Here is a 102,331-nt window from a genome sequence, read left to right as displayed (position 1 = left end):
CCCCCCCCGAAGGCAGAGTTCGGGAGAAGCGCCCCCAGCTCTCTGCGCCCGCGGATCGGCCCCGCGCAGAGCTGGCGCTGGCTTGGCCATGGAGGCAGGAGCGCCGAGAAACACCGTTTCCCAGAAACGGGGGGAGAATGTTGTTAAAAACCCAGCCCCCAAAGGCCTGGCGGGGGGGGGGGGGGTTGTCTCTCCCTCGCAGATGCAATTCACGTTTTGGATGAAATGTAGCTCTGCCTTGCGGGGTGGGGGGAGAGGCTGCGCGGAGGGGGCCTGCGCGGGTTCTGTATTTTTAAACCCCCCCCCGTGCCCCCATCAGCGCAGCGGCTCGGTGACCAGCCCGGAGCAGGGCCGCGGATTTCTCCCGGCCCCCAGGTGGGCTGCAGCCGGTTTCACCCGCTCTCTCTCCCCTCTGCAGAGGATGAGCCGGGACGCCAGGAGCAGACGCGGGGCCCGAGCCCGCCGGAGCCCTGAAGGAGGAGCGCTGCCCCGCTGAGGAGCCGCCGCCCGCCCGCCGGGCTGCGTGCCGTGGGCCCCGGCATGGACGGCCGCGAGTTCGCGCCCCCGCCTCACCTCCTCGCCGAGCGCGGCAGCGTGGGTCACCGCAGCAGCGCCGGCCGCCTGGCCGCGTCCGGCCACAGCCCCGTGCAGCACCCGGGCCACTTCCAGCCGGGCAAGTTCTACCCCGCGCCCATCTCCATGGCGGCGCACACAGGTCAGTGGCGTCCCCCGCAGCCAGGCTCGGGTCCCCGGGCCGCTGGAGGGAGAGCGCATCTCCGCGCGGGGCTGCCCCGGTTCCACGGGGGGCTTTAGCTGGCCGTGTTTCCCGAGCGGGAGCTGATCTTCGCAGCCGCTGGTGGAGGCGAGAGGCGGTTCGTCCCCTTCTTACCGCAGCCCAAGGAGAATAACCCCCAGCGAAAAGCCTTCGCTGCCCGAACCGCCCGGAGAAAGTCGGGGAGGGGAACCAGGCGGCATTTGGAGGGGCTGAACAAAAACACTGCTCGGTGGAAGGGAGCGGGGCCTGGCTGGGGCCTGGCAGATTAGGGGCAGTGGTGTGTTAATAGGGCGGGTGGTGTAGGGCTAGAAAATCCTGTTTCTATATAAAGCCCCGAAGTGTCAGGGTGCGAATGGGTTTGCAGGGCATGCAATAGCTTTAACAAGTGCCTCCGGTATCCTGCTAAAGGCATACAAAGTGTGGCAAGAAAAATAGACCCAGTTCGATGCAATAGGGTCTTGGGAGATCATCTGCAGTGCCCTTTTAATCAACTAATGCTTCAGAGCCGCCTGCAGCCAGAGAGGGGTGAGGGGGAATCTACCAGGTACCAACTAGCTACAGGCTTAATATTAAACAAAACACAATAAAAACTATCAACCGGTCAATTATATGCATGAGCAGCTCAGGGTTTCTGTGGAGGTAAGGTGTATATTCATTGTCTTCAGTACTGGTGTATAGCGAAAGGGCGCGGGTCAATCCCCACTGTAGTGCTGTTCTCAGGCCTCACTCAGTGGGAAAGTTGCCTGAGAAAGGAGGAAGGGAAAATGGAAGGGAGGCTTCAGGATTTGGCCCTCACATTTTGCCTTTGCTTCTGAGTACTGTGGGCTCCTCGGATTTCCAAAGGGTTGATCCACTGTGGGACTGGATTTTAAAGTGAGCTTCTGCTGTGTGTGAAATGAAAGATTGGAGTTAGAAATCTTATTTCCTCCGTATTTACTCTGCAAATGTATTTGCAAGTGGGAATGGTGGAATTCTGATGTGCTACCCTCAGCTGCCTCCGTATTAACCCACAAGTGAATATATTTTTGTCCTCAAAGTTTTTGTGCACAGACTGCTGGATTTGAAATCTGTTAGCTGTTTTTTAATGTCAAGAAAGAACGTCTGTGGGAAGCTGTGTGTGCATTGTGTATATGTATGAGATATATTTATGGATGTATGGATGTAATGCTAGTCTTGCACAAGCACATAGCTGGCTCGGTTTGTTTACAGTTTGCTTTAAACATCAGAGTAAATGTTTTGCAGTTTTTTTTAAACTCAGCAGTAAGAGTTATTATTGCTAGCTTGATGAACTGTGAATACTAATAAAATTATATCTGCTTTAATGGGATTACAATTAGTGTGTGGATTAAAAAGGACGGCATGAGATGGACTAGAATGGAGAATTGTCATCTGGGAGTGCAGTCAAAAGACGACTGTAAATTTCCTAAAAAGAAAAAAATGACACACAAAAATTGCATAATTACTAATGGGCCTTTATCATGATGAGATGAAAAAAAGTGCTACTAACAAACGCAATGATCTAGACATACTTATTCTTAAATGTGCTGTATTTTAAATAATTACATCATATAGTTGCAGAATTTTCCCTGGATGAAATGTGTATTTCCTCTGACTATTTCTTCCCTTCTCCTTCCTTTTTTTTTGTAAATTGCAATGTGCTAATTGCAGCTCAGAAACGGTTGCTCCTAAACGACACCAAGGTCTATTTTAAAATATAAAACTGGACAAACAGGGCAAATAGTCAGATTTGTGTTTAAATCTTATTTCTTCGGTACTCCTTGGTTAGTGCCCCTAATTCAGACAGTGCCCCATCCCGCTTCAGAGAAGGTTTGATCCAAAGCCCCATGTAGTCTTCCCTGGATCAAGCACATAGTCACTCATGTAGCTCAGAGAAACCCCCTTTCTAAAGTCCTCAGCGTTGTGTTTAAGTCTCATTGGGGAATTCGGGGGAGATGAGAAAATTTGCAGGTAAGCAAATTGGTGATTCCTGTAGAATAAATTATTGATGGTATCTTGACACTGAGTATTTAATTATAATACAGGGAACGACCTTACAAGGACCAGAGGCCATTGAGTAGGAATATACCGACTAGACTGGATGGAGCTTTGCCAATTTTTTTTTTAATCTGAAAAAGGTTATTAATGTCTCTTAACCCCCTGCTCTCAGCTTTTAAACACACACACACACACACACACACACACACACACACACACACACACACACACACACACACACACACACACACACACACACATTGTCTCAGGAAACAAGACGAGCAAAACTGTCCTGACGGAATTGTTTTGACTCCTTCAATTTTCAGGTTGAGATTTGGATAAAAATTGAAATGTACGGCTCGGAAGGCCCCCGAATGAGACAGATCCATTGGGGGTATATTGGTTCTAATAAGAAAAGCACTGCTCAGAATGAGCTTTGTTTTTATGTCCAGTCATTCTTCTAGTCAGGCAAAATTCCAGAAGGCATACATAGTTGATCGAGCATTTATTGTAACTCTCCCGTTGCTGTGGAATTCTCTCCCCACAGAAAGCTTCCCTCTCCCCCCTCAAACTGTACTTTTTTTTTTTTTTAGTCAGCTGCAAAGACCTTGATTTTGAAGTTAGCTTTTAATGTTTCACAAATTGTTTTTCTTAAAACAGAGTGCTGATAGTTTTATAATCCTGCTGTAGAAATTTTATGGTAAAGTGCTGTTATAGTAACCTTGTCACAAAAGGTGCAATTAAAATGTTTTGTAGCGTTATTTTTAGTGCAGTGGTAGATTTTTTTGTCTCTAATGCAGATGGTCCAAAGTCAAAGCTGTGAAAGTTGAGAGAGAGAGAGAGAGAGAGAGAGAGAGAGAGAGGAGCAGGGTTATTTAGCAGTCCTGCTGCCTCAAGCTGCTGAAATTTCAACATTGCTGTAGACTCTTATTTAGTAAGAGAGACATTTTTATCTTTTAGGGAAACCTCCAAATATAAACATTGTCTCTCTCTCCCCTGCCGCCCCTCCAAGGTAGCTGCATGCTTCAACGTTTTAGCTTGAATGGAAATGACAATAAGAAATAATCTGTGAACTGCTGCAGCTAGAAACACAAATATAATCATCATACTAATTAATAAAGATTAATAGTAATCAGGAACGGCAGCCGTCTCTAGCAGGGACCATAAAGGACTGCAAGCCGAGAATTTCTGGTGGAGTACTTCCGTCTTTTACTCCACAACCGTCCAAGCCCTGAAATTTGCAAGGAAGAATAGATCGTCATATAGATTTAGTTATCATTAAATCCGGTAATTTCCTGGTGAGACAAACCCCGTAAAGGGGTTTCCCCCCACTGCCTTTAGTGTTCTTCTTTTTTTAAAAGAAAATACATTTTAGTAAATACCTCATTAACTGCATGACACCAGTGAGTGTTTTTGCAACACAGTTACCAGCATTAAATAGGTGCTAAAAGAGTTACTGTTCAAAGACATGTTCTAAAGACTCTAACCATCTTTACTTATAAATGACAAGTAGCATGAGACATCAAAGGCAATGCACAGCTAACAGCTAGGAACTGCCAGGGCTGATCTTTTGCACAAGAACTGTAAGATATACATTGTTATGCAAGGCAGCTGCGGTTAACACACGCACTGGGAAATTAAAGCTCAGTTTTGGAATGTGCATTTTTCCACTGGGAATTGCTACACCATCATGTCTAATTATTCCTATAAGAAGTGGAATTTTTCTATAGGACTATCCACGCTGGGTGATGCTAATTTAGTGGCAGGCAGAGCCTTGGTGCAAATAGCGCATCCTAAGAAATTGACTCCAGCAATTCTTAGAAACCTGCCCAGCCTGGTAGGAGAGGCTGTGCGACATATGGAAGTCCAAATGCAAAGAAGTCTGTTAAAATAACATGTATGAGTCTAAAAATACCCCTCCAGAAACTCACTTAAAAAAAAAAAAAAAAAAGCCAAACCCAACAACAGAAAGATCTAAAAATATTCCGGGCTTTGGCAAGGCCCATGAAGTTAAATAAATTATACAAGAGCCATTCATGGGAGAGTCTCCACTTTCTCTTACGGGAACATTGTTCAAGCTAATAAAAATTATAATTTACTAGCCACCGAGCTTTTCATGAGTCTAAATTTAATTGGTTGGGCTTCTGGAGTCCATCATTTCCTGCTGGATTAGTAGATTTGTATTGGAGTTTGTGACACGGCAGAGAATGAAAAAAGGCAGAATCATGAAATGCCATATTTCTGGGCATAGGCAGGACAAGGAGACTTTGCCCTGCAAACTGTTCCTGCTCGCTGGCCCGTGCAGTGGTGGGGTTTTGGGAAGGGGCTGCTAGGAAGTGAGGATGCAATTTGGATGCTCCGGGCCTTTGGAACGCAACACGGTCATTTAAATTTGATAAATGATTGGACACCTTTAAGAGTATGTTTGAACAATCAAGATGCACTCCAGCAGGCGGATAGGATGTATGCTGTCAAGTTACCTATGTCATTAGTGCAGGCTGTGAGCATAAATAATGGGAAGACAGAGCTCCTCTGAATACCCTCCACTCCTCTGCTTGATACCCACAAAAGAGCCCTCTCACCTCCTTTCAAATTGGGGACATCTGAGAGCAACCTCCCCCCCCCCCTCCTGCTTCAGGACACACTCCTCTTGTAGCTGTTGCCAGCAGAGAGCCTTCAAAATAGAAACATATTAAGGATAATGGAGCCACCAAATGTGATCTCGGGAAAGCTGGGTGTAACCGCTCCAGCTAGTTGTGGCCTATAATTTGGGGGGGAGAGAGTTGGTTGCAGGAAAGAGACATCGCAGCTCTTTTAGAATACCGTACGTTTACTTATTTAGCTGTTAACCTAATTTCATTCTTTTCTCGCTGCTGTTCCATGGCCTGGCGCTGAGTGCTTTGGAAACGTGGCTAACGGTAATGAGCGATGATTAATAATTACGCTTCCCGATAAATAACCAAACAATATAGTGGGTTGGCTGCAGTAAACCGAAAAGGTGGAAAGACAAGCGCAGAACGGTAATTACAAGATTGGGCCGGATCCCCAACTGGTGCCAATCAGCGAACTCCCCTGAAGTCAGGGAAGCTGCCCGGACTTACCCACATTGAGGAGAGGACCCAGTGTCTTGCCCACATCTGTTTTTTTCCTTTGCTTTGGTACCGGCTGCCTCTCGGTCAGGGTTATCCAAAGTGCAATTCACAGGGTTGTCTGTCTGTAACATGGCTCCCTCCCCTGCTGCCCCTTCAAGCGTGGGACTACACATCCCAGAATACCTTGCAGAGGGCTGGCTCCAAGGTTGTGGGTCACTTGGAGGATGCGCAGGATATAAGATACAAAGGTTTGGTTTTATTTTATTAAACCCATCATTCAAAGCTGGGCAGTTAGAACAGCCAAACGCTTCGCTTTGCATCTGGTTTTGGCGCAAAGATCATGCAAATGAATATGTCAGAGAATGTTCTCCAGCGCTGGCGCACAGAACTGGGAATCGTGACCCCCTGGCTCCATTGCCAGCTTTCTCACTTCCTTGCTCTCTGAGTCTTTTTCTGGCCGCCGTTTCTTCATCTGTACAATATGGAGACCACTTACCCAGCTTTGTAAAGGGCGCAGAAATTCTCCAGTGCAAGTTACTAAACAAGAGCAAAGTAGTATTTATGCGTTATAAGCGCAGCATTGTGTTCTGGGAAGTTGCCTGGGTGACTTCTGATACGTCAGAGTTTGGATGCTTGACATTTCTTATTTCTGATGCAATTATAGAGAGAAGCAAACAGAACAGAATAGATTTTGTCCTTTGGAACCTATAGGGGCATATTTTAATTTTTCTGCCTAACTCCTATTAAAGTCACTGAAAATCCCTCATGGAACATACCCTGTAATATAGAACAGATTTTCTATAAAAGTCACTTTGTTCCACAATTAAAATTCTACGAAGGAACTGAAAGATTATCGCTGAATCAATATGAAAAGCCTGCCAGACCCCATCATGATCCGGGAAAGAGACAGGAAAGACTCCTGCCTTAGTAGCAAACTAGGCTCATCAAAGTTATCCTGGTGTAAATCTGCAGACTTACTGCAACTTCACACTGGTCTAGCGGAGGGTGGATGTTGGCCTGGGACCTTGAATCTCACGTGGTGCTCAGACACCACGGTGGAAATGCCCATAAATAAATGAAATCAGGGAAAGAAGAAGTGGAAAACTTCAACAAAGAGGTTCTGTGAACTCGATACTTTACACGGAGTCTAAATTTTTGCCCTTGTGACATTTTTATAGGCTAATATATAGGTTAGCTCATGTAGTGCTATTTGTCACTGCAGCAAAGCTCTCTATTTGCTGTAATATATAATAATACTGTACCCTGCGAGCAGCAGCCTGGAAGGGATTTTACATAAGGCAGAAGCAGGGGTTTTGCCGAGGCCAAACATTGCTGGGAGCTGAGGGAGCCCCGGAGCACCGCTGTGACGTGATCCTGGTGATTTCTGGTTTTCAATCAGGCCCCATCGTGTGTCAGATACGAGCCCTCAGGGCCCAAGTTACCAGCATCTCCTGCTCCAGTTTGTTCTCACTGCAGCTGTCTCGGTGGATTAAATTCCAGGCTGGGATCGGTCCGAACACTTAATTTTTTTATTCCGGCGTTCCCGAGAAAGGGATGGGTCAGAAACAGGTGGGGCTGTGTTTTCTTTTTTAAATGGACTGGAGATTGTTTCTCTAATTTCCTAAGACCTTGAAAGCAGCCGAATCCACGTCACCGGAGGCTGGTGAATTGGGATCCAGGAGCCCTTGGTCGCACGCACACATACATGTGCAGCTGTGTGTGTCTTCAGCAGCAATCCACCGAGCGTGAGAGAAGCAACAAAAACAATGCTGGGTGGGAGCACGAATGAAGAATGGCTCTTGAGGCAAACCACCTCGCAACTGTCTTTTAATTACTTTAAGATTAAATCTGACTCATTTAAAGTGTGTGTGTGGATGGGGGGGGGGGGGGGGCGTGTATACATCCAGCCCCAGTCACACCGGTTGGGCGCGGTGGAAGACGATAGCCTTCCATCTTTTCCAGGCATAGCCTGAGCAAGCGTGAGGATGTGGAGCTGCAGGGATCAGTTAGCTATCCATCATCCTAAAAGGAGCTTTTTCTTCCTCCCCTCCGTATCGCCTGTGTTTTACTGTGGCTTGCCAGCCCAGCCTCTCTGGAACATGCATTGCATTTTAAAAAGTAGGTGTCAAAGTTAAAACAGATTTTGAGATTAACTTGTCTACTCCTTATTAGTGACACTCCTGCTGAAGATTACTGAGGAGGGGAGGCGGGAGGTAAATGCACATGTGTCAGGAAGAAAAAAAGCAGAATACTAAGAAACCAAAATCTTGTGGAATTACACTTGAGTGGTTTCATCTGTTCATTAGTTATTATTTGGAGCTGGGCAGAGACACTCGTGTGTGCATGTCTGTGGAGAGACAGATAGGCCGGGGCTAGACCAGCTGTATGGCACATTTTATGATCTCACCTGTGGACACTAAGTGTCTCTAATAAATACTGTTATGATTGCCCCAAAATATGGAAATGAATGCTTGACACCGGGGTGCCAGAGCGGCCACGCTGTAACATGGAATTGGATTCCGGTTTCAGGGACGTGAATCTCTTTGATGTACTGAGGGATTTTTTTGGGGGGGTATAAATTTGTTATTCATCATGGTGAAAGAGACATAAATATTCCAGCTGCCGGTGATGTCAGAGGGAGATCCTGTGAGTGATTGTGTGTGACTGGGCATGAGAGAGAGAGAGATTCTGGGGGGAAGTGTATATTAGGGGAAGAAAAATGTACCGTGCAAATCACTGATCTCTGTTCCCAGGGACCCCATGGTGCTGAGCCCCCAAGAGCTGAACAAATGTCCCCTTCACCTGACCAACCCGGTGTCCCAGGGGTGCATGTAGGGGAAGGGGAATCTGTAGCTGTGAGCACCGGAGTTTAAACAGGCAGCTTCAGAATGGAGCCAGGGCCGGGCTGGGCAAACGAACTTGTGTTAAATGCACTTTCTGTAAATGCTGATAGATCGTTTTGGAAAGCCCCGTGGAGCGCACTGCACGGACAGAACGTGCGAGCGAGAGCAGCGCGCGGAATCCCGGGAAACCTCGTTACAAACCTTGGGATTAGAAAGCGTTTTTAAAACCGGGCTCTTCCAAGGCGGGTTTGCGAGCCCTGGTCCAACTCCTCCCTAGTCAGATATGGAGGGAGGCGTTGGCTCCATCACTGGCAGGGGAATCGCCCCAAGCCCCCTCCCCGAAGCAGCCCTGCCAGGATCTTGTGAGGTCTCTGGGCAGGCAGGTGGCCTGCCTCAGACAGAGCTCCGCATGCAGAGCCGATGTGTAGGGCACAGGAATGCCGAGACTGCGGCGTCCAGACCCGTTTGGGAACGCGTTACCCAGGTGCTGCTGGGAGCTGAGCAAGGTACCTCCAGCCAGCAGCAAGGCCAGTAATACCAGGGTTATGAATGTGGGGCTCTCTGCCCCCCAGTGCATCATCTCATGTTCTCCTCGGGGTACTGTTGCCCTTACGGAGGCTCGGGGAGTCAACAGAGACAAGTCAGCAAGCTGCATCCAGCCTAAACCGAGCGCGAAACGCACAGGGCGTCTGACAGCAAACCTGCCTGCGAGCTCTGCGCTGGCCTCATCTCCCCATCCAGCAGAAGGGAGGGTGGCACCAGTGGTAGCGTCTCCGAAGGCCGGGGCCGTGCGCTGATGGCTACGGAAAGGGACAGCAAGTCTGGTAATTACAGCAAAGCATTCAAATAGCAGGATTTGGCTACTAGGTGACTCTGCAAAGATTCACATGGGCTTCGAAGGGAGAGCTCCACTCCCGCGTTCAGTGCGTGAGTGCGAATACACCATCCTCCACGCATGGGACTGTTGGGCTGGTTCCTTTTTCATCCACTCTGTAAAATACAACAAAACAGGTGGGCCCAGAGTTGCAAACTCAGCTCCCCTCTGCCCTGCCTGCCCTGTACTCCCAGGTCGGGACGTGGGAATCCCTCTGGACTGGAGAAGAGCCGATCCCAGGAGCTCAAACCCCGATTTCCCCTTCCCTTCTGGGGCCTCAGACCGATTCTCCCCGTCACAGCTCATCAAACCAAGGGTGGGAACCTCCCGTCTCTCCCCACCCCCGCTCTCCCCTGCCTGGGGGCTTAACCCACCTCTTGTCCTCCCAGGCCCTTTTGGTCCCTCAGGCTGGGACTGGAGGCAGGGGGGTCCCACAAACGGACCTGGGGAGACATCCGGCCCATGGGTCGGACCAAAGCAGCTTGGCCCAAGTTTTGGGGATGCATCTGAGCTCCTGGCTGGTCTCTCCTTGCGCCCAGATTTCTTAACCTGCCTCAGTGCCCGGAGGTGGGGGCTGGGCCTTGTGTTAATTCGGCTGCTGGCTGTGGGACGCGCGTGTTGAACCGTCTCTCCCAGGCCAGGGGGCATGGGGACGACACTGGGGGAGGCCGGGGAGCCCATCTGAGGTGCAGCCCCCCCATACGAGCTAGCAGGAGTTCCAAGGGAGAAGCAGCTGTTGGGGCCCAGGGAGGGCCCGTTGCTCACGGGCCTGAAGGGAAATGCACTGAACCCAGGTGCAGCTTGGCGGTGTTACTGCTTCGAGGCCAGTGGGCCATTGACTTCACTGGGATCAGGTGTTCCCCCTTAAGGCCTCCTCCTCCACGCCTGGGAAGGTGGGTGCAGGGGGCTGGCAGGGGACAGACCCCTCCCTCCCTCCATGCAGCTGAGATGCCCAGAGCCTGTGGCCCCTTTCCCGGCTAGCTCCCCAATCCCTTCCCTGGGCAGAGCGATTTGGGGTCCCTCTGACCTGCAGGGACCCTGCCTGTCCCCATGCTGCGGTGTGGCAGGCCTGCTGCATGCTCTCTGCAGGCTGGGCTGGGCAGCCCGTACCCCTGCTGGTGACTTCGCCCCCGCTGGCAGGGAGTTGGGGCTCAGCACTCTGGCTGAGGCAGGACCACAGCTGTGTAAAAGAACAAATCTCCGGGGGCAGCCGGGAGGGAAACACCACGGGGAGCTGGCTCGATAAACAAAGACTCTTTCCACAGACCAGGCCAACGCCCCTCCCGCAAAGAGCTGAGGCCTCTGCAGTGCAGAGCCGGCAGCTCCAGGGACAGGCCCAGCTAGTGGGAGGTGCAGTGCAGCCAGGAGACCTGTGTTCTTATTCGCAGCTCTGCCAATGCCCTGCTGTGTGACCATGGTCAAGTCACTTCCTCTCTCAGTCGCCGTTTCCCCATCTCTAAAGTGAGGATGAGGAAACTCAGCTTCCTTTGAGACTACAGATAAAAAGTACCACGCGCACCTCTTCCAGCGTCCTCTGAGATGGACAGCCGGACGTCAGCGGGCATCAGACCGCGGCCCATGCGAGCTGAGCCGCACCGTTATCAGAGCCCCCTTTTGGAAGCAACCAGCCTTAGCCAAATCCCAGCACGTGTGTATGGCCTGGATCGAAACCCAGCTGTTTTATTTATTTCTAGGATAACTCAGAAATTCAGGAATACGTCATCAACTAGCAGGGTGAAGAAGCTCTCCTCTTGAAGCTGGAGTGGGATTCACCGAGTAAAACCAATATTTATGTTAGCGGGGCTTAGAGCTGGCCTGCCGATAAATTGTGCTTTATTGCTTACGCTCTGTTTTGGTAATTTTTTTGTTGTTGCTTTGCTCTCGGCCCGCTCTGCCTTCTCGCCCTTGGGGGGGATTTTATGTATTTGAAACACTTTCTGAGAACTGAATGGAGCAATTCCAGGGGCTGGTTCTCAGTCCTACAGACAGCAGCTTGTCGGCAGAGGCCCTTTGGATTTACCCCGGGTGGCAGCACGCAGCCTCGGTCAGAGCCTCCTGCTTGTGTTCCAGAAACGCAGGGAGCAAAGCAGGCTGTCAGGAGCGATTTCCTGGCCCCGGTTTGGATGCCAGACGCTCCAGTGTGATTCTCCCCACCCGGCCCCTCTGCCCCCACTCTCCTTCGCACCTGGCCAAAGTGGGTGTGAAACCGCTCAGCTCAGAACCGCAGTGTTTGCCCCCCCCCCCATGTGCGGGGCGAATGGTGACACAAGGGGTCAGGCAGGAGAAGCGGGGCCTGGAGCCAAAGCAGCAATGGAAGATTCGCATATGGGGCCAGGTGCCCAAGAAGCTCAGGTGGGCTGGGATCGGACTCAGTTCCCAGGGTTTATTGGCTGCGATGACTGTATTCAAGTAGCACCTGGCGTTGTGAGTAGCCCGGGGGCTAGTAGAGGCAGCACCCAAGAGATCCCTTAGCTGCCCTGATTGCAGCCGGCCAGGGGTGCTGTCTGTCCCAGCAGGGACACCCTGCACTCCCTTGCAGCCAGGGAAGAGCTGTGCATCTCCCCCACTCCCTGGGTGCACCTACCCCTGGGGGGCAGCCACTGTCCGTCCAGCACAGCTGCTTCCTGACCCCAGTATGGAGATAGCTGAGCACGCTCCTCCCCATGCAGCAAGGCCGGAGAATGTAGAGATTACGGTCCCATTGGCACTCTGGCAGAGCAGGGATCTGAACCAGAGTCTGCCAAGTCCCAGGCTGACGGGATCACTGGTGCTGTGATTGCGGCCACAGGAGGGGAGAGGGGTGGGACCAGTCTAGACCCACATCCCCAGCAGCTTGTATCTTGTTGCTTCCCACGGGCACCTTTGTGCTGGCGCTGGAGTGCGGTCAGAGTGGTACCAGCGTGATGGTGGGGGAGCTGAACTTGGCAGGGGGAGTTTGCTCTGGTGTTGTGTTTGTCTGGCTTTTTAAGCATTGGGACGTGAAGTGGCGCTGATCAGAACCGCTCCTCCGTTCTCTCTCTCTCAGTCAAAAGGCGACAGATTGCAAGTGGCACTTACAACGTAGAAACTAGCTTGTGATTACCCATTGGATAACATTTTAATTGTACGTCTGGCACTCTGTCAAGCTAATTTGAACTGCATTTCAATATTACAGCATTTATTTAGTGCCATAACAATATGGATTAATCTTAAATTATAACACTGAGGAAATTATATTACACTTATTTCCTATTTGCCAAATATTTAAAGGGGCAGCATCAGGTTAAAAATCTCATTATCTGAAGGGAAAAACAAAGGAAATTCATGTGCTGGCTCTGGGATCACGCTTTAGATTGGTACAAGGGAAGGACTTGAAAAGACTGTCATTATTTACGCTGTTTGTTGGTTCTCTTTGCATTTCCAGCCTTTGAGGCAGAGTTATCCAGCTCTTACTTCCTAACTAGGGTGGGTTTTAGGTCTTGTGCCTGGACGCTGCTGAATGGGGCAGGTAGCAGTTACTGCAAAAGGGTTGGGGTTTAACTTGAGAGGCAAACTGGGTTTCATTGTTATTAAAAAAAAAAAAATCAGGTGATGGTTGATTTCTCTTGATGCCAGTTATTATTATTTTGGGGGGGGCTGAATCTTTCCAAATAAACCCTCGGTGTCTGGTGTAAATGGCTGGGGCTGAGGCCGAGTGGAGCTTGAGCTGTCCTGGGAGCAGCTTTGAGTGACAAATCTGGTATTTCTCAGTCCAAAGGTTTGGTTCTAAGAGCGGGCAGGGGATGGAGGGAGTCCTCTTCCCCCTCCTCGGTGTTCGTGGATCTGTCTCACATCAGTGTGAACATGGCTACAGCTGAGGGGCAAGTGACCAAGTAGAAATATGCCCGGAGGGGGGCCCGCAAGAACAGCCTCTCTTTATTTCTCTCCTGTCTTTCATGGAGCAATGGACACATGAACAGCAGTGAGGAGAGAAGGGTGTGTGTGTGTGTGTGCGTGTGCGTGCTTGCATTCCTTATTCCTTTTCTATGTATGTTTCCTTTCCTGGAGTTTCTTTTAGGAAGCCAGGTTTAGCATTTGTGGAGACACGCACCCTGTCCCACGTGAACAAACCTCCCATGAGCTGACCCCACGGAACAGGACTGAAAATCCGTCCAGTCCTCTGCAAAACTCCGAGGGGCGAGCCGGGCACAGATGTTGCAGCCTGTAAAGTAGGGAGAATGCTGCATTTCCAGGTACCAGGGTCTTGGGCTTTGAGAGGAGCAGAGCGTTGTCCACCCTCCGTGTTTTACCAAGACCCAGCGCTCTGAGTGGAAGGCACAGGGGAGCCGGGGGAGCGCGCTCAGGCCCCCTAGCATGGATGTGTTCCTGGTCCCCACCCCACAGCTGTTTGATGGCCCCTGTGTGAAATGAGCTGCCGGCTTCAGCCCTGTCCCCAGGGGGCAGGTGCCCAGATCACAGAAACACCAGGAGCAGAGGTGCTAATTGGTCCCTGTGCTGCCGAGGGAGGAGGGGTGTCTGCCGGTCAGGGGCTGTGCTGCACAGGTGGTGGTGGTGGCGCCGTGCATGGGGGGGAGCCGAGACTTGCTTTGCCTCTGCCTGTGGATAAATAAAGCACCGGATTCCCCAGGGCTGCCCCCCTGGAATCTCTCCAGTGGGGAAGGGACCAGGGGAGCAGTAGCCAGGATGCTAGTGCCTGGATGGCTCCGATGGGCAGGGAAGGTGGGCGCCGTTCCCGAGTTCCCCCTCTTGGTGCCACGTGTATCGCTGGAACCAGTGGTGAGGTGCTCCTGGCCCCGGCGCTGGGGCGTCCTGCGGGCAGAGCACTGGCCGTGGCTTTCCCAGAGCCACAGAGGATTCTGCAGGCAGCGGCGGCTCCAATTGGCTGTGCCAGGCCCCCTGCCCCACGACGGGGACTGAGCGGGTGGCTCGCTCTGGCCCGGCCACACGGGGTCACTGGAGAGCACCCGCCGGCACCCTGTGCCGTGGCTGACGGGTGGCATGTTCTGGCTGAGGAGCAGCACCCAACGCTCTGTGCTGGGGCCGGACAAGCTTTCCCTGGTATTGTTTACACAAGGCTTTGTTTCTATAGGGCTTTGGGCTGTGGCTCTCAAAGCACTTTATGGATCTGGGGGGGACACGGGCGGAGTTTTTGCCATTAGCCTCCTCTTTGGGTGGGGAAACTGAGGCACAGAGTGGGGACGTGACTGCCCGAGGCCACACAAGAGCCGGGAGTAGAACCCACAAGTCCTGATGCCAAGCCTGCTCTGGGCTGGAGGTTTGGAGAGATCCAGGGTCTGGAAGGCAGTTCCCACTGAATGCTCAGAGCTAGGCCAAGCCTCAGTCGTCCCTCGCACCATTGCCCCAGTGAAAATACTGGGGCGCCTGCCCCATGCTGGGGACAAAAATGAAGAGCATTGTCTCCTCCCCCCCGTCCCTGCCACACAGCCAGCTCCACCTTTTCCATGTTAGCTGCCATTTATTTTCCAGTCACAAACTGCCCCCGTCTCCCCCCGGTACCGCTCCCAACTTTTCATTTTATTATTATTATTATTTTGCTATAAATTAAGAAGCATAATCAATATTTAGAGAAGCCGGGATGGATTTATTCGATTTGCATAAATGGATGGAGTGGATGTTTAGCCGATATTTCAGCATGTCAGGGAGCTTTATGGGACAAATTGATTGATGAGGAAGATGGGGAAAGATTAGATTGGAAGGGGCAGGTTGCTGAAACTTGTGAGGACCAGCCAGGGAAGGAGGGGGGCTGCACATCGGTGGTGGGGGTTGCAGTGCTACTTGGGTGCTAATTTGAATCCCTCGGCTTTCCGTTCTGGTTAGGGAACCTGCTAAACGGCTTGCAAATGAACAGACAGATTGCTGGGTTTGCCGGAGCAATTTTCACACGTTTTCAGGGCCAAAACTTTAATAAAACGGTCTCCATAAAATGTAATGTCGTCGACTCGGAACACCAGCTCATGCCTTCGGTGACAGGCGTCTCCCCCAGCTCTGCCTTTCTCGGGGGGTTTCTTTTGCAGTGGAAAGGGGAATTAATTGTGTTTTCTTTGTTTGTTTTTCCCTATTTCCAGTGTAATCTACCAGTGTTTTATTGGTAACAATATATCTCTAGATTATAGCATTTTAACAGCAAACTGAACCTCAAATATTTTTTCTGTTCGCTGCACAGCCTGTGAGAGCGTCTTCTCTTTAGCGTATCACCGGGTGTGCCAGCTGCTTGTGTGGGAAATGAGCTGTATTAGCCCCGAAAGACGGGGAAACTGAGGCACAGAGCAGGGAAGTGACTCACCGAGGCCCCCTGCGGGAGTTAGTGTTAGAGCCGAGATTAGAACTCAGTGACTGGATATCCGGCAGTGGAAGAATGAAATAAACGAGTATCCGACCAGGGGAGAGGTGGCTCGCAGCTAGCCCGCAAGTCTCCCTCTGTCTCCTGCCTCGGGGACGTCAGGATCAGTAGCCTGCGTGTGAGGGTGGCACTGTGAAGACTCTGGTGATTGGCACTCTAGGAATAACGTAGATCAGATTGCAGAGGCAGGTGAGGGGTCGCACTGGCAGGTTTAAAGAAAATAGTGGGAGTCGGATGGAAAAGTCCCGTTTCATCCTCCCCCTTCCCTCCACTGTCTCCAGATTTCCTGTGCTCCTTACACGTGGGGCAGCCCCTTGCTTGCATTAGTGCGAACTCCTGCGTGGGAGCAACGTGGAGTGGCTGCCCTGGGGCTGCAGGGAAGGACCCCGCCGCAGCTGGAGTCTCTTGCAGGAATAGTGTCTGTGCGCCCCTCGTCTTGTCCCCTGCTTTGAGCCTGGGCAGGGAGAGAGCGGGGACCGGCCCACCCATCATCCTGGGCAGGGCAGCACGGTTCCCTGCAGGGCCTTGACCTGGTCCTAAAGGGCCCCCTCCATGCAAGTCCTGTGCAGAGCCCAGCCAGCACAGGCCCTGTCAGTTATTTCCCCTTTAAAAGCCTGAGGAAGTGTGTAAAGCCGGGACCCCCCGGGCCAGGTGTCTCTGACACAGTGCTTCTCGGCACGGAGCCAGGAGCGCGGGGGCCCTGGGAGCTTCCAGATGCTGCCGAATTTCAGTCTGAAAAATATTTCCAGCCCTCGCCATGGCGAAGAGAGCCCTGAAAAGCCACAAAGTGAATGCAAGCAACACAGCCATCGATGGCTGCCTGAGTCTGCCGAGAGCCTGACACCAGGGCTCGAGGAGGTGTGAACGGCCCCAGGCACTGATTGGCTGGAACCGGAGCGTGAGCATTTAACTCTCTGGTGCTGTATGCAGCGTTGGTGCAGCTGGGCTGGTCCCAGGGTAGGAGAGAGACGAAGTGGGGGGAGGTAATAGTGTTTGTTGGACCCACTGCTGTTGGTGAGAGAGAGACTCGCTTGCTTCGCCAGGGCCTGGAGAGCTTGTCTCTCTGACCAGCAGAAATTGGCCCAATGAGAGAGATTCCTTGTCTCTCATTTAACTCTGGCATTGTTAACGACTTCCTTGTGTCCTGACCTGCCTGCCCAGCTGTCCCGCTTTGCTCAGTCCAGTTGTGTGGTATGAAAACCAGGGGCGCGTTGGGGAGCAGGAGATGGTGCACACCAACTGGACTCCATCTCTGCCCCATAGCCGGGCCCCACCGCGGCGGAGCCGAGGGCGCTGAGCACGGGGACAACTGTGAAGAGGACAGTGGGGTTCTGTAGGTCCCTTCTTCACCCCCCAGAGCTAGCATCTGTATTAGCATGGGAGCCCCAGGCACAGAGCAGGACCCCGCTGTGCAAGGTGCTGGACAAACCCAGAGCGGAGTCAGTCCCTGCCCCAGCGAGCTGATGCGCTACATATAGGACAGGAGACAAGCTGGGGGCAGACGAGGGAGCCCAAGGAGACAGTAGGACAGAGATGGCAGTGTCACGGGCAGTGCCAGCAACCACCCTGTGGCCGTGGGTTCTGTGGGTAGGTGGCACACGGGAGTTCTACGGGGGGACCTGAAGACTAGGGGGAGCACCTGGGGGCTGCCTGCCCTGGCCCGCCCGGCCAAGAGGAGTCAGCCCCCTCCGCCTATGGAACCTTTCTCCAGCCGGCCAATGCTTCAGCTCCGAGCTGGCGCCGGCCCTGCTCCTGCAGCAGGGAGCTGAGGCGATCTGGGAAGAACCAGGCGAGACCCCGGCCAGCAGCCTGCCCCAACGTTCCCTCCCCATCCTCCTGGAGCGGGTTACGGCTTCGCCCCCACCTGCCTCCCCTGTGGTGCTGGGGAGCTGCTCCGGCTGGGGGCAGACAGGGCGCTAGCGTCAGGTGGGGGACCGCTGGGCACCAGGGGATTGTGCCTGTGCTGGGGGCAGAAGGTGGGAGGTGTTGCTGGGGCAGGGGGTGGGCGGCGAGGAGGGTCGAGGCGCAGGGCCTACGCCATGGCTGGTGCTGGGGAGGGGATGGTATCAAGGCCAGGCTCACCCCCGCCCCTGCGGTGAAGGGGCAGGATGGAAGGGTCGTGGGGCGGATGCTCTCCAGGAGGACAGGGGCTGGTAGGGGCCAGCCCAGCTCCCCAGGGTGAGTGGCTTTGGGGGCGAACAGGAGTGTGTTCTCCGGGGGTGGGATTTATTACGGTAGGAGGGGAAACGGCCAGGCCGCACGCTGGGCCTTGTCTTCAAGACTCTCGATGTGGCTGGGAGGAATTCTGCAATGTACCCGGCGAAATCTAACGCAGGCATTTGGCCAGCGTACACGGATCCAAGGAGTGTTTCTAGCCCATTACAGATAATTACCTGGCATTCAGGCCCGTTTAAGGCTCTTTTCTTTTGTGTTTGCGCCTTGCTCTCTCCTCCCGCTGCCTTCTGGCTGGGGCTGTGGGTCAGCTGTGGGTTTTAGTGAGGAAACGCCTCCTACCGGGGAATCCAGAGCCTGGGGCATCAGCAAAGGAGACAGGGCCTGGTGGGGAGAAGTAATGCGGGAACAATCAGTGTTGTGTCAACATGTGTTCATATGCACATGCCTGTTGGTCTGAGGTTAGCACGTGTTCACACGTGCATAGACCCACACGTTAGCAGCAGGAATGCACCGTTCACACACATCAGTGATATGCCAGTGCATGTTCGTATGTTCTCACACACATCACTATCTCGTTCGTATCCGTGCGTGTGCGTGCACACAGGCACATCAGTATGTTTGTATCTACGCGTGTGTGCCCAGATGCGTCAGTATCACACCCAAGCATGGGATCCCAGTGGGTGCACGCAGCACCGAAGGGCAGGATTGGGGCCGTAGACTATTTGGGGGGTTTATTGGGGTGGGGCAGAGCGCGAGGGGCTGAGAGCACTGGCTAGCATAGGACAGGTTGGCGTTACCCAAAGCCTTCCGGCAGGCGGCACAGGAGAGAACACGGGCTGCTCCCTGTCGGCTCCGGGGACCCTGTCCCTGCTCAGAATGTTCTAAACCTGAAATAGACAAATGAGTAACTCACCCCCAGCCTGGCTGCTCCTCCGGCTTCTCTGCTGGGGTTTGAGTCACGCTCTGGCATTTCTCTAGGGCAGCGACCCAGCCAGATAGTCCCCGGCAGGGAGGTGTCAGCCAGCAGGCCGCGCATAGGACTGGGAGCCAGACATTCCCGAGGCCTAATCCTGGCTCTGCCACTGGCTGGTGGGGCCTCCTTGGGCAAGTCCCTTCCCTGCCTTTTGCCTCGGTTTCCCTTTCCTGTTGCAGGGAGTTAGGGATGCCAGCTCCTCTCAGGAGCTGTTTGCGAAAGGCTGTGCTAAGCAGTATCAATAAGAAACTAATCAACTCTTCCACCCCGATGCATGACGAGGGGACGGCCTCCCAAACGCCTGCGTTTCTCATGGGCACCGGCTGGTGTGACAGCCTCTGCCCTGGTGCGAGCTGAGACCCCGGGGCAGCGAAGGAGCTGGTGTGGAGGAGGGGCTGTGGCCTTGCCAGCTGGCCAGGAGGCTAGTGAGGCCTGTGGGTCTGGGCACCCGGCGCCCAGCCAGCTCCCAGCTTGCCCTGCCTGTAGAAGGGAGTGAAACACTGGGGAGAGCCTGGCGCTGCTCGTCTCCCACCTGGGGGGCTGGCCCGCTCTTGTGCTCTGCTGCCGTGACCCTTTCCCCATCAGACACCCGAGCAAGGGGGCAGGGGGCTGCTCCCTGGCCGCCCGCCTCCCCACAGGGTCGCTGGCCTCATGCGGGGTCTGCTTCCCGGGGGGTCCGTTCAGGACGCTGCTCTCTGGGAGGGAGGGGCAAAAGCTGCCGAGGGGGGGGGGGTCAGCGAGGCTGGAGCTGCCCCGCGTCTGACCTGCACGGGGGGGCGGGAGGGGGGGGCGTATGGGACGAAGTGGGGACCCGGGGTGGTTAGTTACGAGTGCAGGGGCGGGCTCTGCCCGGAGAGGAAGGTTATTTCGGAGCTGGGCTCCGTGCCCCCGTCCTTTCCTGGCAGCGCTGGTTTGGCTCCGATCGCGCCACTGGAACTTGGAGGCTCTCAGCCACTGGCCAGAAACCTGCTTAGTCGCAAAACAGATGTTGCCTCCATATTTCCCGTGTGGCCCCCGGGGTCTGCGGCCAGGGCGAGGCCTCCCCAGCCAGGGGGTTTGGAGGAGATGCCGAGCCCTGACCCGCAGCCCCAGCCCAGCTGAATGGACGAGCGAAACTTTCCATCCGCCCAGCGCATTTGTGTGAGTGTGAGAATTCGGTGCTCTCAAAAGGGAGGAGATAACCCTACGGAGGATGCAGGAAGGCATGGTACAAACTTCCCCAGGCCACAGCCCTGCCGGTGCCCCTCACTCCCGACCCGTAGCCCCCCGCTTTGCCAGCCCTGGGCTCCCCAGCCCTGCCGGTGCCCCTCACTCCTGACCCGTAGCCCCCCCGCTTTGCCAGCCCTGGGCTCCCCAGCCCTGCCGGTGCCCCTCACTCCCGACCCGTAGCCCCCCGCTTTGCCAGCCCTGGGCTCCCCAGCCCTGCCGGTGCCCCTCACTCCCGACCCGTAGCCCCCCGCTTTGCCAGCCCTGGGCTCCCCAGCCCTGCCGGTGCCCCTCACTCCCGACCCGTAGCCCCCCGCTTTGCCAGCCCTGGGCTCCCCAGCCCTGCCGGTGCCCCTCACTCCCGACCCGTAGCCCCCCGCTTTGCCAGCCCTGGGCTCCCCAGCCCTGCCGGTGCCCCTCACTCCCGACCCGTAGCCCCCCGCTTTGCCAGCCCTGCCGGTGCCCCTCACTCCCGACCCGTAGCCCCCCGCTTTGCCAGCCCTGGGCTCCCCAGCCCTGCCGGTGCCCCTCACTCCCGACCCGTAGCCCCCCGCTTTGCCAGCCCTGGGCTCCCCAGCCCTGCCGGTGCCCCTCACTCCTGACCCGTAGCCCCCCCGCTTTGCCAGCCCTGGGCTCCCCAGCCCTGCCGGTGCCCCTCACTCCCGACCCGTAGCCCCCTGCTAGCCCAGCCCTGGGCTCCCCAGCCCAGCCGGTGCCCCTCACTCCTGACCCGTAGCCCCCCACTTTGCCAGCCCTGGGCTCCCCAGCCCTGCCGGTGCCCCTCACTCCCGACCCGTAGCCCCCTGCTAGCCCAGCCCTGGGCTCCCCAGCCCTGCCGGTGCCCCTCACTCCCGACCCGTAGCCCCCCGCTTTGCCAGCCCTGGGCTCCCCAGCCCTGCCGGTGCCCCTCACTCCTGACCCGTAGCCCCCTGCTAGCCCAGCCCTGGGCTCCCCAGCCCTGCCGGTGCCCCTCACTCCCGACCCGTAGCCCCCTGCTAGCCCAGCCCTGGGCTCCCCAGCCCAGCCGGTGCCCCTCACTCCTGACCCGTAGCCCCCCACTTTGCCAGCCCTGGGCTCCCCAGCCCTGCCGGTGCCCCTCACTCCCGACCCGTAGCCCCCTGCTAGCCCAGCCCTGGGCTCCCCAGCCCTGCCGGTGCCCCTCACTCCCGACCCGTAGCCCCCCGCTTTGCCAGCCCTGGGCTCCCCAGCCCTGCCGGTGCCCCTCACTCCTGACCCGTAGCCCCCTGCTAGCCCAGCCCTGGGCTCCCCAGCCCTGCCGGTGCCCCTCACTCCCGACCCGTAGCCCCCCGCTTTGCCAGCCCTGGGCTCCCCAGCCCTGCCGGTGCCCCTCACTCCTGACCCGTAGCCCCCTGCTAGCCCAGCCCTGGGCTCCCCAGCCCTGCCGGTGCCCCTCACTCCTGACCCGTAGCCCCCTGCTAGCCCAGCCCTGGGCTCCCCAGCCCTGCCGGTGCCCCTCACTCCCGACCCGTAGCCCCCTGCTAGCCCAGCCCTGGGCTCCCCAGCCCTGCCGGTGCCCCTCACTCCTGACCCGTAGCCCCCCGCTTTGCCAGCCCTGGGCTCCCCAGCCCTGCCGGTGCCCCTCACTCCTGACCCGTAGCCCCCTGCTAGCCCAGCCCTGGGCTCCCCAGCCCTGCCGGTGCCCCTTTAGTGCTGTTCCATTTCTCAGGGCCAGGCTCAGCTGCGCTGGTCAGTCGTGTTTACGGTGTTGACCGATGCCCCCTCCCCTCCCCATGGGATTGTGCTGAGATCTGCCGGGCTCGCTTCACAAGGGTCTGCCAAGCGAAAAGCCCCCAAGCCTCCCCAGCCCCCCTGCCCCTCCCCCACATTCTTGGCAGGTGAGAAGAATGAGTCTAAACTTGGTTCCCAAGGTTTTGTTTTAACCCTTTCCTGCACCCAGAGTTTCATGTGTTTCCTCTAAAAAGTTCTGAAGTCAATTTGTGTGCGTGTGCATGTACACGTATGCGTGTGAGAACGTGTGTGTGTGAACGTGTGCGTGTGTATGTGTGTGTGAGAACGGGTGCGTATGTGATATGTACACGTGTGCGTGAGAATGTGTGCATGTGTGTGTACACGTGTGCGTGTGAGAACGTGTGTGTGTATGTGCGTGTGTACACATGCGTGAGAGAACGTGTGTGTGTGTGAGAACATGTGCGTGTGAGAACATGTGCGTGTTTACACATGCGTGTGAGAATGTGTGCGTGTGAGAATGTGTGCACAGCCAGCCCAGGACAAGTGCAAACTTAGCCGAATGCCCCCGTTGCAGCCCAGTCCCCTGAATCGAGCTGCGTGGAGGTTTCCGCTGCTGGCGTGAGGCCGCCATAGAGGAGCAGCTCCTGGGTCCATTCCCAGCCCTGCCACTGAGCTGCTGGGTGACCATGGACAAGTCACTCCCCCGCTCGGTGCCTCAGTTTCCCCTCCCAGCCTTTGTCTGCCTGGTTCAATTGTGAACTCACTGGGGAAGGGGCTCTCTGTGCTTCTGCACTGGGGGGCTGGAGATGGCACTGCAGTAAATCATTATAATGCATCTCTGCATGTGAGTGTCTTGGATCTGGGGCTAGTTCTGGCAGGGGAGGGGGTGGGACCCTGGTCGGTGACTTGTGGATAAATTAATCGAGATCAGAGCCCCCCATGCATGTGAGTCAGAAATGCCCCCGATCTCAGTCCCAGTGCCCCAGCGTCCTGGGGGGAGTCTCACGGGGAGGACTCAGGGAGGTTTGTGGCCTTGGGCATGAATCTCCGGAGACGCAGGAGGCCGTCGGTGCTGCCTCGTACCCCAGGAACGGCCCTGCCCAAGTCAGGGCCCGCGAGCAGGAGGCGTGGCTGTGGCCCACTCTGCTTGTGCTGTGTGTGGGGCCGGGGGGGCGCTCGGTCAGTCCCAAGGGATTTGGGTTTGGCTCTGGCTCCAGATGGTTCTGCTCCAGTTCTGCTGTGGCTCCGGCGTGGCTCGTGCCCAAGCCAAGTGGCCCAGAGCGGCTGGCCAGGCTCGGGCCTGCGTAGCCAGGACCCTAGCAGGCCTTGGGGGAGGCTGGGCAGTGTAAGCCGTGCGTGGGGGTGGAGTGGAGAGGGCCCCCCATGAGCTGCAGCCTGGGCTGGGATAAAGGGAACATCCTGCGCAGACAGGAGCCCAGGGAGCTGTACGGGGGAGCTCCCAGCTTGGCTGCAGCCTGGGGACCCTGATGTGACTCACCCAGCGACCCCGAGCCTGGGTGGGGTCCCTGCTGCCCCTCCCGCCCCCCGGCGTCCTGCGCTGCCCGGCTCCCCGCTGCGCTGGGCCGTTCCCAGGCTGGGCGCAGGGTCAGGCACGGCTTAGCTTCTGAGGTTCATGGTGACTGACATCTTAAGGAGATTAGCTAGCGCGAGCAGGGACGCCAGCTCGTGTTAACGAAACCGAGCGTCACCGCCACTCAACGTGTGCCACTCAAATGTGGCCGGGCCCCTGAACAAGGGGGGATTGCTTGGGGCTGCCTTGTCCTTGCGGCTCTTGTCCCTCAGCTCAGCGAGATGTGCGGTGCCGGGATGGGGAAGGGGTTCGCTCCGGGCCCCTGAAGCTGGTGGGGCCAACCCTGGCCCCCATCCTGGAAGGGGGCTGCCCCATGGCACAGAGGCCCGGTTCTCCCAGGAGGAGAGCACTTGGGGCTGGCTGTCCTGTTTTACACAGCCTCAGGCGTCCGCTCAGGGAGCCGTTCCAGGGACCTCGGCGGCCAGGCCGCGGTCGGGGAGGAGCCCCGAGCCGGGCGAGCCATGGGGGGGCCTGCGTGTGTGTGGGGGGTGCGATGGACAGCACAGAGAGTGGAGGCTGTGACTGAGATGGGGGGGTGGGACGCGCAGCCCCAGCCCCAAGGCCAGCCCAGCCCTGCGTGAGGAGAGGGGCCTGGGAGGGGGACTGGTGGCAGCCGGAACAGAGGCCGAGGGCTGCACGGGCCAAGGACCGAGCTCCTCTCTCGAGCCAGCGTTGCCCGTCCGCCAAGGGGCCAGCCCGACCCAATGGGGTGGTTGGTTACTGCCCGTCGGGGGGTGGTTGGGGTCTGGCCGGGGCCCCCAGCCTCCTGTAAGATCTCATAGGGTTTGCCAGTGTCCAGGGTGCTGCAGGATGCTCTAGGCCAGGGGGTCTCAAACCGGGGGTCGGGACCCTCAGGGGGTCGCGAGGTTATTACATGGGGGGTCGCGACCTTTCAACCTCCACCCCAAACCCCACTTTGCCCTGAGACCATCAGCCCCTCTGGGCACTGCTCCCCATGCCACACCCCTGTCCCTGGCACCCAACCCTGGTGGGTCCCATCCTCCCGGGTCTCTCCTCTGGGTTGCTGGTGGTTCCCGCCTGCTCTCTGCCCCTCTGAGCGCCCGACCCACCTTCTGCGGCACGGTGGGTTTGGGGTGGGTGACACGGGCGAGGGGCTGGGCTGCTTCGGCTGGTGGCACCTGCCAGTTTGGGGGCAAGGCCGAGTGCTTCTTGTGGCTCTCAGGTGGGGAAGGACTGGCAGGCGAGGGGCCGGGGCAGCCTGGCCCTCCCCCAATGCTTTGGGAGCCCCCCAGAGCAAGCCCTGCTCTCGGAGGCAGGAGGAGAGAGCCCCGCCCGGCTGGCCCCGTCGGACGCTAATGGGAAGCACATGGGGCTGCAGGGCTCTCCGCCGGCCGCCTCGTTCCCAAGCACTTTCCCTGCTGGGGAGAGGAGCCCCGGGTGGGCTGGGCTCGCTGGCTGGTTTGTGGGAAGGGAGGGTCAGGGCCCATGGGGGGTGCCCTGCACTATCTGGCTCCCTGCTTCCAGCTGAGATGGGCTGGGACAGTCACGCGGCAGACAGGGGAACAGCTCGCTCCCTGCAGCCATCACCAGCCCATGCCCCTCTGCACGGGGCCGCTTCCCCATCCATCCGCACAGCCTTCCCGCTACTCACCCTCGCTGCCGGGAGCCGGGGGGCCGGGCCCAGCCATGGGGGGGCCGGCTGTGGCTGGGTATGGGACGGCAGAGATGTGGGAGGAGAGGGCTGCTGGTGGGTCTCACCCAGGGTCAGAGCATGCAGGCAGCAGCTCCCGGGGGGTACGGAGTGACCCCCAGACTGTGGGGCACTGCCCTGCAGCCAGGCCGGGGCCAGGCACTCTCCAAGGGGAGGACAAACCTGGCAGGTTGCTGCTGAGACCAGGCAGCGGGTCCCCCACCCCGCCCAGCGCTGGGAGCAGCCGGCCTCGAGCGGCTCCTGGATAACGCACTTGCAAATGGCCCGGCTCTGCCAGGCTCTGGCCACTCACCCGCGTGGCCCTGGCTCGCCCTCGTCTGGCCACGTCGGCCGGCTAAGGACCTGATGGGGTGGGAATGGCGCCATCAGGGCCTGACGGGGGAGCCTGAGGCCCATCTGCGGAGACATCCAAGCCTGTGTCCCAACCACTATGCTCCTCAGTCACCGCACTGCCTAGGGTGAGGCTGCCGGGCGGATGGGGCCGAACTTCGTGTGATCCGGCCCTGGGTAGGGGCTTCCATCTGCTGGGCTCCCTCGGCCCGTCTGGGCGGCCTACAGGCCTAGCATGGAGAAGGGCCCGAGCTGGGCAGAGCGGGCGCCCCTCACTCGGGTCTCTCTCGCTCTCTGGGCCATGCTCTGGCTGCTCTCAGCCCCCCTCGCATGTACCGGGACCCCCCAGTGCAACAGCCTGGGAGGGGGGGAACGGGGCTTGGGGAGCAGCCCCTCCCCTGTGGCTCTGCATCTCTGTCCGTGCGTCTCCGCAGCAGGCAGGCTTGGGACACACGGACGAGGGCAGAGCAGCCGGGCTGGAGATCAGCTGACTGGGGTGGGGGCTGCTCGATATCGCTGGTGTCACAGGGGTGGATAAAAGGGGCTGTTTCGTGGGGGGGGGGACGGGGCACTGGGTGCTGCTCAGTCCGACTTGTGGACTCTCTCCAGCCCCTGGGGGAGACTTTCTCCATTGCAGGGGCAGGGAGTGTGTTCGGATCTCTGCTTTGGGGGCAGGCGGGGAGCTGGGGGATCTCGTCACGGGGGGAGGCTCCGGGGAAGCCTCTCTTGAGTTGTGCTGGATCAAGGCCAACTCCTGGGAGCCGATGGCTTGTGACCGTGTGTGCAGGGTTGGGAGCTGCTCCATCAGCCGCCCCGAATTCAAAGCCAGCCTCTTCTCTCAAGGGAAAGTGACTCGGTCTAGCCCCCGTTCTCCACCTCAAAAAACCAACTCATTCCTGGTGACTTTGGTGCAACAGAGAATCAGGGGGCTGCGGGTTGGGATTGAGGGGCACTGGCAGAGCTGGGGGGAGGGGGGAGCCCGGGGCTGGGCTAGCAGGGGGCTGCGGGACGGGATTGAGGGGCACTGGCAGAGCTGTGGGGAGGGGGGAGCCCGGGGCTGGGCTGGCAGGGGGCTGCGGGTCGGGATTGAGGGGCACCGGCAGAGCTGTGGGGAGGGGGTGCCCGGGGCTGGGCTGGCAGGGGGCTGCGGGTCGGGATTGAGGGGCACCGGCAGAGCTGTGGGGAGGGGGGAGCCCGGGGCTGGGCTGGCAGGGGGCTGCGGGTTGGGATTGAGGGGCACCGGCAGAGCTGTGGGGAGGGCGGAGCCCGGGGCTGGGCTAGCAGGGGGCTGCGGGTCGGGATTGAGGGGCACCGGCAGAGCTGTGGGGAGGGGGGAGCCCAGCGCTGGGCTGGCAGGGGGCTGCGGGTCGGGATTGACGGGCACCGGCAGAGCTGTGGGGAGGGGGGAGCCCAGCGCCGGGCTGGCAGGGGGCTGCGGGTCAGGATTGAGGGGCACTGGCAGAGCTGTGGGGAGGGGGGAGCCCAGCGCCGGGCTGGCAGGGGGCTGCCGGTCGGGATTGAGGGGCACCGGCAGAGCTGTGGAGGTCGCAGGGGAGATGCTTTGGCTCTGGCGAGAGCTCTTTCCATGAGTGCACGGGTCCCCCAGCCTGTCAGCCCCTTGCTCCCCCCGGGGCAGGGCCGGCGCTTGCGGGCGGCCCCTAGACATGCTGGTGGTGGGAGGACTCAGTGGCCAGCCCTTTGCAGTCAGTAGCCACGCGGGGGTGTGGCCCCGGAGGGCCAGCATAGCTGCGCTGTGGATCCAGCAGCCAGTGAGAACCAGCTGCAGACTCGGTGGGAGAGCTGGAGCCAGGCCCCGGGGGCCGTGGGAAGGACACACCCTCCCCGCTGTTCTGGGGCTTTCCTCTAAGGATCCAGGAGTCCTGGGGAGGATACCCCAGCCAGTTGCAATCTGGTGCTGGGATGGGAACTCATCAGCCAGCAACGTACGGGGGGCAGGGGGCTGTGACAGCCCCACGCCAGCCCCTGCCCGGCTGATGCGCTGTGCCCGGCTGGCGAGATGGGAGCAGCACCTCCCCCCCCCAGCCCTGCTCCGTTCTCCTGGGGCTCTGAGTGTGGACAGGAGATTTAAGGTGGATTTTTTTACCATCACCTTTGAACTGGGGAAAGGGAAACGTGTTTAAGGTGGAAATGTTTGTTTCCTGCTGCTCTGTAGGGTTTGACCTTCCCAGGGTTGGATTGTACATTGATGTCGGTCGTCCATTACCACACTCTGTCTGTCCTGAGCTCTCACTGCACAGGGCTCTCCGCGCCCGGGGCCGTGCGTTGGGCTCTCTCTCCCCGCCCGGGGCCGCGCCTGGGGCCCTCTCCCCCGGCCCGGGGCCGCGCCTGGGGCTCTCTCTCCCCACCTGGGGCCGCGCCTGGGGCTCTCTCTCCCCGCCCGGGGCCGTGCGTTGGGCTCTCTCCCCGCCCGGGGCCGCGCCTGGGGCTCTCTCTCCCCGCCCGGGGCCGCGCCTGGGGCTCTCTCTCCCCGCCCGGGGCCGTGCGTTGGGCTCTCTCTCCCCGCCCGGGGCCGCGCCTGGGGCTCTCTCTCCCCGCCCGGGGCCGCGCCTGGGGCTCTCTCTCCCCGCCCGGGGCCGCGCCTGGGGCTCTCTCTCCCCGCCCGGGGCCGTGCGTTGGGCTCTCTCTCCCCGCCCGGGGCCGCGCCTGGGGCTCTCTCTCCCCGCCCGGGGCCGCGCCTGGGGCTCTCTCTCCCCGCCCGGGGCCGCGCCTGGGGCTCTCTCTCCCCGCCCGGGGCCGTGCGTTGGGCTCTCTCCCCGCCCGGGGCCGCGCCTGGGGCTCTCTCTGACGGTTCCGGTTTCTTTGATGGGTTGATATTTTTGCTCTGCAGAGCGGGGCCGGGGACTGGGAATGAGGGAAACGTGCGTCTCCTCAGCACTTGGCAGGGCTGTGGGAGCAGAGAGCTCTGGCGGGGAGGGCGGGAGCGGGGGGATTGCTTGGGAGTGTGTGAAAGGAGGGGGGTGGGAACCTGGCGCAGGCCTGGCCGCAGGGCTCGGCAGCCAGACCCGGAGCCTGGGGAGCAGAGCTGGTGCCAGCGGCCTGTGAGTCAGCTGGTCGGAAATGTGGGGGGGAGTGTGAGAGCGGCCGGGGGGGCCCTGTTCTCAGGGAGCCCCGAGCCAGCCAGCGCAGAGCCTGGGTTGCTTTGCCGCCTGCTTCCCAGCCTCCAGAACAGGCTGGGCCTGGAATCTCGCCCTGCCGTGCCGAGCACATGGCAGCTCTGGCCCCGCTGCCCGGCCCCGCTGCTCCCTGGGGGGAGGTGGGTAAATGCCCCCCCCCCCCACTGTGGAGCTAGACTGGGGGGAAAGTTAGACTCTGAACCTGGCTCAGCCAGGCAGATTGCTCTGTTAGAGAACCCTTGTTCGCCCCGAGGGCGCGGCTCAGGGCATGGAGCGTCCCGGGGCGCTGGGATGGGGCCGTTTGGCCATGAGCCTTGGCCAGAGCTTGATGCGTTGGCCCCTGTCCTGGAGTCCCCGGGCGATGCTCTGGAACTGCTCCCCACGAAGCCAGGCAGGACTCTGGGGAGCCTCCTCTCTCAGAGCAGACTGTCTCCAGGGCAAGAAGCTTCACACGGCTTCACCTTCCTGGGTCTGGCCTCGGAGCATTCAGCATATGCCCCTCCGTGCGCTTCCCACAGCGAGTCCGCCCAGGCGGGGTCCTGGGGAAGCCAGAGGGTCCTGCACCCCCACTTCGCAGTCAGACGTGACTCTCAGCCAGCCAGTAAAACAGAGGTTTATTAGACGACAGGAGCATGGTCTAACACAGAGCTTGTAGGTACAGGAAACAGGACCCCTAAGTCAGGCCCATCTTGGGGAGGCAGGAAGACCAGAGCCACGTCTGGGCCCTCCCTCCATTTTCCCAGCCAGCTCCAAACTGAAACTCCCTCCAGTCTCACTCAGCCTCCCTCCGGCTCCTCCTCCAGCCTTTGTCCAGTTTCCAGGGCAGAGGTGTCACCTGGCCCCACCCCCCTCCTGGTTTTCATGTTACCTGCTCAGGTATCCTCCCTCAAGGAAAGTTTCCCATCCCCAATGCAGACAGTCCCAGCCAACCTCCCCTGCAACCTTCCCAGGTCAACACTCCCCACTCCCTGCTGTGTCACAGGCCCCCACCCAGGAGTCAAAGAAAACATTAAGAACATTCCCACTTTGTCACAACCCCTCTCTGCTCCTGCCCTGGAACGCACACGCCCCTGGGACGCCACACCCCCCTGTCACCTTTCACCCCCCTCTCACCCCGTCCCCGGGGCGCCACACCTCCCCTCACCCCGCCTGGGATGCCACTCCCCATCTCATTCCCCCCCTGGGATGCCACACACCCCTCTCACCCCCCCAGGATGCCACACCCACCTCTCCTCCCGCCCCCCGCTCTGCTCCCGCCCCAGGACACCCACATCCCTCCTCTCCTCCTGCCTGGGACATCATACCCCCTTCATCCCCCTCTCTGGGACACCGCACCCCCACTCTGCCCACCCCAAGATGCTGCACCACTCTCTCATCCCCCCTGAGATGCTGCTCTCCCACCCCAGGACACCGCGGCCCCCCCTGGTGTGAGCTTCGTGGGGGGCACGGTGAATGGGGTACATGGCAGGGTGGGGTGGCAGTGCCCGCCTGGCACCTGCTCTGGAGAGGGGGCACATCTGACTCGGGGGGGCCCGGCTGGCACCTCTCCCCTGAGCGCAGAGCACTCCCCCTCCCCCTCCCCTCTCGGTGACTCAGTGATTCCTGGGTTTGGAATCCAGCCCCTTGCTGCCTCTCCCGAGCTGTCTGCTTGCCCGGGCCCTATCATGCGGCCTGGCTCCTGGCTGGAGCCGCGTTTGCATGGAAACACTTTGCCTCATCGCATCTGATTTAAATCAAGCTGAGAGTGCGTCTAACCAGGCTGGGCTTTCCCGGGCATGGGGGCTCACGGGGGCTGGCCTAGCACTCGGGGAGGGATGGGGCAGACATTGGGGGTGAGCGCCGGCGGGCAGCGTGTGTTCGGGGGCGGTTTGCCAGGGCTCAGTGAGTGCTGGGGGGGCGGCTGTTTGGGGGGAGGGCTGGTGGGCCAAGGATGGGAGACTGGCCATTAGAACCTCCGTCTTGAACCATGAAGAGCCGGGGGGGCTTTGCTGGGGCTAGGCCGGGGGGCTGGAGAGATGTTTGCAGAACAAGAGCATGTTGGAACTGGGGAGAGGTGGGGAGTGAAAGGGAGGGTGAGGCAGAGACCCAGGGCTGGGAGCATCAGCCGAGCTCCATCGCTTCATTAGCTGAGATCTCCTCTCCCATGGTCTGTCTCCCCCACTTCCACTTCCCGGCTTCTAGCCCGCCCAGCCTAGCCCCTTGGCCTCCCCCTCCCACGGTGAGCTGGCATGGGGTGCCCTTGGCCCGCGACGCTCCTCTCCCTTCGCTGGCACTGAGCGTGGGGCTGGGCCGGGGAACGGGGGAGCGAATGCCAGAGTCTCAGGCCCCAAATGGAGCAGGAAAAGTCATTGTCTGGCTCTGTGACGGCCGGGGGATGGGAAATGGTTTGGCGGGCGCAGTGGGGTCCCAGCCGGAGCCAGGGGGCCGCCTGCCACTCTGGGGCGGTTCGAGTGAAAATCAGGAGCCAGTGACACTTAATTCTAAAAGGCCGAGAGTTTGGAAACACCCCACCCCTGCTGGCTGCTTCCCCGGCCCAGCCAACCCCTGTGTGAACCCACAGCCTCTGGGCAGGAGCCCTGGCTAACAGAGAGGCGAGCGGGCCCAGCACTGGGGTCTGTGGGTCGGGACTGCGGGGTATTGGTGTAGCTGGATGTGGGGAAGGGGAGGAGGGAGATTCCGGGGGGGGGGGTGAATCCCGAGGGGAGTAGCGGGAGGGAGGGAGGGAGGATCCCAGGAGGTTATTTCCCGCTGGTTTTGCTCTGTTCTAGGCCTAGCTGCGGGTGCCCCAAGAGATGCCCAAATGCTCCAAGCTGGTGCGTGGGCTGGGGGGGATGGAGAGCAGGGAGCTGAGCCTGGCCCTGCCAGCTGGGGACAGAGGGTTGAGCTGGGGGCGGCCATAGGGGGCAGCTGCCTGGTGAGGTCCCCGGGGCTGGTGAGTGCCAAGGGCTCGGGGGCGCCAGCCCCTTCTGCGCTCACATGGATGGCTCCTGCCAGGCAGGGGGGGCGGCTCCCAGGGTTCGCGGCAGGTTTGGCCCCCAGAGCTGGGCTGGCTGCAGGCACAGGGGAGCCTGTCTTTGCCATCCCATCCCTGCCTCATTGCAGCTGTGGGCGGGCGCTCCTTGGCAACGCGGGTCGAGCCCCCCATCGTCCATGGGGGCCGAACACTGCTCTGGGGGGGCCAGGGGCTGTGAGGTGGGGGGGGTGGGCCCTGCCTTGAGGCCATCGCCTGCCCCACGGTTGCCACCGCAGGCTCTGGGGTCCTGGGCTCCCAGCTCCTTAGCTTGGGGTCTGGCCTCCCCTCGTTCCCAGGCCCCCCTGCTCCGCTGGGAATCCCCCATCGCTGCGTGTGGGAGGGCCCAGGCTCCCTGTTCTCAGAACCGCAGCCTGGAAAATCCTTCTCCTCCTTGGCGCCGGGCCCTGGCGTCCCGGCCCCGCTGGCTGCTGGGCTCCCCCGGAGATACGCAATGAGCAGCGGTCCGGGCGCCCGCCCCCGGCCCAGCTGCTGGGCGCGGCCTCGGCCCGTCTGCTCTGCGGTGCCCAGCCCCAGTCCCTGGCTCTGCGAGCAGGAAGGCCGGGGCGAGTGTAACCACATCCCGACACTCATCCCCGAGGCATCCTGGGGATTAGCTCGGGAGCGTGGGCCGGCTTAGAGAGCAGAGCTCACTTCCTCCCCGTGTGGGCGTCCGGCCAGGCTCCGCCGGCCCCGCTCAGCTTCCCATCAGGGAATGACCCGCTCCTCGGCCGCGCCCCCGGCTGCGAACACATGTGCTGGGGCGGGGAGAGGACCCGGGCCAGCCCGCCCGGCCCTTGGCTACCGGCTGCGATGTTTCCAACATGATCTCACAGGCCGGTCTTCCACGCTCGCCTCCTCCCCCCAGCCCGCACCTCCCCAGCCCCAGCCGCTCCCCAGCACAGCCGCTCTCCTGCCCAGCCGGGTGCCTGCAGGCCGGTCGGGGTGAGCACCTGGCATGGGGCGAGTGGTCTCTGCTGAGGCGTTGGGGCTGCCAGCCCCCGGCCAGACCCTGAGGCGTGGGGGCTGTGTTTGCTACAGGAGACAACTGCCTGCTGTAGGGTGGGTGCGGCTGGGCTTGGAGGGGCGCTGCGCCTGCTCCCTGCCCCACCCCAACGGCACCTGGTGTCTCATGGGCTGGGGGCCAGTGGGGCTGGACACCTGCTCTGCCCTGGGGCGCTGCCCGCTCCTAATCCAGAGCCGGATGCAGGAGGTTCTGAGCGGCCTGGACGGGGCTGCGCTCGTGTGCACGGGCTGCCCCGTGGCCCACGCATGCTCGCGCCCCGGCTGACGCGCACGCTAGCATGCACCTACGCAGCCTCTCTGCCTTCGGTGCTGGGCCCAGCCCATGGAGGTGCCGGCGCTGGGCTGCTCCCTGTGGGCACTCATTTCGTGTGGGAGCGTGAACAGGGCTCAGAGCACGTGGGTGCCCGGGTGCTGCTGTGTGGGTGCCCATGCGGGTGGCTCTGGCTCCGGTGGAACTGATGGTCCTTTGTTGTGTTCACAGCAGGGAGTGGATTGATGGGGAACACGCCCGCCTCATCCTTCATGGGCAGCTTCCTCACCAGCAGCCTGGGCTCGGCCGCCCCCACGCACCCCACGGGCCCCGCCTCGTCCCCCTCGGAGCCGGCCTACCGGGGCCCGCACTCCGGCACCTCCCAGATCTGGTTCTCGCACTCCCACGAAGGTAAGGGCTCGGGGCCTGGAGCGCCGCGGGGGAACTGGGGAGGGAGCGGGGCAGGGGAGACAGTGGGGACGCAAGGAGCCCCATAGCTGCCCAGCCTCAGCTCATTGCTCCTCCTGGCAGTGAACCAATGGCAGCGAGCTGTCTGCCTGCCCCCGGGCCACGTGTCCCCGGATGCGCCGGGTGCGTCCCGCTGCCCTGGGCCACGTGTCCCCGGATGCGCCGGGCGCGTCCCGCTGCCCTGGGCCACGTGTCCCCGGATGCGCCGGGCGCGTCCCGCTGCCCCGGGCCACGTGTCCCCGGATGCGCCGGGCGCGTCCCGCTGCCCCGGGCCACGTGTCACCGGATGCGCCGGGCGTGTCCCGTTGCCCAGGGCCACGTGTCCCCGGATGCGCTGGGCGTGTCCTGCTACCCAGGGCCACGTGTCCCCACATGTACACACTCAGACGTCTCTAAGGCCTTTGATTTGGTACCACACGACATTTTGATTAAAACACTAGAACGAGATAAAATTACCCTGACGCACATGAAATGGATTAAAAACTGGCTAACTGGTCGCGGGGAATCGCCATGGAGTGGGCGTGTTACTAGTGGGTCCCACAGGGATTGGTTCTTGGCCCTTCACTAGTTAACATCTTTATCAATGACCTGGAAGAAAACATAAACTCATCCCTGATGAATTTACTGATGACACAAACATGGGGGAGTGGGAAATAATGCAGAGGCCAGGTCACTGAGACAGTAACCTGGGCGCAAGCAAACAATGGGTGTTGTAATACAGCTACCTGTAACTGTACACATCCGGGAACAGAGCGCTGGCCATGCTGCCAGGCTGGGGGGCTCTGCCCGGGGGTGGGGGGTGGGGGAATCAGCCAGACGTGAGCTCCCGGTGCGACACTGGCCAAAAGCGCCGATGGGCTCGTGGGATGCACAAAGCGGGAATCTGGAGGCGGCGCAGAGAGGTTATGTCACCGCTGTACTGGGCACTGGTCCGACCCCTGCTGGGATCCTGTGTCCAGTTCTGGTGCCACAATTCAAGAGGGATGCGGATAAATCGGAGACGGGGCAGAGAAGAGCCACAAGAATGATCAGAGGGTTAGAAAATCTGCCTTGTAGTGACGGACTCAAGGAGCTCGGTCGATTTAGCGTAACAAAGAGACGGTTCGGGGGGGACTGGATCCCAGTCTGGAAGTACCGACCTGGGGAACTTGGATAACGGGCTCTTCAGTCTAGCAGGGGAAGGTCTCACACCGTCCAGCGGCTGGATGCTGAAGCTAGACCCAGTCAGCCTGGGAATAAGGTGGACGTTTTTAATGCTGAGAGTAACTAAGCACAGGAACAGTTCCCCAAGGGGCCTGGTGGATTCGCCCTCATGGGCAATGTTGCAATGAAGGCTGGATGTTTGCTGAAAGCTCTGCCCTAAGGATTGTGTGGGGCCGGTCTCTGAGTCTGGCCTGCGTTATCCAGGAAGTCAGACGAGATGATCACATCGGTCCCGTCTGGCCTTGGAATCTATAAATCTGTGTGCCGGCTGCTTCCCCGGCTGCGGGTCCCCAGATGTGCCGGCTGCTCCCCCGGCTGTGGGTCCCCAGATGTGCCGGCTGCCCCCTACGGCTGCGTGTCCCCAGATGTGCCGGCTGCCCCCCCCGGCTGCGTGTCCCCAGATGTGCCGGCTGCCCCCCCCGGCTGCGTGGCCCCAGATGTGCCGGCTGCCCCCCTGGCTGTGCGTCCCCAGATGTGCCAGGTATGTGTCTCTGCCCGGCTGGCTGTTTGGCCCCGCCCCTCGGTTGGGTTAGCTGTGCCTTAGGAGAAGGGCGAGGATGACTTTACTGGCCCCAGCCGGGTGCTTTCGGTAACCCCACCTCTGGTTCTCATCCCAGGGGATGAGCGCGTCTGGAGGGTGGGGTGGCGCCGAAGGAGTTAAGGCTTTGCAGGCCTGGCTCTCGGCACGGCTGGCATGCGGAGAGGTAATTGCAGTTGGCAGCGTGAGTGAGCGGCGGGCTCTGTGCCGCTGGCACCTGGCTGCTCTGTAACGCGACGGTTCCTGCAAATCAAGTGTTTGGAGAGGCAATGAGGCAGGCGGGGCGGGGCTGGGGGGGGGGGTGTTCCCTGCAGCCCTCTCGCCCTCCCGGGGCCTGTGTGTCTCTGGCTGGGGGGTTGGCGTGACGGGGCTTGGAGGGGCACGACACTCAGGGACCTGACTTGCTCAGGACTGAAAAGAGAGAGCTAGGCCGGCGTGGGCAGGGGAGTCCAGTACAGCTGTGCCAGGCCACGCCTTGCCCCCCCGCCCCCCACGACAGTGCCTGGCAGTGCCAGCTCTCACCATGGCTTGTGTGATGTGCACAAACAGGGACTGGGCTGAGGCCAGTCAGACTCATGCCACTTGTGACCATTGGGATGTGGAACCTGCTTTGCCAGCTCGCTGTGCCGGGCACCCTCCGGGCAGCCCCCCCGGGGCCGTCCCTCTCTGTGCTGCGCAGGGCCTGGCGCTTCCCAGGCAGCGTGAGCTGGGCCTGGGCAAACGGGAGCTTTGGCCAGCAGCTCACTAGGTTGCAGACCAGCTCGGGGGGGGGGGGGGTCTGTAGCAGGCTGGGGTGGGGGGCCAGGTGCCAGGAAGCAGCGCTGGGAGCAGCCGGCATAACCGACGCCAGGCCCTGAGCTGCAGGTGCCTGCGGCGCTGGCTGCCACGGGGCCCGATCTCCGCGATAAGCAGCAGGGGCTCCAGGGGAAGGGAGAGGGGCCTTTGGGTGGGTGGAGGAGTGAATGGCCCCTCCCCCCTTCCAGAAGCAGCCTGGGGTGCAGGGGTGACCCCAGCCTTTCGCCCCTCACCTAGCCCAGCCGGAGTCACTGCCCCAGGCTCCCGGAGTGGGGCTGGGGTGCGATCGCCCACTCGGGGGCTGGCGCCTGTCCCTGCCCCCCATCGCCTGCTCATCAGCACAGAGCCTCTGTGGTTAAACCGGCGACACCCCGGCTTCCTGTGCCACTAACGGCCGGGGGGAGGGGGATCCTGCTACCGCAGACTGGGGGGGGGGGGCTCCTGGCTCAGCCCCCCAGCCACGCTGCTCTGCGTCATGGGGGTTGTGCTGGTGAGATGCAGCCTGCCTGCCCCCCACACTGGCCCCAGGGAACTGGTTCACTCACTGGTGGGGAGCAGCACCCCCAGTGCCCACTCTGGGCTGGACCAACCCCCAGAATTCACGTCCCATCCCGGCTCACTCCCTAACCGCAGCCTGCCACCCCCTCCCCCGAAGAACCACTCCTCTCAGCCCCCTGTTGTACCCCACTGGACAGCTGGCTCCTTTCTCCAGCCTCTCCCCCTGCCCCGCCAGCTCTGATGGTGCCCCTCAATCCCGACCCGCAGCCCCCTGCTAGCCCAGCCCTGCCCCCTAAACTCTGCTGGTGCCCCCCACTCCTGACGTGCAGCCCCCTGCTATCCCAGCCCTGCCCCCTAAACTCTGCTGGTGCCCCCCACTCCTGACCTGCAGCCCCCTGCTATCCCAGCCCTGCCCCCTAAACTCTGCTGGTGCCCCCCACTCCTGACGTGCAGCCCCCTGCTATCCCAGCCCTGCCCCCTAAACTCTGCTGGTGCCCCCCACTCCCGACCTGCAGCCCCCTGCTAGCCCAGCCCTGCCCCCTAAACTCTGCTGGTGCCCCCCACTCCCGACGTGCAGCCCCCTGCTAGCCCAGCCCTGCCCCCTAAACTCTGCTGGTGCCCCCCACTCCTGACCTGCAGCCCCCTGCTATCCCAGCCCTGCCCCCTAAACTCTGCTGGTGCCCCCCACTCCCGACGTGCAGCCCCCTGCTAGCCCAGCCCTGCCCCCTAAACTCTGCTGGTGCCCCCCACTCCCGACCTGCAGCCCCCTGCTAGCCCAGCCCTGCCCCCTAAACTCTGCTGGTGCCCCCCACTCCTGACCTGCAGCCCCCGTGCTAGCCCAGCCATGCCCCCTAAACTCTGCTGGTGCCCCCCACTCCTGACGTGCAGCCCCCTGCTATCCCAGCCCTGCCCCCTAAACTCTGCTGGTGCCCCCCACTCCTGACCTGCAGCCCCCTGCTATCCCAGCCCTGCCCCCTAAACTCTGCTGGTGCCCCCCACTCCCGACGTGCAGCCCCCTGCTATCCCAGCCCTGCCCCCTAAACTCTGCTGGTGCCCCCCACTCCTGACCTGCAGCCCCCTGCTATCCCAGCCCTGCCCCCTAAACTCTGCTGGTGCCCCCCACTCCTGACCCGCAGCCCCCTGCTATCCCAGCCCTGCCCCCTAAACTCTGCTGGTGCCCCCCACTCCTGACGTGCAGCCCCCTGCTATCCCAGCCCTGCCCCCTAAACTCTGCTGGTGCCCCCCACTCCCGACCTGCAGCCCCCTGCTAGCCCAGCCCTGCCCCCTAAACTCTGCTGGTGCCCCCCACTCCCGACGTGCAGCCCCCTGCTAGCCCAGCCCTGCCCCCGCCCCAGTGCTGACGGTGCCCCTCACTCCCAACCCGCTGCCCTTTCTCCCCCCCTCCCCCCCGCCTGGGTTTGGTGCTGAGTCTGTGGTGTCCCCACCTGATCCCTGTCCAATGAGCTGGGTCAGCGCCGGGAAGCGAGGGAGATGCAGAGTTAAGGAGCGAGGAGCGAGGTGGTATTGGCAGGGTGCCCTGGCACTGAGCCCGGCTGCTAGTTTGAACTAGTGCCAGCTGGCTTCCGGCATGCCGGGGCTTGCTCAGCGCGTCGGCGGGGGGGGGGCGGGGGGGAGCGCACGGCTGCCTGAGCAGGATCACGAGAGGGGCAGCCTGGCCGAGCACCGGCGGCTAATGAAGCTGAAAGGGGCCGGGCGCGGCGTGGGGCTCAGAACTCAGCCTTCCGGGAGGGCGCCTGCGCCAGGCTCGCTGGGCACCCGGCTGCCGTCCGCCCTGTTGCGCTAGAGGGAAGCAGAGAGGGGGGCTCACAGTGGAGGCTGGGTGGAAAGGGGGCAGCAGGGTGGGAAGGGGCATGGGTCTGCGGGAAGGGGGGCGGGAGAAGATGGGGCTGCAGGCACCGGGGGTAAAGCCTTGGCATCTCGGCTTTGTTCACCAAGTCTGGCGGGTCTCCGTGTGGGGCCCATTGGGGTGGGGCAGGGTAGAGGGGCGTCGGCGGAGGTGTGCGATGGGGCTGGCATTGGTCGGTCTCTCTCTGCAGCCCCAGGTTCGACCTCGCTGCGCGGAGGGGCAGGATGGGGCCTCTGGATCTCGGCAGGGCGCAGCATCCCAGCCCCTGCTTGTGGGAATTTCCAGCTCCGCACAGACCTGCTGGGCCCCACTGCGCCGGCTTCCCTGGGAGGCCCTGAGCCCTGGACCAGAGGGGTGGGGTGTGGATGTGTCCCATGGCTGGGAGCCGGGGGAGCAGGGGAGCCACCAGCAGCAGTAATGGGGAGAGGATGGGCTGGCCGGGGGCGGGGGCCATGGGGCTGGCCGGGGTGTGTGCCGGATGCCCGCCCCTGGCGGAGGCAGGTGGGGCTGGTGACCCCAAGGGTAAGAGTGAGTCCCATAGGAAACATCTAAAAAGGTGAGGGGAGGGGTCCAGGCCAGGGCCGGACAGACACAGGTGGGGTCCGGGTCAGAGTCTGGGGTGAAGGGTGGGCCTTGTTCCCCCTGCAGGGAGATGTGCTGGGGGTGAGCAGAAGGCTCCATCCTAGAGCTCCTGCTCCATGCCGGGGGCCTGGGGTGGGGACACTGAATTGCCCTTGGGGTTCCCTGCTCCCACGAATTCGGGCTCAGGACGCCTTGCCCCGGGCGCACAGTCCCCGTGAGGCTGCAGGCTGCATTCCCGCGGGCAGTGCCCGTTGAGCAGCCTGGGCACATTCTGGCAGTGCCCTGTCCCGCTCAGACCCCTGGGTGCCGAGCGCGGTTGTTACCAAGAGCCAGAAGCTGAGACCGCAGCAATTCATGTCACTTTTTGGCTGGTTGGCCGGTGCCCCATTCGGACCGGAGGGGTCAGCCGCACCGGGAGGGAGTGCAGCAAATTCACTGGGCCCAGCCCCAGGCCCATCAGCAGCTCTGGGTCCCTGGAGGGCTGGAAGGGGGTGGGGGGGCCACCTGAGTTGCAGCAGCTGCCCTGCCCCACAGCAGGCTGTGTGTGGGGCTGTCTGCATTGCCCCCAACCCCAGCGTGCTCGGGGGACGGGGCGGGGGGCCTGGGAAACTCTGTCAAGCATGTGTCATGTGTGATGTAGACGGTGTGTGGGGGGGTCAGTTCTTAAAGGGAAAACAGCCTGGTCTCTGGCTCAGAGTTCAGAGCCGGGGGGGGGCCCATTCTAGGGTGTTGCCCCAGTGGGGCGCCCTCTGCACAGAGAACCCTGGGGGTCTAGTCCTGGCATCATCTGCCCCCCACTCCCATTGCAACTGCCTGTCAGGAGCCATCTATAACCTGGCGGCCCCTGCACCAGCCCCCCATCCCACTGGGGGGAGGGGAATCACCCAGGACCTTCTGCCACTGTCGGACATTTGCTGAAGCGCTTTACGACTGGACAGGGAAATTGCCTCACCTGCCACTGAAATGCAGCCACCTCTGGGCTGCCACGCAGCAGCTGTTTAACTGCTCACAGCAATGCAGCTAGGACAAGGAGTGAGGGAGCAAACGTACCCCACTGAAGCTGCGGGTGAGCTTGGGGCAGCAGGATGGAATTGCCCCATTGGGATCTGGCCAGGGTGCAGACACTGACGCCCTGGCTCAGGTGGAGGTTGAATGACCGCAGGCTTCCTGGGTTTGCTGCCCCTGGGAGGGACGACCCTGCACAGCTCAGTGTCCCAGCCGAGGGCTTGGGGCCAGTGTGCATTGTGCCTCCCAGCCCCCTCTGTGCCCAGGGCTTGGGTCTATGTCTCTGGGCCCTTTTCCAGGCACTGGCTCTGCTCAGCCCCACTCGCCTGGTGACCAAGGCTCCCAGCAGGGACAGGTTGGGCCCCCCCAGGCCTGCAGCAGCGTCTCACCAGCAGCCCGGTGTGAGCAATGCCCCAGGGGTGTCCAGGCTATGAGTGTGCACACGGAAGTGGCTCTGGGCTGGTGTACGCCTGCCCCCCAGTCTGGGCTCTAGGCTCCCCTCGCACGCCAGGAGCGGGTATGTTCCCGTGCCCAGGCTGATGTGTGTGGATTATGGCTGTGCTCACGTCACTGTGTGTCTGTACACATGTCCATGTGTGTCTGTGTCCATCCTCGTGTGCATGGCCATGGTTGGGTGTGCGCTGCACGACTGTGCATATGCCTATGTGCTTGTGCGTGTATATATCTGTGGGTGTGCTCACGCATGTGCATTTGGGCATGTTGTATCCACACTTGCTGCGTTCCCCCATCCCCCCCGCCCCGGTCCCACGTGCCTGCTGTGCACACACAGCTCTGGGTGAGCTCCCTGGCAGGGCTGTGCGCTCAGGTTTCGGTGCATAACCTCGTTCATCTTTGAAGCCTGTGCCAGAGATGAGGTCGGGAGTTCTGAGCCGCATGCTGCAGGGAAACCCCTCCCCTCCCCCGCAGTTGTGTGTGTGCTCCCCCCTCCCCCCCCAGCCTGAGCCAAGACCTCTGAGGCTGGGCAGGTGCCACTCACTCCCACTGCCCCTCTCTGAGCCACAGCCCAGCCTGGGGGGCTGCCCTGGGCCACTCGCTGGGGCTGGAAAGTGTGACTGGGGCGGCCCTGCCGTGGGGGAGGGCTGGATTTGACCCCTCAGTGCCCAGTGCAGGAGTCAACTGGTTGAGGCTGGGCTGGGCCAAGCTGGATCTCCTGGGTCCTCGACTGCCCCAGTGCCCCCTTCACCTGTGGGCAGAGATGGGCGCACAGGTGTCCCGAGACAGGCACTGCTGCCAGCGGCAAAGGATTCTGGGTAACCGGAGAGCGCCTGGCTGAGGCCGCTCTGCTCTGCCCCATAGAGCTGGGTGAGCCGGAGCTCAGACCCCTGGAGACCCCCCTCCAGGCCCCCTCCCCCACGACTGCACCTGCAGAGGGCGACAGTGGCCCGGCGCCTTGCAGACGAGGCATGTGGCTGGGAGTCGGCTCCTGGGTTCTAGTCCCAGCTCTGTTGCAGACACTGCATGACCTCGGGCAGGTCACATCATCTCCCTATGCCTTGGTGTCCCCACGGCGGGGCGGGGGCAGCGACCCTGAGCACGCAGAGAGGCGAGGAGCTGGGTGAGTCCCCAGCACTACAGAGAGGTGCCAGGGAAAGACACCTGGGGCCATGGAGGCTGCATCCCCCTCCTGGGAGAGCGTGATGGCAGACCTGGCCAGCGTGGGGGGGCAGACCTGGCCAGCATCTCTGCAGGGCAGCATCATTGGCAACCAGAGCTGGTGCCCCCTCCCCCATTGCACCAGGGCATCCCTGGGGGATGCAGTGATTCGGGGCCTGCACTGGCCCCCATGTGAGGACACAGCACAGAAGCCTGGTGGGACTGGGGGTGGGGTGGGGAGAGACGTGGGGTGACGGCAGGAGGTCAGGCATCTGGGCCTGTGGAATTTACAGACTTCTGTTGACTGAAATGAGGGCCAGTAAAACTTTTAACAGCAGCTGCCCCGCCCCATGGCACAGCCCCAGGGGACCGCGGGTGCAGCGCGGGATGAAGGTGGCACTGGAGCGGGCAGAAGAGTGCCGCTGACCACGCAGTACTGGATGTTATCGAGGGTCGTTCTGGTCTGACTGGGGCCAAAGGGAAGAGCTGCCGGGGTTCAGACGGGGGCTAACAGGCCTCAGGCTGGAGCAGCGCCGGCAGAAAAGCAGTGTCCTCGTTAGCTCCATGTGGAGGCTGGGCAACCCTTCCTTTGCTGTTTCCCGACTTCGCTGCTTTCTGGGCGTTGCGCTGCCCAGGTTTGGGTGCGGGCCGGGCTAGCCAGCCGCTGCTCTCGGGGGTGTAACGGGCGAGATCCCCCGTTCCTCCCTGGGCAATGGGGCTGTCACCACGCGGGGGAGAGGGGGTGCTCTTGGCCTAGCGGTGAGCACTGCTGTGTGCCCAGAGACGAGCGAGAACTGCCCAGCTGCTTTGGCGGATCAGACAGCGCTCGTGCCAGGGCCAGCCACAGGGCTGGGTGGTGCTGAGGGCTACGGCAGGGCTTGAGTGGTGCCAGGGGTTTGTGTGGGAGAAATACCAGGTGCCCCGGCCTGGGAGAGCACGGGGGAGGCGCAGCGCAATCCCCGTCCAGCTTGCAGGGGCAAGCGCACAGAAGCCGGCGAGCTGAGCACTCACGCGCCTGGCCGGCTCGCTCCCCCTCTGGTGAGGGCTGCCGGGGGCGCTGGGCAGACGCGCCGAGAGGGGATCAGATGGGGGGGGGGCGACATTGTGCGATTGCAGGTGCGCTGACCAGATCTGCCCCCACCGCAAGACTGGCCTCCGGGGGATTGATTGAAACACAACGGGGCCGTGTGCTCTCCGCTGGTCCTGCCTTGCCCCCATGTCACCCCAGCGCCTGCGCACAGTGGGGTGAACCCCAACATGGGGACGGGCCCAGGTGCGAATGGCGGGGAAGGCGTCATGTCACCGGAGCGCGAAGGCCCCAGGGCGATCTCCCACCGGCCGTAGCTGGGTGGGGAGGGGCTGTCTGACTGCTGGCTCTGGGACCCCCGTTCAGAGCCCCGACAGCAGCAGCCCGCCAAAGGGGAAGGGCCAGGAGCCTGGCTTGCCCATGCAGGCTTTGGTGTTCCTGTGGCCTGTCTGGGGAGGTGCCCAGAGGCTATGGGGATGGGCAGCCGGGCGAAGCCTTACGACAGAAGAATGCACCGGTGTGTGTGTGGGGGGTACCATTTACCGAGGGCTTCCCGTGATCTGCTTGCGCGTCTCTGCACACTCGCTCCCTCTCTCTCTCCAGCTCCGGGGTACCCCAGGTTCTCGGGGAGTCTGGCCTCCACCTTCCTGCCCATGAGCCATTTGGATCACCATGGAAACAGCAACGTCCTCTACGGCCAGCATCGGTTCTACGAAAGCCAGAAAGCAGGTACCAGGAGGGGCTGGGGCAGGGCCTGGAGTCTGCACCCCAGTGGCCGGGCTCCTGGGCCCCAAGGCAATGGGCGGGGCGGGGCTGCCGGGGCGCCCTGGGAGGGGACCAGCCAAGCCCAGGAGGGAAGAGGCAGGAAGCCACCTGGACTTCTTGGCACAAGCCTGTGCCCCGCGAGAGCTTCTTGCTGGGGATTTGGCGCCAGTGGAGTGGGGCTGGTTACCCCAGCTGATGGGGAGACGCCCCCGGTCCCTGTCTGGAGAGTCCTTACAGCCACTTGGACCAAAAAGTGGGGAACTTCTGGCGGGGGGTGGGGAGGGTCTGGGGGGGGACATGATTTGTGGAGTTGCTGGGGGGGGAGGATTAATGGAAGTGGCGGTTCTGGGTTGGGAAGGTTGGGGGTGTTGGGGCAGGGAGGACTGAGGGACGGGGGCTGGGATGAAGGGAGCTGGGATGAGGAGTGGATTGTGGGGCTGGGAAGAAGGGGGTTGGGGTGGGGACGATTGGGGGTTGGGAAGAAGGGTGCTGGGGCAGGGAGGATTGGGGGCTGGGGGGCTGGGGTGAGGGGAGGATTGTGGGGCTGTGAGGGGCTGGGATGAAGGGTGCTGGGGCAGGGAGGATTGTGGGGCTGGGATGAGGGGAGGATTGGGGGGCTGGAGGGCTGGGATGAGGGGGACTGGGGCGGGGAGGATGGGGCGGCTGGGATGAGGGGGAGGATTGGGGGGCTGGGATGAGGGGTGCTGCCGGGGTGGGCTCTAGTGTTGCTGAGGTGACCGTTATGGCGCTGAGACATCGGGTGCCTCCTGTGGGCAACGCCGGGGGCTGCTGCGCAGAGCAGGGTCAGCAGGGCCTGGTGGTGGGCGAGCTCTGGGGAGGGAGCCAGCGTCCAGCCAAGCCGGGGCCGTGTCCCAGGCCCCGCGGGGAGGCGGGCGCCCATCGCTGCAGAAGGCCCCGCGTTCACCGGCTGCGTTTGCCCCCCAGATAACTTCTACCTGCGGAACCTGCCGGCCCAGCCCACCCTGCTGTCAGCCAACCACAACTTCCCCACCATTGCCCGAGCAGCCCCCGGCCACCCCATCGGGTCCTGCAGCCGTGACCGCGAGGCCAGCCACGGGCAGAAGAGCCACAAGGAATACGACCGCTACCTCCTGGCCAAGGAGAAGGCGGGCAAGGGGGAGGCCAAGGAGAGGCTGGGGGAGGAGGACGTGAAGGAGCGGCACAAGCTGGTGCTGCCCATGATGCCCGAGGGGCACTGTAAGGAGGGGGTCCACCAGAGGAGCTCGTGCGAGAACCGGGCCAAGCACCTCAACTCCTGCCTGCTGAACTCCAAAATGCTCAATGGCGACGCCCACAAGGCCGTGCTGCCCAGCTGCACGGGCGGCGCCCTGCCCCGCCACGCCGGCATGGCCCAGAGCCGCTGCCCCAAGGACATGCTGAGGTCGGAGCGGGAGCTGGCTCCCCACGAGTCACCCCAGCCCTACAGCGAGTGCCTGGAGCGGCGCCAGATGCTGCACCACTCGGTCTCCTACACCGTCCCGTCCAGCCTGCCCGCCATCCCGCCCCCGCTCAGCACCTCGGCCGCCACCTTCCCCTGCCTGCAGCTCCACTCCAGCCCCGACGGGCTGTGCCCCTTGCAGGACAAAGCCGGGCGGGAGCTGAAGCTCAGCGGGGCCACGTTCGTGCCGTCGGTGGGACACTTGACCGACAAGAGCAGGTCTTTCCAGGTGGCGGCCGAGGCCTGCAGCCTGGAGCGCGGCGAGGCCAAGGAAAGGCACGAGATGGGCTCGGAGCACACGGGCGCCTACGGGAACTCCTTCCACCATCTCAAGGCGGAGGGCAAGGCGGAGCGGAGGCTGGAGTGGGCGCAGAGCTCCAACGCCCGGCTGAAAGGCCTGGAGTACCTGAACAGCGCCGGCTCCGAGGCCCCCTTCCCCAGCCTGCCCCAGGCGCCCAAGGGTGGCCTGGAGAAAGGCAGCTACTTCGAGATGGCGCCGTCTCAGGACTGCTCCCGCGCCAGCCACCAGGACGCCCTGTGCGTCAAACTCAGCCAGTCCTGCTGCACTTTAGACAAGAGCTCCAAGGAGTGCCAGGGCCAGAGCGCGCAGAAGGTGGCGCGGATACGGCACCAGCAGCACGTCCCCCCGGAGCTGGAGCTGGCGGGGAGCGGCTCCGAGGCCAGGAGGAAGGCGATGGGCTACAATGGAGCCCCTCTGCCCCCCTGGGGCGTGCAGGGGCAAGGCGCGCCCATGTCCATGGGCGAGGAGAGGAAGAGCTCCTATCTCGACCCCTTCAGCACCAGTTTGCAGCAGGCTGCGCTGATGACTCAGGGCTCGGTGCTGAGCCAGGACATGCAGAACCCCCCCGACGAGGTGTCGGCCATGAAGAACCTGCTGAAATACAGCAACCAAGCACTTACCGTGGGCCAGAAGGCCCCCTTCGTGGGGCTGGGCACCGTCAAGGGCAGCTGCGCTCAGCAGGACGGGAAATTCCAGGCAGGGAAAGGGCAGCAGGAGCTGGAGCGGCCGGACTGCGCCCGCAGCAGAGACCATGAGCTGGCCCACGGGGAGGGCGAGGTGCGGCAGCCACCCGTGGGCATCGCTGTGGCGGTGGCGCGACAGAAGGACACACTGAGCCGGCCGGAGCCCTCGTACGGCACCAACTCCAGCCGGCAGAACAGGGTGACCATGGGCCTGAAAGGTAACGGGGCCAGGCCGGCCACGCGCCGCCCTGGGCGGGAGGCTGTCTCTGGGGTGGGCAGCCCCAGGCCCGGGAGAAGCAGCAACGGGGGTGGTGTCCGCAGGGCTGGTTGGGGGAGGGCGCTTCCCAGAAACCGCAAGCGTCCGGTTCTTATGGACAGCCGGCATTGCCCAGAGTTCACGGCCCCAGTGCCTCTGCCCGGAGCCCCGCTGGAGAGGGGCACGGCCGGCCCCAGGGAACCCCACACTCACGCCTGCTGCCCCCCGCGTGCTGTACCGTCCCCTGGGCCCCACCCATCAGCCCCTCTTTGTATGCTTCCCTCCCCTGAAGCCCAGTGTGACCCTCAGCTGAAATGACCCCTCTCCCTGCTATTCCATCCTGAGCCCTCCCCATCACAGCTCTGCCAGTCAGTGCCCCTGCTAGCCCAACCCTGCCCCCCACAGCCCTCCCGGTGCCCCTCGGTCCCGACCCATAGCCCCTGCTAGCCCAGCCCTGCCCCCCACAGCCCTGCCGGTGCCCCTCGGTCCCGACCCATAGCCCCTGCTAGCCCAGCCCTGCCCCCCACAGCCCTCCCGGTGCCCCTCGGTCCCGACCCATAGCCCCTGCTAGCCCAGCCCTGCCCCCCACAGCCCTCCCGGTGCCCCTCGGTCCCGACCCATAGCCCCTGCTAGCCCAGTCCTGCCCCCCCACAGCCCTCCCGGTGCCCTTTGGTCCCATCCTTCGGCCCCACTCAGTTTCCCAGCCCTGTGGAGAGCACACGTCAGCCCCAGCTGGGGGGTGAGATGGGCACAGGCAGGGGCAGGCTGAGACCCACGGGATGAACGTGGGAGCCCAGGGTGAGAGGTGGATGCCCGGCCTGCACCCCTGAGTGGGGGGTGCGGGATCCTGTCCCTCACATCTCTCTCTCTCTCTCTCATCTCCCTCCCGCGGGGCGTCCTGTAGCCGGCTCAGCACGACCCATGCACGTCATCGACCTGGAGGCGGAGGAGGAGCGGAGCCGCCTGTGCGAGGAGCGGCTGGGGATCACGGGCCGAGAGCTTCTTCTCCAGTAAGGAGCCAGCGCACCCTGGCACACGCCGGCAGGAGAGTCAGGCTGGCTGGCCTCCCCCACCCCCTCCGGGGCTGCCCGGATCCCACGTCCCCGGTATTTCTCTGCCCTGGGTCTTAAACGGGCCGTGGGTGGCCCCCAAGGCCTCGGGTCCTGGCTGGAGCGGGGCCAGTAATGGGCTGGGTGGGTGCCGGAGGTGGGCCAGGCTGCACCAAAGTCTCTAGCGTCATTCTACAAACCTTGGGCCCAATTCTGAATGGTGCAGAGCGCTGGCAGCTCTTGCTGGGGCCCCCAGGATTGGGCCCGGTCGCAGCTGCGAGGAACAAGAGGAGGAGGCAGCAATCTCGGAGCTGGACGCAAACCCTGTCACTCCCAGATCCTGCAGCTCTAGGGCCGGGCAGCGCATGCCAGGGGTGCAGGGCACCAGGACACCTGGGTTCTGCTCCCAGCTCTGCCATGGTGTGGCCTTGGGTGGGCGTCTGTTGGCCCCCCCATTTCCCACCTGTAGAGGGGGGGGGCGGATGCTCCCTGGGAAGCACTTTGCCCCTGGGATGTGCATGGAGCCCAGCGCGTGCCCCTGGCTCAGGGCCCAGCGTGGGACTCACCTGGCAGCTGGCCCTGGGCAGGTGCCTCGGGCTGGCTGGACGAGGCAGAGGGAGCCCAGAGCCGGCTGGACAAGTGACTGCCGCGGTGTATGCCTGGAACCATGCCTGGGGGCAGCCAGGTGCCCGCATTGTCACCAGGCACCTTGTCTCTGTTTCCAGCGATGGGGGCAGCTGTGGGGAGCAATGGGCACGGTCTCACCCTGTTCTGCGTCTCCCCTTCACTTTGCAGGGAGAACAAGGACCTTGTGGACTTTGCCAGGATCCACCCATCCAGCGGCTGCCCGGGCGACCTCACCCCCCACCTCATGATCGCAGGCGGCTCCTCCCTCCAGGCCGGCCAGTTGGGAGGGGACCCCGCAGCCCACGCGCACCCGGCCCACACGCACTGGCTGCCCCGGACGCGCAGCCCCTCCATCTGGATGGGGGGGCACTCGTACGGTCAGTGCAGGGCGTGTCCGGCTGGCCGCTGCTGGGGAGACGGGGCTGCTGGGCTTCGCTCCAGGTCTTTGGGTGAATCGATGAACAGGATTGGGCCTGGGCATCACGGGCTGGGCATGCTGCCAGCCACGCACCTCTGGTGGTGCCCCTCCATCCCCGACTGCACCCACCCTGGCCTCCCGTACGCAGGCACTGTGGATCAGCGCCAGGGCTCGCTGGGGTTACAGACTCCTCCGGCTCCTGCTCTGACTCCGCTCCCAGCAGCCGTGGTCTGGGCGTCCCAGCTGCCGCACGGAGCCTGGCGTGTGGCCCGTGGGCTCGCTGCCCAGCCCGGCTCTGTCACTGACAAGTCCCTGGGTCTGGCCACGGTGCCAGCCTGCTAGAGCGGGGCACTGGGAAGGTGCCTCTGGCTACGCCAGCCCCCGTGACCCTTCTGTGTTTGTTCCCTCCACAGGCATCAGCCACCCGGCCTTGCATCAGAACCTGCCGCCCGGCTTCCCAGCCTCCATGCCCAGCACCATGCAGTCCGTGTTCCCCCTTCCCCAGGATCCCCCAGCGCAGCTCGTCATCCTGCCCACGGAGCCGTCAGCCCACGGCGCCCCGCACACGCTGGGTAAGGGCAGCTGCCAAGGGAGACGCTGCCCCCTGCGGAGGGTGGGCCCAGCGCCTGGCTCCCAGGCTGGGTTTGACCCTCTCGCCCGGATTCCCTCGGCAAAGGGCTTGTCAGGGAGGGGGGCATGGCAGGGCTGCGCCGGGTGGCCCCTTCCCCACGGGCTCTGGCTGGCCCAGGGCGAGGGGCTGCGGCTGCTGAGCTGACCCCCTGCTCTCTCTCGGCAGCTGATGTTATGGACCAGGCCTCGCTGTGGCCGCCCATGTACCCGGGCCGGGGCCCCAGCTCCCACCTGCAGCACGCGGGCCAGCTCCCCGTCTACTCGCGCTCGCAATTCCTCCGGCAGCAGGAGCTCTACGCCCTGCAGCAGCAGCAGCGGGCGGCCCAGGCGCTGGAGCTGCAGAGGCAGTCGCAGATCCAGGTCGGGGGCAGGGAGCCGGGGGGAAGGGTGAGGGGGGTTCAGAGGAGGGTGGGGCAGGTACACTGCCCCTCCTAGCCCCTGGCAGCCTCATGCCTGGGGAGCCGGCACTGGGCAAACTGGGCTGGGGCCATCTGGTCTCTCCGGGGTGGGTGTCAGGCTAGGGCGTGAGGCCAGTTTGTCTGGGGCATAGGGCTGGGCCCTGGGGCTGACCTGTCTGGGGCGTGGGGCTGGGCCCTGGGGCTGACCTGTCTGGGGCGTGGGGCTGGGCCCTGGGGCTGACCTGTCTGGGGCGTGGGGCTGGGCCATGGGGCTGACCTGTCTGGGGCGTGGGGCTGAGCGGTGGGGTGACCTGTCCAGGGCTGGGCCGTGGGGCTGACCTGTCTGGGGCGTGGGGCTGAGCGGTGGGGTGACCTGTCCAGGGCTGGGCCGTGGGGCTGACCTGTCTGGGGCGTGGGGCTGAGCGGTGGGGTGACCTGTCCAGGGCTGGGCCGTGGGGCTGACCTGTCTATGTCCTGGCCCCACAGCGGAAGGTGGAGGAGCAGCCTGCTGAGCTGGAGGAACCAGGCCCCGAGAAGCCCCTCAAGCCGTCCCATAAACCAGTTGCCTTAACGCCCCCCACCAAGGGCCTCTCCTCGCCGGCCCCCTGCCCTGCCAAGCTCTCACCCTGCTGCCACTCGCCCGCCCTGCGGCACCCATCGAAATGCCCCTCGGCGCATCCTGCCGCCCCCTGCACTTTACCCGTCTGCCCGGCGCCCAGCTCGGCCGTTGCCCCGCGCTCCCCGCCCGCCAGCCCCAGCCCCTCGCCCAGCTCCAAGAGCAACGAAGCGGAAGACAAGCGGGTGGAGGGGCAGCCGCCCCGGGGCTACCCCAAGTCGCTGGAGCCAGGTGGGGTTCGCGCCGGGCCTGGGCTAGATGGGAGTCATAGGAGTGCCGGGGCCTGAACCCTGAGACAGACAGTGGGGCCAGCACCCCATTCGTGTGTCTCAGGGCAGTCCTGTGGGGTGGGGAGCTGGGCTCTCTGGCTGTGGGGCGGGGGGAGGCCATGCTGAGGGCCTGCCCCAGCCCTGGGCAGAAGGATCCAGCTTTCTCAGGACAGCGGCTCGGCACCATGATGATGAGGCCAGTGGGGTGGGGGGAGCTCAGGGCCACCGGGGGCAGGATGAGGTGCCCGGGTGGCCCTGGTTCTCCATGCTGGGATTGGGGGGGAGGGGTTGGTAGTCAGCCCTGTTTGTGAGAGAGAAGCCGAAGGGGGCATGTGGGGCGTCAGTGAGGCCAGAGCCTCCCCGTCCCGTGCGGCCCGCCATGGGGTGACCCAGTGCCAGGGCAGGCAGAGGGGCTGGAGCCGATTGGCACCCGCTGCGGAACCGGCCCCAGGAATCCACCAGGCGCTTGTGGGGCCGTATGTGCGTCCCGCTGCCCGAGCTCCCTCCCTGTGCCAGCCAACCTGCCCGCTGGCCCTGCCAGCCCTCAGACAAGGGCATTTAACTCCGCTGGCATCGCCGCCAGCGTTTACATTGGAACCGTGTTGGACGTAGCATCTGGTCCCAGGGCTGCCACGGGGATGCCTGCCAGCAGGGTTAATGGGGCACGGTGCCTGTGCTGAGCCAGCTCCCCTTCCCCAGCACCGGCTAAGGCCTGCCTGCCGAACCGGAGCATTGGTGGGGGGGCCTGGGAGCTCCGGTGGGGAGTGGGCTGGGCGCGGGGGGCCTGGCCCGCCTGGGGGGCTACCTGGGATCAGAGGGGCCTATCGAGTCATCCAACGCACCCCCCTTGTCCCAGCTGGGGAGGCACAGACCTGGCAAATGCGTGGGCCAGTTAGACACGTCCCCTGGGCCCCTGCCGGCTCGGGGCTGGGATCCCCAGGCGGGCAGACCCCAGGCGCCTCTGACCAGCTGGCAGGCCCACGAGGCTCATGGGAGAGGGCGGGGGGAACATCTAAGCGAGGGCCTCAAGGGAGGGAGACCCCCAGACGCTGAGTAGGGTAGCGGGGGTCAGAGCCCCCTCCTGGAGAGCGTCAGGGGTTGGGGTTGGGGCTGGCCCCTGGCGCTGTGGGGCACGTGGTCCCCTCCCCTGCCCTCCCTGACTGCGCTGCCTTGCTCCACAGACCTGCCGCCTGGATACAGCTACCCCGCCGTCAGCATGGGCTACTCCTCGCCGCTGGCCGTGCACGCCGCCGAGCCGGCTGACCCCGACACTATGCAAAGCGTCTCCCCGGCGGCCGAGCCCGAGCAGTCCCGGACGTTCCCTCCCACGGAGGAGCCGTGCCGGGCCAGCGCCGCAGCCGTGCTGGAGGAGGCCGGGCGGGCGGTGCCGGGTGCCACGGCCGAGCCCAAGGCCCAGGCTGCCATGGGCCAGCATCTCCACCACCTCCTCCTCCCCCCGGGGCAGGCCTCCGGGGAGCTGGTGGGGGCAGCGACGGGGCGGGGCCCGGCGGAGGAGCTGGGAGAGACGCCCTACAGCCCAATGCTGGGGGGGCCCGGCTTGGCCTCGGCTCAGGGAGCTCCGGAGGAGAGCGGGGGCCTGGAGGAGCAGCCGGGGGCAGCGCAGCTCACAGGGGCACCGGCAGGCTCCCCCCCGAAGGCCTCGGAGGGCGTAGCCGGGGAGGAGCAGGCGGCAGGGCGGGAGGCCGGCTGCGAAGAGGAGCAGGAAGGCGACTCCCTGAGCCTCCTGCGGGCGGGCAGCGGCCTCCAGGGCCCCCTGAGCGGGCTGGACGCACTGATCATCGCGGGCATCGACCTGGGAGACCTCCCTGCCCTGAGCCCGCCCAGCGCGGCCCCCCCAGCGGCTCCCCCCTTGCCCTGCCCGTGCAGCTCAGGGATCACCCTGCTCAGCGAACTGGCCGACCTGGAGCTCCAGCGGCAGAGGTGCGACGCGGCGGTGGGAGGTAAGAAGCTGCCACCCTCCCCCCGGGCCTCACACCGGACCCCTCCCTGGGCTGGGAGCCCCCCCATTGCAGCCCCTCTGCTCTCTGACCCCCCCCCCCCCGCAGTGTGGGGTTGGCATCGGGCTGGGTGCAGTGTGGGGTTGGCATCGGGTGGGGCAGGTGCAGTGTGGGGTTGGCATTGGGCGCGGCGGCTGCATGGGGTGTCAGGGTGGCCACCAGGGTGCAGTGGCCCAGTGCAGACAGGCTGAGCGGCTCCATGTCCCACACAGGCAGGACGCGGCGGGGTCCCAGGCATGCCCCTCGGGGCGCGCAGCGGAGCGGGCGGGTGGCTGCCCAGCCAGATGCCAGGGCGCTCTGCAGAGAGGGGCCTGCCTGGCCCGGGTGAGCTGCAGGCTGTGTTTGGAGAGCGACAAACGCGCAGGTCGCTCGCCAGTCACCCAAGAAGGAGAGTTCACCACGGCCAGGCACCCTCTACCCGCTCGCAGTGGGCGCAGGCCCCCGGGGACGTCTCCTGGGAGCAGGCATTGGGAAGGTGGTGGGGTGCCAGTCTTCGGGCCCAGCGTCCCTCCTCCCTCGACACCTGGGATTCCTGCTCAGCCTGGCCCCGCGCTGCCAGGCCGGGGGGTTCCTGAGCCAGGGCTCTGGGAGGTGGAGGAGCCGAGAAGGGGCACCAGGCTCTGAGCAGAGGGAGAAACCCCCCGGGCACGGCCCCAGTTACACAACAAAAAGCCCCTGGGAAGGGAGCAAATGGCCCCCCAAAGCCCTTCCCATCTCCAAGCCCCAGGGAGCAGACTGGGGGGAGCATCCTGTCCTGGGGATGGGACTTTCCCCACTCTAAGGCTGGGGGTCATTTGGGGACCTGGGTGTCCTGGCAGGAACAAGGAAACCCCAAACCCCACTGCAGCAAGAGCGGGTCAGGGTATGGGCACTGGAGTGGGAATGGGACGTCGGAGGGCAGGGAATGGGTGTCGGAGGGCAGGGAATGGGGCGTCGGAGGGCAGGGAATGGGCGTCGGAGGGCAGGGAATGGGGCACCGGAGGGCAGGGAATGGGCGTCGGAGGGCAGGGAATGGGCACTGGAGTGGGAATGGGGCGTCGGAGGGCAGGAAATGGGGCGTCGGAGGGCAGGGAATGCGCACTGGAGTGGGAATGGGGCGTCGGAGGGCAGGGTATGGGCGTCGGAGGGCAGGGAATGGGGCGTCGGAGGGCAAGGAATGGGCACTGGAGTGGGAATGGGGCGTCGGAGGGCAGGGAATGGGCGTCGGAGGGCAGGGAATGGGGCGTCGGAGGGCAGGGAATGGGCACTGGAGTGGGAATGGGGCGTCGGAGGGCAGGGAATGGGCACCGGAGGGCAGGGAATGGGCACTGGAGTGGGAATGGGGTGTCGGAGGGCAGGGAATGGGCACTGGAGTGGGAATGGGGCGTCGGAGGGCAGGGAATGGGCACTGGAGTGGGAATGGGGCGTCGGAGGGCAGGGAATGGGGCGCCGGAGGGCAGGGAATGGGCACTGGAGTGGGAATGGGGCGTCGGAGGACAGGGAATGGGGCGCCGGAGGGCAGGGAATGGGCACTGGAGTGGGAATGGGGCGTCGGAGGACAGGGAATGGGGCGCCGGAGGGCAGGGAATGGGCACTGGAGTGGGAATGGGGTGTCGGAGGGCAGGGAATGGGCACCGGAGGGCAGGGAATGGGCACTGGAGTGGGAATGGGGCGTCGGAGGGCAGGGAATGGGGCGCCGGAGGGCAGGGAATGGGGCGTCGGAGGGAAGGGACGTCGGAGGGCAGGGAATGGGCGTCGGAGGGCAGGCAAGGGACGTTGGAGGGCAGGGAATGGGCACTGGAGTGGGAATGGGGCGTCGGAGGGCAGGGAATGGGCGTCGGAGGGCAGGGAATGGGGCATCGGAGGGCAGGGAATGGGCACTGGAGTGGGAATGGGGCGTCGGAGGGCAGGGAATGGGCACTGGAGTGGGAATGGGGCGCCGGAGGGCAGGGAATGGGGCGCCGGAGGGCAGGGAATGGGCACTGGAGTGGGAATGGGGCGTCGGAGGGCAGGGAATGGGGCGCCGGAGGGCAGGGAATGGGCACTGGAGTGGGAATGGGGCGTCGGAGGGCAGGGAATGGGGCGCCGGAGGGCAGGGAATGGGGCGTCGGAGGGAAGGGACGTCGGAGGGCAGGGAATGGGCGTCGGAGGGCAGGGAATGGGGCGTCGGAGGGCAGAGAATGGGCACCGGAGGGCAGGGAATGGGCACTGGAGTGGGAATGGGGCGTCGGAGGGCAGGGAATGGGGCGCCGGAGGGCAGGGAATGGGGCGTCGGAGGGAAGGGACGTCGGAGGGCAGGGAATGGGCGTCGGAGGGCAGGCAAGGGACGTTGGAGGGCAGGGAATGGGGCGCTGGAGGGCAGGGAATGGGCACTGGAGTGGGAATGGGGCGTCGGAGGGCAGGGAATGGGGCGTCGGAGGGAAGGGGCGTCGGAGGGCAGGGAATGGGCGTCGGAGGGCAGGGAATGGGGCGTCGGAGGGAAGGGACGTCGGAGGGCAGGGAATGGGGCGTTGGAGGGCAGGGAATGGGGCGTTGGAGGTCAGGGAATGGGGCGCTGGAGGGCAGAGAATGGGCACTGGAGTGGGAATGGGGCGTCGGAGGGCAGGGAATGGGGCGTCGGAGGGCAGGGAATGGGGCGTCGGAGGGCAGGGAATGGGGCGTTGGAGGGAAGGGACGTTGGAGGGCAGGGAATGGGCACCGGAGGGCAGGGAATGGGCACCGGAGGGCAGGGAATGGGCACTGGAGTGGGAATGGGGCGTCGGAGGGAAGGGACGTCGGAGGGCAGGGAATGGGCACCGGAGGGCAGGGAATGGGCACCGGAGGGCAGGGAATGGGCACTGGAGTGGGAATGGGGCGTCGGAGGGAAGGGACGTCGGAGGGCAGGAAATGGGGCGTCGGAGGGCAGGGAATGGGCACTGGAGTGGGAATGGGTCGTCGGAGGGAATGGGGCGTCGGAGGGCAGGGAATGGGGCGTCGGAGGGCAGGGAATGGGGCGTCGGAGGGCAGAGAATGGGCACCGGAGGGCAGGGAATGGGCACTGGAGTGGGAATGGGGCGTCGGAGGGAAGGGACGTCGGAGGGCAGGAAATGGGGCGTCGGACGGCAGGGAATGGGCACTGGAGTGGGAATGGGGCGTCGGAGGGAATGGGGCGTCGGAGGGCAGGGAATGGGGCGTCGGAGGGCAGGGAATGGGCACTGGAGTGGGAATGGGGCGTCGGAGGGCAGGGACATCGGAGGGCAGGGAATGGGGCGTCGGAGGGCAGGGAATGGGGCGTCGGAGGGCAGGGAATGGGCGTCGGAGGGAATGGGGCGTTGGAGGGCAGGGAATGGGGCGTTGGAGGGCAGGGAATGGGGTGTTGGAGGGCAGGGAATGGGGCGCTGGAGGGCAGAGAATGGGCACTGGAGTGGGAATGGGGCGTCGGAGGGCAGGGAATGGGGCGTCGGAGGGAAGGGACGTCGGAGGGCCGGGAATGGGCGTCGGAGGGCCGGGAATGGGGCGTCGGAGGGAAGGGAATGGGGCGTCGGAGGGCAGGGAATGGGCACCGGAGGGCAGGGAATGGGCACTGGAGTGGGAATGGGGCGTCGGAGGGCAGGGAATGGGGCGTCGGAGGGCAGGGAATGGGGCGTTGGAGGGAAGGGACGTTGGAGGGCAGGGAATGGGCACCGGAGGGCAGGGAATGGGCACTGGAGTGGGAATGGGGCGTCGGAGGGAAGGGACGTCGGAGGGCAGGGAATGGGCACCGGAGGGCAGGGAATGGGCACCGGAGGGCAGGGAATGGGCACTGGAGTGGGAATGGGGCGTCGGAGGGAAGGGACGTCGGAGGGCAGGAAATGGGGCGTCGGAGGGCAGGGAATGGGCACTGGAGTGGGAATGGGTCGTCGGAGGGAATGGGGCGTCGGAGGGCAGGGAATGGGGCGTCGGAGGGCAGGGAATGGGGCGTCGGAGGGCAGAGAATGGGCACCGGAGGGCAGGGAATGGGCACTGGAGTGGGAATGGGGCGTCGGAGGGAAGGGACGTCGGAGGGCAGGAAATGGGGCGTCGGACGGCAGGGAATGGGCACTGGAGTGGGAATGGGGCGTCGGAGGGAATGGGGCGTCGGAGGGCAGGGAATGGGGCGTCGGAGGGCAGGGAATGGGCACTGGAGTGGGAATGGGGCGTCGGAGGGCAGGGACATCGGAGGGCAGGGAATGGGGCGTCGGAGGGCAGGGAATGGGGCGTCGGAGGGCAGGGAATGGGCGTCGGAGGGAATGGGGCGTTGGAGGGCAGGGAATGGGGCGTTGGAGGGCAGGGAATGGGGTGTTGGAGGGCAGGGAATGGGGCGCTGGAGGGCAGAGAATGGGCACTGGAGTGGGAATGGGGCGTCGGAGGGCAGGGAATGGGGCGTCGGAGGGAAGGGACGTCGGAGGGCCGGGAATGGGCGTCGGAGGGCCGGGAATGGGGCGTCGGAGGGAAGGGAATGGGGCGTCGGAGGGCAGGGAATGGGCACCGGAGGGCAGGGAATGGGCACTGGAGTGGGAATGGGGCGTCGGAGGGCAGGGAATGGGGCGTCGGAGGGCAGGGAATGGGCACTGGAGTGGGAATGGGGCGTCGGAGGGCAGGGAATGGGGCGTCGGAGGGCAGGGAATGGGCGTCGGAGGGCAGGGACGTCGGAGGGCAGGGAATGGGGCGTTGGAGGGCAGGGAATGGGGCGTTGGAGGTCAGGGAATGGGGCGCTGGAGGGCAGAGAATGGGCACTGGAGTGGGAATGGGGCGTCGGAGGGCAGGGAATGGGGCGTCGGAGGGCAGGGAATGGGGCGTCGGAGGGAAGGGACGTTGGAGGGCAGGGAATGGGCGTCGGAGGGCAGGGAACGGGCACACTCTTGCCCTGGAGCCTGGCCAAGCGCACGGGGGCTTGGCCGCAGGGCGCAGCGCTCAGGGTGCGGGGAGCTTGCCGGGACTTTGTCTCTGGGATCGAGTTGTTTATTTCCTTAAATTCTAGAGGCAGAAAATCCCCCAACTCATTTATTCCTGCACCAAGCGGAGCCAAACCATCCGGCATCGCCCCCACTTCCCCTGCCCCCCCCCCCCCCCAGCTGTGCCTGGCCCAGCCCGGCCCTGGTCCATACAGGATTCCTGGAGAGCACAGGTGGGCCGGGCCTGGGTCACCAGATCCCCACCCCAGGGCTTTGGCCGCTACTAGCGGCTGAGGTCACTGGGGGCTCCACACCTTGACATGGCCCCCAGCCAGCCTGGCCCCGTCGTCCCGTTCACACGCCACGGGCCCTCCTCACCCGCCCTCACTGCAGGGCTATAAACAACCCCCTGCTGCGCCCTGACGGTTCTCCTGCCCCCGCAGTCCTTCGCCCAAGCAAAGTCTGTTCCTTCCATCTCTGCTCAGACGGTTACTGTTCCCAGAACCCGCAACGAAACGGAAACCACACGCAGGCATTCCTGCCCGCCGCCACTGCCACGCCATGCACACGCGCCCTCCCCCGACAAGTCAACGCCATCGCACGCCCAGCGTGCCAGGCCAGCAAACGCCTGCACACGTGTGCACGGGCCCTCTGCCACACCCACGGGCCCCTGAGCCCCCCCCAGCCACACCCATGGGATCCTGCCCCCTCCCCACCCTGCTATACCCATGGGATCCTGCCCCCTCCCCACCCAGTTGCACCCACAGGACCCTGCCCCCTCCCTACCCAGCCACACCCGCAGGACCCTGCCACCCTCCCCACCTGGTCACACCCACGGGCCCCTGAGCCCCCCCAGCCACACCCATGGGATCCTGCCCCCTCCCCACCCTGCTACACCCATGGGACCATGCCCCCTCCCCACCCGGTCATACCCACGGGCCCCTGAGCCCCCCCAGCCACACCCATGGGATCCTGCCCCCTGGAGCCTGTCCTGGATGAGGCCTGGGCTGGCTGCCCCCCACGTCCAAGCTCTCCCCCCATTCTGCCTCTCCCTCTCCCTGCCCTCTCCCTCCCATAGCCAGCCCTGACCCCTGCCTGCCATCACAAGACCTTTGGCCTGGGAAAGCTCCCCCCCCCCACCCCCCCAGTTTGCTGCCAGGACCCTCAGGCCAAGGTATTTGGTGTCCCTGTAAGTTCCCCTCCGGCTGGGTTGCTGCTCGGTATGCCAGAAATAAACAGGCGCAGAGTGCCGGGCCTGGCCTGGGGCAGGGAACTAGGCAGGGGGCAGCTGTGGGCGGGGAGGAAGGAGGAAGCTGATGCCCACGGCAGAGGTTCTGGTGCCTGGGCCCAGGGCCCATCTATACCAACTGGCTGGGCCTGCCAGGGGGTGCTGGCATTCGGGGCTGCAAAAGGCCCTCGGGGGCTGGCCCCCCCGTCTGTGCTCCTTCCCCGCTCGGTGCCGTGAGACAGGGCTGGGGGGTCGTTAGCTAATGAGCTGAGTGCCTCTGAGATGGGGGGGGCTGACCCCGCTGTGGGGCTGGGGGCAGCTCTGCCTCCCCTGACCTCTCTGCTCCCCACAGCGGAGGATGAAGACTTGGTGGCTGTTAACCTTCGGAGCCTGGCGACCATCGCTGCCCTGGTGGAGGCGGCCGGCGAGGAGAGCAGCCCACCCTGCCTCAGCCCCCTGGCGGCCCCCCTGGCCCCCCGCGCACGGGGCCTGCGACGGAAATACACCTGGACCCCCAAAACCAAACCCGTGAGTGCCAGCCTCGCCGCCCTGCCTGCGCGGTCCCCCAGCCTCCGCAGCACATGCCAGGGCCCACCCGAGCCACCCACCGGCCTGGATTCCAACCGGCAACCCCCAGGGAAAGGCCCCCGAGCCCTTCCCTGAGCCCCAGGGCCCCATGGCGGCATCTCTCGCCACTTCTGGGAGCCCCGTGCTCTCCCCCGCAGCCTCCCTTTGTCCTTGGAGCCCTGGGCCCACCAACAGTCGAAGGGCCCACCCCATGTTTAGTCTGTGGGTTGTCCAGGGCCCTGCCTGGCTCCTGCCACACCCCAGAGCTAAGCGCGTTCCCTGGCACATGGGGACTCCAGGCCGCTCCTGTCTCGCCAGGGTCACCCATCGGGCAGCTCCCCGAGGGGCCCGGATGCCTCGCCCTGTTGGGACGATGGGAACTGGAGCCGTGGGAACCTGGTGGCTGGGTGGGGTGGCCCGTTCCCGACAGATGGATCCCCCATTGCACCTGGGATCCTGGAGACAGGGGCATGCGCCCGGGCTCCTCTCCCCAGGCAGTCGAAACTGCCGCTGGCCTTGGCCCTTTGCTGGGCTCCAAAGGCCGGTTCAGACAGAGATGGGGGGCCAGGCTGGTGATGCCAACGAAGGGAGCAGCTGAGTACACGGTGCTCGGCCGCCCAGCCTGCAGGCCCTTGGCTCTCCTCCCTCACGCTGCCCCTGGGCCTGCCCCCCCAGGTCTGCCCCCTGAAGGCCGCCATTGAGCAGCTGGACACGCAGGAGGTGGAGATGCGGCTGCGGCTGGCGGAGCTGCAGCGCCGCTACAAGGAGAAGCAGCGGGAGCTGGTGAAACTGCAGCGACGGCATGACCATGAGTACGTCCCCCTCGACGCACCCCTGCCCACTGGCCTTTCGGAGCCCCCCCCACACACAGGGCATGGGGCAGGTGGCCAGTCTGTGAAAGGGGCAGGGGAGGGAGGGATGGAGTGGGGGGTAGGTGGGGGGGAACTGCCACAAAGGAAAGAGGAGGGAGCCCCCCGAGGTCTCTGCCCAGTGTCCCAGGAGGTGTCAGAGCCCCAGGGAGAACCTGTAATAGCAGCAGAAAAACAAGGCAGGTGAAAAGTCACTGGTGTGATGAGTCTGAGGCCGTTCTCAGCCTAGTTCACGCAATGAGCCAGTCAGCGGAGAAGACGCAGGAGCCCAGAGCAGAGGGCAGGTGGGGGGCGAGTTCCTGGCGTCACTCTGGTTTTGTTGTGGCTGGTGCCCGCAGGCACGACGAGAGCTCGCGGAGTCCGGCGCGGCGCGGCCCGGGGCGGCCGAGGAAACGGAAGCACTCCAGCATGCTCGGCACCCTGCGGCAGAACAACGCGCTCAGCAGGGCTGACGGCAGGAAAGTCAAGTGAGTGACGCTGCGTGTGGTGCATTGTGGGGATATGCCAGCAGCTGGGGCCCCGTCTCTGGGGGTCGCTTGGCCCCAGGAAGCCCCGTGCTCTGGCTCCAGGGGGTGTGCTGCATGCATTTGCCTTGTGGCATGGGAGGGTGGGGGCTCATTCCCCATCCCCGGTGTGGTAGCTGTGACTCAGGCTCAAGCCCACAGGGCAGAGTGGCACGCCGAGCGCTGGGACTGTAAACCTGCAGCCCCCTGCACTTGGCAGGCCGATTACAGGAGCGTGTCCTGGTGTCCTTCCTCTCCTTCCTGCTTCTGCGTGGCACTGCCCGCCTCACGGCTCCTCTGCCCCAGAACCGGCAGCATTTCGGGGGCAGGAGACGCAGTCCCCGTGTGTGCAATCGGATGGAAATGGGGCTGGAGAAAGGACTGGCTGGCTGCGCTCCCTCCCCAGCCCATCGCCGAGCGGAGCGGTTCCGACGTGCCTGCACTGTTCCGGGGAGCCCCCCCCCAAAGGGGAAGGCAGCATTGCATAAAAGCCTCTTTATCTGTGCTGTATAAAGTCATTGGTCACGCTGCAGTGCTGTTCATTGCTGCTGGCGCTTTATTATTATCCATTAGCCGCCCGGCGCAGTCATTCTCGCACTCACGGGCCCTGTATAATTGTCCTTCTCTGCTACAAATTGCCTCTCCCGGCAGGCCCATTTGCATAAATCCTCCGAGCTAGTCCAAACATGATTGGAGTGTGTGTGCGCAGTGCATCAATCCTGATGATTTGGTAATAATAGTTAAATCTGTACTAAATGGTTCCTTCAATTAAGACAGAGGGAAAAAATTAATCTCGAGGTTTTATGTCACAAAACATTAGCAAATGGAGTGAAGGTTAGAGTTAAAAAAAAAAAAAAAAAAGCAGTTAGTGTTGGCTTAGGGTTGCAACGTGGCTCGACCATATGGCTGGTGGGAATTCTCCTGGGCTATTGGGACAACTGGTTTTGCTCCCTCCCCCCAGTCCAGGGGAAAGAGGAGAAACCTCCCCCACCCCCATCCGCAAAGCTCTGCAGCTCTCAGCAAAGCAGCCCGCTGAATACAGGGCCGGCTCCCTGGGACGAGACACCCCGCACTGCCCTCCACTGCCCGTAGCAGGTCTGTCTCCTCTAGTGACTGGAGAAAAGGGCTTCCGGGCTCCTCCACAGACGCCTGGGCTGAGCACGACCGCCCTCCTGCCAGGGCTGCCCGAGCTGCCAGCTCTCTGGTGGGGAAGGAGGGGCAGAAAATGCCCTGGTGGGGCCCAGGCCAGGGGACTGGCATACCTGGAAATCCCTTCCCCACTCCAGATCTGGCCACTTCCCTCCCCTGGTGCATGGGCCAGAGTCACTGGAGCTTCTGCGTCCCTGGTGTTGCTGATAAAGGACCCAACAAGAACCTCAGGTGGATCCATGCCATTTACCCGGGCAGTGGCCAGACTAAGGCGTGTTCCTGCTGTTCGTGTGCACGTGCAATCATGCAGCCACACTCGTGCACGCGTGTGCTCATGCACATACTTTCCTCCACAGATGCAGCCACACAGACCGGCACACTCACGTACGTGTGCGCCAATGCATACCCATGCACACGCTCATCCTCGCACGGACACGTCTGTGCTCCAGTACACACACAAATGCACAATCACACAGCCCTCCACTTGGCCTGACCCGCCCACTGCACACAGCCTCGCCCCACGTTCATGCACCCACACACGGCCTTGCGGCGAGCTCCCTGTGCTCACACCCCTGCACCCATCATGCTGACACACACGCTGCTTGTGACCCTGTGTGCACGCACATCTTTGCACATGCCCTGGCCCCGCACCCCAGGAAATCTGCCTCTGCAGGCTGTGAGCCCACAGCCCCACACGCAGGCCCTGCCCCTCCCCGTGCGCCACATGCGGCATCTTGGCCACAGCCATGCGGCAAAGGCTCCTCCAGCAGCTGCAGCTCTGGCCCTTTGGCCGCCATCCTATCACTAACATTCCTGCCTCCTCAAGCTCCCCAAGGGCGCGGAGCTGGCTGAGCGGAGACGCCTCCCAAAGCCGGACACTCCCCTGGAGCAAAGCTGTGGCCTTGGGGCGTGGAATCTCCTTGCAGGGCCCCGTTCCTCCCTGGCTGGCCCAAGGGCCCCGGCCAGTGACTTGGGGAGCTGGGAACCTCCCTGCCTCCCCTCCTGGCTCTCTGGTTAGCCGGAGATTCCCTCCCTGCCGCCCGGAGCTGACGCTGGGTGCCAGGGTCGCCCAAGGGCACCGGGTCGAAAGGTCGAGTGAAAGCGTCAGGCCCCGCCAGAGGGGTGTGAACAGGAGCTGCCTTGCAGGTGCAGGGCCGGGGGACAGCCTCGGACCCCAGCCTGGAGCGCCAGGGCAGGGGAGCAAAGTCAGCTTCCCTGGACCTTGGGCACGGAGGGGCTCCGGGCGCCAGGCCTTGGGGCAGCGAGATGCCCTGGTTCGGGGTGGGCAGCAGCGCTGGGAAGGAATGAACAGGGAGGGTAAATGAGCCCCCTTCAGGGAGCCCGGGGTGGGGGGGGCATTCTCCCTGTGGGGTGGCTGCTCCAGCGAGCGCCCAGATGCACGGGCAGTGCCCGCAGAGCCGCAGGCAGGGCTGTGGAACTGGCAGGGCGGGCGCTGGTGTTGTGTCCCGCTGATTGCACAGTGGGGATGGGGGCCGTGGCTGGTTCTGGCACTCTGACCCACAGCGTCTCTGTGCGCCGCTCCCCGAGGTGCTGTGATCGGAGTGCTGGGGTGGGGACCCCCCTCTCCCATCCCCCACCCCCTTGGGCCCAGCTGCCGCTCCCAGGCCCTGCCTGGTTTTTTCTGCACTCTAATGACTAAAGCAATTAGTCAGTAATAAATGCCCCCAGCCCCAGGAGGGCAGCACCTGTGCATCTCCCACAGTCTGGGGGGGGGGGGTGTCTCCCCATCTCCCCCACTCACCAGTGGCAGCACTGACATCCTCTCGGACGGGACAGGCCAGCCCCATGTGGGAGCTGCCTTTCCCCTGCCAGCCCCGTGCCCATAAAGCGCCCTGACAGCTGGGGATGGCGATTCATTTTTGGTGAAAGAGGCGATTGTCCGTGGAGCGGGTCCGTTCCCCCCCCGTATTAATTAGCTCCAGCAGCAGCCGCCTCGCGGGCTCTCTGGAGGAATGTGGCAGGAAGGCACGGAAAGCCCAGGAATGTCCCAGGGAGAGGACACCCCCCCCCCCGCCCCCACAAGGGAGCAGATGCGGGGTGGGTGGGGGGGTGGATCTGGCCTGCCCCAGCTGTGGCCTCATTGTGTTCATTGTTGGGTGGGGAGATCCCAACGCAGCCCATCCCCCCCATAATACACCTGCCAGGGAAGGAAGGGGGCGCAGGGCCGGTGTCAGGGAGGCATTGTCTGTGCAGCCTCTACCCCCAAGGATCTCAAAGCACCACAATGGATTTTGCCTCCTAGTTCCCCTCTAGGGGTGCAGAGAAGTCTCAATGCCCCCATTTTATACAGTGGGAAACTGAGGCACAGGGCGATCTGGCGACTTGCCCCCAGTCACATCGCTGGGACAAGAACCCAGCCCCAGGCTGGGGTGGGAGTTCGGAGCTGCTCTGGTTCTCTGCTCCAGCATGGACCTGGCTCATGCCCACCTGTTTGTCACGAGCCTTGGCTCCATAGAACATGGCTCTGGGCAAAGGGGCCGGGTGGGGGCAAGATCCCTTCCCAGCCCCCCTAGACTGCCCGGTGCCAGGTGCAGTTCACAGGGCCCCGGGCTCAGTGGCTATGGGGGAGTGCTTGGGAGAGTGCTTGGCTGGGGGGGGGTCAGGCTCTGGCAGTGGGGCTGACATCAGGGTGGAGGCTGGCAGCAGGCTGGGATTCCTGGGGCAGCTGGGTGGGCGGCAGGACAGGGTTCCTGGGGTGGGGCTGGTGGCGGGGCGGGGCTGACGGCGGGGCGGGGTTCCTGGGGTGGGGCTGACGGCGGGGCGGGGCTGACGGCGGGGCGGGGTTCCTGGGGTGGGGCTGGTGGCGGGGTGGGGCTGACGGCGGGGCGGGGTTCCTGGGGTGGGGCTGGTGGCGGGGTGGGGCTGACGGCGGGGCAGGGTTCCTGGGGTGGGGCTGGTGGCGGGGTGGGGCTGACGGCGGGGCGGGGTTCCTGGCAGGCTGGGGCTGATGGCGGGGCGGGCAGGCTGGTGGCAGGACTGGATTCCCGGCACCCCGGGACAAGGCCCGCGTCTCCGCGGCTCTGCATGCCCGGTGCACTGAAGGCCGCTCTCCCCCGCTCATAGGGCCGTGAAGACCAGCCTGTCCCTCCTGTGCGCGGAGCTGCGGAGCGACGGCGAGCCCAAGAAGAAGCGGAGCAGGATTGCCGAGGCGGCCTACAGCAGCCTCAAGGGCGCCCAGGTGAGTGCCTGTGCCGGGAATGGCCCCGCCGGGTTGGCTGGGGGAGGCTGGACACTGGGTGAGGGCGCTGGGCACGGTGCCCAGGGGTCTCTGGGGGGTCTTGGCTGTTCCACACATGGGGCCCTGCCTGGGCGGCCCCATTCCCCGACAGCCCCAGCCGGGAGGAGCGAGGATGCGGGTCGTAATGAACTCAGCAGCACGGCTGGGAATCCCAGCTCCTCTTCTGGCAATGGGGGACGGGCGAAGCCATTGCTGTGGGGCCGGGCGGCAGGGCAGAGTGCGCTGGGTGGCTGCTCAGGGCTGTGCTGTCTCCGGCCCACGCAGGACAAGGTGCGGTGCAAGAAAAGCGCTGCCAAGGCAGCTCACAAGGTCTCCCAGCTGAAGCAGAAAGTGAAGAGCAAAGGGCTCCCAGCCGGCATCAGCCCCTTCCGCAGGAAAGAACCCAGCCCCGGCAGCCGGATCCAGAAGAAACTCTCCAGGGCCAAGAGCACCAAAGCCGCGGCCTCCACCAAGTACCCGCAGCCGGACCCGGCCAGCCGGGAGACTTCTCACTTCAAAGCCACGCCCAGCCCGGGGGCAGCCGGTGCAGGTACGGGAGTGGGAGAGGGCACGGGCCAAGGGTTCGGGGCCACTGCACGGTCAGGTCCCACTGGCACCCGGCCCTAGGGCTGCCCCCCCTTCATACTGCTGCAGGGAGGCCCTGGGCACGACTCTCCGCTCCACGGGGGAGGGAAGGGGCATCTGTCCCTGGGCACAGGGCAGCTGGCAGGGCAGGGCTGCCTTGGCAGCGAGAGGTTCCTGGCTGCTGCTGCTCTGCCGGGCTCCCTGGGGTGCCGGCTCTGATTGAGGGGCAGGGGGCTCCCTGGGGCTGGGGGCCGTGCACAGGGATGAGCGCTATCTGCAGCTACTGGGGGAGAGGAAGGGAGGCCGACAGATGGAGAAAGCTCTGTGGGACGAGGAATTTAAAAATAGCTCTGTCTGCCTGGCCCAGGGCTGGTTCCCGAAGCCCCGGGGGCGACCCCGCAGCTGCCGGGCAGGGTTATTGGGCAGCCAGGCCCTGACACAAGACTGGGAAAAAGCCTCAGCTTCCTCTCCCCAAAAGCCCTTTGGTCCGGCAGAACAAAGAGAGGGGCCCGCCTGGGCAGGATGCAGGAAGGAGGAAGCCGGAGCAGGAAGCGCTTGCTGCGAAGGAGCAGGAGGTGCCATCCCCAGGGAGCGCCCTCCCCGTGCCCCGGGTGAAGGGCAGAGAAGTGGGAAGGGCAGATAAGACGAGGAAATCCAAGGCTCTTTGTGCCGGCCCTGGTGGTGTCTGGCTGCAGCAAACCTCTCCCGGGTGCCCAGCCCTGCCCAGCATGGCTCTGCTCCTGGCGGGAGGGGTCCTGCCTGCCGACTGGCCACCGGGCTGGGGCCAGAGAAAGGGGATCCCAGCCCTGCACCCTACCCTTCTGGGGGTATCCCCAGGCGAGCCCCAGGATGGCATCCAGAGACCCCCCCCAGCCACTCTCAGGCTATGACATGGGGACATGCTAAGTCCCCTGCGGCTGCCCAGCGGGTCCCTCCCTGATCCCAGGGCCGGGCAGGGCAGTGTGGGGAGAGGGGGCTGGGTAAGTACAGGCCCCCCTGCACCCATGTGCTCTCCGGCCGGCGCTGAGCCTCACACCCGCCATTGCAGCCCCACCTCCCCCGTCTCTTCCTCACCCCTCCCGGCCTGGCCTCCCCCTGCAGATGCAGACTACGAGAGCGAGGACGGTGCCGCCCTGTCGCCTGACGAGACCCTGCCCCCCGCCGTGGTCGGGCCCTCCCCATCCTCGGTGGTGAAGATGGAGGCCAATCAGAAGGCGAAGAAGAAAAAGGAAAGGCAGGGGTTGCTAGGTAACGGGAAAGGCAGGCCGGGGGTACCAGGGATTGGCAGGTGCCAGGCGCAGGGAGCACAGGGCAGGGGGCCCCTGGCACAGACCCCCCTGAGCAGGGGGCAGGCCATGGAGGCAGAGCTGCCTTTGCTCGGAGCTGGGGCAGCACGCTGGAGGGGCTCACGCTGGCACAGTCCAGCTCTACCCAGCGCCGGCCCCGTCGGCCCACCTCGAGAGGCAGCGAGCGAAGCCAGATGCTTTGCTCAGCGGGTGCCCTGATGGAAACTTGTGGCCAGCTGGCCATGGTTCAGAGTCAGTGCAGGGAGAGCACCCCCTGCCGGTGCCCCAGGACGCTGGCCCACATGCCAGCACGGGGCCCCTGCTCCTTGGCGGGCTCAGGACGGGCACAGGCTGGCAGTCGCCAGGACCCCTGGCCTAAGCAGCCCGTCCCTCCCCTCTCTCCCTGCAGGGCCTTGTCGAATCTCCAGCCCAGAGGGCGAAGTCAAGATCAAGCGGCGCCCAGGGAAGCCTGGCGCAGGGAAGCTGGAGAAAGTGCCCGCCAAGAGGAAGACGGGGGCCTGCGAGGGGACCGCCAAGAAGAAGCTGAAGGGGAATCCCAAGGAGAGCCTGCGGCAGCTGGTGCAATCCGGCGCGGGCAGCCTGGCAGCCAGCAACAGCCCCTTCCCCGGCACCGACGCCAGACAGTTCACACCCAGGGAGGATGGGGCCAAGATTTCCAGCGAGCGCCTGAAGAAAGCCACGCGCAAGAGCAAGGTGCTGCAGTCGGCCCTGCGGGTGAGTGCTGGGGGGCAGGGGCTCCCGTAGGTGGGGGGGCCGGGGGTGCTGAGTGTGGAGAGGCTGGGGGCGCACAGGTGGGGGGCGTGTTGCATGGTGCAGGGCAGAGGGCTGTGGGTGTGCTTGGGGGTGTCTGGGCCACAGCCATGCACTGTCAGTGTGCTAACCCCTGTTGTCTCCTCCCCCCCCCCCCCCCCCCCCCGACAGCGGAAGAACGGGGCGCTGGCCCTGGCCCTCTCGCCCAGGAATGCTAAAACCATCCTCAGCAAAGGCAAGAAGCTGGGCAAGGTGAAGAGCAAGGTGGCCACCAAACAGGTAAGGTAGCCTCGCAGCCCTGCCCCCGCCCCTGCTGCAGCAACCCCTCCCCCACCTCCGCCAGCCCTGCCCCCGCCCCCTGCAACCCCTCCCCCACCTCCGCCAGCCCTGCCCCCACCTCTGCCAGCCCTGCCCCTGCCCCCACCCCCACTTCAGCAACCCCTCCCCCACCTCCGCCAGCCCTGCCCCCACCTCTGCCAGCCCTGCCCCCACCCCCACTTCGGCAACCCCTCCCCCAACTCTGCCATCTATCCCCCCTCCACGCATGGCCCCTAGTCTGTGGCATAGGAGCCCAGCCCTGAACCACATCCTGCCCAACCTGTCACGGTTGGGAAGAGACGCTGAGGCCAGCTGCTAGCTCCGGAGCACATCGGCCTGCGGCCCCCTGACTAATCACCAGCCACCCGTCCAGGGATAAGGGGCTGCTCAGAGACCTGTGGGCGGAGAGCCATCTGGAGAGACCAAGGCCGCGCACGGGGGGGCTGGAATCCTGGCCAGGGCTGTCTGTGGCCCTTCGGGGGGACTGGTGGTTGGGAGGAGTAGCAGGAATCTGTCCGTGGCGGGGCAGGGGGAAGCCCCTTGGGGCCATTCCTCCCTCCAGATGCTCCCAGGCTTCCCCCGGGCCCCCAAGAGGTTCGCTCCCCCAGGCTGGCCGGGCTGCAGGCAGAGCCGACCTCCCCGCTGGTGCTGTGGGGAGAGACCCAGGTTCAAGGCCTGGCCAGCGGCTGGGGGCTGGGTGAGGGGCTCCCTGGCGGCCCCCGGACCACAAGGGGGTGGCTGCTCACTGCCTCCCGCACTCTGTCCCCACAGTGCAAGGGGCGGGCGGTCAGTAAGCTGCTGGAGAGCTTCACCGTGGAGGACGACTTCGAGTTTGATGACAACAGCAGCTTCTCAGAAGAGGAGGAGAGCCCTCGGCTGGGGGCTGAGCAGGGCGCAGCCCACGGTGAGCTCTGCTCCCCGGGCAGAACCCAGGGCTGCCAGGCCGCTGGGGGATGGGACGAATGGACACAGCTCAGGAGGGTCTAGGGCAGAGGAGTTGGTGCTAAGGCACCCGAGTCAGGACTCCTGGGTCCACGCCTGGCTTTGTGTGTGACTGCCCCGTTCTGTGCCTCAGCTTCCCCAGGGGGCTCTCCAGAGTGGGGCTGTGGGGCTCAATCCAGTCACGTCTTGCAGCGCTCTGGGATCCCTGGAGCGAGGTGGGGCCACAGAGTGGCGGGGCGGGATCCCGGGGGGCACAGCGCACCCCATGGCTCGTTTCAGCGCTCTGTAACGAGAGCCAGCATCCTGTATGCAGCCCCCAGAAGCCAGTGAGCAGGCTCCGGATCCCGAAGCCACGGGAGGGGCTATGAAGCATGTGAGTGCCCCATGGTGCGGCTTGCCTTGCAGGCACGGTGTGGGCAGGGGGGCAGGCGCTGGCCCCTGGGGGACTCATGCCCCGTCTTCTCCCCCAGCGCACTCCTGTACTATCCGCAAGGAGGACCTGCGGGACGGCCTGCGCGTGCTCATCCCCAAGGAGGACAGTCTGCTGTACGCCGGCAGCGTCAAGACCCTGCAGCCTCCGGACATGTAAGGGCCACTCTGGTGTGGGGGAGAGACGGGGGGGGCGGGGGGACCCACAAGGAAGGAGACGGACAGATGGACAGACAACCCCTGCACGGGAGGGGCTACCGTGATGCCTCTCGCCCGCCAGGGTGGGTCGCCCTCTAGGCCCCTTTGGATTTTCCCAGCCGTTCTCCCCCGGAGAGGCCAGTGAAAGCGATGGTTCTCTGGGAACGCTCTTGGGATGCGAAATGGGTCCTGTCTCTGCCCATCCCCCTGCACCCTTGCCCTTCCCCCTCATGGCAGCGCTGGGCTGCAGGCCCTGGGGTTACCAGGCCTGGCCCTGCAGAGCCACGCACTGGGCTCTGGGCCTCTCGGGCCGGACGTCCCACCTTCCCCCTTCTGGGCGAGCTCCGAAAGCAGAGGCGAGCCTCTTCCTCCTGCCGCGCTGGCCTGACCCCTTTGTTCGCTGACTCCCCCCTGCAGCTACAGCGTTGTGATCGAGGGGGAGAGAGGGAACCGCCAGCGGATCTACTCCCTGGAGCAGCTCCTGCAGGAAGCCGTGAGTGCTCTGCTCACCCTGGGTAAACACAGAGCTTGGCCCGGAGCCCCGGGGAGGGAAACAACCTGCCTCAGACAATCGGAAGGTCCCGGCCATCTGTGCAGGGCGGGCAGGGCAGCCTTCAAAGCGCGGGCAGGAAGGGAGGGGTTGGCAAGCGCCCGACCAAGGCAAACAAGGGCAAGCGCGCACAATGTTCTGGGGCCAGCGTGGGGACGGGAGCCAGGCCAGGCCAGCTTCACAGCACCCCGGGCAGCGGCTGGAGCACACCAGAACCCCACTGGTTCCCCGCCCTGTGTGCACTTCCCAGGCAGAGCTCCCCCCACGTGGGTGCGACAGACACCCCCCATCCTTTGGCGGGGGGGGGGGCGGGGGAGGTTGTCCCCAAGCAGAGGCCCCAGCCCTGCCGAGGAGCCTCTGGTGATCCATGCTCTTGTCTCCTTCCAGGTGCTGGACATCAGACCCCAGTCCAGCCACCACCTCCCGCCAGGCGCCAGGGTGTGCGCGTACTGGAGCCAGAAATCCCGCTGCCTCTACCCGGGCAACGTGGTGCGAGGTGAGGAGCCTGCAGGGTGCAGGCCGGGGTAGGAGCCGTTCGGGTGATTCGGGCCCCGGGGCAGCGCGAGCACCCTTGGGCTGCAGAACTGAGGCTGGTGCTCAGGTACCAGGCAGGGGTCCCCAGGCAGGGGCAGCGAGAGGAGAGGGTAGCAGGGCTGGCACCTCCCTGGCACACAGCTGGGAGCTCAGCTCTGCCCGGGACACGGCCCTGCTGAGAGGCCTGGGCAGACTGGGGCTGTACGGAGGGGCGCGCAGAGTGAGTGCAGGGCGGGGGGAGCTGGGGATGGGCCTGGCTGGAGGAGGACTCTCATTCTGCCGCATGCGCATGTGACTGTGGCCCAGAGATGCCCCTGCCATCAGCGCGTCCCTGCCCCGGCGTGCTGGCTCTGGCGCAGCCTCACCTGCTCAGGGCCTTGTCCTCAGGGACGCACTGTGCTGGCAGTGGGGTGGCCCCCTCACTCGCCCAGCGCTGGGGCTCCCCCTCCCCTCTGCGCGCACTGACAGCACGTCCCCCCAGGGCCCTCCAGCGACGAGGAGGAGGAGGAGGAGGACCTGGACTCGGTGGTGGTGGAGTTTGACGACGGGGACACAGGCCACATCTCGGTATCCAACATCCGCCTGCTGCCCCCGGACTACCAGATCCAGTGTGAGCCGCCCGGCTGGGCCCCGGGAGGGGCGGGGGGCTGTGGGGAGCCCTGCAGAGAGGCACAGGTTGTGTGTGCAGGGCCAGGGGCCAGAGTACTGGCCTCGCACTGCCGGGGGGCCGGGCAGGGACTCAGCCAGGTCTCCCTGCCCCTGGGGCCTGGGCCGGCCCATCTGGCTACGGGCACGAGTCTCCTCCCCAGCCCTGACGCTTGCTGTGGTTACAGGCACGGAGCCCTCCCCTGCCCTGCTGGTATCCAGCACATGCCGACGGACGAAGCGGTCCTCCAGCGACGCCCCCCCGCCCAGCGAGGCGGTCCCCAGCCTGTGTGTGGATGGGCGTGACAGCGCCGAGCCAGCCAAGAACGCCAGCAAGAAGGCCACTAGCAAAGAGAAAGCCGGTAGGTAGAGCCAGGGGCTGGGAATGAGCCTCCCAATAGGCAAGGGCCCCTCACCTGCTCCGCTACAGCCAACCAGCAGAGCTAGGCCCTTCCCTGGAGGGAAAACTCCATAGGGGGCTGGGACTGGCCTAGCAGGGAGCTGCGGGTCGGGAGGGAGGGGCACCAGCAGAGCTGGGGTGGTGGAGCCCAGGGCTGGCCTCATGCTCCTCTCCAGCCAGCGCATTTGTCCCCGACTTGAGAGCTGAATTGGCACAGCCAGGCCTGGGGACCCGTGTGTGCGGGGCTCGGTGCTGGGGGGGCACGGTTGGGACGCTCTGGCTGTGGATCGGGAGCCTGGCAGAGCCCGGAGCTGTTCTCACCCACAGCCATTGGCCTGACCCGGCTGTTTCCCTCCCCGACAGGTAAAGCCGATGTGCTGGCCCTGGGTGCCAAGGCGCTGCCGCCGGCTGATCACTTCCTGGGCCGGCGTGGCAGCCCCCTGCTGAGCTGGTCGGCGGTGGCCCAGGCCAAGCGGAAGGCGGCCAGCAAGAACCCAGCCGTGCTGCAGAACCTCTTCCAGTTCAACGGCAGCAGCAAGAAACTGCGGGCCAAAGAGGCCCTCTTCCCCATGCACAGCGTGGCCGCCCCCGTCTTCGGCAACGGCTTCGGTTCTGACTCCTTCAGCAGGATCGCCAGCTCCTACGCCTCCTTCGGCGCCGGCGCTGGCCTGGTGCTGCCCAGCCCCCAGAAGCTCCTGCGGGCCAAGAAGGTGGAGAGGCTGGAGGCGGAGGTGGGCAAGGGGGGCAGGAGGAAGTCGGGCAGCGAGTACCTGGTCAAGCTGGACCACGAGGGCGTGACGTCCCCCAAGAACAAGAACTGCAAGGCCCTGTTGATGAGCGACAAGGGCTTTGGGCCCAAGCTGGAGAGGCCCCTGCCCAGCCATGGCTACGCCCACCCAGCTCTGGTGGGCAAGGACAAAAAGGGGCGGGCCCCCATACACCAGCTGCCCATGGGGCTGGCGCTGCGCAAGTACTCGGGCCAGGCCGACTACGCCTTGAACTGTGACAGCGACTGCCACAGCTCCTACTCCGACGAGGACGAGGAGACTGGTGGGCTAGGCGCCAACGTGCCCTCGCGCTTCATGACGCGCCTCTCGGTCTCCTCCTCCTCCTCCGGCTCCTCCACCTCCTCCTCCTCCGGCTCCATCTCCACCTCCAGCCTGTGCTCCTCGGACAACGAGGACTCCTCCTACAGCTCCGACGACGAGGACTCCACCCTGCTGCTGCAGACCTGCCTCACCCACCCCGTGCCCACCCTGCTGGCACAGTCCCAGGCCCTGCGTTCCAAGAGCAGCGCCCCGCAGAGGTGCTACATCGCCAAGGCCGCCGCCGCCAGCGCCAAGGCCAAGCTGAAGCGCAAGGAGGCCCTGAGCTTCTCCAAAGCCAAAGAGTTCTCCCGGAGGCAGCGGCTGCCGTCGGTGGAAAATCGGCCAAAGATCTCCGCTTTCCTGCCAGCGCGGCAGCTCTGGAAGTGGTCGGGGAACCCCACACAGGTACGTCCAGCCCCGCCTCCGGGTACATCTGGCCACGCCCCCGGGTACATGTGGCCCTGCCCCCGGGTACATCTGGCCATGCCCCTGGCTATATCTGCCTCCCCCTCCCAGTACATCTGGCCCCACCCCTGGAAGCATCTGGCTCCGCCCCCGGGGGAGTCTCAAGGGCAGGGCCGGTAGAGGCCTCCCATGTGATTGTCCCTGGCTTGTTAGCTTGGTGCGGAGGGGAGGCTGTTGGGCACTGCCAGCAGATGGGATGAGGGGCAGGGCGCGCCCCTAACAGGGATGTCTTGGGTCAGGGAGCTGCTGGAACAGGCCGGCACCTCCACAAGCAGACCCCTGCCATGGAGGCGCAGTCACTGCCCGAGGGGGCACCGGCTTGGCACACCGAGGCGTCTCCCCCAGCCCATTCCCTCCATGGTTTGCAGTTCTTGGTCCCCCCATTAGCTCCTCCCCACCCCCTGTCCTTCTGGGAGCCCATGGACTCACTGAGGGGGCCTGGAGCCGCTGCATCGCTACCAGCCCCCCAATCCCACCAGGGCAGCCGTGCTGCTGTTATTGGCACCTCATCCCAGTGCCCGGGATGCCCGTGTGGGGCGGGAGGGTCGCGAGCTGGGGCCTGACTGCGTCTCCACCCCCCACAGAGAAGGGGCATGAAGGGCAAGGCCCGGAAGCTGTTCTACAAAGCCATCGTGCGGGGCAAGGAGACGCTGCGCATTGGCGACTGCGCCGTGTTCCTCTCGGCCGGCCGGCCCAACCTGCCCTACATCGGGCGCATCGAGAGCATGTGGGAGTCGTGGGGCAGCAACATGGTGGTGAAGGTGAAGTGGTTCTACCACCCCGAGGAGACCAAGCTGGGCAAGCGGCAGAGTGACGGCAAGGTGAGGGGGTGGGCGGCTGGGCACGGACCGTGGATGGGAGCAGACGGGTGCGGGACAGGGGTGGCTGGGCGGATGAGCATGGGATGGGGCGCTGAGTGGACAGACCTGGGATGGGGGTGACAGGCGTGAGATGGGGGTTGCTAGGCAGATGGGCACAGGATGGGGGCACTGGGTGGAGGGGCACAAGATGGGGGTACTGGGCAGCTGGGCACGGGACGGTGCATTGGGCTGCCGGGCGTGGGATGGGGCACTGGGCAGACGGACACAAAATGGGGGTTGCTGGGCGGACGGGCACAGGACGGGGCACTGGGCAGCCAGGCACGAGATGGCCCCTCCCAAGCCCCCCGGGAGAACCCAAGGGCTGCGCTCAGAACAGGATGGCCACGGAGCTCCCAGCATGCCGGGCAGGGTCCAGTGGCTGAAGCCCCTGGGGCCTGCAGGGGACCCTCACCTTGCCCTCTGCCCACAGAACGCGCTGTACCAGTCGTGCCACGAGGACGAGAACGACGTGCAGACCATCTCGCACAAGTGCCAGGTGGTGGGGCGGGAGCACTACGAGCAACTGACCAGGAGCAAGAAGTACCAGGACCGCCAGGACCTCTATTACCTAGCGGGGACCTACGACCCCACGACGGGCCGGCTGGTGACTGCCGACGGCGTCCCCATCCTGTGCTGACCCCGCCAGGGGCGAGCCAACCACCCCCCGGCCACCCACCGGCAAACACGCAGGGGAAAGGAGCCGGGAACCGGGGCCAGGAATGGCCGAGCACCCTGGGGCCTTTTGCCCCCCTTTCTGGGTGGGCTGGCCGACGAAGGGCTGCGCTGACATCGGGGGAGCTCCCCCAGCAGCACCACCTCTGCCCGTTGGAGCCAGGCCCGGTAATTATGCAAACCCCGCCCAGCCGCACAATCCCGGCGGCTCCCGTGGAGCAGCGGCCCGGATCCCGGCCGCGGGGCAGAGCCAGCCTGGCTTGCCGGAGACCCGCACACAGAGCTCTCCTTCCCGTTGGCAGGCGCGGAGAGATTTGAATTCAAGCCATACTGTCCCTAGTACCTCGGACTGTTTGCCAGCAGGTAAAGCAGAAATCAGGTGTATTATTCTATTTATTTCTCATGTAAATATTGTATTTCTTCCGGGAAGTTTTATGGAAACAGAGAAACCGACAGACAAACGGGGGGGGGAAGGGGGGGGGTTTGCAATGCACTGTTTGCCCTCAGCCTGGCTGAGGCTGAGGACAGCTGGGGTTTTCTGTACATAGGGAGGGAGCAGGGAGGGCCCCTGGCGTGCTCACCCCGCTGACGGGACCGCACCCGCCTGGCCGGCTGTGTAATATAGACCCCCCGGGGCGCGCTCCCTCAGTCCTTCGGTGTATTATTATTATTATTATTCTGATGCTAGTGACCCCGGCTTTCTGTCGGGGGGCACGTGCCCTGGGGCGGGAACAGAGAGAGAGTATATATATTATTATAAACTAGGGCAGGGAGCACACAGCCAGAGCCAGCTTCCCTCGGGAACCAAACACGCCCGCCACGCACAGACCTGCCGCTCCTGCATGCACCCACGCCCCACACAAGCAGGAGACAGGGCCGGGCTGGCGTCTCCCTGTGGCTCCCAGCCGTGCCAGGACCCCGGGTAAAGGACATGGGTGGATGTGTGCAGATGGGGGAAGAGGGGGGGCATTCGCATGTGGACGTGGACACGTGGAGAAGTGGGCACGCAGGGGGTGGGTACGCGGAGGGGTGCACAGGCGCTGAAAGGACAAAGTGCAGGGGTGCCCGACAGCACCGCACCCCCTCCCAGCTGGGGCCGGGCAGCCCCAACCCTCTTTTCTGAATCCCATTAATCCATTAAACCAAACTAACCCAGACCCTCTCAGGAGAGGACGCAGGGGCCCGGCTGGAGCCAGCGCTGCCCATGGGACGTGGCTGCCCCGATGCCCTGGGCTGGGGCCCAGCTGGAGCCAAGATGTCTCTGCGCTTTGAGTGCCCTCAGGCCTGCAGCTCTGGCAGTGGGGCTCACGGCCGGGCTGCCCCCCCGGGGGAATTGGGGCTTTTCTGAAAGCAGAAGAACCCAGTGAGAAGGTGCCCGGGGAGGTGGGGCTGAGCCAGCCGGGAACGGATATCGCGCCCTGCTTAGAGCCCATTGCCCTGGCATGCCGAGTGATCCAGAGGGGCAGTGGGTGGCTTCCTGCAGACAAACCAAAGCACCCCCCCCCCGCTTACCCCCCCCCCCCCAGGGGCTGCGCTGGGAGCCCGGCAGGGACATGCGGGAGCAGGCCCCTGCCTTTGCCGGCCCATGTGCAGACACCCCAGCTCTCCCACCCAGCGGCTGCCAGCATGTCTGCCACAGCTTCCCACTCCCCCCATGGCAGCCCTGCCCTACAGGGAGGTGGCACCCGCTGGACACAATGCTGGGCTCTGTGTGGCCCATGCCAGCTCGGGGTAGCATGGCCCCACTGAGCGGGCACCCCCAACCAAGGACCAGACGTCCCCAAGCCCCCATGCGGCCCCAGGGCCACAGCGGGGGCTGATGTAATGTGTTCGGAGGTGCCCCCGCAGCCCCCACACTCCCAATACTTTGCTGTCTGTGGTTTCTGCCCACTCCAGTCAGGACCCACGCTCTCAATGGGGCAGGGGGACGCTGGCCCGTCCCAGCCCCCCCTTAAGCTCCAGATAGAAGAGAAAGGAGCCTCCCCTCCCCCCGGTGGTCTCAGAGTAACCCAGATTCCTGATGAGTGCGTGAGATGCCCCCCCGGATCCCCCCCAGCGGCCGTGCCCCCCTCCCCGTGGCTATGCTGTAAATGTGTAAAGGGCCGTTCTGCGCCGAGGGGAGGGGTTTTTTTCAATGTAAACACTAAAAAAACTACAACAAAAAAAGGGGGCAAAGACCCCGGTTTTCTGAACAGCAGACGATGTAAAGGCCTTTTAGTATGGAACTTTTCTATCGATAACTTGGCTTATGAATAAATATATGAAACCTTGCTGGGCAGCGGGTGTTCAATCCCTTGTGGAACCAGCCCCACGGGCAGACAGGCACTGGGCACCGGGGCAGGGCTCTAACCTATGTACTGGGGGTGCCAGGGGAACGGATCAGGAGTGCCCTGCACGGGGGGGCATCACAGGGAGGATTGGGGGTGCCCTGCCTTTGAGGGGTGTTGGGATGAGGCTCGGGGAGGATTGGGGGGGCCGTGCACTGGGTGGGCCATGCCAAGGGGCATCAGTAACATGGGCCAGGCTACACATCAGTTACAATGACACCCAAGGGCCAAGTGTGGCACTGGGGAAAGCTGGGTGCCAGGCCATGCGACCCGCTTTGCCTTAGCACTACTCAGAACAGGCCGACAGAACACAGGTTTTAGTCCCCAGTTCTGCCACTGACGCCCTCTGCGGCTACAGACAAGTCCCTTGTGGAGGGGTGGGTGGCTCTGTGCCTCAGTTTCCCCTTCTGCCTGAGGGGTCTCAGTGGCCTCCCCAGGGGAGAGTCTGGGACTCACGCTGGGACGTGCTTTGAGATCCTTGGCAGAGCCAGGAAGGCTGAGCGCTCACCCTGGCTGGCCTGGTGCAGCCCACCCCCTTCTCCAGCAGTGTGGGGTCAGGGTCACCCCATGGCCTGACTGCGGGCCAGGCCCCCTCCCAGCCGAGCCACTCGCAGCACGGGGGCTGTAAATCCCACCGCGGCCCCCCGCAGCTGCTGGCTAATGACTTCGTTTTATATCTTAATTCACAATTTTATTGCCCTCCTCCCAAGCGCAGAGACAGAGAGGTGTAATTAGCAGCCAATGCAATTACCGCCCGCCCCGGGCCCGGCTCCAGCGCCACGCTCAGGAAGGGAGCTGGAGCGGCTGCTGGCACAGGGTAGTCCGGAGGCCCAGGGCGAGCAGGGTCTTGCTGGCCCTAGTCCTCCTGCAGCAGCCATGGCAAACACATCTGCTCCCCCCGGCTCGATAAACAGACACGGGGGTGGGATAAATGGAGACGCTGGCTGGCGCAGTGAGATTAATGGGTGCACTGATGACAGGCAAAGGGGGGCACTGGTGAAATGGGGTGCTCTCAGTTCCAACCCCCATTCTCCAGACAGGGAAACTGAGGCATCTAGCTGGGACCTGACTTCCCATGGTCGCACTTCAGTGGCAGATGAGTTACAGCCCCAGGAGCCCTATCTGCCAGCCCCACACTCAACCCCACAGCCAGCCCTGGCTGTCCCCCAGGCCCCAGCACGACCATTCCCCAGGGCAGCAAGCGCCACCCAGCTCCTCTCTGGCCTGTCCTCACCCAGCCCCCTCCCATGCCAGGGATGCTGCCCGGCTGCTTCCCCATGCAAGCCCTTTGCCAGGCCTCTGCAGGGACCGTGCCTATGGAGAGCCAGCCCCACTGCATGGGGCTTTGGGGCTGCTGTGGCCGGAGCACAGCACTGGGACCCAGGCAGGGCAGAGCTAACCCCAGTAGCGAGACACCAGGATGGGGGCAACTGCGGCTCCCCACAAGCATCGACGGGCAGGGGCGTGAAAGCCCCCGTCTGGGAGCTGGGCAGATTCCAGCCAAAAAGGGGAGGGCAGAGACAGCACCAGGAGCTAGGCATCCCATGGGGCCAGAGGCCCCAGGCTGGGGGGCTGAGGCCAGCAGCCCTGCGGTGACTGGCTTGGGGGCTCTTAGCCATGGGAACGCTGGCCTTTCAGCGCCAGTTGGATCCCGCGGCTGTCACAGGCCCCCCCGCGGTGTTCTCAGCACTGGCCGCGGGCGCTGCCCGGCTCAGCAGAGAGGTACCGGAGACCAGGCTCCCCCCCAGAAGTGGGGGCATGTTGCTGGGGTCCAATGTTCTGTCTCCTCTCGCAGGCAGCCAGAGCGCCCCAAATGCCTTCCCCCTCCCCTTCCCCCACACCCACCGGCCCAGCTGCTGCACGTTGGTGCTTCGTGTCTCTCCGCGCTGTGCGGAAAGTGATCCTGCCCAAGGGGAGGTCGGCGTGCAGGCCGGGGAGTCGGCTTTCAGCCCAGCACTGCTGCCCAGGCCACGCCAGCCCCTTCACCCTGACAGCGGGCTCGGCTTAATTCTGCCCAGCCGAAGAGAGACGAAATTAAACAGGAGCTGGCCCGGACCCCAGCAAGCCTGGCGCGGAGCAGGCAGCCGCACACCCGGCTCTACCCCATCCCAGGCTGGGGGTGGGCGCCAGGGAGCGCTGACTGTTGGGTTGTTACAATGGGACAGGCCCCATGGGGCCAGCCGCTCCCATCACAGGCGGGCACCCCCCTGACTCACCAGCCTGGAGCATGCACAGGGGCCGGCAAGCTCCAGGGACCGCGTCCCCTCTCCCATGCACCCCCATCCCAGCCGGGGCCCACAGACCCCTGGGGGCAGGGCTTGAGGTCTCCAGCCCTACTTCCCCGTCCCAGGTACCACAGGAGCAAATTCCTTTCCCCACCCGCCGAAGCCATGGCCAGGTGAAAACCCCCACCTTTCTGCCCCACTCCTGTCTCCACTGTGCCCACCCCACTGGAAGGCCCCCGGAGCAGGGCCCGTGCTGTGTCGGGGGGCAGCGCCCAGAACACACAGGGTTAAAACCGGCACGCCTGGCTTGTGACCAAGACAAATGAGGCGCTATGGGACCCGCCACAGCAAGATAAATGGTGGCACCGGGTGACTTTGATCAATACACGTGACGCTGGCGCAGGTAGAGATGACAAGCAGGGCCGATCGCAATTAGTTTTTAATACCACAAACCAATTGGGGACGAGGGCACGTTAATTATTCATCCACCAAGCACCAGCCTCGCCTCCTACGGAGCTGCATGGGTGGGGGCCGGGCCAGAGAGCAGCAGGCACCCCTGGCTGGTGCCCCACAGTCACGGGAGGGGGGCACACAGGGATGCCAGGGCTGGTGGTCTGAGGATCCCCTGGGAGGCATGTTGGCTGATGGACAGATTCTCCCAGGGGAGCTAATGGGCACCGCAGGGCACAGCATCGCCAGGCTGGGTGCCCGCCCAGCCTTGCCAGCATAAATGGGCACTTTGCCCGGTCGAGGGTGAAGCAGAGACGGGTGAGTAGGGAGGGGAGAGACGCTGCAGGAGGAGCTTTCCCAGACTCCTCCCCCTCCCAAGCGCCACACGGGCAGCCTCCTGCCCCCATGCAGCTGGCACCTCTCCCCCGCCGGGCATGAGCCGACCCACCAGCCCATGACGAGCTGTCACGGAGTGTGGGGGGACACAAGACCCTGCACCCCCGGCCTCCTGCGATTCACCAGGACTCTCAGCCAGCCAGTAAAGCAGAAGGTTTATTAGATGATAGGAACACAGTCCAAGACCGGTCTTGCAGGTGCAGACAACAGGACCCCCTCAGTTAGGTCCATCTTGGGGTCCCAGGGGCCCCACAGCCCCGTTGGGGGGGTCAGAGCCCCATCTGGGCTCTCCTCCATTACCAGCCAGCTCCTGACCAACCTCAACTCCCTCCAGACTCTCTCACCCCTCCTCCCCCGGCTCCTCCCCCAGCCTTTGTCCAGTTTCCAGGGCAGAGGTGTCACCTGGCTCCAACCCCCTTCCTGGGTTCTCACCTTACATGCTCAGGTATCTTCCCTCAAGGCCAGTCTCCCATCCCCCAATGCAGACAGTCCCAGCCAAACTCCCCACTCAGCATTCAAAGACCACATTAAGAACAGTCCCAGTTCATCAGACGCACACAGGCTGGTCAAGCCGCTCACATCTCTCTGCCCCCAGTCCCCTCGGGATGGCAGGGCCGGAGTTAATCCTGTTCTGGGGCCAGCAGACCCAGGCACCCAGACCCTCTTGTCACGCGCCAGCTGCCGGCCCAGCTCCCCACAACCTCCATCGGAGCTCCTGCAACCCCAGGGCAAGAGGCCCCTTCCCGGGCCGATCCCACAGGGGCAAAGGCGATGGGCCCAACCCCCTGCCCCGCCCCAGGCTGGCCCTGCCCAGACTAGCCCTTCCTCCTGGTCAGGTGGGGATTGTGGGGAGATGCAAAGCCTAGCCATGGGGGGGGGGGAGAAGCACACAGAGGGTGGGATGGAGAGAGCAGAGTGCTGTTTTATTCTGGAGACAGAAAGAGCCTGAAAGTCCCCGCGCAGCCCGGGGCTGGATTGTCCAAGGGAATTAGGCCCCCAAGATACAGAGAATGCCAGGCACATTTGAAAATCACCCTTGCTGCCTGTCTGTGCCTTTAGGCCCCTAACTCCCTTGGGCAGCCTGGCCCCCAGAGGGCATCTTGTTCCACCTGTGCAGTGAGCCAGTGCAGGGTGCTGCCAGGCAGAGGGGAGGGTCCCTGCCCAAAGGAGCTCTGAGGCCAGAGTGGGGGGCAGCCCTGTCACTCCAGGAAAGGCCCTGCTGCAGCCACGGGGCTTGGGGCAGGGAGCCGGGATTCCTGGCTTCCACCCTTGGCTGCCCCCAGCGCACCGGGTGCCCCACGAGAGGTGATGCCCCCTCTAGAACCAAGGTGAGCAATGCCCTGCAGAGCCCAGCACACCCATGGGGCCGCTCCTGGCCTGGGGACTGCCGCCATATTCCCCACCCATTTCTCTAGGCCAGGCTGGGGAAGCTCCCGGAAAGGGGGCACGATGCACTCAGACCCATGGATAGCCCCAGGCTCCCACCCCTGCTGCCAGCTCAGAGGGGAGCCCCGCAGGCACTTCTGGCTGGAGACCAGGCCAGGCTTCCCGTTCACCTGGGAGCAGGCCCCATGCAGCCAGCTCAGGGTAGGGGACACTCCTGGGAGCAGGGTCCTGAGGCAGGGGCAGCACTGGGCTGTGATCCCTGTGACCACGCCCTGGCACCAAACCCGAGCCAGTGGCCCAGGAGACCCTGCCAGAGGCCCCACGAGCCAGGCCAACAAGCAGAGGGCCCTGAAGGGCCGCACCAGGGCAGGAGCCAAAGGGGAAGGGCCGCCGGCCATGGCCAGGGGAGTCAGGGCAAAGGCTGACTGGCTCGACAGTCCCTGCAGGCACCTCCCGGGCACAGCGCCGGTGAGTCGGCTGGAGGCAGTGGCAGCAGAGCTACTCTACAGGAAAGACCCAGCGAGCAGTTTGAGGGGCTGCTCCTCCCACACTGGGGCCGCCAAGGAGCAGCGGTGCAGGATGGCAGGAGCTGGAACAGCAGCTCAACAGGGACTAGCCAAGCCACCTCTCAAAGGGCTGGGGCTAGCAGGGGGCTGCGGGTCAGGATTGAGGGGCATCGCTCCGGCCTGCGCTATCACTCCCCATTGACATGAGCACGGACGCCAGGGCCTGGCAGGATGGGGCTGTTTAGGGACCGGTACGGGGCGATGGACCCAGCTTTGGAACAGTCTCTAGGAAGAGTCTTTTCGTGGGCCAGAGCCCCTCTGGGTCTCACTCCTCAGACTGCACCTCGGGGCCTGCTGTCCCCCGTGCGCTCCCTGCAGTGAGTGCAGGCCCCGGGTGAGACCTGGCCCCTCTGCAGGATTAACGCCCCTTGCCCATAACAGCGACACACGGTGTTGGCAGTTTATTAGTCACCCAGCACCGCCCAGGAAACCCCCAGGGTGGCAGAGAACAGTGAAAGCCCAGACCCTCCTGCTCAGCCCAGAGCCCGACTAAGCTGCAGTGAACCCGTGTTCTGGCTCTGACTCGGCCTGGCTAGACCCCAGGTGAGACCCCGACTCCTTCCAGCAGCCAGGTCTCGTCCCCTCCGTCCTTTGCGCTCGAGTGGGGGATCCTCGCTCAGCTCCCTTAAGCAGACGCAGGGAAATCCAGCTCCCTCGGGGCATCAGCTGGTAGGTGTCCACATCCTGGTGACTGGCTTTGCTGCGGTCTTCACAGATGCTCCATTGATCTCAGGTCTGAGGCCACATCAGAGCAAACAGCCCACTGGGTAACAATACAGCACAGGGGAAACTGAGGCACACGGGATTAAAAATATTACAGAAAATGCCCACTTTCTCATGGGGCCCATGAGAGCGGTTGCTCCCCACCCCACGGGCTGGGCTGACCACATGCTATGGTCCAGCTCCTGTTCTCTGCACGGCCCAGAGAGCCTGTACCCTCTCTGCCCCCCCAGTAGGGGTACAGGCTACAGCTGGAGACAGACACAGACAACCCTGCCTGTATCAGCAGAGGGCAGATGTCTCTGGGTCCCGGCCTAGCTTCCCCCTGTCACTGAGCGGCTCACCCAAACGGGCACAGGCCAGCCGCTGGCTCTGGTGTCTGCACACAGACTGCTTGGCGGTGGCTGGGGAAGGCTCCTGACAGCAGGTAAGATCAAGGGGCTGCATCACTGGGAGCTCTCTACACAGGACCCCCAGGGAGACTGGCTTGGCAGGTCCCACTGCAGCTCCCCAGCCTGCCTCAGCCCCAGTGGATTTCTCATTTGTGCCCCGTAACACTGAATCAGTCACAGCAGGGCTGGCTGGCGGCACGGCAGCTATTGGTAGGCCAGGGCTGCTGGGGGAACTAGGCTGCGCCCGCCGTACCAGGCTGGGCAGAGGGAGCCTTTGCCATTCCCTCACCCATTAATGGGGCTCCACGCTGGGCAAGCTCTGGTGCACAATGCCCCGGGTGCCCACACAGGGACAGGGATGCTGCAAACAGAGCCCCAGCCAACAGCTTGGAGCTGGGATAAGGCCTGAGGCCCAAAACCCCTTTTCCTGGGAGACTCTGATCCATCTCCCGCCTACCCACAGAGGGGCTCAGGCAGAGACCGGCTAGGGCCCCTCTGCTCTGGGGAGGGCTGGAGAAGGCTGCTGCAAACCAAAGAGAGAAAGGCCTGGGGTCTCGCTCCCCGGGGTGGGCAGCTGAGACCTGGAAAGGAATGAGTCAGCCCTGAACATCTCCCTGTCCACCCCCATGGGGGGCCTACTCTGAGGGGTGTCAGATCATCCACACACACACACACGGCCACTGCCCCCCTGCACTGCCTGGCCCGAGGGCTCCCCACCACACTGCAGAAGAGCCCTCGGCATGGCACGTCCCACTGCGGAGCTCAGCCGAGCCGCCCCAGCACAGAGCAGGGATGCCGAACCGGCCCCGGAACCTGCCAACAAAATAGCCCGGCTCCCCCACCCCTCCCTCATGGGCCTGGCTGGGCTCCCCTGGAATGGCCAGGGCTGGGCTCCCCACCGTGGCCCTTAAACATGCTGGAGTGTTGGCACCGCAAGCTATGGCCAAGGGCTGGTCCTGGGCAGCGCTGGGATGCCAGCCCCCTTCCCCCCAGGGTGCCTGGGCAGGCATGGCTCTGGGGACAGCACTGGGATGCCAGCCTCACTCCTCCCCCCTCCCCCCAGGGCACCCAGACCCCTTCCCCCCCCCCCCAGGCATGGCTCTGGGGTCACAGGCACCCCCAGGAACCCACTCGAGGAGGGAGGGGAGGGGAACCACAGCAAACTCCAGCCTTAGCCCTTCGCCTCCCCCTGCTCCTTCAGCGGGACACAGAGCTGGGTGAATCCAGGCAGCTGGGACCCAGCCCCAACCAGCAGAGAACGCCCTGGGGCGCCGAGCAAGGGGTTAGTCCAGCATCGTTGTGTGCGTTTAACTCCAACAAGCCTGCCAGTGCCCCTCAATCCCGACCCGCAGCCCCCTGCCAGCCCAGCCCCAGGCTCCCCCCTCCCCCCAGCTCTGCCAGTGCCCCTCAATCCCGACCCGCAGCCCCCTGCTAGCCCAGCCCCAGGCTCCCCCCTCCCCACAGCTCTGCCGGTGCCCCTCAATCCTGACCCGCAGCCCCCTGCTAGCCCAGCCCCGGGCTCCCCCCTCCCCACAGCTCTGCCGGTGCCCCTCAATCCCGACCCGCAGCCCCCTGCTAGCCCAGCCCCGGGCTCCCCCCTCCCCCCAGCTCTGCCGGTGCCCCTCAATCCCGACCCGCAGCCCTCTGCCAGCCCAGCCCCGGGCTCCCCCCTTCCCACAGCTCTGCCGGTGCCCCTCAATCCCGACCCGCAGCCCCCTGCTAGCCCAGCCCCAGGCTCCCCCCTCCCCACAGCTCTGCCGGTGCCCCTCAATCCCGACCCGCAGCCCCCTGCTAGCCCAGCCCCAGGCTCCCCCCTCCCCACAGCTCTGCCGGTGCCCCTCAATCCCGACCCGCAGCCCCCTAGTGTCGCCTTCCTCGAGTCAAAGCCATAATGACCCAATGGCACAAGGTGTGGGGGGGGCGCGGGGGGGTTGCTGCAGCCTGCGCTGAGGAAGGCCAGCTTGCAGACCAGGGAGAAGCGCGGCCTTCAGAGGCTGACCACGGAGCCATCTGAAGCTGGGTCAGGGGCCAGCAAGAGCCGGAAGTGACCCCTACAAAGCCCCCCTCCAACCAGGGGGGAGGGGAGGGGGGAGCTGCCAGCAGCTTCGTGGGGCCTGGAGAGCAGATCCAGGCTGGTTTCGCTTATAGGATCAAAAGTGAAGGCAGCGAGAAGCTACAGGGGATTTTAGATTAAAGAGCCTCCCAGAGCCTCCTGTCTGTGCTCAGATGAAGAGCTCACCAGGCCTCAGAGGGGTGAGGAATTCACCAGGCTGTGGGGGGGGAGACTCCTGAACCAGGAACCCACAGATCCCCCGTCCCCAGAGCTCGGGGCCCCTGCTCAGCGGGCTACCCCACAGCTGCTATTAGTGCAGCCGCCAGGGCAGGGGCCCCATGGGTTGAGCTGGGGAGGGGGTCCCGGCGGGCCAGGGTGAGGGGCAGGGAAAGCACAGCCCCCCAGCGGTGGGGGTACAGCTTGAGGACCAGGCTTTGGAGCCGACCGAGGGCGAGAGGAAAGCCCAAGGGACAGACCCACAATCAGCACGCCATCGCCAGGGCCTGGCAGTGCCAGCTTTGCCATGCTGCGCTGAGGGGCTGAGGCAAGCCGGGGCCTGCAGACCCCCCCAGGTGCAGGGGCCAGAGGAGCCGAGCACCAGCGCAGGGAAGAGTTTCTAAAGCACGTTTAGTTGCAGGCCTCCGAGCAGCTGGGAGATGGGGCCAGGGCAGATGCTGCACACCCCGTGAGCGGCTGGCTCGGGCCTGGGCAGAGCACCAGGGCGTATCCCCCAGAACCCCACAAGCGAGGCTGCAGCCACCCCCCACATACAGCACCAAGCCCAGGCACATGCACTGGAGGCCCATGTCCGGGGCTCCCTCGGAGGCCCAGGGAGGAGGAAAGTTGAGTGCAGCCCGGCCCTGGAGACACGCCCTCCTCCAGCAGCCGAGGGGTTCAACAAGACCCGAGAGGCCAAGGGAGGCCGGCCTGTGCACCCCGGATCCCGCTGCAGAACAGCCCGTATCTCCCCGTTCCCACCAGCAGGAGGCGCTGAGCCGGGAATGCCCCTGCCAGGCTGGGGAAGCCGGACACTCCCCAGGGAGGAACCCGCCTCATCCCGACCTCGCACCCACCCCCAGCACAGGGCCACGAGCGGGGGGGGGGGGGGAAGCTCCCTGGCCTGGGGCTAACCGCGGCCCTTCTCTGCCTCAGTTTCCCCACCTGTGCATTGGGGGAGCGGGGATCCCGCGCCCGCAGCGCTACGGGGAGCCCGCCCAGAGCCCAGCAGGGGACCGACCTCCCGGTCCCGCCGCGCCCAGCCCCGGGGCATCGGGCCCCGCGCCGCGCGCCGGCCCCCGCCTCCGAGAGGGAGGAGCGCGAGGCCCCGCCCACGGGGTCCCTCCATCCCCCACGCCGGCCGCGCGCGCACGCGGCTCATTGACGCGGGGTGACGTGCGCAGGGCTGAGCGATGGACGGGCCCCCAGCCAGCCAATGGAGACCCGACTCGCGGCTCCTTCCCCCACGTGGGGTAGGACGGGCGGCCAGCGCCCGCCTGCCATTGGCCCCGCGGCAGCCAACCAGAGAGTGTCAAAACGCAGCTCTGCGCGCCCATTGGCCAGCGGGGCTCCCTTTTGTTCTCGCCACCCTGGTGCAGTTAACCCTTCCCTCCCCGCAGGCTGGTCCGGGGGAGCCGCTGGCCTCCAGGGGGCGCTGGCAGTGCCAGGGAGCCCCAGGACTAACACGTGCTCCTGGGGTGAGGGCACCAGCCCCCCGCAGGGCACGGCATTGCCAGGGGTCCAGGCGCTGCTCCCAGAGCTGGGGAATCAGCAGGGTGCTCCAGGGGGAGCAATGGGGGCGGGTGGAGACGGGCCACGTCCCACAGGCAGATGGCACAGAGACCCCCTAGGAGCCTGCGAGGGGCCCTTCACCCACCCCTCAGTGCCACAGACCAGGGAGACTCACGGTGGCAAGCCGTGACCCAGGACTCAGCCAGCACCTGGGCCTATGGGCGGCAGCACGTCCTTGGCCCAAACAGAGCCCCCCAGAAAGCCAGCACAAGCCAAAGAGCTCCTAGCAGGACAGAGCCAGCGTCACTCACAAGGGTAACAAGCTGGGAAGTGGGAGACCTGCCAGCGGGGCACAATGCCCTCAGCTTCCTAGCTAGGAGGAGGACGCTCTGCAGATGCCCTTCCCCCACAGTCCCCCCTGCTGGCAGGGGTGCACGCTCTGCAGGCGGCTCAGTGGTGCACAGGGCGGAGGTGCAATGGGGCATACTCAGCAGGACCCCCATAATGCCCTTCACTTCCTCCCCACCAGGGCAAATATGCAGCCCAGGAAGCGCCCGGATCAGGCAGATGGGTGGGGGAAACCATTACGGGAGCTTTGTGGGGGGTCACACACCTCACTAGTGTGACCGCAGCACACTGCGGCACAGCCACAATGAACCCCACCCTCCCCACTGCCCGTGGTGCCCTGCCATGCAAGCCCTTCCCATCGTACCCATTCCCAGCGGGCAGGCATGGCTCTAGGCCGGAATCCCTGCTCTGTGTGCACACAGACGGGGGCCATGGGAGGTGGGGACCAGCCCCCAGGCCAGGGGAATTAAACCGTCTGCACGAGCAGAGCCAGCTCCTCTGCACTCAGGACAGTACCACACACTGGGGCAGGTGAGCCCAACATTCCTTAGGCCCCGCTGGAACGCTGGGGCTGTTAATGGCTCTCCCCACTGCCCCAACAGCAGAGCTCTGGCTGCCCCACATAGCAGCGCCATTTGCCTGGCTCTGTGCCGGCTGGGGAAGCTAGGCAGGGCGGTGAGGGGGATGGATCTGGGCATTGGCACAGCCGGCAGCTTCATCTTTGGGGGCTACCAGGCGCTGCACTGGGCATGCAACGGGCCACTTGGGTTCTGCGCAGGAAGTCTGAGCCTAGATGGCACCCGCCCAGCATCATGGGTGCACAACCCCTGGTCCATAAGCCTGCGAGGCTGCACGGGAAGCCCCTCGTCCACCCGCCAGGGCCTCTCTCCTGAACCCCCAGGCTGAGCCACATGAGTCTATCCCACTTTCCGCCACTAGGTGGCACCCCAGCAGGCCATGGCCAAGGGCAGGGGGCAGCTGGGTGTGGGGTGGCTGAGACTGAGAGTCCTGGAGCCCCACAGGGGCGGGCAGGCTGTGACGTGCCAGAGCAGGGCAGGCCGGCTGGGCCCAGGAGAAGGGCTGGGTGCACCTGCCCCACAACACATTACATCTTTGTGGGGAAGGAATAAGAGCCCCACACACAGCAGCCGCTCCTTGGGCTGGGGAGAGCTGCTCCGTCCCCAAGGCAGGGAGCAGAGGGCCCCTGAGCTCTGCATTTGCTGCAGCACCAGCCCTTGGGTTTGGCAGCTGGCTGACGAAGGGTTAAGCCCTCCACCCATCACTCAGCAGCCACGGGGACCCCCGCCCCCGCATGGCACAGGGAGGCAGGCCGGGAATTCCTTCCAACACCACGGTATAAAAAGTCACCGACTAAGCAAGTTAACAAGTGAACAATCAACCGCAGCCAACTTGGCTACAGCGAAGCCGTGACGAATGCCAATTGAGAGACAACTAAAGGCTGCGGCGAGATCGCTACTGCCCAGCCAGCCGGGCGCGAGGCACGGCGTGCAGAGCAGGGCCAGGGCAGGAACAGGGGGGCCTTGACAGACCCATCCCTCCCCAGCTTCCCCCGCCCCAACGCGTACCTCCTGTACTGCGCCAGGGCTGCCCTTTTCTGTGTGGCCCTTCTGGATGGGCTGCATGGCGCAGCGCCCCATCCGGAAAGGCCATTACCGCATGCGCCGTGACGCGGTAAATGCCCCTTGCCAGCAGCCCAGCTCTCAGACAGGGGGTGCAGCCAGCAGGGGGCATCACAGAAAAGGACACTGTCCCTCTCTCTAGGGACCGCCACGTCCTCAGCCCTGTTCCCCGATCAGATGCACCTACCTGGAGCTGGTGATGGTCCCGGATCCCTGATCCTCTCCATCCAGGCAGGCTCCTTACAGAGTGCATGGACAAACCTGTTAGGAGCCAGATGCCAGGTTCCAGACACCAAGCCCCCACCCTGAAATCAGCCCCTTACCTGCCCTGGGATCAACACAGCTGCTCCCTACCCTGGGAGCTAAAGGATGGGCATAGCTCCCGCTCCTCCTTATATAGGGAGTGGTGTTGCGGGGAAAGCTGTCCCTGTGGATCACCCGTTCCCACTCAGCTAGTTCCATGCACCCTGCTGATCTACCCGCCTCATGCCCGAGGGAGCTACAAGTGCTGCCATCTGCCAAGAGCAAGAGAGAATCTCGAAGAACTAGGGGGTGGGGGTGGGCACCACCCAGTCTGGTTCCCAATGCCACACAGCCACAACCCCCCTCCTGAGGCTGCCCCCGCTGGATCTAGGTGGGTCTCCCAGCCTGTCCTGCTCCCAGGAGCCTGTCTCCCCACAGCCCGTCTCTATCAGGGTGCGAGGGAGAGCCCCCGTTCTGGGTGGGGTGGGGGCATGCCGTGGCCATGGTGACAGAGTGGCAGGTGCCCCACTCCCCTCGTGGAGACTGCCATTGGCATGCACCATCCCCTGCTCTCCGTGCAGCAGGCCTGAGGGGCACGAGCCAGGGATCTCTCCCCCAGCCAGTGTCAGGCCCAGGGCCTGAGCCCTGCAGGCCAGGCTCCCCCGGGGAGCTGGAGGGGGCCCAGAGTGCAGGCAAAGAGCAGCTGCCGCTCACCCCCTCAACAAGCCCTGAGCTTGGCATCTACCCTGCAAGAGTGGAGGCGTCCCTCATGCCCTGGCCTGCGTGGGGAGATGCCGCAGAACCACCAGGGCCTGGAGCCGACACCTCTCGGATTCTGCCTGGATCACAGCTTCTGTGGTTTGTCCTGAGCTCCTCCAGCGGCTCCCGAGGAGCAAAGGGAGAGGTGGCTGCCCTGTGCCCACTCGTGCCAGGGGAGAGCTGGGCCTTGGGACTCAGATCCTTGCAGGCGGGCTAGAGAGACTGACCCCTGCTCAGCAGCAGCCAGCGAGCAAGCAGGTCCCCTCGGATCTGGGCAAACATCCCTCCATGGCCAGCCTGTGACCAGCCTGTGGAACCGGATGGGGAGCCCAGAGCCCCATGGGCACGGCTATCACCCCCAAACACACCAGTGTCGGCATCTCCCCATAACTGATGCAGGATGGTGGCAGCGCGGAGAAACGCCGGCTCTGAAATGGGGGGGAAGGGGGAAGGGCAGGATGATCCCCACCACAGCGCCAGCTGGGATGAGCTGGGGGGGCTCCGTTCGCCCTTTCACAGCTGGCAGCCCCTTGGGCAGTTTGCTGAGCTCACCATAACTTCTGCTGATTCTGGTTCCATGAATAAATGGTGCGAAACTTGCACAGAGGCCTCCTGCATTGAAATGTCTGTCTATCCAGCCAGCCGTCCTGTGCCCATCACCGAGGTATCTGGGCCCTTCTGCCGCAGTAAGGGGGGAAATCAGACCCTTGCTTTTTACTGGAGTAAGTGCTGATGCAAGGCGTAGCCTAGCAGTGAAGCAGGCCCACTGAAAGTGGGGCGCATGGTTGCACCAATGTGAGGCCCTCTCCCTCTGGTTTGAAACCTGTTTGAGATGAGCACAAGGCAGGAGCAATTTGGACACAAACGCAGTGCAGCCAGCGCTTGTAATTTGATGATGGTCTTCATAAAGCCCCAGCTCCTGGAGTCCTGTGATTCACTGAGAATCTTGGCTTTCATTGAAAAAAAAAAATCAGAAAGTTTCTAGCCTTTGTGACTGGAGAAAAACCTGAAATTGTGAATTGGGTGTAACCAACAGGCTCTGGAACCAGAAGGAAACAAACCAGGACCCAAACTTCATTACAAAATAAATAAAATGATTTTCAAGCCAGTCATGGGTGGCTGTTTTTTTACCATGTAGGGTTGTTGTTCACAATGCAAATGCATTTTGCTGCTTCTTTCTTGGGAGAACAGGCTGAGGGGGGACTGGGGCTCTGCATTGTTGGCACAAGTGATTTCTTTGACAAATGAAATTTGCTCCTGGACATCGGCTATTTCCTTGTAAGTGTCTGTGCCAGTGTTTGGCATGCCTGCCTAGCTGCAGTAGCCTGTCCTGCCTGCGGGATAGCGAGTGCCCGGCCCATTATCAACAACACTCGTGCTGCGGTATCAGACAACGGTCAATATTAATAATGCAAACCACATTGGGGTTGGTGCAGCTCGGGACTTTGCCAAGAAGCAGCTATACATTCTACCTGGCTAGAGCTGTAAAAAGTGAAACAGGCCCGGCCCGAGGCCCCGGGGCCAGACTGCAGCCGGATTGGATGCGCAGGCAGGTGAGTGCACAGATGTATCTAGTCACCCGCTAGGGCCGAGGCAGCTGGGGCCAAGACTGGCCACCAGGCAGAATGTGAAGGGAGCTGGTGCCACGCACAAGCCCGGGGTTGGTGCTGGTGGGCAGCAGTCGGCTGGATGGAAGGGCTGGGGAGCTGGCCTGGGTAGAGCCATTATCAGAGCTCGGCGGTGTGGGGACTCCAGCGCCCCCCGTAGGCCTAAGGCAGCAAGGGCTCTCTAGCCCAACGGCCCATGCCAAAGCTGGTGCTGGCCTGACGCCATTCCGAGCGCTGCCTGGAGCAGGAGAACCCAAGGGAGGGGGGTCTCTGGGGGACAAGGAGGAAGCGGGAAGTGACAGCGTCTGTCCTAGGAACAGCGAGGGCTTGGTTGACTCCCCCACTTCCTTGAACTGCCTTGCTGGGATCCCCATGCCCCCACGGGCTGAGAGTCCAAACCCTGCATGGATGGTGAAGCAGCCGGGCTCACGGCGGCTCACGGCCAAGGGGCGATTGCAGAAGGTGGGGGAGGGGTCATCTCGTCACCCCACTCCCTGCCCTTACCCACGTAACCCCCCCACCCGGTGTCACAGCAACAGGCAGAGAGCGCTGCTGTGCCCTGTGCCTGCTGCAATTGCCAGGGCGCGGTGCCCCAATGGGGCCCTGGGACAGCCCTGAGCACCCACTGTGCCACCCCAGGCACCCCCTCTGCAGATTTTTCCTTCTTCCATGAAAAGGCTCCAAGCAATGTCCTAGCACCCCAATGAGTCCCCCTAACCCTGACTGGATCCCAGCGCACCAAAGGGGCGTTCACAGCACCATCACAGCACCCTTAAACCCTGACAGGACCTTCCCAGCAACCAAGTGAGGCCCCCAAATCCCCAGTGCCCTGGCAGGACCCAAAATCCCTGACAGGACCTTCCCAGCAACCGAGTGGGGCCCCCAAATCTCCGGTGCCCTGACAGGACCCAAAAACCCTGACAGGACCTTCCCAGCAACCAAGTGAGGCCCCCAAATCTCCAGTGCCCTGACAGGACCCAAAACCCCTGACAGGACCTTCCCAGCAAGCGAGTGGGGCCCCTGCACACTGACTGGAACTCAGCACCCCACCAAACTCGCTGGACATGTGGGCCTAGATTGTTGCGTGACTCAGTTTCCCCCAAGGAGACTGATCTAAAACATAGAGGGCTGTGGGGCCCAATGGGTTAATGCTGGCCCAGTGCTAGGAGCCGGAGATGCTGGCTGACTGTCCCTGCTCAGTTATGTTCAAGGCCTCCTGCCCCCAACCCCCACTCCAGCCTGCCCTCGAGGGACCAGCCCTAGGGCAGAGAGGGGATTTTCACCCCCCCGCTGAGGCTGCCAGCCAGGACGTCAATCAGGGCCAGGAGAGAGGGGGCCGTTTCTGCCATGCTGGCATGCTGGCAGAGCAGAGACCCTGGCTTGGGCCAGCGACTGCCGGGCACCAGGCTCCGCATGGCTCAGCAGGGAGGCAGCCACCGTCTTTGCCAACTGCATGAGCGCAGCAGCTGGCAGTGAGCTCTTCCGGCCAGGGACCATCTCCCACTCTGCACAGCACCCGGCCCACTGGTGCCCGCAGGCGCTACCATAACAATAACGACCGGCCTGGCGAGGCCTGCCAGCTGGGCGAAGTTGAAACCATAGGCACATGTCCGTGCACCCCCCCTCCCCATCGCTCCACTGGCTAAAGTCCGAGGAGAACCCAGAGATCCATCTCCCGCGTGGCACCCCCAAACGCCTGGCCGGCTGGAGCAGTGCTGCACTGCCCTCTTGTGTGCACCCTGGGGATGACAGACTGGATTTGGAGCGGAAACTCATCAGCGTTGGGTTCAAATTGCTAGTGGCATGGGGATCAAAACACTCCCGGGCCCTCTCTGGCAGGAAACACTGCCCCACCACCTGCCTCCGGCCCATGTTCTACACTTGGCTGCAAACAGAGCAGGGAGCCAAACACACAAACCCGCCAAGCTGTTTGCAGGCCTAGTGGAGCGGTGTTGGCCCCAGGAAATTAGCGAGACCGGTGTGTGTGTGTGTGTGAGGTAATAGCTTTTATTGGCCCAGCCTCCAAGGATATGTACACGAGCGAACCCAGCCACTACGGTTACACCCGCCTGGGGAAAACTGACACACACAGCTGTAGAAGTGAGGCTAGACACATCAGCTAGGGACAGAGAGACTGCTTCTGTCTCGGCAGCCTCCACAGACAGGCAGGCAGATGGGGATGGGATGGGGCGGACAGATGGATAGATCAGGGACATTAGGGGAGAAATCTAACAACTCCTTTACTCCCATTGAAATACACTTAACTGGAGGAGCTCTGGGGGAAGAGGACAGGAAAGCGCCCCATAGTTTGTTAAAAAACTGAACAAAAAATACTAGGGGCTTCCTCCCTAGGGCTATGTTCTGCTCCGAGTTACTTCAACAAAACAGGGAGCTATTTTTCGCTAGTGTTAGACCCCAATTTCGATTTGATTGCACTAGAAGTGGGGCTTAAAAATAAACAACCCCCCCCTCCAGCCAGAATGGAAATGGTTTCATGAATAATTTTGTTAATTTCTGCTTAAACCAATTTTTAAAAAAAGTTTAAACTTTCACCCAAAATGCTGGGGGGGGGGGAAGGAATCAAACGTTGCAACTCAGTGCTGGTGCAGGAGGGCTCTTTAATATCACACGCAACCCAGGGTGCAGCAAAACCCAGCTGGTGGCCGCTGAAGCGAGGAAATGCAAACTGGCCATAAGGCGTGCCCTTAATGGTGACTCCGGGAAGAACTTACCAAGGGACACCGGGGAGTCTCCGGGACGCGAGGCCTCACATGGAAAGTGGCCACCTCTATCTGAGAACTGGGTTCTAGTTCACCCACTGGCTACTGGGCTCAAGGCAGGAAGCACTGGTGGGATCTCTGGCAGGATGGTCCCAGAGGATGAGCTGTGAAATCGACCAGAACCAGAAAGTGACACTTGTGCTCCCCCGTCAGTCTGTCTGTCTCCAGCTGGTATCTCGTCTGATTATTGGATCGTCTCTTTGGGGCAGGGACTGTCTCTGTGTTGTTTGTACAGTGCCTAGCGCCGCAGGGTCCTGGGCCATGCTGGGGTTCCTCGGCACTGCACTGGTACAGATAAAGAACAAACCAGCAATACGGCAGCCTTACCTGGCTAATGGGAGTCTGATGTCGGAAATTCTTCCTGCCCCTCCCTGGCTGGAGCTCTTAGGAGCTGATCCAGGTGAGGGTGGCGTTTGAGTTGCTGGCTGTGTTGAACTCTGACAGCCCCGCAGAGATTTTTCTGTTCCTAGCACAGGGGTTGGCAACCTTTCAGAAGTGGTGTGCCGAGTCTTCATTTATTCACTCTAATTTAAGGTTTCGCGTGCCAGTCATACATTTTAACGTTTTTAGAAGGTCTCTTTCTATAAGTCTATAATATAGAACTAAACTATTGTTGTATGTAAAGTAAATAAGGTTTTTAAAATGTTTAAGAAGCTTCATTTAAAATTAAATTAAAATGCAGAGCTCCCCGGACGGTGGCCAGGACCTGGGCGGTGTGAGTGCCACTGAGAATCAGCTCGCGTGCCGCCTTCGGCACACGTGCCATAGGTTGCCTACCCCTGTCCTAGCAAATAAATGACTGGCCAGACAGACAGACATTGGCCCAGATGGGACACAGCAGCTGCTGGCTCCCTGTGACCAGTAGCTCCCAGGGAACCGAGTGGGAAATGGTCCCTGGTCTCTTCTAAGTTACCCCTTCAAAATCTTTGAAAAGAGAAAAAAAAAAAACAGACTAAAACTGCTCCCTGGAGCCGCGTGTGGGGGTACATCCCTCAAAAGCCGCAGCGACTCTCCCTGGTGGGCACACTGGGATCCCTACAGACAGAGGCCAGGGCCGGCCCATTCGCCAGGCTGCCGAGCTGCAAACCCGCAGAGCAGGCTCCAGCCCCCTGACTGTGGGAACTGGGGGGAAGCTGCAGGCGATTGGCCTTTGGTACGCAGGGCTCTGTGCCTCTTACCCGGAGCAGGGCAGGGCCTGGGAAGGGTCGGAGGCCAGGCTGTGGCAGGAGAATTGCTCCCAAGGGCAGTGCAGGGGGGCACCGCACCTCTCCTGGCACATCTGCGCCGTCCCTGTGACCGGAGCCAGCGTCCCGGCTGGAGCCCACCACATGCCCGGCTGGTGCAATGAGACGCCACCTGGACCATCTCCCTTTACCAAGGCTACACATTTTGAGCACGTTAAGCAGACATTGGCCCTTAATGTCCATCGGTGGACAACTGGCCCCTTGGCGCAGCCCCCCCCCCGCCCACCTCCCCCACCCACCAGGACCTGGCACCGCGGGCATTTGCTGGGCCGAAGCAGCCTCATTAGCAGAAGAGAATCGATATTTCCCTATAAAAGGGGAGAGCAGAATTTATTAGACACATCACTCTGGGGCTCCACATGGGACATCTGGCTGCTGAATTCTCCGAGAGGACGGGCCCTTTATCCCGAGACAAAAGAGAGGCCAGGCAGGGAATGCCGGCACCGTGGGGACCCTGTCAGGCCCGGAGAGTTGGGAACAGAAAGAGCCCGGAATCGAGAGAGCAACGGGAGGCCAGAACACAATGTCGGGCTCTCTGCAGCCACTCTAATCACATTACCCACCGGCTTCTCGCACACAGCTCGGCCAGGCAGCCGTCGCCACCGACCCTGCTCTCCCGCCCGCACACGCGCCCCGGCTCATCCAGCGGCACGCTGCTGCCAGGCTGCGGCGAGGAAAAGGTGCTGGGAGAATTTTCATGAAGCCAACTCTGCTCCGGGGATTCGCTACCAGAACGAGCCCAGCGCTGACCCGAGCCCCGTCTGGTGAAATGACAGCGCAGGCTCTCAAAGCCCCACTGAGAACGCCCGGGGACTCTTCGGCAGAGTGGGGTCACTGATTTTTTTCTTTTCTTTAAATCTTCCCGTCAGGCGAATGGTTAATATGAAGAGAGGAGGAGGAGAAGAATGCCACATCTCTGCAGAGTCACCGTTGGCTCCTGAACGTCCTCGGGCACCGGAGCTCGGAGGGAGACGGAGAACGGCCATGGCGCAGCTGGTGTCCACTGCCGTGACAACAGCAGGGCTTGGCCCAGAGCCCCTGGGACCGCCCGCAGGAGGGAGAGCCATGCAGTACCTGGGCAGCAGCGCCAAGGACTTAGGAGGGTCAGATCCAAGGTGCTGATGCTATTTTGGCCTAGTCTTTGCTCAAGCAGAACTCCCAGTGACTCTGGGGAGGGAGGGGCTGAGCACCAATTGCAAGAGGAAGCGCGGCCTAGTGCTTATGGCCGGTGTGGCATCTCAGGAGAGCCAAGCTCAACTCCCAGCTTCGCCACAGACTCACTCGGTGACCCCAGCCAAGTCACTTTGCCCAGATGGGTCAAGTGCTCCACCTCCGGCAGTGACAGCAGGGGCCAGACTGCCCAGAGCCCAGGGGTTACGTCTGAACAGAAATGTCAGTGAAAAAATGTCCATGTTTGTCAACAAACTCCGTTCCCACCCTGCGATTTGGCTTCAGAACCACAATTTTTCGTTTTTTGATGAAAACCCCAAAAAAAAAAAAAAAAAAGGAATCAGAACTATTTAAGGCCTTTGCCATTTTGACTTTGTGAATGATGGGCTCCCAGCTACTCGTAACACTAACGACTGAGTAACACCTCCAGACCTGGCCCTCATTACCTCTGGTCTGCATCAGCATCCCTGAGATGTGTAACACGCTGAGCCAGTCCTCACGCTCACGGCCCATTTAGACCCAGGCCTAGCTCCGGTGCAGCGGCCGCGGGCCTTATTCCCAGGCTGTAGAATTGATTTGCGCAGGCAGCCCTGTCGTTGTCAATGGGACGATTTTCACGGGCTGAAACTCACCCGAGGAGTAACATGTCCACGCTGTCGCTAGCCAGCTGCCATTCTCACACTTGTTGGATTTGTTTATCTTCACTCGCCTCATTTCCCTAAGCACCAAATTAGCCTGCAGGAGAACCTTTAACACCAGTCACCTCATCTCCACCCCTCCCCTCTCTCCCTAGTCCCATTTCTCACCCCACCCCTTCCCATTTCCCCCTCCCCCAATCCTGCCTTCTCTCCCTTCCCCTCCCCACGCCTGCCTCCATCTTCCCTCTTCCTCCACTGCCCTACCCCCCCCCTCCACTCACTCCCTTAACCTTTCCCCACTCTCCACCCTCCCCCACTCCCTCTACTCCCCATCCTTGCCCCTAATCCTTCTCCCCACCCCCAACATGCCCACACAGCAGCAGCAGCCGCCGCGATATTGATGCATTTCGCTTCTCTCAGGACCGGGGAAGACGAGTCGCTCTGTTCCCGCCGAGGCCCTGGCAGGGCAGGGCAGTGAGCCCACAAATTAGTGTTTGACCCTTACCAGGTGTCAAGGCTGAATCCCCACTCTGTCACTCCGAGTGCAGAAGGTGGGGGCCTGCAAGGATTTTAAAAATTAATACTGGCCACTCTGGGCTTGTATTACACTCCCAAGGTTACAGCTTCTCTCTGACCCTGGCTTGGTAAACCCTGCCACCACCCAAATGCAAAAACCTCTTTGAACCCAGGAAGGAGCACTTGGGAATTCCTCCTTGTGGGGTACCCTTGAGTCCTTACACACACACCGGGAAGAGCTGAGAAAGAAAACAAAGGAAGTTAGCTGCGGGTATCAGCTAATCCAACCACATGCACAAACCTCTTAGGACACCAAACATCCAATCCTGTTCTTAAAAAAGGTAAATTTTATTAAAAACAAAAAGGGAAAAAATACATGTGGAACTCAGGCTTTTTGCTAGATCTTAAAAGAAACAATTACAAAAAGGTTACAAGCCAACAAAGGCATCGGGGGTTAGCACAGAGATCCACAAGCCTTAAACAACAAACAGAAATAAACCTGATCGCGTCTAGCTAAACCTTCTGATCTACTTACACATTAGCAGTTCAGATCAGTAGTTCTAGGCATGATCTGATGATTTATGATCATACCTGGCTTAAGCTTTACACAGCATTCCTGCTGCCCTCTGTGCCCCTCTTTCCCAGACAGCAACAAAGGGAAAGTTTCTTTCCCCATTTAAAAAAGTTCTATCTTCCCACTGGCTCTTTTGGTCAGGTGCCCACTTTTTTCCCCCTTTACCTGGGGGACTTTTTAACCCTTTACAGGTAAAGCAAGTAGAGAACAGCTACCAAGAGGGCTGGCTGGTGTTCATAAAAGGAAGCTCTTCCCCCACCCCACGCTTCATTTATCACATCCGGTTGATGTAATAGGTCCCTGCAGTTAATGGCGGCCACTACACGTCCCGGCAGGATTCTCCTTGTACCGGGCTCCTTTTCAGTGGAACTGCTGCTGAGCTGGGTGCTCGCCTCATGTTCTGTGAAACCCCTCGTGGGGGATCAGCCCTTGGCAGCCGCTGGGAGAGAGCGCCGGCCCCCACCCAGTGCCTTACAGAGGGGCCCTCTGCTCTCGCCGGCCCCTTGAGCCTCTTCATCCCCTGCGGCAGCTGTCGAGCCTTCAACAAATGCCGGGCCAGGGCCTCAGGCCTGGCCTATTCCTCCCACAGCCCTGGGCGTCCCCCTCGGCACACGGGGCCGTGTTCTCCTGATATAAAATTAACCCGAAACACACAAAATGGATTAAAAACTGGACAACTGATAAGTCTGAACATGTACTGGTAACCGGGAAATCGCCATGGAGCGGGCGTGTTACCAGCGGGGTCCCACAGGGAGCGGTTCTTGGCTCTTTGCTACTTAACATTTTTACCAATGACCTGAGAGAAAACAGAAACTCATCACTGAGAAAGTTTACCGATGACACAAAAACTGGGGAGTCGGAAATAATGCAGAGGCCAGGTCACTGAGCCAGAGCCAGCTGGTATCGCTTGGTAACCTGGGTGCAAGCAAACAATGGGTGTTTTAATACAGCTACATGGAACTACACATCTGGGAACAGAGCGCTGGCCAGGCTGGGGGGCTCTGCCCGGGGGAGCAGCGACTCTATAAAAGATTTTTTTTAGGGGGGGAATCAGTCGAACGTGAGCTCCTTGTGCAACACTGGCCAAAAGCGCCGATGGGATCGTGGGATGCACAAATAACAGGCTCTTCAGTCTAGCAGGGGAAGGTCTCACACCATCCAGCGGCTGGACGCTGAAGCTAGACCCAGTCAGCCTGGGAATAAGGTGGACATTTTTAACACCGAGGGTAACTAACCACTGGAACAATTCCCCAAGGGGCCTGGTGGATTCGCCATCACGGGCAATTTTTAAATCAAGACTGGGTGTTTTGCTATAAGCTCTGCCCTAGGGATTGTGTGGGGCAGGTCTCTGAGTCTGGCCCGTGTTACCCAGGAAGTCAGACGAGGTGATCACATCGGCCCTGTCTGGCCTTGGAATGTAGGAACACAAGCTTCTCCAAAGTCGGGTCATTCCACTCTGCCCAGCCGACCCAGCGTGCATAGGGCCAGGTCTCCTGACTCAGTTTAACCTCTCCCCAGGACAGCTACCCCCTCAGACCCAGTCTAGCCCCAATTCCTGGCAGGGGTTTTAGCTGCTTGATGCACATTCTGGTTTCTAGTATTTGTACTTAGATTGTCAGCTCTTTGTTCTGGGTTTGTACAGGGCCGAGCGCGACAGGGGCCTGGCCCATGACGGGCGCTCCTAGGTGCTATGGTAACACAATTAACACAAGTACACTGACATGGCTCAGGCTAGTACAGAGCATTATTGGGGTGTCTCACTGCAGTGCCGAACAGGAACATGCAAGTAGCGTGAGACAGTCCCTGCCCACAGGAGCTTACAAGCTGACTGGCCCAAGCCAGGAGGACAAGCAATTGCTCCCAGTCAGTGGCTGCGCCGGGAACAGAACCCAGGTCTCCTGAGTCCCAGGCTAATGCCCTAATCCTTGGACCGTTCTGTTTAAGATCAAGAAAAAGGGTCTCTAGGGCAGTAGTTCTCGAACATTTGTACTGGTGACCCCTTTCACACAGCCAGCCTCTGAGTGCGACCCCCCTTATAAATTAAAAACACTTTTTTGTATATTTAACCCCATTATAAATGCTGGAGGCAAAGCGGGGTTTGGGGTGGAGGCTGACAGCTCGCGACCCCCCCTGTAATAACCTTGCGACCTCCTGCTGGGTCCCGACCCCCAGTTTGAGAACCCCCGCTCTAGGGCATAGTGCCTGGGTCTGGCCCTTCGACAGGGGAACGCCCACCTAATGCAGAGAGAAGCAAACCCCCCTTTCTCTGCAGGAGCCAGAGAGCCGTCACACACTTGTGTTAATTCAGGATTGGGATCACTAAGAAATCCCAGCATAGGGCCAGATCCTCAGCTGGCGTAAATGGGTGTAGCTCTACGAAGCCATGCAAGTCAACCGATGGAGCAGCTGTCCCACAGGAGTTAAGAAACTGCAACCCCCCCACGTCGTTCCAAGGGCTGGCTCAGCGTATCCCTTCCCTCCCTGCCCCCTTGCCATGCAAACCCAAGGTGCCTTGGGAGGCCCCGCGTGCCTCACCCCCGTGGCATTGCCATATATGTCCAGCAAGAGACCGACAGGGTGCGGAAAGCGACGTGAGAAAGCCGCCCTTGGCCGGAACGCCTGCAGCTCTAATTCGAAGGTGCAGGATGAGCTCACAGCTCACTGCTCTGGGATGCAGAGTACCGGCTGCTCTGAGTAAGCAGCCACATCCTTCCGCTCCCTCTGCGTATTCCCCTGCAGATTTTCTTTCCTTCTTTCTTTTCCTGGAGTGATTAATGTGCAAACATTCTACCTAGGAGGTTAAGAACACTACATCATATCCTGTAATATGCGAACACTTGAAAGGGGATTTAGAGCGAAGGCCTTTGTGAATACATAGAAGCAAGCGGCTGCCAACTAAAATTTCTCCAACAGACAGATTCCACTTATTTAGCTTGACATCTGTTAGGCATCCCAAACGGCATCTCTGAAGACTGAATTGTTTTTCCACGGCAGAGGAAATCTTCCTGCCCCGCACAATCCAAACCCAGCCTTCCACTCTGGTTGGGCGTTAACCATCCCTCTTGTTCATTTTTAAGGATATTTATGGATGAACAAAACACCTTGACTCCCCCCCAGTTCCCTGGCAAATCACACAGCAAAAAGCCAACGTGAGACAGGTTATGACTCTATTATGGCACCAAACACCTTGGCAAAAATTGCCACCTGGTCTTTTTCAAATCCACCCCCACCGTGAAAAGCTAGTCGGCTATGTCAGTGGAAATGCCTAATGCACCAGACACAAGGCACTTGCCCCAAGCCCTCCAGTGGGACTCAGCACACAGCACAGTGCATGTTCTTCGTTACTTTTACCCACCAGAAACAACTGGTTTCTCTTAACAGGTATGCGAGAACTCACTGCCGCAAGTTAGAACGGAGACCAGGTGTGTAAGAGGAGTCAAAAGTGCGGGACTGCTCCCGTGTAGACACTCCCTTCGTCGACAGGAGAGGTTCTCCCGGAGGCATAGGTACTCCCCCTCCCCGAGAGGCGGCAGCTAGGCTGACAGAATTTGTCATCTGCACCGGGGATTAATCGGCTTAACTACATCACACAGGGCTGTGGATTTTTCGCACCCGAGTGACGTAATGTTTTAGTGTGGACCAGGCCAAAGAGCTCTGGCTCTGGCAAACCTCATGCTCCAGGGCCCAGCTGAGCTCTAGCTAGTGGGAGTCAGGAAGAAACTTTCCCTGGGGGCAGGTTGCCTCATGCAGGGTTTCTTCCTCTGAAGCATCTGGTGCCAGCCACTGTCAGAGACAAAACACTGGGCTAGAGGGACCCCAAGTCTGATCCCATCTGGCCATTTCTAAAACAGCGACGGACCAAGACATGCTTGTTTAAGGTAGGATCTTGCATGGAAATACTTTCTGTTGAAAAGAAGCTGCCCCTCCCGTAGAGTTTTGTTCAGCCAGGAGATCTAAAAGCTTGCTTGGTTGGAAGCTCTCAGCACCCCCACCCCCATCAGGGAGAGGGGCCTGGAAGTAAAGTTTTTAATTAACATTGGTATTTGTACCCAGCTGCCATCAGGAGTCAAGACCAGCAGACTCAGGCAAGGTCCTCAGCCTCTCCAGGTCAGTGGGGAGCCCCTTGCCTCATGGAAGCGATGAACTCCAGGGCACATCATTACAGCTGGGGCTTCACAAAGCATTAACCCCTCTCACTGTTGCTAAGGACATGTAAGAATCTCTGTAATGCTGGGAAAGGCAAATGCAGAATAAACCTAGGCAGGAGGCCTTGGAAAGGGAGAATAAAAAAATCTAAGGAAATTAGAGGCCCTGGAGAA

General features: G+C 62.8%; 1 protein-coding gene across 1 annotated transcript; it reads left to right on the top strand.

Moving 5' to 3' along the window:
- The first annotated feature begins 540 nt into the window (after window positions 1–540).
- On the top strand, window positions 541–74,215 carry BAHCC1 (BAH domain and coiled-coil containing 1). Its single transcript, XM_065415836.1, has 27 exons — window positions 541–715; window positions 33,228–33,407; window positions 43,197–43,322; window positions 44,304–46,019; window positions 46,962–47,067; window positions 47,902–48,110; window positions 48,565–48,723; window positions 48,948–49,141; window positions 49,666–50,026; window positions 51,246–52,025; window positions 58,534–58,709; window positions 59,424–59,560; window positions 59,956–60,084; window positions 64,354–64,468; window positions 64,793–65,057; window positions 66,194–66,340; window positions 66,788–67,113; window positions 67,321–67,428; window positions 68,239–68,371; window positions 68,880–68,994; window positions 69,454–69,529; window positions 69,974–70,082; window positions 70,602–70,730; window positions 70,954–71,127; window positions 71,529–72,658; window positions 73,303–73,539; window positions 74,009–74,215. Exons 1-27 carry the CDS (start codon window positions 541–543, stop codon window positions 74,213–74,215), a joined length of 7,719 nt encoding a protein of 2,572 aa, XP_065271908.1.
- Window positions 74,216–102,331: the final 28,116 nt, after the last annotated feature.

Source organism: Emys orbicularis, chromosome 13 (genome assembly GCF_028017835.1).
Source record: "Emys orbicularis isolate rEmyOrb1 chromosome 13, rEmyOrb1.hap1, whole genome shotgun sequence".
In the NCBI taxonomy this organism is placed as follows: domain Eukaryota; kingdom Metazoa; phylum Chordata; order Testudines; family Emydidae; genus Emys; species Emys orbicularis.
Note: the sequence above shows the minus strand (reverse complement) of the source record. Positions and strands in the feature narration are given on the sequence as shown.

Bases quoted from the DNA above. Each gene is read 5' to 3' on its own strand.
- BAHCC1 (XM_065415836.1), top strand. From the start codon at position 541: ATGGACGGCCGCGAGTTCGCGCCCCCGCCTCACCTCCTCGCCGAGCGC. The intron at 48,111-48,564 runs GTCAGTGCAGGG...TTCCCTCCACAG, and splicing joins GATGGGGGGGCACTCGTACG to GCATCAGCCACCCGGCCTTG. The intron at 58,710-59,423 runs GTGAGTGCCAGC...CTGCCCCCCCAG, and splicing joins GGACCCCCAAAACCAAACCC to GTCTGCCCCCTGAAGGCCGC.